The sequence below is a fragment of the Harpia harpyja genome, chromosome 3 (genome assembly GCF_026419915.1).
Source record: "Harpia harpyja isolate bHarHar1 chromosome 3, bHarHar1 primary haplotype, whole genome shotgun sequence".
Taxonomy (NCBI): domain Eukaryota; kingdom Metazoa; phylum Chordata; class Aves; order Accipitriformes; family Accipitridae; genus Harpia; species Harpia harpyja.
The window spans coordinates 79,730,403-79,833,189 of record NC_068942.1 but is presented as its reverse complement, the minus strand read 5'-3'; the positions used below and the strand labels follow the sequence as shown (position 1 = coordinate 79,833,189).

Sequence of the window (102,787 nt, the reverse complement as noted above, 5' to 3'; positions counted from 1 at the left end):
AAGAGGGGGAGGTGGCACCGTGCCGAAGGGGGACAAGAGGTCGGACCCCGGGGTCTGCATGTGGGGACGGCTCAGAGCATGGATGATTAACCCCGGAGAAACCCAGCCCCACACGAAGGGCTGGCAGCAGGCAGCGGTGCCTGCCCGCAGCCGTCGCTGCCTGCAGCACGAGGAGGAAGGATGAGTGCCACCAAGGTGGGGACCACGGCAGGGGACGGTGGCCAGCGGGTCAAACCGCAGTCGTTCACAGCCCCGTTGTCACCTTAGCTCATTCCCACACCTGGGAGATGGGTTTCGATACCACGTGTCCTTTCGGGAGCTCTGCTCTTCCCGGGGAGCGGGTGAGGGTTTGGGGAGAGACAGGGGGGTTCAGCAGGAGGGAAATGTGGAAGCCTGGGGATTGCTCAGGAAGAAGCAGGATTAGGGCTCTGGGCACATCATCCAGGCAAGGAATCACACCCAGATATCCCGGGTGCCTTTCACTGCTGCCCTGCTCGGGCAGGGGCTTTGACTGAGGTTTTCTGAGCCGGTTGGAGCTCCAAGCTGGGTGTCTGGAGCTGGGATCTGCTCCATCCCTCTACTGCCTTATGCTCCCCAAAACCACACAGCCCCTGGGGAGCTCAGACCCACCTATGGGCACTGAAGGATGCTTCTCGGCGGAATGCCCCCAGGCTTGGGGGGCCTGGCACCTTGCTGGGGGGGGGTCCCACCCCAGAGGGGTCTCTGCCAGTGGAGCTGGTGGCAGTGGACCTGTGGCAGTCGCTGTCAGTGCTCCCCATGTGTCCCACCCCAGGGTTGCCTGGCTGGGCTGCTACTGGGGAGGGTGGGTGGATTGAGTGCTTGGGGACAAGATTTGGGGCCACTTGGGTGCTTGGCAAGGACTGGGCTGAAGCTCGGTCAAAGGCTGTGGTTGTCACACCGGCTTTCCAGTGGAAATACTCCACCAGAGTGACTCTGCCAGGATCCTCGAGAGCCACCCCAGTGCGTTCCTGCCCCCGGTGCGGGGCTGATTCCCAGGGCAGCTCAGTCCCCAGGGAACCAGGCTGCTCAAGCAGTGGTGAGGGGACGGCGTCCCCTCCCTGCCGCCTCTGAGCTCAGACAGTTCCCAAGTGACCCGGACGCCAGGCTGATGTCTCATGATGGGATCGAAATCTCTGCACCTGGCCGGGCAACTCACGCACCCCACTTTTCCCTGGGGACCTACAAACCCGGCGGGGAGCGAGCAGGCTGCCCTGGATCGCAAAGATGCAATATGCTGCCTGCTGAAATGCTGGCGAGTCACAGCCGGTGACTTCACCGTCCTGGGTTTGCCCGCAGGCAGCTGTCAGCGGCACATCTGGCTCCCCTGCGATGAGACTGAGCTGTTGTTTTGGCTCCGGCCTTGCTGTGCTCGGGTTTGGGCAGGTCTGTGGGGACAGGGACCCCTGCCTAAGGCCCCCCCGGCTGGTGCTAATCCCTTTAGGCTCTCAAATACCTTATCCTGGCTGTAGTTAAACAGAGAGGCTGAGTTTGAACCTAAAGGTGCTGATTGCTGGGAGCGAACGAGGAGGCTGCCTGGATGCTGGTACCCACATTTCAGCATCCATGTACCGACAAGGGAGGAGAGGCTACTTTTTACCTCCTCGGCTGCCAGCTCCATGGGGATGGGGTGTCTCCAAAAAGCTCAGCCAAAAGAAGCCCCATAGACCCCACACACTGCCGTAGGAAGGGTAATAAATGGCCAGGAGCTGGCAATGTCCCTGCCCTACCTCTCCCCCCTGCACTGGGAGCTGCCCTGGGCTGGGCGACTCTGGCCACTGCCCACGGACACTGTTCCAGGTTTGCTCCTGAAAGCATTTGCAATTATTTCTGGGCAGTAACTGCCTTTCCAAATATTTGCCTTGGTGGTAGCGCCCGGCCCCGCTCGCAGCTGGGACTCCCTCCTCTGCTCACTGCCATGCAAAGCTGAACTCTCCCAGCCGTAGCATCCTTCACGCAGCCTTGTGGTACCTCCATGTCCAGGATCCCACCTCTCCCCATGGGTCACTTCTCCCACCCACCTCCCCACAGCAGGTCCAGGGTCCACAGAGAGTCACCCAGAGCATCTCTCCAGGGCAACCCAGCTCTCCAAAGCTCCTGCCCACCAACATGGGTCACTCACAAGCCCAGCTGCAGGAGAGGAGTCCAAGAGTTAAAACTCAAAAGGGGCCTGAGCGGATTGCTCCATGGGCTGCACCGAGAGGCTCTGCTGTCCGCTCTCCTCCAGGTAGGACTGCGCATGGAGCAAGGCTGGGCCAGGGACACCATGGCTTTCATCCCTGAGACCCTGCTTCAGCCCTGGGTACAAGGAGCCGCAGCAACAGGTCCATGGCTTTGCCCTCACCGATGGTCCTGCTTTTCACTCTTTACGGATCCATGTGCAGAATGAGTCCAGCCCATGAGCTTGGGCAGCTGCCAATGAAGAGGAACAACACCAAGTTTAACGATAGGACTATTTGTGTTGCAAGCAAGCCAAGAAAACCCCGGCTGATGGAGCAAAGGCCCTTCCCCACCTCCCCATGCCAGCTGAGAGCCGAGCATTGCCCTCCAGGCCTGGAGCGAAGCTGGGAGCCTTCCCAGCACAGCCCCTGGGTTACCACCGAGGGCTGAATCATGGTATTGCAGCCACTCTTTCAACATACAGAAGGGATTTGGCAACCCCATGGGCTATTAATAGAGCCGTGCTGTTCTCCCTGGGCCCCATGCCGTGCTGGATGAGTGCAGGAGAGCAAAGCAAACTCTAAGGGAGGCGAAGCGCTGAGTTTACCTAAGGAGAGGTCGGGCGAGTGGGGAAATAACCTGCTGGAGAGCAGGAACTGGAGAGCTGCCCTCTCTCCACTTATCGCTTCCCGTCCCCACGTTGGCTCCGCCGAGCCAAGAACAATGAACAATGGAGCCAGCGACATGGCGCCGGTGGACGTGCCACCTCCGCTCCCTTCCCAACCCTGTGGAATTCCAGGGGCTCCCACTCTCCAGGGATGGCGGAAAGACACTGTGAGGGCATTTTCGTGGGATGGTCCATTGTGGTTGCTGTTCTTCCAGCCTGGTCTTTTGACTTCACCCATCAGGTGTGAGAGTCACCCTGACCGGCTGGCGGCATGAGCAGTGAGGTCCCTTTGTGGACACCCATGTCACCCAGCTTGGGGACAGAGCAGGACGCCGTAGCCGTGGGTGTTGTTCCAGAAGGAGATGCCGGAGGTGGAGCACCTCTCTGTTGGGAAGGGAAAAATACAGAGAGAAGGCATTCTATGAGGAGCTGATTCGGGCTGCTGATCCCGGCTCCATTCCGATCCCCGGCTCCAGGAGGATGGAACAAAACCAGTGATGCCCTTGAGACCCAACCCCTGCCCACGCCGAGCATGGGGCAGAAGGGATGGACACCCCATCACGGCCACCCTGCAAGCTGCTGCGGGCGGCGTGGCGTTGGGTGCTGCGGGTACCTGCCCTGGGCCTGCACCAGGAGCACGGCTGTATTTTTAGCAATGGAAGCGCCAAGCGGAAGAGCCACCCTACGCAATGAGGAAACCCATCCTGCCCAGCTGCCACCCCTTATCTCACATCCCAGCTCCATCCTGCCCCTGTACCCTCCCTTCCCCAGCGCAGCTCCTCCGCCACCTCCAGCCGTGCCAATACGGCACCGACGGCTTCCCGTCCCACCCCCAGACCAACGTCTGTCTGTCTGTCTCCAGCTTTCCCCCCACCACCGTGCTTCAGCCACCGCTCCTGCCCCAAATCGGCAGGCAGCAAGGGCGTCGTGTGGGCTCGGGGAACTGGTTCGGGTCTGGGCAGGGGGACCCGCTGGTCATCGTGGACCACCCCAGGCACTGCTGAGGCCATGGGACCCTTCTCCCATCCCCGCGGGCAGTGCCAAGGGCACGGGCATCACGGCCCCAGGGTACCACGATGGTTTGCATCACCCTTGTAAAACTGGATGCCCCTCAGGGTGGGCTGAGGTCTGGCCGTCTGCCTGCCCGAGGTGATTCAAGAAAGCCTTGGCAGGAGATCAGCCTCACCTAGCAACTCCGGGCAAACAGCCCCGGCCGCGGCTCCGACGCTGCCGGCTGGCCCCGCGGCAGGGGAGGGTGCCCCACGGCAGGGACCACGGCCAAGCCGTGCTGGAGAGGAACCTGCCCTGCTGGGTGGCAGCAGAGAAAGCATCTCTGCCGGGCTGAACCACCAGATGGGATGGAGTGACTGGTTCCCACCGTCTCCCAGCCCTGCCAGACCCCCTGTCCCCGCACCAGGCACCGATGAGCCCGAGAGACACGAGCCAGCTCACCAGGTCTACGTCCTGCTTCGCATCCTGGCCGCGCTGCCAGGAATCGCTGGCACGGCAGCTGCCTGCGCACAGGCAGATGTGTCCTTCCCGTGCCCCCGCTCCTGCTTTGCATCATCTCCCTCCCGGGGGCAATGTCCTCTCCCGCCTCCTCCCTGCTCCAGCCTTCTCTTCCGCCGACTTGCAGCTGTATCCCTATGGCAGAGCCAGACAAGAGCCTGGCCATGGAGCGAGGCTTACCGGGAGGGACCGTGACCATCAGTGGTCCAAGCCTGGGAACGGGGTTATCAGCGCTCCAGGATGGGCTGAGAACAGCCAATTCGGAAAATTCACCTTCTACCGCAAGGACTTGCCTTTCGCCGTCTTCGTTTTGCTCAAAGGGCTGAAAAGCTGGGAGAAACGCCGTGATTGCTTCCCGATGCCCCATGGTTTGGAGAGCACCCAGCAGAGATGTCAGTGGGAGCAGCAGGTGGGAGCATGCCGGCTCCTGAGTCAGCTGGCACCGAACGCCCGAGGGCGGCAGACGGCATGGGAACCTCCGTCCTGCAGCTGGGTCCCCGGGGCTTTCATGCTTTTCAATCCACCACCCCTTGGCAGCCACGCAGTAGACACTTCTGTAACCCTTCCTCTAAAAGCTCTTTAAACATGGAAAACACAGCGTGCACCCTTAATGTTCCCTCCCACTGCTGCTGCAAGCCTTCCTCCCTCCTAACCGATGATGATGGCTCTGCAGGACTCATCAAGGATGGCAAAAGACCAGACAGACCACAGCGCATGGAGAATTTCCTTTTGTTTCAGACAATAATTTAAATTGTTTTGCTCTCCAGGACAAGCACATAATCCTTTTTTTTTGTGTGTGTGCGTGTGTGTATCATTTTATCTTCTGATCAACCACTGACATTTAAACACCCCCTGAAAGGTTCCCAAAGTGCACGAAGTCCATGCAGCTGTGCACCTTTAGCGTAGCGCTGAAGTAAAGTACCATCACAAGAAGAGTTTGGTCTGAAGCCATAAATGGTCAATACCACATCTGCCAGGAAATTAATCAGTTCTTCAGCTCAGCATGCACCTCACTAGCATCACCTAGGGAGATAGAGATAGATCTATGGTTTACTCAGACACCTCTTTTAGTGTAAACGGTTGAAAAAGGAGCTGATAGCATCAGCGTTCACTGTGATCTTGCCTCACTTTAATATCAGTATGTGCTGACACACAGAGAAGCAGTAGACACGTACACCGTCCCCTGGTGATGGCTGGCTGCCTTCTGCATCTTTGCCGAGCGGTGTGTGCAGGATGGCATCCCGCTCCTCAAGCCCGGTGGGATGCACTCCGTTCCTCGCAGCTGCCCACTCAGGTCCAGAGCTCTCCTTCCTCCGACTCGCTTCTCACTCAAGGCCATAAACACCCACTGAATCTTTCTTTCTGCACCGGTCTGTCCCCAGAGCTGTAGCTATTAAAAACAACCTAGTGCAATAGTCTGCATCTGTGGGATGCAGACCACAATCAAACTGTCCCCAATATCCCTCACGTTTTCTCCCTGTCCGTACATATCCTGGCACATAGATGCCTCAATAGATTTCCCTAACTGCCTGCTTGTGCTATGCAATAAAAAAGACATTTTTGTATTTAAAAAAAAACAACCAACAACAAACTCAAAGCCAGGCCCATGCACCCTGATGTGGTCCAGGACCCTGATCCGCACCCACGCTCACAGTCAGCAGCTCCAGCAAACACAGCTGCCGACCCAGTTTGACGCTAGCAGCGGTGGGACACGGACAAGCACGTCCCTTCCCCGTGTCACCGCAGGAGCCTGCGCTGGCAGCTGCAGGGACCCGCTGGCTGGGCTCGGCTCAGGGCTCCTGACACCCCCAAACCCAGCTGGGAGGCTCAGGCTGGTGGATCCCGCTGTTGATGTGGGGGCTGAAGCCTGTAAAGCCGGGACTCCCCAACCCTCCAGGTTTGCTACAGCCCCTACCCCTGGGAGCAAACAGCCCCTCAGCCACCAGCGTCCCCCCCAGGACCCCACCGGACAGCCGTTCCTGACCCGCCATCGCTTTGGTGGCAACGCTCCAGCATCAATTAAGCAGCACTTGGAGAGGCAGCAATTTTTGAAGCCATAACCAAGATGTGGCACTGACCCCTAGTGACAAGCTCCTGCCCCGATGCTGCACGGCAAAGGGCTGCGATCGAAAAAGGACGCGTGGTCAAGAAGAGCGGGGACGTGGGAACGCTCCTCTATCTTGCACAAACCCTGCCGAAGGAAGGGATCCTTCTGTCGCAGAGCTCGGTGGGCTGGGGGAGCATTCCCGTAGGGATGCATCCATCCCAGCCACCCTGGCCCAGGACACCAGCCCCTCCGCTCACCACGCTGCGCCCAAGACAGATGCAGATTGACTGTACTTGAGATAGAATTTATTTAAGACATCAATGACAAGCCCAATTATCGCACTTCACCTGCACCAAGTGGGAGAGCGATGCTGTAACGGCAGCAGTGGCGTCATTAAGGACAGGGTGGGAAACGACCAACGTACAGCTCGTAGAGCCCAGCAGTGTAACGACCTTATACAGAAGAGGAATGACGGGAACTCATGGAGGATCTGTTCGCGCCCTGACCTACTCCTTCCCTTGGGAATGCTCAGCTGCATGGCAGCCTCCGATCTGCATGCTACATTTTATTACTTTAAATACATACATTTTGGCTCTAAGCCTGTCATTAAGTCCAAAAATGGTCTGTTTCAATTAAGGGCTTCAAGGAGAGCCCAGGACTAATGGTCTATTTCTGGACATCTCAAAATACTCCCAACCATGTGGGCTGCTTACAGGACAAGCAATGCAGACTTTACAATGCTCTCGGCAGTTCCTTACCGTCAATTTTTCCCCTCCCCAGTAACTTCAGAGCCATAAGGAGGAGGAGGAGGAGGATCCAACCCTTCTGGCACCTCTCAGCGGTGCTGTGGAAGGGAGCAGATGCTTATTGAAGGGGGTGGGAAGATGATCATGGCATGGGTGGGATTAGACAAAGCTTCCCTCCAAACACACGGCCCTCCCCAGCCCACATCCCACGCTGGCCTGCAGGCTCAGGTCCTCCACCCAGGAACAACAGACTTTTTGCTGTCCCCAGGAGATGGGCAGAGGCTGGAAAGCCACTTCCCCAGGTCCTGCGTCTCCCCATCTAGCTATGGATGTGAAGCAGCTCCATCCCACCTCAGAAGGGTCTGTCTCCAGCACTGCCGGCCTTGCCCTTCATCTCCCTCCCCTCGTTTCCAAAGCGCTGGGCTTTCTGCAGACCTCACTCCCTGCACCGTCCCCAGCTCAGGAGGTACCAACCTTGCTGCTGTCACCGACAGCAAAGAAAAATCGAGGCTGAAAATAACCCCCCAGGCTTGTACCCAAGAAAATGCCAGCATTGAGCAAAGCCACCTTCCGACCTGCCTGCCCTTGGGATTTTCTGGCAGATTTTTGTCCCAGCTATTCACGGCTGTTGTGATGACCTGAGCTCTGGCCTTTGTAATAAAACTGCTTTAACCAGATATTCCTCTTAGTCCCGAGGATGAACACGCTCATGAATTCAGTTCACGAGTCAGGTGTAAACACAAGTGGGTGCCAGTTTAAGCAGCCCTGGAGTGGGTGGCACGCTTGCCCTCCCAGCTCCACATGGGTACAGTGCAGATATAATCACTTTTTGAGAGCAGGGCTTGCCGACACGCATCAGTAGAGCAGCTACTGCAACCATGGGGACAGAAAATGCTTTGTCCTGGAATCACTCACGCCTTCTTGCTCAGGGGTAACCAAAGTGCCTGTGTGAGACATACAGAAACTATAGACCAGGGCTGCACTGACTTTTCCAGTATAGCTTGTTGCACAGGCGAGCTTCCAGCACGTGGTGAGCCTACACCATCTCTCCCCCAGCTATGGGGTGGGCTGAGCTTCCTCGCAGCAACCTCCCTGCAGATCTGCTCTTGCTGCTTGCTGTGCAATGCAATCCTAGGAGCAGCTGGGGGGGCCAAGGTGTGGGGTGTACGGACACGTTTCTGGCATCAGAAATCACAGCCACTGCAGAATGACCAGCACACTGCAGCAGGGAGCTCACACTGAGACTTAGGGGCTGTTTTATCCCTTCACCATAAATTTACTGCTAAAAGCACTTCACTCCTTGCTGTAAAGGCTCACGTTGGGCTGGGAAAGTGAGAAGGTTTTCTGGGCACCGTCCCACATCTTTCACTGCCCCCAGCAGGGGCATGCCCAGCTCTCAGAGCTCGCTGTGTCTCTTGCTCTGCTTCTCCCTTGCTGCCAGCCTCGGGACTGTCCCCCGAAGGTCCCTCCCGGGGGACACGACTTTCTCTGCCTTGGTGTCCTGGGACGGCTCCTCCTGGACCGTGATGTCCCCTCCTGGATTTTCGGGCGGGCGCCGCGCCGGTGTGTCCCCACGGCGGTGGGAGGTGTGGAGGGGGAGCTTGGGCACGGCAGTCTCCATCATCTGAAGGAAGTCATAAGCAGGGAGAGGGGGTTTCCAGTCCTCCTCAGACAAGGTACCTGAGAAGCAAATACAGTCTTGTGTTAAAAAGTTAAGAGTTATGCAGCCCCACTCCATGGACATTTCCCTTTCGAAGGAATTATGGCTTTTTTTGCCCTTTCCAGTAAATGCAAAATTAAAGATCTTTTCTTAAAGGTCACCCTCTTTCCTCCAAAACTAATACCACCACCCAAATGAAACCAGCCAGGGGTGCATCAGTATTTACTGGAGCTGGCCAAGGCTCTGCTCCCCGAAGGCTATGGGGGTCCTCTGTCCTCAGACACCCCCCACTGCAAAGGACACACTCGGGTTCTCTCCACCAGTGGGTGGATGTTTCACTCGGGTCTCAGATAACTGTGTTAATGACTGTGCATTACTGAGATGCCATTAGGAGTGAGGGGAGACTCCTGTCCATACCAGGAGGAAGCGGTCCCATTAGGTGACCTTTTTATGCTTTTAAGACTGATCACACAGTTTGTAGCACTTAAAAGCCTGAGGAAGGAGGCTGTGATGGCTGGCACAGCCCTTGGCTGTGCGGTGAGCTGCTCAGCCATCAGCTCACCCCTCTGACACCCCTGAAAACTAAGGTCCCTTCCTAGAGACCTACATGACAGCCAGGTGCCTTTAGCAGTGGAAATGGAAAGAGGTGTGGGAGGACGGCTGGCTTACAGGGTTCTCCCAGTGATTACTGGGTCAGAAATGGTGTCTTCAGCTCCGGCGAGAGCCTACACATCCTACCCTGCCACGCTTTTGGAAACACTTGCTTTGAAAGGCTCATTTTAAAATTCACAAGCATCAAGTGGAGTCAACCCCACTGCCTTTCCAGAGCCTGAAGCAGGCTGGCAGCCAGCAGTTCCCAGGATCCCTGTAGCATCCCATGGCTACACATAAGACATGAGGAAGGCACATCTGTGCTGCCTTCCTCCAAAGCTTCAGCAGGCTGATCAAGGCAGGAGGGATGCAGTGAAAAGCTTCACAATACAAGCCAACCCTTTATGTCTCAAAGACCACAGCAAAGCACCAGCTTCCTTATCCTCCCTCGTCCAAAAAAATGCTGGAAGGTGCCTAAAGAGCAGCTATTTCTTATGCTGACAGCTGGGAGTCAGGAGATTTTCTATTAGCAAGCTGTGCTTCAGAAGGTTTGTTTGCAGCAACTGGAGAGCACAGCCAGGTTTGGGGATTATGATGGGGAAGGGATGTCAATTCAGAACTATTCTTGCTTGGCTCTGAACATTAAACAGTCCTGAAGCACACTCGTGAATGCGGGTATTCTCTTCTGGCCGGACTATTTGTACTTCTCCAGCTCAAGTTAGCATAGCCAGTTTTTCCATCATTAAATTCCAGGGCAGACAATTTATTGCACGTAGCATCTTCTCATAAACAGACCGGAGCTAACAGTGCATGCTTAGGAACGTTACAAACGTGTGTCCACTTACTGCTGGGAATCTCCAGTCCTGCTTTTAGCTTCTCCAGCCAAGACAAGATGTTCATTTCAGTGATGGACTGCTCTGATGGGAACTTGAATACCTGACCCCCGGCATGAAGCTTCACCCAGATGAGAACAGGCAGCGAAGGCATGGTGGCAAAGTACGCCTTCAGGACCCCGCGTCCCACTGGAGTCTTCCTCCTGTTGGGAAGAGGAGATTAAACTCGCTCACCAGCGGTCTGGCAGCACAACAGGACTGAGAGCCAAGCAAGTGCCAAAGCCCTCGGGCCACATCCAGCAAAGCACACACTTTTGCCTATGGGACGGCTGTAGAAGCTCAGCGCGTTATTTATAAGCTCAATGCCTTAAGCAAGCCATTACAGTCCAATGGAGAGGGAGCGGACAGCAGATTAGATGCATAAAGAAATCCTCGAGCAGGAGGAGCTGGGGCAAACGCTGTAGGAGGGTGTGAAATGTTCTCCACCGTAAGTTTTTAAGACAGGAGCGGGACAGGTCCTGCAGCCCCGCTGCTTGCAGGGAGAGCTACCAGCTCCCTCCAGCCCAGCGGCTGCCACTGCCCCGCGGCTGCGGCAAGTCCGCAGGGGGTGGAAAGGCAGGGGCTGATGCAGAGGGCTGTGCTCAGGTGGTCCAGCCACTGGGCAGCTGCTGGGGGCTTCCCCAAAGCCCAAGGAGCTGGGATGGCTACTTCCCCAAGCGACATAGAGAGGGCCAAAAGAGGATATCGAGATGGAGGGACAGGAAGCCCGCAAAGATGCTGAGTGCTTCCGGCACTATTTTCAGGCTAAGAGTGATGCTCGAGGTCTGAGCTGGCTCTCCCATGGAAATGAGGACCTCTTTCGAGGACTATGCTACTGTTTCTGAGCCAATGGTTGTATTCTGCCCTCTTTTGTGGCCATGCCCTTTTGCTCTGACAAAGGACAGCTCGCTCTTTCTCAGGAAGGGAGAGCAAATGCAGATGTGTAGGTGGGGAAGTTCCAGGGGTTCTCGTTTCTTGTGCATTACTGGCAAACAAATCGTCTTCTCTTTGAAAACATGTGCATTCCCCGTTAGCTAAACTTCAGCCCACGCTGCGAGGTGCTTCCCAGACTTCAAAGCACATTATGATTAAGGCAGTGAGGTGTCTCTGGGCTTGGGCAAAACAAAGAGAGGCTAAAACTTGAAAACGCAACCAGGGAGGGGAGGATTAGGAAAAAATCCCCTCTCCTACAACCTTCTATTTCTTAGCTCCTGGATTAATTTTGTTTCTTGAATATTTTTTAAGTTTGCCTTACAGGGCTTCTTCTGGCTGTCCCTTCTTCTGAAAACTTTCTTTCCCCCAGTCAACAATCGGTAATTGCCCTGCTGATCTTCCCTCTAATTGCTGATGGAATAAACACCCCAAGATACTCCAGGAGGGCAAATTTACTTTTTTCCCCCACAAGTGACGAAAATACAAATAACACCAGAGCCAGGGTCAAGTTACTATGCAATATCTTTGAGAACATTTTACTCTACTGAAAATTATTTCTGCAATCAATTAAACATTTACTAATTTTACTTTGTTATGCAATTTTGCAGCTGCCCAGAACACATACTGAATCATTGCTAAATGATTTGACCTCCCAACTCATGATGATTTCAGACCGAATAATCACATTACCAGCTAGATAGTGTTTTCAGTAATTGCAGACTCAGTATTTTCCTTGCACTGAAATGCTAAGAGCGAGCTAACAGAAAGAAGAAAAGAGGTTTTTACACACTCACAAGTTCAACCAGCAAGCCACAAACGCTTGCTGGGGTCTTCCTTTTGCCAGCTTCAGCATTTCCTTGCTTTCCATTTGACCAATGTCACCATCGCTGAATAAGATGAGGAAGGGCTTTCTGAGTTGCAAGTAGCGGGGCAGATTTTGCACGGTGATTTCTGGCTGCGAGACATCAAAACAAGAAGTTGGGGTTTATAGGGAGGGGAGAACAAGACAAAATTAGACTTTCTGTCCTTACGCGAGGGGTGCAGGGGCTAAAGCAAGGCTGTAGTGTCCACGTTGAATGCAAGCAGCTTGAAAACAAGTGTGGGTGCTGGGATCTTGGTGCACGTTGGAGATGTCTACGCCCAACCCTGCCCATGGCAAGCCAAGTCTGTATGAGCAGCTGTGTGCTCTGAGATGAAGGGGTGTGAGCAAAGAAGGCAGAAGCAAGGCCAGCTCAGCCCAGCTCCACGTGTTATGGTTATAACCAGTCTCTGAAAGGCATGTGCAAGAGGCAGGGACCAGACCCTGCGAGAGGCCAAGCCACCACAGCAGCAGGTCTGTGACTACAAGCACAGGCCATCGACTCCCAGGGTCTCCTCCCACGAGACCACACCGCAAACAGCAGATTTCTGTCCAGACTGTCTGATCCAAGCCATAAAATCTAAAAACAAATGTAACTCAGCATGATAGAAATAATGAGCAAACATGTTTATTTTGCACAGCTCCACGCTATAATCAGTTCTGCAAATGACTGCAATGGAAAAAGGACACTTTATTTTTTTTTTACTTACAAAAATGTCCAGCAATTCATATCTGATCATCTGCACCATGTCCTGCATGCTCTGTTTGGACAAAGCGATGCCTTCCACGCTCCGACCTCCGCTCCTGGCAAGGAGGAGGGCTGGGGGAGACACTGCATATTTACGGGATCTGAAAAAGAGGGATGGTAACAAGAACCGGCCAGGGGATTTGACACACACCAGATCTGCTGTACGCAGAGCTGGCATCCTCCCAGTGAAAAGTGGGGACAGGGATGCAGGCACCTGCAGGAGGAAAGGGTCACGTTGCCCATTGCCCAGTCTCCAGCCCCTGCACAGTCCTGGTTTGATGGGGAGAGATGGGGCTGATGTGTTCCCTCATCCCCTTCTGAAACAAGCACTTACCCAGCTCGCACCAGACGCTAAATATACACACACACACAAACGGCACTTTCTTCTGCAAAAAAAAGACATCGGCAGCTAAATAGGGCAAATCCAAAACACCACCATCTAAACTATTTGCTGGCACTTTTCTTTCATTTTGACACCTAAGGTTAGATGCTGCAAATACACACCCAGTGCTTTACTCTGCCTCCCAAGCCAAGGCAAACAGAAGGTCTTAGACTCCATCTGAGGGACAGCAACCTACACAAAATAAGCTCCAGGATATCTAATTTTTGGCTTGGTGAACATGGGCAATTTTGCTGAAGTCCAGCTCTGCATTAGAGCAACACACAGCGCCTGCACAGATATACTCTTGGTGGAGAAACCAGCTCATCCTTTGTTCCCCAATGTTCTTCTGGTTAAGAAGGGTTCTTCTGGTTCAAGGGTATTTAAAGAAAAGCTGAGAAGATGGAAAGAGCAAAAATAGGAGAAGTCTGAGCAATGAAAGGGCAGGGGGTACGTCAAGATGGGAGAGCAATATTCTGGAAGTTTGAGGAACTTCAGTCCCGAAGGCTCCAGATGTCAGTGCCCAGAGGAAGGGCGTGACGGAGGAAGTCAGCTGCCTCAAAAGTTTTTTTGGGGGCATCTGTAGTTTATTTTTCAAAGGCTGCTGGTAATTATTCAAAGGCTGTGACACCAGAATTGCTGGGGAAGTGAGCAAGGTGTAAGGACATTTTGGGTTGTGGAGGTGGGGGGTGTGGAAAGCCTTTGATTTCCTTTTCAAAAGTAATCTGGTCCATCTGTTTTTTTTCTCCATATGAGGAAGATACAACACAGACTCAGCCTACTGCAAAGGCAGCTCAGAGAAAAGTCATGTTACAACCAATTGCGCTTCCCTCCATGGTTTGCTCAGGCAAGTTCAGTTTGGACACTTATATTAGCAGTTCTGAATGGGATGGAGATTTGTTCAAATTTGCTTTAAAAATCTCAGTGTTTGGTGTTTTAGGTCATCAGTGACAAAGCAGGTGGAGGGAACTGCAGGTAACACATTTCCATGATGTTCAGCTCATATGTAGGCCTCTCACTTCCTCCACCACAGCACTTACCCATCTGGAAATAATACACCCACTGCAAATTTGTAAGGGGCACCCAAGATCTGCACTGATGTCTTGATAAAGAACAGCAGTAATGAATGACCTTGGACTTCCCTGAGGCCTTCAAATGTTGTGAGTCAAACTGTTCTTGGATTTAACAGAGGCACTTCAGTTTCTTTTTGCAGTATCCTCTGCTTTTTTAAATTTCTCATCGTAAATCCAGCCCTGAGCTAAGCTTTCCCCTTTCTGCCCAGACTCCCGAGCTCTACCAGTCAAGGAAGTTGAGTTTCGCACTTCTGGTCACGGCTGGGAATCCTCTGATCTATTAGGAAGGTCCTTAACTTTCCTCTCTGTTGTTTTTCAAATTAACCTGTATTTGCAATCAATTAAGAATGGTAAAACCCTAGAAAATTTTTAAATTGAGGGATTTTGAACTCTCAGACTTCCACAGGTCTTAAAGAGACTCTGCCTTGATGACTTCTCAGAGGAGGCAAGGACTCCTGCTCCCTATGTCTAAATACATCAACTTGTTCAGCAGCCTTTGATAAGGAAGTTTATTACATAGTGCCAGAAAACCAACAAATTCCGCACCTAATAGCTAGAGTCTACCCTGAAATCACTTCTCATCTTATTGGTACCAAGCGGTTGTATTGTTGCTTACCACAGCTTTCTATTGATATAGCAGGGGCATTTGACGGGTAATATGAGACTTGCATTTAAATCAAAAACATCTGCAAACAAATACTTGGCAGGAATCTATGACATCTAAGCATTTGAGAAATAAATAATTACTTCATTCAAAGCATTTCTTCCTTAACGCTTTTTTTTTTCATTAGTTACCAACCAAGCATGTGCTTGCTGAGCAAACAGTTTTGCTAACAACATTCTTTGTGTATTTTATATACCTTTTTCTCTGGGAAGAGGGGACTCGGCTTTCCGTGACCTGGGAGCCACAAACATTTCCTCCTTCAGTGTTTAGCAGAAGAATAGCTTTTCTTTTCTTAAGAAGGGAAGTGAGCCTGGCTCTTGCATAAGAAATTCCTGTAAGTGTTTACTTTCTACTTACAGTTGCAAAGATGACCAGCTACAGTAGCTTCACCCACAAATCACAGCCAAATTCCAAACTTGGCAGAATGAATATCTATATAAACTGTATTAACTATTCCAACTAAACAGGAGCACGCTGCAGACCGCGGCTGGAGCAGAAGGATGGAGGTGTATTCTTCCATGTCATTGCTGAGAAAACACAGGCTTTTTCTACTGGTATCTTGTTTTGTGAGATCACCCTGCCCTCCTTTGCTTTTTTAAACTTCTATCAGCACAGTTTGGTTAATAGAGACGTACTAGCAAGATATTTGCATTTTTATTCTCCGTGCATACCACAAAAATGCCCGTGTCTCATCAGATGCACTAGAGATGCATTGCATCTGTAAGAAACTAATGAAAATAATTCACTGTTGCATTACTGGCTGTTAAACCCACACCTGGAAAACACGCCAAGGACCTTCTGGGATTTTTATCTCTGCCTTGATAGCTAATTTCTGACGGAAATGAGATGCCAGGACAAGCTGAAGATTCCCCCTGGATCTAGCTCCATTTATAGGCACTGAAGCATCTCTCACAGTCTAATCCAAAGCACTTTGCCCCTTGCTGGAGTGAGTCTTAATGACACAGTTAAGTGCATGGACTGATACATGCTCAGATCCCATTAGCTCCAATTTGGCTTAAAGTTAGGGCTGCAATTGATGCTCTTAGTCAGTCAGGAACTGACCGAGAAAGCCTTGACTTCGCCTTTACCATACGAACAGGAGGAAGGCTGCTATATTTTTTCAGCACTCTTCCTCCAGAAAGAGGATGCACCTCCCCAGAGCTCTGTCTGGAAACGGCGGTAACGTCTTGCTCTTGCTGAGGGGAGGGAAACGGGTGAGCTCATCATTCAAGCAAAAAAAGATTAACTGTTGAAAAGATAGAGGTAGGTTCTTCCCCATCCTTGGGAGCTGCAAACTTGCAAAGCCAGGTGTGAGCGCCCACCAGGAAGCTGGATGAGACCAAAGGGGTTTAACACCTTTCCCAGTGCTGCAGAAAGGCCGCCTGCTCCACACCAAGGCAGCTCCATGGAAAGACAGCTCCATGGAAAGACAGCATTTATTTCAGGTCTTTCAAACTATTTTCCAGCACCCAGACACAATGCCCACTCCACCGCTAGCCAAGAAAGCCTGCAAGTAGTCACAAGCAGCCTCTCTTTTGGCTGCTCTTGGCAACTGGGGGCAACCATCAGAGCAAGACTCACATTTAGAGCCCTGGCTTTGCAGCAATCCCCTTACGTTCCCCCTCCCCATCCTCACTGGCACTTTCCCAGCATCAGGCCAGGGAAGAGGAGACGAGAAGGTGAAGGGAGTGCAGAAAGAAGAAGATCAGTAGCAATTCATCACTTCTTCCTGATGGAAAGAGAAGGGCAGAATTGGTTTTTCTTCCTCACACACTGATCCTAGCTGGAGGGTATCATTTTTCCAGCCTGTTTTTTCCTCCATAAAAGTTTGGTCCTGTTTGTATGAGGAACCCAACAGATGCATGGGGGCTGGCAGGGCTGGAGGACTGAAAATACCCAGAGTGAACTTAAACAGCAGGAAGGGAGATGACCATTCATTTCAACAGGGCTAAATGAGTTGCCCATGGACAAGCTGCAAATCAGTGGCAGAGCCAGGGCTACATCTCCCTTTGGCTGAGTCCTGACCAATCTCCCTACAGGACTAAATCACTTGTAGCTGCTTAGAGCTGCTGATAAACACTCAGCATGGCCAGTGACACTTGCTCTAGGCATTGGCTTTCACTAAACGCAGATCAGTTTAAATTCTCACCAAATAAAAAGAGAACCAACTTACAAAGCCAAGGCATCATCTTCGAAATACATCCCCATTGTTACATGGCCGCCTAAGATGTTTCCTGCCTCTTCGAAAGCTTCCCTGGCTGTAAGAAAGACAAAGATACAAAAAGACCAATTATAAGTCTAATTAGAAATCTTATAAATCCCAGTGACCCTTTGGAAATGACTGATGGTGACTTAACTGGAGTAGTGCTAAGTGCCCAGCAGATAAACCAACCTCTCCCCCAAGTCTCTTTTGGTTTTATCCAGTTCCTCAGAGGAGGCAGGGTCTGTTACGGGCATCCAGCTAAGATAGGGAAGGTCGAAAAGCTAAAATGCCTCGCAGACACAGCGTGCTCCACCGCTTTGTGCAGCTGCAAAGAGAGGGCAGCACCTCTGCCGACACACGTCAGCATAAACCCACGTGAAGCGGCTGCGATGGTCCACCAGTCGCCCTACTGAGACGGCGAAGTCAGGTAGAGGATGGGGAGGAAAGGACTGGGTTGGGGCTTTCTTGATCCACCACAGTTGCATCTATCTGTGTTGAGAGACTGATAGCAGAGCCCCGAAATGAAGCTGGTTCCAGAGCTGGTTTATGCCATTAGAAAAAATCCTGGTTTACGCAACTGGCTCCATGGGAGGGACAAGCTTTGTGAGAACATGCAAGCCATTGTGCGTGAGCTTGTAAAATACAGTTATAGATCAAAGATCAAAACCGCTGCTGCCAAAGGTAGGGTGAAAATGGGGCAGACTTCAACACCACCCCCTCTCCCCCTTTGTACTGAGCAATCGAAAGCAACAAAAAAAGGCTCTTCTGACTTAAGGACACTAAGAAATCACACTCTGGAGAAGTCAGGTTTTCCCAAGAATTGATTACATCTCAGATACAGCCATAATATATGTCGCTTTATAACTTAACTAAGATTTCATTCAGAGACTATTTAGTGTTCCTCGTAACATTCACCGTCATATCACAACTGGCCAGCCCAAGCTCTTGGGACCGGTGACTCAGACCTCAATAGACTGAGGCTGGCTCAAAACTGGCCACTTTTTGGTTCTTTGCCTCCTGCTTTCCAGCTACACTCAAAGCCGTATTTTCCATTGTGTTCCCCTGGAACCACAGGGACCGCAAACTTTCCTTTATACTATTTTCCTTTCCAAATGGAAGCTTAGATCCTTAAAGGAGCGGCTCATTGAGGGTTCAGACACTGTAGGAAACAACACACATACAACAAAGCTGGTGACACAGCTTGGCTGGTTCATCTTGTCATAGAGAAACCACCGTTGGATGGGTTTGACGTTAGTTCCCAGCTATTTGGTCACTTGATTTTATCAGTGTTGAGAGAAAAGCAACCCATAGGACCAGCTGATAAGGATCACCGAGAACTTCACCAACAAATCCTTTGTGAACTTGTCTGTGCCCCAGCTACTGGAGAAAAGGCCACGGGGCAGACCGTGAGCGTGCCCTGTGCCATAAGGCACTAAAGGACACAGCCTGACATGGAAAGACCAGGCTCGCAACCAAACTTCCTCAGCAGAGCATTTCTACAGGCATTTAGCCTTAAACACCTGCTTGAGATGTAAGGTCATCTTGAAGTGCTGCCCTGCAGCATCCCTGGCTGCAGGAATTCTCTCCTACATCAGGACAACCTTCAGCAGAGTCCAGGCTTACTCCTTGCATCAGGGTCATTCCTGATGAGATATTCCCTCCCTATCACACTTCTAAATTTTTCCATATTTTGGGGACTGTGCCAGACCCAGAGCCACGCACCAGCCTTCATTTCTCAACAGCTCACAGCAACCATCTCTTAGCGCTGTGCAAGAAACCCTCCACTACGGACACGAAGCCCTTCTAAAGAAGCCGTTTAAACATTTCCTAGAAAATTAGTCCCCCCTGAGAGCACTGTTTTAATTCCCCGCAGGGCCTGATCATGCGCTGCAGCAGATGCCTCCAGCTGGAATCCCAGCTGCCTTCCATGACAGCCACCACGAATTGCACAAGCCCAGCTTCACTGCAGGATGTGGGAACAAGAAGGAATAAAACTGCCAGATGAGGAAGGGTCTATAGCTCCTGCAGAGTTTTCGGAGGCAGGATCTGAGCATCACCCCTTATCCCTCTAGCAGAAGGCATCTCATGAAACCATGCTCTCCAGCAGCACCTGTAGCTTTTTTGCATGCCTTCTTCACTTGGTTTACACCAATGCTGGCAAGCCCTATGATGGTACCAGAGCTTTGCAGAACACAGGTGTATTTTTAAACATTTGCTGTACAGTTTAGGACAGAGTCTTACTTCCAAGTATGCTTCCCGTTTCTGCAGAGCAAACAAATTTGTCTCCTATAAGTTCTCCAAGTTTCCAGGAAAATGCTCATTCACTGCCCTAGTAACACGATTCACCTCTTTGTAATAAATTTGAATTATGATTTTTCCGACAAGCCTCTTGTAGCTCAGACCCACTGGATGGTTTCTTAACATAGTCCTGACACTAAGTGTTGGAAGAAGTCCAGGGCTTTATTTAACTGGACATCTCGTTGCTTTGTTTCAGTTAACTAGAAATGGCAATGACATGGCACATTGCTCATTCAGGTTAGAGCAGGAATTCTTGCCATGAGAAAATCATTGGAAATTCCAGATAAGTCTGTGGGCTGATAAGAGCAGCAATGTGGTTTCCCTGACTCTGGCCTGAGTTTGATGTCAGGACAGCTGGCTCCAGTTTTCTGCTCCCTCGGGTCATTCTGCATGACGCTCAAACACCCCGCAGGTTACAGGTGGTGAAAGCACCACGTATTTCATCTCCCTTGGCATCTGCAACTGCATTACCCCAGACTGCGGATGCCATTCCAGATTGCAGACCGAGTGTGCCCCGAGGAAAGAGGCAAACTTGTGGGCTCCACACCAAGCCGTCTGGAAACCTCCAAGACTGTTAGCACGGAAGGAAATTAACTTCTCCTATATAGGAAAGAGTCTTGAGCTCACACATCCAGCCAGATCCAGGCAGGTTCCTTCCACGAACCCCTCTCACCGTCCCCATGTTGCCCAAGGCCCTATCACGGGGCTAATCCAGGCTCCACTACTGCAGAGAGTAGAATTATCTGGAATAGAGGGGAGATTTTGCAGCTCTGCTGATGAAAAGCAGGGAGAAATGGGCTAAAGGTTTTTTGAGATCAGTAAGATTTTCTGCTGTATTTAACAGACTTAGACCCTCCAGAAGAAGGCAGGCATATTAGCTGTCAGCTGGCTTGGTGAACACAACCCAAGTGTTTTCTAGTTGGTTCCAGACATTTAATTTTGTTCTTACCTCTGTGCTCAGTGGATTCCCTCTGGACCTCCTCATGTGAGAAAGTAGCTTGGTTTGCATTTAACCAAAGTTTACAGGCACAAGGGAGCTTAAAAATGAAAAATAGTCTGAAATTTTGACCTTAAGACAGATCAGAAAACTCTCCTTTTTTTAAATGCAGTAATTCCCACGGGTCCTAGCTCTCCACTGTGGATTTGCCTGAAGTTCCCTTTCCAGACTGACTTCATTCTCTCTCCCTTGTTAACATGTATGATTGTCACATGAAAAATCACTGTAGCTCTCAGGTCAATTTTCCCATCTTTCAGAAAGGCTGTGGAAACCCAGTGGATCCTGGACCACAGCTATGGCATGCAACTGGAATGATACTGGAGCAGCATCGGAGTGACTAACAGCACCCTATGCAGTGGGCAGGGGAGGGAGAGCATGACTGCTCCAAATTTCAGCCACTGGTCAGGACTATACGGACCGAGACTACAAAGTGAGACAAATTCAAACAAGTTCAGAACACTCCTTCCAGTAACTTTGCTTAGCATTTCTAGCTGATGTCCACTACTCTGGGGGCTGTGCCCACCTATTTAGAAGTTCACAAGTGGTTTTCATTGAGTTATTCACATTTCATTCCTTTTGATGTAAGAAATTTGTATTTTATCTTATTGCTGCTTTGCTTTTTTTTTTTTAAAAAAAGGATTTGGATTGTGTGTTGGTTGCGAGGACTGAGACTACCACATTTGCTGGAGGAGGAGTCAGCAAGATAACTATCAGTCCAGTAGTGGAAAGGGCTTTCTTTAAGAAAGAATATGCTGTGACATGTTGTACATGGACTACAAGAAGAGGCTGATGGATCTGGGCTTGTTCAGTCAGAGGCTAAGAGGGGATTTAATGGCAGCCTACAACTGCTTTGAAGGGGACTCATAAAGAGGATCGAGCCAAACTCCTCACGGTAAGGGGCAGGAGATACAACAGGGACAACAGGCACAAATCATGGCTTGGTAAGTTCAGATTGGACATCTGCAAAAATTTCTTTGCAGAGACAGGTCACCCAGGGCACTGTTGTTTTGTACTGCACCAAGCACCACGTCTCAGTTTCTGTCGGGGTTGTCAGATGCTACCATGTTGGACGTAGTAAACATGCCTGGCAGCTGAAGGTCCTCTGAGCCATGACATGGCCCTTAGGTCCCACATCTGGAATCACCTGCTACCTTCTTCATGCAAAAATAAAAAGGGTGGTGCCAGGCAGGCTGTGATGTGAATAAACACACTTAGAGAAAATGAAACATGGAGGAACTTCCAAGCACCTGGAATCATCCCTCTCCCATTAGGAATGAAGCCAAATGCTTAACCCACAACTACCACACTAACCTTCACTCGTGGCTGTGCTAAATACTCCTAGAAGCGAAGTGTGGTGATAGGATGACAGCTCAGACGGAAACTCTCCTCTTAAGTATCCTTCAGCTTCCTCAATTGTGGCCAGCTTCAGAGGGCAGGAAACTCGGCTCCTATGGAGAGGCAGAGAAACAACACGGGCTGCCGCCTTCTTCACTTTTGGGATGAAGAGACAAAAGTGCAACCTCAATCCAACAATGCCCCAACCCAATATGACAACCATTATGCCTCAGTGACAAAAATCAGTTGCCTGGGAAGGAAGGGCAATGCCTAGTCACAGAAAGGCACTGGAGCTGGTTATGGGGAAGAGAGAACAGCCCTGAGCCAAACTGGTTGCTCTGAGATCCTTGGGATCCCCATTAAAAATAACAGAGAAGGAATTCCAGCAGAGAGAGAGGGAAAGTGGCAACAGATGGATGCACTGCCCGAGAACACATGTTCCCTGACATTGAAAAGCACAAAAAGTTATTAAGCCGATTTCCAAACCAGGTCTACAATCAGATCTGACATTATTTTTCCAAAAAGGATTTCCATTACACAGACTGTGAAGAATCCAGAACATCATCTAGCAGATGTGCCAATCTTACTGTGTGGGGACTCATTAACAGGCACTTACAGCATGATGAAGCTGGTCAGTTCTTCGGTTCCCCACATGCCATCGTACATGACTGATCGCTCTCCCTTCTTGTAAATCTTGATGGCAGGAAACTGAGTGACATTCTCCTTTGTGCAAATGCCAGGCCAGTCCCAGCAGTTTATTCGAGACAGCAAAACCCCTCGAGTTCCTAGAGTGGAAACAAATACATATAAATAATATGAAAGAAAAAAAAAAAAGAAATGGTTGAAAAACAGAGATTTTTGTGAGCTTCTTTGGATATTATCGCATATATTTGTATTAGTGCTGCCAGAACTCCTATTTGCTTTGGCGTGCATCCTACAGGGCTAGATCCTAGCACTAAGAGTGAGTCCAGGTAGGCTACCGCTGAGAAGTTGCTGGACCATTCCTGGAGACAAATGCTGCTTTGTGTGGGCAGGATGTCAAAATCCAGCCCTGAACACACAATACCTTTGAGTACAGGCTATCTCCCTCTTGAAATCATTCATGGATATAGCACCATTCATGCCATACACTTTTCAGCATAATAGTAACTATTTCCAGCCTGCGAATGTATTAAATACCCCAGCAGGTGTGGATTGATCCAAACAACAGACCATGGAGAGAATAAACTCAGGGAAGTGATAGGCTGCACTTCTCAGAATGAAATTCTCAGAGACATTCACATCTGGCTGGTTACTCAAAGGAACACCATGAAACCCTGAGGCAACCGTCCAGAGCATAAAAGGCAGTAAGGAAAGGTACTGGAAATACCTCAGGAATAAGGCCAAGACAAAGAAACAATGCAGGCCCTCGCTTACAGGAAAGAGGAAAGATAAAGCTTGGCATGGAGGAGGCTGATGCATTCAAGGCTTTTTCATTTATAAGGTGCCCAGTATTGAAAAGTGGCTGTTCTACCTAAAACATGAAGCCCAATACACAAGGAGCAGTTAAAAGTCACATAAATATGATAGATGTAATAGAGGCTGGCAGTCTTGATGGCATTCACCCTATCCTACTTATGCAAGCTGCCCATCTCCAAGCCACTAGCAGGTACCTTTAGGACCTTAAGAAAAAGCCTGGGGTCTCACAGGTAAGGGAGAGGGAAAGGGAGAGCACTTGGAACTTACAGAGCAGTCAGTCCAACTTTGGTTCCTGCTGCTAAAAAAGCTTTTTACGGGTCTCACCAAAGTGATAAACTCAAGGGATTCATAAGCAGTGAAACAAATGAAGGTTGGTTCCCTGCACACTCTCCATGAGCCCGAGACACTCTGCCTGCAACTCCAGCATGTCCTTATCAGCCTTTCTTTCATCTGCAGGTTGGGCGATGACCAGCACACGCCGCTGCTGGTCCTCGGCTAAGCCTGTGCTAACCAGCTGGCAGATGAACCGTCACCAGCTTCACTAGCCACCACCCCTTGGTTGCCAGCCTTGCCTAACCTGCCTCCTACCTGCTTGCAGGCTTGACCAAGGACAGCAGGCCTGCGTACAGTTCTCAGGCCATACGTCGTCCATGCCCACTGCAGGAATGCTATATCTCAGAAATCTTCATGCCTTCCCTAAATTTCTTTGAACAGCATTCAACAGTTACATGGGAAGGATGGGATGAAACCTAGAGACAAGTACACACACGGAGGCAGACCATTGCAAAGTGTCCTTCGGAAACCAGGGTCACGGCAGGTGATGAGGATTTCTCAAGAGTACAGTAGATCAAAACAGCCAAGCTTTCTTCTCTGCCTGTCCTGGGTTTGATTCTCACCACTATTTTCATTAAAGGCTTGGCTGATGGAATAAAACACACACATCCAATCTGCAAATGATCCCAAGCCCAGAGGGGCAGAAAGCAATTTGAAGGGCAAAGTGTAACAGCAGCAGCATTCTGTAACGAGAAGCAGGATGCACAGATATCATCAGTGCTGCAGAAAAGAGCAAAGCTCATTCTGGGATGAACCCTCAACAGCATCTGCAAGACATGGGAGGAAAATGACACTGTTCTGTCCCAGTGAGACCTCTGCAGAGGCCAGCAAGTCAGGCTGGGAAACATGTTTTTGGGAAGGCTTAAGCAGATGAGAGAGAATCTGGAGAAATTTGGAAGACGTGCCTCCTGAGGAAAAACCCAAAGAACTGTGTTTCTTTTGATTGGAAATTGCCTGGAAGAAAGAAACAATAAAATCTAACAATATGCAAAGTCTGCTCTGGAGGCGACAGTGAGATCACTCTGTTGCCAGCTGGGCAAGGACAAGCAACAACCCATTCCCAGGTGGGGAGGTTTGACCAAATATTAAAACAAGCTACTGAGAACCAAGCACAGCTGAATCTTTTTGGCGGAGAAGCTGTGCAAGGGTTTTAATCACAGGTTAGAAATGTGCCTGCCAGGGATGGGTAAGGCATCTTCATAGACAAGGGTGAGGCAGATGTGACCTTAGCATGGGTTCCTATCCCCTAATCCCTATGTCCTTGGCATCCTGCTGGACCATTTTCTGCAATCCTCATTTTAGGTTCTGCTTTGCAGCTCACATGAGGAGTTTGCTGCTGTTCTGCCTTGTGTCAAACTCATGTACAGAAAAAGCAAGCGGCAGCACGGAGCTAAGGGTCTGCAATTCCACTTAGACAGTCAGGAGCTGTCAAAACACTCCCCGAGAGTAGAAATGGTTTGTGTCATTCTCCAGGCTCTGAAATAACATCTCAAATTAAAAGCCTGCCTCTGTATTTATTTCACACCTCTGATCCAGTATAGCTGGTTCTCATCATCTCTTACCACATAATCTTGTGTCTTGCCCAATTCTGAAAAATAATGACATGGAAATAGGGCTTTGATGTGTCATTAAAATTGAGTTGCAAGGCTGCTCTAAGGTCCCTCAAATATGAGGTTTAGTGTTTGGATACTACCTCGGGGGATTACGTACCAAAAGTGCTCCAAAGGAGCCCCATCTGGCCTGAGGAACACCTTGTACAGGATGATCACTCTCCCAACACAGTCTGCACCATATTATTAATTACTGAACGAGCATATTATTAATTACTGAACGAGCAGCAGTTTCAGGAGTTGAGTAACTCAGCAACAGGTTGTTCAGCCCTGTGGTCACTGTTGAGCTGCTGGATGGGAAGAAAGGTGAAAGAGAAACCCAAGATCCTACTGTTTTGTGATTTTAGGTGCTACTAAAACTGGCAACAGCGAGAACCTCTGTCCTAGGGGTCTTATAAAACCAGGACGAGAAAAATCATCAGTGCTACAGGGAACAAGAAAAATCAACAATCCCTTAAATGTCTAATCCTTTGGAGGGCAGGACTGGCATTAGAAACAGCTCACTTAAGCAGGTCCAAAGGCTACAACATGAAAGAAAAGTAAGTTATGTATGAAGTGCTGCACTTCAAGAGGAGGAATCCCATACAGAATGGGAAACGACTACCCAGACAGCATCACATAATAGACTCCTAAATCCTTACTTCAGATTTAGGTTCCATGAATATACATTGCTAAATCACACAGGTGATTTTCATGCCTTTGAACTACAACTTCAGACCCCTGTCTTTGGAAGTCATTAGACAAGAAGACTCCACAAGCACAGAAGAGGGAAGCAGAATTGTTTTTCATCACAGTATATTGCTCTTCTTAGATACCGGTTTTCTCTCTTCTTTGCAAAAAAGGCCAATGACACACCTAAGAAATGCTCAGCACTGCCTCACCTTCACATCCTCTTCCCCTGTCCCAGGGGTACTGCTTCCATAAATTCACATCTTGCCGATGAAAACAAGAGCTGCAGCAGTTAGCCCCAGTGGCAGTGAGAATGGCATGCTCTTGCTGCAAGAGCAGAAAATGTGCTCAGTTCAGCAAGACAGAGATGCTTCTCTTTATGTCTTGCTAGATTGGATCTCTCAACAAAGGGAAAACACTTGGGGGGCTATAAACTTAATTTTGTGATGATCTGCTGAACATCTGTTACTGGATGATTCACAGGGTCATTCCAGTCTCCAACCTCCCCCATGCCCTTGATCTCATACGGCCTATTCTCTGTGCCATTTTGCACAAAGAATTGGCATCAAAAGTGGGACCTGGTTCTGCAACTCAAAATGTGCCTCTAGAGTGAGTGATTCATGCCTCAGACAGCTGGTCTTGGCTTTTCAGCCCTTAGGAAGAAAGCTCCACCCCAGAGTGCAGACAGAAATACCAGCGCTTCTGGGGAAGCTGAGAGATTGCCCCAAAGCCATACCCCGTGTTTTATTCTCAGTCCTGCATAGCTCAGGATCTTCTTCCTGATCCAGACTTCTGTCCCTTGCACTGCTGTATCTTCCCTCATCCTGGCCATCACTGAGACCCCAGGGACCCCCATCCTTTTAGGTCTTCCAGCTCCACTGGTAGCCCACCTGTGACTGGGGGTCCCTCAGCAGCAGAGACAAAGGATCTCCAGATCTCCTAACACAGCCGTTCTCCATCCTCTCCGAGGCCGCAGCAGGGAAAGCAGACTGGAGTCATTCCACAGGTCACATCTGGCCTGGGAGTCTTCGGTAGGACCTCAATGATCACAGAGGAAAGGCCCTGACCCCAATCAGTTCATAATCTCTGTTGAGAATCTGCCTGTGGCTGCTTCCATGTACTGAGATTGTTATCAAATGATTCAAAAAACACATGGTGAAAGCCTGGCCACACAGAATCAGCCAAGGTTTGGCCACTGGCTCAGGAAGAGGCAGGGTTTCACGCACTGACTCTCCCACGTTGCTCCTTTAGCTCGTCTGACTGCTGGGGAGTCTAAAACAAACCCCAAACCATCAACAACCATCACATCTCTAACAACAACCACCCTCCCTGACCTTTCCTGTTTATTCCTGGGATTTCAGTCCAGATCAAAGCCGCTGGTGACTTTCCCTTCATGCAAACAATGAATGCAGAACTGCTTTCATCCCAACCACAGCACTGTCCACAGCGTTCCCAGGAGGGTTTCTTGTAAGCAGCTCCCATTGCATCTGCTTCCCAGAAAGCTGGCTGGGTGCTCTGCAGATTCTATACATGTCCCCCCTGCTGAGACCTCAGCCTGAATCCTGCTTGCACTCTGCAGGACGTGGTCCCTGGTCCCAGGGGAGTACCTCACTAGGAGAAATGAGGCTCGATGAAGAAGAAAAACCAAGGGAAGGCACCGGCCACCCTCAGGGGTGCCAGAACAGCTCTCACCCAGCTCCACGCAACTTTTCCACTGGGCTGCAATGAGCTGGGGATGAAGTCACCTGAGTGTCCCCTGCAGCCAGGGTAAGAAAGAGGCACCTCTGGAGGAGATTCAGCCCATGTAAGAGTGATGGATGTGCAGAAGAACCCACCTCTCTCCACTAACCGTAGAGAGGGATGGGGCTGAAGACCTGGATGAAGCTGAGTTGGGGCTCACACTGCTCAGGAACTGCTCAGACCCTCTTGAAGGATATCTCCCTCCTGCCTTTACTACCAGACTACCCAGTGTGTGCTGTCTTTAAGTGTTGCTGATTCTTCACCGTCACATGTTATTTATGGAGTTCTGTGGCCGCCTGCGAGACTTCCCATGTAATTAAGCCAGTCTCCAGGCCCTGAAGGCACCATCATTGTAAATTCTTTCTCTGACACCATCCTGCCCTGGTAGATCTGGGCCTGCCCACACCTGTCTGTCACACTTTCCACCAAAGCCGGGGCCAATTACTGCTCCAGATCAAGTACTTCCAGGGACAGGAGATCTGATGTGCCACCCAACACATTGATTTGCTGTGCAGCATGTAGTGCATTTCCTTGGTCTGTGCAGGACGTAACACCGAGGGGTACAAACAGGACCCTGTTTCCGTGACGCAGGCTACAGTGCCTGCTGTTTGCCCCTCCTCGCTCCAAAGCCCACCCTGTGTCACCCACTGCCGCTGGTGTTCTACCCTGGCCCTCTCCATACGCTTGGGCATTCATCACGTAGTCACTGTGCCCACCAACATCACCATCATCATCATCATCATCATCATCATCATCCATCACGCTGTCACTGGGCCCACCAGCATCACCATCATCATCATCTATCACGCTGTCACTGTGCCCACCAACATCACCATCATCATCATCATCATCATCCATCACGCTGTCACTGGGCCCACCAGCATCACCATCATCATCATCTATCATGCTGTCACTGGGCCCACCAACATCACCATCATCATCATCATCATCATCCATCACGCTGTCACTGGGCCCACCAACATCACCATCATCATCATCATCTATCATCATCACGCTGTCACTGGGCCCACCAACATCGCCACCACAGCTGCAAGGCGGTTTGGGCAGCTGGTGCGTACCAATTTACACCAACAACATAGGGCAACTGCAGAAGGCTGCATTCCCAGTCTCATGACTTTATAGAGGCACAAATGGACCGCAAAGATCCCTAAATAAGAAACAAAGGACTCTTCCTAAGCAACCTGATGTGGGTATCCCTTCCTCAAGAGTTTGAGGGGAAAAAACGAGTCTATTCTGGGTGAGGGAGTGAGGTACTATCGGTATCCTCCCAGTCTTCTGGTTCCTACTGCCAGGGCAGGTGCATGCCAGCTGTAAAGCACTCAGACCTGTGGCACCTTACCTTTCAGGTGATCGGCCACCTCGGTGTAAGACCGCAGCACTGCCAGGGACACTGCCTCCCCTGAAACACAGAAGAGACACAGCCCTGAGGGACACACAGGTGACAGACCAGTCCCACCTCGCTCTCTGACAATGTCATGTTATGATTCTCTGCATCCTAAGGTGCTTCAAGCTCTGAAAGACTTGAAAGAAATGAGGGAAATTGGACTTTATGCTTCTGTGCAGCAGACAGCAACTACATTGTCTAGGCTATCCCATGAGCCCGTGCTACCACGATTTACCCTCTTGTCCTACATTCGGTCCCTGTAAAATGAAGGTTAAAAACCTATGAACATTGATATCTTTATACTGAGAGATACTGTCTTCACACAGTATCAGTCAATGAGAAGAACTGATTTAATCTGATTGCTAACAGTGGGTGGAGGCCCAGGAGGCACGACGCAGCACTTACTTATCGTTTAAACTTGTCTACAGCATCATCACATTATGGAAAGGATGGTGAGCAGCGCAAGCTTAGAGAAGGGACAACCAGGCCACATTTCATACTCACAGCTGGCATAAAACAGCACCACTGTCCGGGCAGTCTCCAAGAGGGCAGAGTGGAAGGTCTCCTCCGTCAGGGCACGGATCTGCTCCAGGGGCAGCTCTCGCTTCTTGTCCCTGGAAACTGCTTCCACCACCTGATCATCCTGAATGTCTGCAAGGGACCCACAGCCATGCATGAACACAGGTACGCACGCAGGGCAGAGGGAACTGCAGCCCCCCCGTGCCACCCCACCAGCCACGTTTTTGTAAGCCAGCACCTCTCAGTAGAGACATGGTGACTGTCAGCAGGGGGGTAACTGCCTCGTATGGGGGAGTAGAGGCACAGACACATATACAAACTCATTGAAATGCATTTATGCCATCTCACACCAGTTATGCCCTCTAATTTGAACACTATTCTTCAAGCATGTTGGCTCCTTTAGGATCCTGTGTCACTTTTTTTGGAAAACAAAACCAATTTTGTATGGAAAACAAATGCATCTTCAAGGACACATTGCAGGGGCCAGTGTTTTCTCCCTGGGGAAGGCAAGTCTGGAACAGCTTTTACAAAAACATGTCTCAAACGTTTCCAAAGGGACTGACAATTCTAAGGCTCTTCTTCTGATGCTTGAAGAGGAGACAGTGTTGGGTGCACTTTAAATCCCTCATGTCTCTGAAGCTGGATGCATTCAAGCAGAAGCACCCCTGTCCCTCATGCAGCACTTCTGCAACTGTTCCTCTAACAGCTGCTGATTTTTCTCCCTGGTGTTTCCCCTAAAAATTATGCCTGTCTGTCATGAAACTCCAGTGATCTGCAGAGAATGAAAGAGCCACTTTGTACAACCGTGATGTGACTGTGATGGTTTGCCTTGGATTTGCAAAAGTATGCTCTAATGCTTTAACATATGCCTGCATGTGTCTAGCAGATGCTGACTGCATGTCCTATCTGATGACAATCAGCTTTTCACTGTTTAGTTGCGCACCTTGATTGTTATTCTCTTTTTCACCCTCATCTTCCTCCTCCTCCTCCTCATCCTCCTGGATTTGTTCGACCTTGCTCTTATTTTCCACCAGGGTTATAACTTCATCAGTGTCTTCCAAGACCAGGTATTTGATTGGCACTCCCTAAAGAAAACAGAATAAATCAGTGGGAGCAAAATATCACCCTGAGCCCACTCTGTCTGCAAACCAAACTCAGGGCTGATGGGGCACCATCACCCAACTCCTTATTTTTGGGGTATGTCAACAGATTCCTAAAGCGGCTGAACAGGGGAGCTTCTGGGGTGTGTTTCTTTGGCCTGGTTTCACCTGTGCATGAGTTTTTCTCACTCCAGACTGACGTCTCCTTGCAAGGAAGTAATTGTGGCTATGTGGGATCCTGTGCCTGGAGTGGTGAAAGCAAACACCGGCTCCACCTCCCAGCATCTGAACATGGATCCACTGCTGCAAGGAAAAGCCCAGTGGCCAAAGAGTGAAGGAGAGGGGGGAGGTACAGGGTCACCTCAGCTGTCCCCCCTCTAGAGGGGTCAGGCTGGGTCAGAGCAGCCCATCACAACCTGAGAAACTGGCACAAAAAATCCTTTATCTGATGGAGCTCAACCAAGAAAAGTGCTCCCAAGCATACACGGGCTGCCAGTCCATGGAAAGAAAAGAGCAAAATGTGTTTCTCAGAAATGAGACCTTGTCGGCTTAAAACCAGTTCTGGCACTGTCTCAGCAAAAGGCATTTCAGAGAAAATGAATTTTATAATGAACTGAGAGAAATGACAAACTGCTGGCACCTCCCATTGTCTCTAAGAGGAGAATCACAACATGCACATCTCTCACCAGGGCATGCGAAGCCCTCAGGGGATGCTCAGGTTCAGGTCTGATCCTGTATCTTCGCAATCATAAGTGTGACAGTTCAGGTAATCTGGGGCAACGTGTGCTCCCTGGCATTTGTCGGCACCGAATTCCATCTTGCCTCACAAGCTGGGTCAGGTCCCTCCAGAGTTTAGCTCATCTTGATCAACCTCATTTCACTTACACCCTGTCCTTTTCCCAGATCACTGCCAGAGGCATTCAGTTACATCAGTTCAGCACAGACCTGTGGTTGTTTGCTCTTAGTTTCACACTCATTTCCTCTCCCATCTTTTGAACACCTTTCCTAAGGGGACAAGGGCCTTTAGAAGTCCAAATCTTCAGGGAATTTGCACTTGGACTACTACCCTAGGTAGTTCACAACCTTGTGTTGCCTTAAGGTGTAGTGGAGATGTCACCCTACATTTTGAACCCAAAATAAACTCAGTATTTTATCTTTACCAGCAGGCATAATTGCTCTGCAGTACCAAACTCAGGCAGTTCCATCGTGCATCTAAGGAGAGACACTTCCCCCTGAGCTTCTGGGAAGGCTGTCAAATAACAACAGAGCTCAGCATTACCCCAACACCTCTCAAGAGCACCACGCCCAGATAGGGAAATAAGAGTTGTACAATAAAGAAATCCAGCATCTAACCTCATCTGGTGTCTTGAGAGCAACGTTTGACCGGAGCAGAACGTTCAAATCTACGAGGTCCCTTCCAAAATACAAAGTGAACATCAGATGGTGCGATGTGCAAGGTCACACCCCCATTCAGCCTGCCTGGCTGGCAAGCCCACCTCTCTCAGCAGCACCATGTCCTCACAGAGTCATGCTTCAGGGCCCCCAAGAACTTGCAGGAACACAGAATCAATGTCAGTGGTGGAGAAATAGGCTCCAAGTGACCTTCCAGTGGGACTGCACTGTATAATGTGCCTGTTTCGCAAGGGGCTTGGATTCCCTTTCTGTGATTCAGGTCTTTGCTTCCGCACTGGTAGCCACATCCCAGTGCAGCTGCTCTGCTGGTAGACTTCAGCTCATCAGTAAATGCAGCCAAGAAGTGCCTCAACAAAGGGAGGTACCATGGTGGCAGAAAGCTGGAATAAGAGAGCCCACACCCATCCTTCCTCCACCTCCTCCCATTTGCACAGCTGCCAGCAGACATCCCCAAAGGCTGTGCAACCATGCCTACAGGGGCTGCACACCTCCTTCGGCAAGAAACCATGGAAGCATTTGCAAACACAAGCCAGTCTGGTGTATGCAGGCTGCTCCTGAGCCCATGGAGCAGAGATAAATAGCTGGTGGTCAAGCGTGCCTCCTGTCCTCCTGGGGAACAAGTGTGCTGGTGTAAGTCAGAGAGCCCTCGCTGATGGAGGGGGCATCGCTTACTGAGCAGAGACTCCCATCACATCCCAGCACCCAGGCACCCAGCCTCCTTTATTGGATGTCCTTCTGCCCTTAACTTGAGGGCAAAATACAAGCCTTCCATCTGTGCTAAGTTTCCTTTCCAAAATCTCTCTTAGTCTGACTGTTTTTCCACTTCTAAGTCAGCAAGAGACTCAAACATTTCTACACTTCCAGCCAGTCTGAAACCAAACTAATCTTATTCTGGACAAGTCCTTAAATGTGACGTCCTCTCGCAGGACATGTGAATAAGCCCACTGACTATCATCCTGGCGGTGGAGAAACCGAGCTCAGAAACACCACAAAAAGCAAGGAGAACCCCAAAACGCCTTAGAGCAAATACCTGGACAAAAGGGCAACTCCTGCTTTTCCCAAGAGCTGCCAGGCCACAAACTCTGCTGTCCTCCTGTCAGCCTCATAGGTCTCTTTCTGGCTGAGGATGAACACAAGTGGTAGCCCAAGCTGTAAGTGAACGGTGGAAACCTTCTCTGGGTCTTCAGTGACCTCTGTCTGGAGCAGAGACATGGTTATACTGCAGCACATCTCCACACCATTGAAGGTATCTCAGCTCTTCTTCTGCACAGCCCATGTCACCATGTGTTCCCCAGCCACAGAAATAAGGACACCCTCGAGAAAAAGCCTCCAAGCCCGATTCTAAAACATCCATTGAAGCAGAACCCACACAACTCCTGTTAAACTGTTCCAACCTGCCATGACCCTCCCTGTTAGAAACCTGGGCTTTATTATGCATGTTCTTTGTGACTTAGCAACTCCAGATGTCAAATCTCCATTAATTTTTATTTACCTGGCATCCATGCCCTGGGGCATTTTGAGAACCCCGGCCGCAACATGCAAGAGCTGGCATCCTCTCCCTTCCTGCCTTGGACATGCTGCTTCATGAGAGCATTGAGCTGCTTAACGAAGTGCCTTCCTTCCATGGGCCTAACCCAGGAGGCTGGCTGAAGGAGACACTTCCCAGCTCATCTTCTTGTCCTTTCGGCTGGGCAGAGATGCCACCAGTGGGAACTGGAGGCCTGCTGAAGTTCACTGCCCCATGGGAAGAGGAGATGATAGGAGGGAGCCTCCAGCCCCTTGTGCTCATCAAGGCTTGAATGACCGATATCGAACTCCCCAGGGTGCTGAGCCTGCTGTGGGGAGCCTAGAGGAGCAGCTAAGGACTTCAGGTTTGTCTAGTTTGGAGAAAAGGTGGCTGAGGAGCGACCTCATTGCTCTCCATACTGAGAAGAGGATGTGGAGAGGGATGTGCTGAGCTCTTCTCCCTGGTATGCAGGGGTAGGACACATGGGAATCGTTCAAAGTTGCAACAGGGGAGGCTTTAGACTGGAGTTTAGGAAGAATTTCTTTACTGAGAGGGTGGTCAAACATTGCAACAACCTTCATATAGAGGTGGTTGATGCCTCAAGCCTGTCAGTGTTTAAAAGGCATTTGGACAACGCCCTTAATAACATGCTTTAACTTTTGGTCAGCCCTGAAGTGGTCAGGCAGTTGGACTGGATAATTGTTGTAGGTGCCTTCCAACTGAAATAGTCTAGTCTGTTCTACTCTGTTCTGTTCTGTTCTGTTCTATTCTATTCTATATGCTCCAGTGAAGTCTATCTTATTCTATTCTATGCTATTCCACTCTATTCTATGCTATTCCACTCTATTCTATGCTATGCTATGCTATATGTTCCAGTGAAGTCCAAGGGGCACCTCCACCCCGTCCCCAATCATGGTGCTTACAGACAACTAGAGGAGCATACATTGGTGCCAGGGCTCCCTGGAAAGGTCTAAGCAAGCAGAGCAGGGCAAGGGAGTGTCCCTCCCGTCCAGCCCCATGCCTGTTCCTTGCTTGGACCCAGCCTGGGAGCTTTGCCATTAACTTCATGGAGAAGGGACAGATTCTCATGCCCAGCTCTGCCTTCTCCTCACACCTCCCTCATCCTCACAACCACCCCAGCTGCCCTCATTTCCACAGCTCAAGTGGCTCCTCTTTCCCAGTCATACCACCAGAGGAGCCCCCATGAGCTTGAGGTGCCTGTGGATGTTGAGCATCGTCAGAGCCTGCTCCATGGCCGTCCTCCTGCAGGGCTGCGCCAGGTCCGTGGTCCGCTGGCAGTGGCAGAACAACAGCCGGGCAGAAGACACATCAGGCTCATCATTGCTGTGGGAGAGAAGACAAAAACCATGCTGAGCTAGGCATCCACCACACGGTTTTAAAATGCCCTGACAGAATGACCATGTTTGTTGACATGTTTTACAGGGCAGATGATCCTCAAGTTCAGAGTTTGGCAGGCTTGTGGGACCTCTTCAAGAGCCCCACTACTGACAGGTACAATTGTGTCCAGGTGCCTTTCAGAATTGTGCTGAACATCTAATGAAGCCCCTGGCTCACCAGGTGTAAATGACCCCAACTCCAGAACAGTTGGCCCAGCTCGACAAGGACACAAATTAAGCTTTTCTCAGTGGGACCAGCCATGCCACTGCAGTGGAGACCCTGGCAGGAGGACGAGAGCTGAAGTCTACAGCTTTGCTCATGTCTTTTACCTCACTGGTGACATCTTACAGACCGTATAAGGAACATTCCACCTTTTGAATAGCATTGGTTTTGGCTGTGCCAAAGGAAGCTGTGAGATGGAGTTCCCTGGATGGTTCCCTGGTTAGTTGTTCCTGCTCTGATACCATCACTGGTGTTGGCCCGTGGGTTAACTGTGGAAGTCACGTTCCTTTTCCCACACACCCATTCCTCACCTCTAAAACAGCAAGCACCTTCTTTGTAAAGGGTTTTAAGATCTCTCTATGGAAGAGTAGAGCATAGTATTAAGACCTCAAAGCCTGCTGCCCCGGTTGGCTGAAAGCTATTCATGTTGGTGAAGCTACCACCATTTCATCAGCTAAGGAGATGACCTGCTGGTGTCCTCTGGGCTTTAAGTAGAACGAAGCCAATTCCTGTCCAAATGACAATCGTGCCATCTAGTGGCAGCCACAAAATGCTGGCCCTGACCATGATCCTGCAAGGATGGGATGGCTCCTCAGAGAAGGACCACTTTGGTGCCTGCCCTGGTGTCACCTGTGAAAGCAGGCGAATCGTTGTGTAAATGCTTTGCTGAAGATGCAACATGCTATGTGATATTCCCACCTTCCTCCCTCTGTTTCCTGACTGCAGTAGGTCCCATCAGCAGCAAGTCATGTTGAAGGATCTGCCCTCCTAATGCAGCTCCTCCTGCGTGGGAAGGAGGTGGCCTGAGCTGGGTGGGAAGTCCCAAATACATGAGCAGTGTCTTGTGCAGCTGAACTGCAGAACTCACTGCTGCTAGAAGTTATTGAGATGAAAAGAAAAAATGAGTTTAAAAAATTCTGGTGGCTGTTAACACCATGATACAGGTTCAGCTCCCATCTCTTGAGAGTCCTGAAACCTCTGACTGCCAGAAGACAGGAGGCTGCAGGCAACACACATCCATTTCCTCATACCCCTTGGGAAGCACCTATGGCCACTGCAGAGGTAAGATATGGAGCTGGGTGGGCTTTGCTCCGACCCACTGTCGCAGTTATTACCCTTCTCAGCTGGCCAGACTTGATCATCAAAGCACAAGGCTGAGTGTTTTAAGACTAGAACATCAGCTATATCAGCCTTCCTGAAAACCCATGGCTGAGGTTTGATCAGTCAGCTACAGAAAGGAGACAGTGGGCTCTTCTCCTATAAAATCCCATTCAATGAACAGTCACAAATGGCATGGCTAGTCCCAGTCCAGGAACACAAGCAGCAGCTGGTTTTGGAAAAGCAAAGCAGATCTGACTGTCCACCCTTGGCATAACATTCTGATACCATCCCAGATTTGACCTGGGAATCTGAGAAACCAAGAGTAGAGCAAACAGTGCAGGGGAGCAGCTCTACCTGGTGGGTGGGTGTTTGGACATACCTGGTGTCTTTCAACAGCGTTGCCTCAGTTGTCAGAACAAACTGGTGGACAGTCCCATAGACAAAAGCTGCCTCCATCACAGCTCTGTGCTCTGGAAAGAGAAAGGCAAAACGAACTCATCTCAGCTCCCTCCAGATCTCCTTCTTCATCCTTCCCAGTTCTAATGCCCAGGCTTTCACAAACTCCTGGTAGAAAGTCATAGCTGTCTGAAGACACACTATGAAGGTAATTGAGTAACTGGAGCTGGACCCAGTTGCTGATCCCCAGTGAATACACAGGTGGTGTATGTGAATCCATTCTACTGCATAACCAGAGATCTGCCTGCCTATGGGTTTAGTTATTTTTTAAGACAGCAGCCACCGGCTTGCTTTCTCTCTCAAGTCCGTCTCTGAAAGTTTATGCTCCCAGCAAAACTTTTCTGGTGCAACTGATCCCTTTGGAAACACAGCAAGACATACAGAGGTGGAGAACCTGTGTCTGGGTGGCCCTTTCAGGTTTCCTTGATCCTCTGTTTGCAGGATTTTGGGTCAGAAACCCAGCTTCCTTGCACCTTAGTAAAAAAGGTTCTGGGAGGAAAGCAAAGATGAAAAGCTGAGTGTTAATACCTGCTGTCCCAGTAGCTGGTACATAGGCAAAGACCATGTTCGACCTCCCTTTCAATGCATTTTCAATGTTCTGAAGATCTGCCAGTGTTTCAACATATTTAACTTCGTTAAAGAGCAGGGCACTGAGAAGTCAGAAAAAACTCATTAGCAACTGTTTTCTTTTAACAGCGAATTTGCAGCCACATAACCATGATGGAAAAACAAGGTAAAATTCCAGCTTCTTGCTGGCAGATTGACAATTCACAGCCAAGTACAGCTGCCCAGATGTGTGCTGGTAAGTCATTTCAAGGGCATAGATCTAACAGGGTCAAACCATACCAAAGAGAGAAGCAGCCTTCTGCTTGGCTGAGAGCAGCCTCTGGAATATGTGAGGTTTGTATTTATACAAAACTTTGTATCAACAAGTGAAAATGGAAAGTAAAGGATTCACAGAGATGTATCTGGTCTGTACTTACAACAAAACGTTAGCAACAATGGAGTTCACGTCAAACAAGGCATCAGTGGGGAACTCTCTGATCAGCACGTTACCTCTAGGGAGGGAAGAAAGAGTATCGCCAAAGAAACTACAAAAGATTAGCTACACGTACTAATTTAATTTTCACTCTGCTGAATACTTCAGCAGAAACCTTGGGAGGTTTCACACTGAGGACAAAGCATCTACTTTGCCTGTGTTGGGCCTTTTGGGGGTACTTTTTGCTAAACCCTCTATGTCACTGCTGTCTTCATAGCTCCTCTCTTCCTCCACGGACATCTTTGATCACTGACAGCATGTCCTTCAAACATTTGCCCTGGAAAGCAATTGCAGTGTGGTGCCCAGACAGCCCCCCTCACCTGAACAGGTAGGCTTTCCTTAATGCATTTTCTTTTACACAGTATCTTGAGACATCCTCTTTGGGACAATTCACCTAGACATCGAAAGCATGTAATTAGACATTCAGCTCCAGAAGTGGCTACAAACATACAGCACTACAGTTTTCTTCCATTCAAGAGTATAAATACAGTCTTTCCAAACATGCTGGGAGAGAAAATACGATAAAATGGAGTCCAGAGATGGGGACTGGAGTTTGTACTTCAGTTCTCTAGCTCAGCCTGCCTTTATTTGGGTCAGTCGGGATCAAGAGATTTTATGTTCTGCCCAGCATATTCAAAGTGACAGATCACTGCTTGCTTATTAAACTCAGCCTGTATCTGGAGGAAATTAAATACATACACACACATATAAAAGCACTTCTTATAATCTCATTACACTTGCCTAAATTTGTAATTCCCTCACCTAAATCTGCATAAAGTTTCAGCTAAAAACCCCTTTATATGAAGTACTTATTGCACTGAATTGAAAAGAAGTGAACTGACCCATCCCTCATTCTTTGAAGTTTGAGCTGGCAGGAGAGAGCTATGGAGGGAGTTGGGCACGTCCCACCTGAGTGAGACGAGCAGGCTGATGCCCTCCTGTGCAGTATGCTGGGGAATCGTACTCTTCCTTGCGCCATGCCCATGGGTACACAGCAATGGCCAGGCAACTCCACGCACCCCGTGCAGCTGCTGGGAGGCCAGATTAGATCAGCCACCTAAGCCTGGTATGTGGGGTGGCCCATGAAAAAGACCGATCTGTGAGAAAAATGTGAGTAGCTAAATGTCCCCTAAACCCATGAATGCAAATCAAAGTGCACAGGTTCATCTACTGAGACTGAACTGGCAGGCCAGGAGCAGCTCAGGGCTGCCCCTGCCTGACCCACAGCACTGCCGGTCCTCTGCCTTGCTATGTTCGGAGACACAGGCACAACATCGAGCCTCTCTGGGACACAGGAACCTGCCCGAGTCCCGCAGGCAGAAAGCGTGATGCAACCCACAAGCAGCAGATGTAAGGCCAGAGCAAGGGATAAAATGGGATGCCCTGGTCTGCCACCATCTGCTTTCTTGTGGGGTGCCACTGCTGTCAGTCCCCAAGGTGGCTCTGCCCACCCTGCAGGAAGCCCTGCAGAAAGAATCTGCAGAAATAGCCTGTCCCGCTCCTCATCCCCATTTACCTTCACCACTGAAATGCCATAGTCCTGGAGGGCCTCGGCCGAGTTCTCAATCTGCTCCAAGAAGGGCTGGGCACGAGGAGAAACTGAAACACAAAACCCCCTGGTTTCCATCCCTTCCCCTTACGGATGAGGAAGATGACAGTACCTTCAGAGGAAGCACTGTCTGTGCTCTGGCATGGTAACAGCATGCTAAGGTCCCCATGCAAACATCCCTGGGACATCTGAGCAGACCTGAGCAGGGCAAACAGGGAGCCGTGGCATGCTGCCGGCAGAGGTACCTGCGGGGATGTGGCTGGGGGAGACAGAGGTACTGGAACTGGTTTTGTCAGATGGGTGCTGCTGTGCTGGGCTGCAAGTCCTGAGAGTCAGGAGCATCCTCCTGCCACGCACTGGGACAGTGCTTGACACAATATGGTCTTGCTCTTACTCAAAGAGTAAGGTATTTACTGAAACAAGACTAATTACAGGCAACAACATGAATGCCCGCAGTCTCGCCTCCTTCCTTTCGAACACACCCAGCCTCCCAATGCTAATGTGGGAGCTGTGTTAGTGTCTCAGCCCACACCGATGTCTCTGCGAAACCATACCTGGGGGCCATGAAGGAGCAGAACAAGAAAGGCAAGGCGAAGGATCTCCTTCTAATTCTTGACAGCCCTTAGCTCCCCTGCATGCAAGGGATCCCCCTTTCTCTGGGAGATACTGTGGAAGAGAAACCAAGCCCCTTTCAGGGTACAACTCCTTAGGAGGCTGGGTTTCTCTTCCATGGTACCTCCAGAAAATTAATGAAACGGTTTGAAGGAGTGTACCCGGGGACACAGCCAGGAAAGATCCCACCCCAGGAGGTCTCTGCCTGTCAGGAGCACTTGGAGCTTTGCAAACACAGATTTGCCAGCTGAGCTTGACCAGCTCTTCAAAATCCCTTTGGGTTTACAAATCTCAGGAATTGCCTCTTCATTCTTCCACTTTTGCACACACCCTCACACAAGCCTTTGCTGAAAACCCAGGCTGATGTAAATGCGTGCTGTTAAATACATACCATTATGGCTGAAATAACTCAGGGATGCTCTGCCGGCTTGCAGGCTACTGAAATACTCCTGCGGGCTCAGCTCCTGCAGCAGCCTCACACTTCCCCGTGTTGGGATGGAGGAAGCACAGAAAAGCAGGAAAAAGAAGGAAGAAACCCATCTGTCCTTTTGGGCTGACATGGCTGTTACCAGCTACAGGCACGGGAGAGTCACAACTGGGAAAAAAAATCAAAAACATATATATGTATTTTATATATATATACAAACATATATATGAGTGTCTTCTGTTTAGGTAGGTGCAGCATGATTGTAATTTCCAGATGTGACACAAACATCTCGAGGACATCATGAATTAGTCACCAGAACAGCAGGTGATTCAGACAACTGTAAAGATGACAGCAAAGGCCATTCTCTTTCCTCTGAGTGCTATCTGCAAGTGCACGGACCCTCAGTGCTTTCAGTTTGGGGCTGTTTTTCTTCCCTCCTTTTTTTGTCTTTTCAGTCAAACAGAAATTACATGTACAGGCAGAAAACAGTGACAGTATCATACAACACCCCCCCCCCCCCAAACTGTCTCAATTCTTGTTAAAAAGCTTTGAGGATGCCACTAGCATTATATGTGCCACTGAAAGAGGTGTTCACAAAGGGACGGGCCATATTGCTCACTTCAGACCATGCCAAATGATGTGCCTGCCCCATCTCTCTGCCATTCGAGGTTTCAGCTACACCAAATGGGAGAGGGGTTTGTGCAAACTCCTGGGGTTTGTCATGCCTGGTTCAGTCCAGTCTCACATTATTCTGACATCAGTGGCACGGGTGCAAAACCCATGACCCACACCAGGCTGCAGGGCAGTCCTGGCAGTCTCTCTTCCACCCCGGGTCTCCACGTGGAGCTGGTTAGGAGAGGAGCCAAGGAAATTTCTGAGATGCTTCAGAGAACGGAGCAGAGACCAAGCGTGCAAGTCAGCTGCCAGGGTTCACCAGCAGCCCTCCCCAGGCTGCCCTGCCACAGCTGTTTAACTCTTCTTGCTCAAGTTAAGGGGCTCAGGAGAGCTTCATGTGGACAGCCACCACAGGATGAGAAAACACCTTCTTCCCACTTCATTCCCCTGTTTAATACCAGGTTCCTTCGCAGCCTGCTCTTCAGGTATTGGTCTTTGCTGCTGAGTGTGCTGGAGCACGGCTGGCCCCTGGTCAACAAAGAGACAAAGCCGGAGTTGAAGCCATGTAGAAGCTGTTTGCTTTGCATCATGAGCTGCAGCTGTTTTCGTTAACAAACGCCCCTGTGTCCATGGACTGTCATTCCCTTCAACACCCTGTCAGATGCTGTCAGCTCACTGTCGCTGTTCTGTGATGAACCCAAACTAAAATGTTTAAAAACAAGCAGCCAAAGTCCCTCTGCTTTGTTCCAAGAGTGGGGAGTTAGTGACAGCCAGGCATGCTCAACCTTCACAGGCTCCCTCTCATGTAGGTGAGGGGTTTGGATTGGGCCTGAACGGCACAAAGGAACAAAGACAGGGCTAAGAAAGGCATTAATTTTTTTCTTTTCATCTGAAAATCTCCAGTTCTTTCCAGCTTTGGGAAGTGCCAGGCATTTCTGGTCCTTTGCCCTCCCATCTGTTCCTCTGGCTTACAGAGGGGACAGAGATCGGGGTGGGGGGGACAATGTTTATTAAATGACAAACTTGGCTACAGCGGGACGGAAAAATAAACTCAATTGTGGCATGTGGGAATCAGCCCAGGTCTAATGGGAGAGCTTATTGTCAAGGAGGCAAGAGGAGCAGCCTCTAACGACTCAAAGACTTCACGGCATTATACCTGGAGGAGGGTGCCAGCAGTTTAAAAACACAATTTCAGCCTCTACCCAGTCCCGCTCTCTCTTCCATGTCTCCTCTGGCTCTTGTAGTTTTTCTAGCATCCACCTTCTGTCCTCTCCACAGCCCTGTGTGACTGCTGCTCTTCTCCTTGCACCTCTTGCCCAAAGTCAGCCCTGTCTGGCCCACTGCAACCCCTCGCTCTGTCCTATGCCCCCCGCTCCTCCCCATGCCTGCCTTCCTCCCTCTGTCCCACCACCCCTGACCCTGCTCCTCCCCATGCTTTTCTCACCCTTCACACAAAAACGTGTGCTCATCCCTTCCCTACTCATGTCCTCTCACCTCTTCATTACTCCGTCCTGCCCAGCAGCTGCCCTCTGAGCCCCATCAATCCAGACTCGAATATTCAGCTTTTAAGTCATTTCCTCCATCACCTCTTTTCCATCAGCAGAAAATTAACACCATAGGGCTGGAAACAGCCAGAACCCTGTACCGCAGCCACTCGCAGGATTACCAGAGATGTGTGAAAATACCAGGGATGTGTGAACCAGCTCTGTGTCACTGCTGGGAAACCCTTAAGCCCATGGACCGTGGGGCAGCCTAGCCCAGCATAGATGGTATGCAAGACCTGGTTCATGTTTTCACTGTCCTACCTCCAAGACAGAGCCAGGCCAGGTGGTTAAGGCCACTGTAGATGACCTAAAATGAAACCAAAGACACCAGAGACACCCAGCACAAACTCCTGTGTTGGTAGAAATTGCTTGTTCCACATCAGTTTTTGCTTGGGAATCCTGCAGAGGTAACGACGGGCTGGGATCCCTGCATTACCTCTGTGATCCCAGCTGCTTTCCCTGACACCTTGCCTCACAGAGCCCCCGGCTGCCAATATTTATTACTGAGGAAGCTGCAGCACTTTTCATTCAAGGGACTGCGATGTGGGGTGGTTTTTAACACTCACAAGACAAGGAAGAACCACTGTCCTACTGGAATCATAGACTGCACAGCCAGCTGGCTACCATCTCCATCATCCATGGGCCTCCCTCACCTCAGGAGAACCACGACCAACCTGGACTTAAATGCCAGTGATGTAAAATCTCCCACATCCCTCAGCAGGGTATTTTCCTCCCAGTGATGAATTACCTTCTTGCAAAAACCCTACACTTTATATCTGGTCTAAATATGTTACACTGCTGCTTCCCCTTCATTTTATCTCATTATATCAGTATCTTCCAGCCTGCAGAGCCCTCAGTTGGCAAGTTTTAACTCCTTAGGTAGATGCTCCTAAACCAGGAGCATTTAGGGTGCTCCTAAATGGAGTCACTTCAACCTCTCCTGTGATGATCGACACAGATCAGGCCTTTTGTCGCAGCAGGACATTCACCCTGCACCCAGCTAGTAGTTTTTTTGGCAGCACGCTCACCTGCCTTTTGTGCCCTTCTGGCAGCAGTTAACAAGTGTGCTGCCCTCCCAAGGTTGCTGGCAGAGAGGACACGTAACAGACCCCAAATCCACGTGGGGCTGCCTCAACCCCTTAGCTACAGCAGGCTAAACAGGCTGAAACACTCTCCCCAGCATGGCTGGATGCCCCAGCACAAATATACCTGCTGCTGAAAAATGCAAGGGAAAGCATAACGCTGACGGCTCTTCTTGCACTGTGGACCATGCACACAGGTTTCCTTTAGGGGATCCAGAAAAACTCCCTGAAAACCTCTCTGTTCCAGCCTTCTGCTCTGCAGATCCACATGAATCCCTCCAGCCACACGTCACTGCCCGACCAGCAAGCCCTTCCCAAATGCATCCAAATTGTTTGCAGCCAGCTTGTCCGAAGATGGAAGCTGTCCCAACAGCTGTATAGTCTGCAAATTTATTTTCTCCTGAAGAGATGATAAATTGGCTCTTCAGGGCCAAAGAAAGCATCCTAGGGATCCCACTGAAGCCTATCTGGATGACGCTGATTCTCCGGTGACAACCCACTATGTGAAACTGTCACCCTGCGGCCACTTCACTGCCTGGGGCGGGGGGGTTGTCCTGCAGGTTTTTAATTCATCAGAATACCACGCAGCCCCAAGTCACATGCCTGACAATTGTTGACATATACTGCTGACAACTGTTGAAATATTGCTTATGTCAAGCAATATTTAAGTCCTTTTTTTTCCTTGGTGAGGTTATATGTTAGTTTTATGGAATCCTATGGCTGCCCAGCAATAACCTCACTTCCTTACCAGATATTGCATTATTTTGCATATTTTTCACTACACGCTCCCCTTCCCTGCTCATCTTCAAAAAAGTGGCCAGCACCAGCCTTTTTCTAATCAGCAGACAAGTCAGGTTAATTATCACTACCCAGTTTTGCTGGAACAGAGCTCAACTCAGCTCCTTTCAAATTCTCCAAAGGCAAGTTCTTTGACCCGGCTGACTTGAATAAGGTCAAAAAGCTGCAGTTCCCCAGCATTTGGAGCCAGGACAGCGTTGAGATTGTTCTCCATCACTTTGGGATGGGCCGGCAATCATGGGACCGAAATACCCGCTGGCCCTTCCCACTTGCCCCTTCTCCCCAGCAGCCTGCAGAGGAGGCAGGGGTTGCAACCTGCAACTGCGAAGCCCCTACAGCCATGTCCCCCCATCGTGTGCTGCCGTGGCCGTGACCCGACAGCTGAGGGAAGATGTTTCCACCCGTGCTGGATGCCCTGAAAAGCCTCCAAGCCAGGCTGCGATGTCAGGACCCACAGTAAGACTCATGCACTGCTTCCAGTCAGAAACCAGAGCCTCGCCGCAGAGGTATTTATCCTGCATTTATCCACAAACGCTGTTTCAAGCCGGAGCACTGCCAGGCCTTTTGTGCACAGGCAGGCGCACTTTTCAACCAGCAGCATTTTAAGGACGTTGCAGATTGCTGCGTAATCAGCCTGCGGCGCAAATCTGTGCCGGGGCAGCTCACGAGACCAGAGCCACATCTGGCACACCATGTCGGATGATACCGGAGCTCCAGTCTGCCTCTCCCCTGAGCCTCTGACCCCCTGCACCAGACGTGCCTGATTTTCGGTGCAAATGCAAGATACGGGCCTGCAGTCAGGGGACGAGGGTGCCTATAGGGGTGGCTGCGGTGAGCTGTGGGAGCAGCATCTCACAGCACCGGGATCCTTCTCGAGGATCATCATCAGAGGTGGGAAACACATCGATATCAAAGCGCATCCCAGCTTGTTGCCCAGTGTGCTTTGCCTCGCTGTGTTTTTTTTGCAGTGATGCTCCCACCTCCTGTCACTTCCCGGAGAGTTTCACTTTCATTTTCATTTCCAGGTCCCACTTCCCAGCACCCAGTAGCCCTGCTGGGCCTCGCTTGCTACCCGAGGCTGCAAGAAGGACACGCTGCAGCCTTTCCCTCTGCCCACACCGGGAGAGGAGTGCTTCGATGCCCGTGCACAGCAGACAGCCCGCAGCGTCACCCACTGCTGCTGCCCCCATTTAGTCTGTCCCTGGGGACAGCCCAGCCCCCCAAATTCCCTGGAAAGCAGCTGGCACTGTGATGACGGATGACATTGCTGAGCTGCCTCCCAGGTGGCTTAGGGATGTCACCTACCTGGGCGTCCCGAGCTGAAGTCCTCGTCCCTCCACCACGGCTGCTGGGAGAGCATCACGCGTCGAGGTCCGCCCTTGGCCCCAGCAGTCCCTCGCGGTCGGCGGCCTGGCTGTACGGCTGGCGAATCTGGGATGCCAAAAATAAAGCTGGCGGATCCAGTGAAGGGATCTCTGAGACCCGAGCCGAGGTCTCTCGGTAGCCGGGGGGTCTCTCTCAACTGCCCACCTGCCTGTTAGGATCCCTGAGCTTTCCCCGCAGCCATCGGGATCGCTGCCCACATGGAACGGACGGCCTCTGAGCCACGCCGAGCCATCCCCACACCACCAGAGACCCAACCTGCCACCTACCACAGCGGGCCTTCCTCCCGCACACCCACGCAGGCTACTGGGGGTCCCCACAACCCCCCCCCCCCACCCCCGACAGCTCTCAGGGACCCCTGTAGGAAAGCTCTCCGCTTCCCACACGAAGCCCCCCGGAGCTAGAGAGCTGCTAAGAGCCGATCCCCCCCCCCCAAGGCGGAGGGTCTCTGCCCCTGTCGCTGAGGAGACCCCCAGAGCCGAGGGAGAGGGGAGGGGGGCGGGAGGGCGGGAGCGCGGGAGGCGGTGCCTCCGCCCGCCGTTCGAAGTAGGCGGGGCGGGAGAGTGGAGGGGAGGGAAGGGCGGGCGGCGGCGGCAACCCAAGAAGCGAGAGGAGAGCCGCGGGGGCGGCCGTGAGTGACAGGCGGCGGCGACCACTCGGCGAGGCGGATGGGCGCGGTGGGGGCGGTCCGGCGGGGAGCCAATGGGGAGCGCGGGGCTGTCAGGAGCGAGCGCCTCAAATAATCGGGCTCAGCTGATTGTCCCCGGCAGAGAGTTGTTTGGCGGCGGGCGGGCGGGCGGCGCAGCCGGGAGGGCGGGCGAGACGGGGAGGGGGAAGAAAAAAAAAAAGACCCCCCCCCCCATTTTGTTGCATGGGGGTGTCCAGCCGGGGCTGAGGAGAGGGGTGGGGCGGGAGCGCGCGCGGCGACCGTTGGCGGGCCGTTGCCTCCCGCTGCCCCATGAGCTCGACGACGACGACGGCGGCGGCGGCCCTCGCTGAGGGGGCGGCCCTGGCTGAGGGGGCCGCCGTGCCCTACGCGGTAGAGCTGGGGCTGACCGTGCTCCACACGGCGCTCTACGCCGCCCTCTTTCTCTTCGCCTACCTGCAGCTTTGGCTGCTCCTCTACTACCGGGAGCGGCGGTTGAGCTACCACACGCTCTGCCTCTTCCTCTGCCTGCTCTGGGCAGCCCTCAGGACCACCCTCTTCTCCTTCTACCTGCAAAACTCCCTGCAGGCCCTCCGTCTCCAGCAGCCCTTCGCCCACTGGCTCCTCTACTGCCTGCCCGGCTGCCTGCTCTTCTCCAGCCTCTGCCTCCTCAACCTCTATTTCGCTGAGGTAAGTTTTTTTGTTTTTTTTTTTCTTTGAGGGGGGGGGACGCGCCAAACCCCCACCCTGCAGGACGCCGGGGTTAAAGCCTCCTCTTCAGCCCCCCCCCCCCCCCCCCTAAACTTGGAGGGGTACAGCCTGAAGCTGAGGCTCTGGGGTGGTGGGATGGCGGGGTATGGAGGTGTGTGCTCTGACCAGTCTCGGTGGGAGAGGGTGCCGAGAGGTCTGCCCTCAATGTAGGCTTTGGGGCAGCTTGGGGAGATGCAGGGGTCTGCCCTGAATCTAGGCTTGGGGGGGGTGGGGGGGTGGGGGTGGGGAGAGACACAGGGATTATGCCCTGAATCCAGCCTTGGGGGTGGGGTGGGATGGGGGGGTTGAGCAAAAAGTGTGCCCTGAATCCTAGCGTCAGGGTGGTGGGGTGCAGGGGTGTGCCTTGAATGCAGGCTCCATGGGGTGGCATGGGGTGTGGGGGGGAAACAGGCACATGCCCCGAATCTGGGGTTGGGGGGTGCAGAGATGTGCCCTGCTCCCGGGTGGGGCTTTCCTCTTTGCAACCCTGTGAGGGGTGGCAGTGCCACGGGGGTCTCTTGGGGGACTGTTTTGCATCTTTTTTTTAATTGATTCCCCTTCCCTAAAGGGGACCAGAAAGTGGCAGCAGCAGGGGCTGCTCTGGCCTGGAGTGATGCCAACCATTACGTCACCAGCTAGAGCCTCTTCTGCTATTGTTGCTGCGCTCCCTCCTTCTCTCCATCTCTCCGCTCCGCTGTGAACTGGGCTTGTTGTTCTGCAGCTTGTTGTCAGACAAAAACCCTGAGATCCCTCTGCCTCCCCAGACAACAGCCTGGGGCTGGAGAGGTGGGCCCCTTCCTAGCACAATGATCGCTACTGGGACAGTGCGGAGCTGCTTGTTATTGCTGCTGAGCTGTATTCCTTCTTTTCTGGGTTTCCCATCACTTGTTTTGTGATTATTTTTTTTTATCCTCCTTTCTCTTGTCCTTTCACTTGTCTTTATCTTTTAAAGCCTTGGCTCTCCCCTCCCCTTTCTCCTCTCAATATTTTGTTTCTGCTCCAGTTTCTCGTGAGCAGCCCTTTGCTTGCCTGCCTTCCAGTTTGGTGACTTGTTTCATAAATAGGCAGTACTTTCCTTCCAGCTTTGTTGTTGTTGTTCAGATTCTTTGCTCTGCAGCTCTCAGCTGTTCGCCAGCCTCACAAAGGAATCGCTAACACACAGCGAAATCGCTCCATCGCTCCGATGTGTCACCGATGGGAGTTATGATTTCATTTTCCCGAGGACATCAACATTCACATGACAATGTGAGACTTGGAGAAATTGGGTTGTTCAGCTGTTTTGGTTCTTCCCCCTCTGACACAAACACCTGGACGCTGGGGTAAAAAGCTGTCGGTGTTATATATGCTGCTGATCGAGTGGCAGCAAAATAACAAATGGTGCATAGTGTGCATAATCCATCTTGTCTGCTAAAGGAAGTCTGACCTATCAGTTGCTCCAAGCAGGAGGTGTTTGTGTGTCCCTTGAAAGGCAAGCTGAGGAAGGGATCCCGTGTTCTGGTACCACAAAGTGGCTGGATTTCTGTTTTCCTCTAAGTCACTGGATTTGACAGCAGATTTGCCTCTTTGCAGGCTTGTTAAAAGGCTCCTTTAAAGAATGGCAAAGTAAATTCAAATAGGTTCTCGGGCTTCCCTTCCTCCCATGATACCTGTTTTTCAGTGGACTCTGGTTGAATATACCCCATTTCTTTCTCCTTGAAGACCTAGAGCCAAGGGAAATCCTGTCTGAGGAAATAAGAGCTCAGAATCTAGAGTGGGGAAGGATAAAATGACTTATTAAAATGAGTATGTGTGCTTAGTTACAGAGAGGGTCTGACACTTGGCTGTCGCAAGCAGAATGGGTGTCTAGCATATCATGGTGTTTTCGGGTGATCTCAGTGGTGGTAGGCAGTGAAGCCTGCAGCTCCGGAGGTTTGGAGAAAGAGTGCAGTGAGATGGACCGAAATCCTTTGGTGCTTTTCTGGCTTCCATTTTAACAAAAGAAAATGATGCTGAGTAGTGATATTTGGCTGCCTCTGCTTGGGCAACAGGCTGATTAAACTATCCCATCCTTCTCTAGACAGAAGGGTGCCATGCGCTGGTAGCTGAGATGTGCCTGGCTTGGCTGTGTTCAGTGCTTCTCTTAAAGCACAGAAGGAGTTATGTTAAGGGGGGTTAGGGTGTAATTAAACAAGAATTGTCACTACCTGGAGGAAGGAGAGAAGCTATGGTGGAACCACAGCAGTTGAGCTGAAGTGGCTCAAGATCTAGAGATGACTGGTAGGTTTACGAGTGTGACTTCATGCAGAACCTGCTGTGGAGGGCCCATCTGTTCCCAGTTCTTAAGGGCCAGTTGGTAGCAACCTGTAGAAGGGCATTGGGCTTCTGCTACTCTGAGGGTGTCATCCCAGTCTGATATGTCCTCAGATAAAAGCATAGGCTGCTTCTGTGCTGAAGGCCTGGCTAATTGTCTTTGTACACAGTGCCTCCTTTGTGGAGATGCTGGAGAAATGGCATCTGTCTAAGCAGTGGAAGAAAATGTGGCCTCTGCTATGTTATTTGAGCTAATCTTGCTTGATTTACAGAGCTCCTCAGGCTATGTACAAGCTGAGGTTGAAATGGTGCTGGGTGGGGGAAGAGCTCCAGGAAACAACAAATACTCATGGAGAGCTAGCATTATTTTGTACTCCTGGCTGTTCTGGGGCTGAAATTCCAAGTCATGAAACTGCCTGGTGTTCCCCCTTTCTGTGGGGAGAGGCTATCCTCTTCCTATCCCCTCCTGACCCCTGAGATTCCTGAAGGGACGTGGAGGTCTGACAAAATGCATGTGGGATGCTTATTTGGTGGTGACAGTTTCTTTTTGTCACTGCCTTATTTACACCTGGAAAATCAAAAGGTGTAATGCCTTTTGCTTGGGAGCACCTCTTCCTCTCTGCTTCAGCTTGTAACAGCGTGAGTTCCTTTTCAGGAAATCTGGAGTTCACAGTATATCAGGTCAGAATTCCTTAGATCCACTCCCAATCTTGCCTCAAACTGGCAGAACCATGGCTCAGATATCCAACCCAGAGGGCTTCTCTGCCTTGCTTTTGGAATAGCTCCTCTGCTGCCAGCTAGACATCTGCTTGAGTAATGCTACCTTTCCCAAGAGTCTGCCAGTTCCTGCTTTCCCCCAGGTCATGGTCAGGAGCACAGTACATGGAAATGTAGCCACAACAACCTCCATCTTGATCCTTTCAAAGACCTTCTTGAGCACTTGGCATCCTTGTCTCACTTGGGAGTCAGCAGTTGCGTGCAACAATGAGTAAGGCCTTCTGCTGGAGTGGTGAGGCTCTGACAGGCTGCTCCGCCAGACTGGCGTGGCCATAACCCTTAACCTGTCTGGGTTTCTTTTAAGTGCTCCATCTGATTAGATGACATCAGCCTCTTTCATCCCTTGCTGCTCTAATTGCACTGGAGCAGACATGCATGGAAAGAGCATCCAGCCTGGGAGCCGTTTGTCCTTGCTGTCTGGTATCTTCCTGCCTTCTCAGATGGAAAACTGCAAAAGCTTCCATCCATTCTTGTACTCTTCCACCTTCCTTGTCTAGCAGACACCTAGCATGTGCCCTCTGCCTCAGAGGGACAGCTGGCAAGAGGTCATTAAACTCAAAACTGCTCCATCCCAAAGCTGATGATTCCCATGGTTCCCAAATGAACAGGTGGCTGTGCCAGCAACCAGCTATTCTAGGGAATCAGGGTGCATGCAAGTTATACCCTCTGTTCATGATGGCATAGGATGATCTTGGTATTAGTGGGGATGGTGAGAGATCCTCCTCATAGATAGTTCCATTTTTCTGAGGGGCAGGTGGGGGCTTGAACACTTGTTATGGGGTGTAGTCCCAAAATAGTCTGTGCTCTGCTTCGATGCTTGCTGCTGAATGACTGTGGTGAGAGAAGGAACCTGTCTGTGGATGCTCTTGCAACAGAGAGGGCTGTGTTCATGTCAAGGCAGGACATGGTTGTGTCTTATCAAGAGCCCAAACTCATGATTTTTTTTATGGACCAAAAGATACTTTGATTCCATCAGACAGACAATGACAAGTTTCTGGCTCTCCTGGATCTTTGAGATCTGTTGTGAATAGCTGTACCAAAACCAAGCTGAAGTGCTATCTGACGCTCAATGTTAGGGCTAAGATCCTGGCTTGTACAGGTACTGAAAGTGGTCCTTAGCCATCTGTGGGATGTGGTGTCTGTCACTTGTCATCTTCTCGTAGCAGCTGTGACACCTCCAGTACACCTTATAAGGATGAGTGTGTTTCTTAAATGATGCTCTGAGAACATACCCTTAGCAAGTTCACTTTTGGGGCTTAGCGATGTCAGCAAGGTATTCACTTTTGTGAAATATATCCACTCATCACAAAAACAAAAGCCTCCAGCATCACAGGGATTTTGAGGTCTGTAGCTCTTCTTGGCCTCGCCTTCTTCCCAGGTCTGTGGCTGATGTGAAGTGCTCAAAGGATTTGTGGCTCCAGAAAGACAACTGAGTGTTGCCTAACTGTTATAAAAGGCTTGCTTAGGAGTAAATGTTCTCAGTCCTGCTGCTCTGGGCTAGCAGAGACCTGTTTCTTATTTTCAGCAGGCAACTGCATGACTTCTGGGGCTGGTCTCAGCCAGGAACTGAAGGAACTGTTCAGTTTGCAAGGGTTGCTACTAGCAACTTGGCATAATGCACCTGTTTGAGGGCAGGGGTCTGTCTTTCCTATTTTTATGAAGAATAGGACTACTCCTGAGTTCTCTGCACTGGCTTCTTCACAGCAGAACCCTCCACATCAGCTGTCTTTGGGCTTTGAAAGCAGCAGAGCTAGTCTAGTGCTGAAAGCCTTGCAAGATTGTCTCAAGGATAAGAACCCAAAGGTGCATTGTGAACACTACTGGTGTCACCTACTGACCCAGCCCCTGTGAAGAAAAAGCAATCCTCAGATGAGTTATGTCTTAATAACTAAAACCACTGTGAACTGAGTGATGCCTGTTCTCTCCCTGAAGTTATAGGACTAAATAGCTGGGAGCTAATAAAAGTGTAAGGCTGGTGCCGTGGTCTCTCTCTGCTTTTTGTGGCAGCAGTCCAAGCGTGAGTCTCAGGTTGCTGTTGCACTCTTAACCCTGAGACAGCTTTGTGTGCCTTAGTCCTCAGGGCTGTAGGGGAGGGTCTTGAGAGACTGCCTTGCACAGGGCTGCTGCAGAAGTCAGCATCTTCTTTCTGCTAGCCAGTGGCATGTCCCTGCTCAGCTGAGGGGCTGTTCTCACCCAGAGTGACCAGCTGGAATACAAGCCACAGACTCTGCACTGCTGTTCAGAGGCTGCGATTACAGACGGCTCTTCTGGGAGTCAGAGCAGAAGTACGAATACCTCAAGTGGATTTCTGTGCTGTGCGAATGGGTACTGAACCAAGAGGTTTCCCAGCTGGATGTCCTCAGTGTCTGTTTTGACACTCCCAAAGTGCTTGAATATAGCCTACGGGCAAACCAAGGACAAAGGAGGATTCAGGGATTTTTCTGTTTTGAAATCACCATATGGTCCTTCCAAGGCCCAGATTTCCTGTAGCTCAGGTGAGCTTTGGGGCTCAGAGTGGATTATGCCACACTTCTGTACCTCTCTGGGCTGGTATAGGCCAGGACAACAGGGTAGAGGGCTTCAGAGACTGCTTGTAGTACTGTACTGCTCAGCCATGGGGGCTGGATACCTCCGTCTGCTGAAGTACTGTGTCTTGTTTCCCACTAAGTGCTTCTTGAGTTCATCTTCCCTCAGACTGGGGGAGAGGAGTTGGACAGTGAAACTGGGTCTCAGAACAGGGTTGCTGAGGCTGTCCAGTGTGCTGTAGGAGGGCTTTCAAATGCTTGAAACTACTACAATGGATCAGACAACCCTCAAATCCTGAAATGTCTCTGGAAATCCTGTTGGCAGGAGCCTGGTTTCTGAAGCTTCAGAGTGCCATTACTACCTCAGTGCTGACTGGAAGGCAGGAGCCCAGAAATCCCATCAGAAAAAAAAAAAAAGCTGATTAAGGGTGCCTTGTAAGAGATGAGTGATCCTTCACTGCAGCCATAGTCTGGAAGCTGACAGGGAGGACTCCTTGCAGAAGCAGTGAAACTAAACCTCCACACCTGTGCAGTGATCCCACAGTGATCTTATGCTGACCACAAGTACATGTCTACTGGATCTGGCTAGATGGCTCTCTACCTCTTCCCAAGTTCCTTCAAAGTCTCTAGTCAGGACATGAGCTTTGTCTGAGACTGAATGTGACCTCAGCTCCGGGATCCTTCTTGGTGGGTTCTGTACCAGGATCTGCATTTTTCCCAGGACAAAACCCAGCTCCTGCTATGGCTGTACTGAATCAGTGTGTGACAAGTGAGCTCCATGTAGCTCTGCCAGCATGCTGCTTTCCCGCTGCTTGTCCTGACCATGTGTGAGCACTGGTTACCTGTCCCCTTGCAGCAGGACTGCTGTGCTCACATCTGAGCTGTGACTTGGGAGTGCGTCTTCACCTTCCTAAACTGTCCATACTTCCTTAGGCTAGAAGTCTTGCCCCTGTATGCTTCAGCAGGAGCCACCCTCCAGCCCAAAGGCACATGGAAGCTTGTCTGCCATATTGGAAAGAGTGCTGTAGGGCTGCCTGAGTATGAGCTTGATGGTTCTCCTCCAGCCTTCCCAACCCAAATGGCTGGGGGTGCAGGCATGTGTTCAGACCCTGGCAGTCTGATGAGAGGCCTGTGAGCCTTTGCTTTGAAGCAATGGTCCTTCTTGTGCAACTTTCAGCTTGAGTCTCCTAATCCCTTGTGCGGTGAGGAGATTCACAGAACCCAGATCCACTCTTGGACAGAGTGAGTGTTGCTTTGAAGGGTGAAACAGTCTGTAAATGACTAACTGTCATCTAATGCATTTGTCTGTCAAGTGTGCCATGCAACTTAGCAGGCTGGGCTTTCCACCTCTGGAGGACTTCCTACCATCTCAGAGTTACTTTTCAGGTGTATTTGGCCTGCAAAAATCCTAAGGGTGGAGGAGCTCTGAGCTCCAAATGCTTGTTACAGCCTGCAGGTCCACAATGCAATACCAGAGGGCTATTTTAGATCAGCTATTTGTCTTGCTAAAGTGCAGCAGCTGAAGCAGCCTTCTCTAACAGGGAAATTGAGCATGATTGAGGTCCTAAAATATGCAGCTGGGCAAAGTAGATGTTTTGAATGACCTTAGTGACTACTGAGTGCTAAACTCCCTGCTTTTCTTGAAGTCCTTAGGTGTGGTGTTAAAGTCCTTGTCACATATGGGGTAATAAATATGTTTATGCCTCTTGGACACCTACATTTGGGCTTGGCTCTTGCATGAAAAAGAGTACCAGTCTTTCTCACAAGTGGGTCCAGTGCAAGACTTGATGCTATCTAGAGTCCTTCAAGGCATCCAGCTGGATGCTGGCTCCCTTGTTGTATGTATCTTTGCTAAGTTTAAAGGAGAACTGTAGGTCATGTTAAGTAATGCTGTGCAAATTTTTCCCCTAGGTCATATTCAAAGTGAAATGTGCAGCTGAATTCAACAAGTACAAGTAAGTGATACTTTTCTAATGTTACCTTCAAAGCTGGCTTAAGGTGAACTCACGCTGCAGTGCTAGCAGTGGGAGCTTCAGACCCCAAAGACTGAACAGAGCTAATGCCATACCTACCTGTGCTCTGACAAAGGATCAGTGTTGTGCCTTGGAGCAGGACTGGGAGCTTCAAGGGTACCAAGGAAGCTAAAGCATATGCTGCATGCCTCCATACATATCACCAGTGTCCCAGTACTGGTGCTGCTAGCAAACTAGATGAACTCTCAAGGTCATTCTGAGCTGTCCCACCCCAGAAAAGATCTGTAGGATAAGGCTTGAGCAATAGGTGAGACATCTGTTTGTGCAGCCCAGGTGCTTCCTAGCCATTTCCAGGGAAACCCACAATGGAAAATGTGAGCTCCAGTGGCTTTCAATAAAGAAGTTGCAGTGGTTGTGATGACTCATAGCTTATTGACTGAAGTTAATGCAGAGCTAGAGCAACACTTAAAATCTGCAAGATAAGAACCTGACTGTCAGAAGATGAGTCTTGTAACTCATGACTACTTACACTGCTCATGCATTATGAGAGCAGCTCAAACAAATACTCTGCAGACTTGGGCTGTCAATACAACCACTGAAACTTGCTGGAAGGTCTGATCTTCATAGCAAGCAGAGCACTGGGCATGCTGGGAGGTTCTCTTGCGTGATGAGACAGGAGGGTGGTGCAGAACGAGCCCAGAATTGTCTGATTCAAGCTCCATTTTTCCCCCCACCATCTCTCCAGGGTCCTGTTGTACCTGGGCTCCGTATTTACCAGCCTCCTCTTCTTAGTTGTGAACTTAACTTGTGCAATGTTAATCCATGGTGAGGTCCCGGAGAACCAGCTGAGGTGGACAGTCCTTGCCCGTGCCCTAGTCAACGACAGCCTCTTCATCCTCTGTGCCATCTCGCTGGCTTGCTGCATGTGCAAACTAGGAAAGATGTCTTCAGCGAATGTCTACCTCGAGTCTAAGGTAGGTAAATGCCTTGTAAGCTATGCTGGAACTGCACAATCATCAACTGTATTCTCAGCTGGATCTGTGTGTGCTTACTCAGAGCAATGCTGGCCTGGTGGCACCTGAGCTACTCTTGTTCAAATACTCCCTCCAGTGTAGAGGTGGCAGGTCTTGAACTCCTCCCTCCAGAAAGTGCATGCTGCTGCTGCGGGAATGAAGTGCCCTGCATGTTTTAGGGGAATACGTTGTCTGCAGCTTTGCTGGCACAACAGGAGACTTATGAGCTGTTTATGCTTTTCAGGTTTAGAAGTATAATTTAGGGTTTGACTGGAAGAGAGGGCTCTCTAAGAGTAGCAGATGCAGTTTCTGCAGTATATTGTCACTAAGGACAGTAAAGTCTGCAGCATATTGTTACCTCTGGCAGATGCACAACAATTCTCTGCAAAGGGGATCCCCCCAGAAGTCCAGCTTTAGCTGCCTGTCTGCTTGCTTGAGCCAAAGGCAGTGCTTGCCCATCCTGGGTGAGGTGACCATCTTAGAAGGGGAGGAGAAGTTGCTGTAGGTCCTGCCCTGAGGCTGAAGGACAAGTGAGGGTCTGAACATACACAACTTCTTAAGCAGGCAGGAAAGTGGATAAGCCACCAGCAGTCTTATCTTAGTGTGGCAGTAGGCTGCAATTAAGTGTGCACTTGAGCTGCCTCCTCTTCCTCTGGGAAGCCATATCACTCCTATCAAAGGCAGTGATTCCAGGGTGGGGACCTGGCCTGTTGAGAAGGAGAGACAGCAGTCTCTTGATGAGCCTGGAAGCATCTATAGGGAAAGCTTGAGCACCTGAGCATAGTCAGGCTCAGGGAAGCCAGCTGTCTGGCTCTAGCACTTTTGAGCTGCTGTCTTTTTGCAGTAGTACAGCTCCTTACCCCATATGCTCTGAATTGCCTCTTTCCAGGTGTCAGAAGGTGGGGCTCTGGCTTCCTTATTTCCAATGTGCTGTCAGTCAGGTGAATCTATGTGGGCTTAAAGCACTGCCATGCCTGGCTCAGGTGAGAGGCTGCCCAGAGTGTAGTGCTCCCAGATGCTGTTGGTTGGATGGCTTTGTCCCCCCTCAGGAAGAGGATGGAGAGGGTGACAAGCTGCCTTGCAGCAGACACTGCTACAAAGACATTTTGGGTCCAGACAGCTGCGTGTTGGCTGGAGGCATCTCCTTGCTCCTTAGCAGGCCATCTGCATGACCACTCAAAGTGGCTGTGGTCCATTGCTCCCCCTCCTAGAGAGGGTAGCTGAGTGAAAGCTGAGAGGGTGGCCAGAGCTGTGCTGTCAAGGCTGAAGCTGAGACTTTTCTGTAGAAGTCTGGGCCTCTTAAGCAGCAGAGAGCATCTGTGGTTGCCCAGAATCTGGGGTGTGTGGGCCATAGGCAGCTGGGAGTGGCTGTGTAGCTGGCTCTTGTGGCAGCTATCCATGGAGGCTGCAGATTGCAGGCAGGTGATCTGAAGTGAGACAGAGGAGCCATGACTAAGCTGAGAACCTGCTCAGATCCCTGCTTGCATGGGCCAGGTATCCAGCTCTGACTGGCTCTGGACACTAATTAACTTATCAAGTTCACCCAGCACTAGTTTACGAATGCAGTTACTTCCTCCAGTTACATGCCCGAGGCTGCCTGTGGGGCTGTGCTCTAGTACAACATGCTCTAGAGAAGCCTGCTCTCAGGTTGAATACTCAACCTGACTGTCTGGTAGAGGTCTCTTGCATTCAAATGCTGTCTCCCTTCCCTGCCTTGGAGGCATGCCCTGACTTTGTGTTGTGAAGGAGCTGCAAAAATAGGGTGGGGATAAGCAGAAGTGTTACACAAATGCTTGAAAAGGCTGTCCTGCCTCCTGAACTCCAGCTGTGAACCTGCTGACTCAAAACAACACAGCAGGGCTGGAGGGGCCTGGTGAGGCTGCTGCTTCCACTGAAGGTGGGAACCTTTGAGCCTTTGATGCTTCAGAAGGAGGCTGTGCTATTGAACTGCTGCAAGATCCTATACTGTGGTCCTTGTTAGCTGGAGACTTGCTTCACTAGCCTTTCTGCCTCATTTTCTGCTGTCCTGAATACCAAGGGCTCAGCTAACAGTGCTAGAGCAGGCTGTGTTCTTGTGCTTCGGTGGTGTCACAAGGACTTGTTTGTTAGCAGCACTTTGGTGCTGACTCTTCCAAGACACAGTCTTGAGCAAGTGCTGTAGAGCTGGCATACCTGTAGCTCGGATGTGGAGCAGGTCAATGAGATGTGCTTCCTGAGCTGATCATCTCTCTAAATACAAAGGCAAGTCAGCTGCTGAGATGTTTGTCTGCCCACTTACTGGCTTCTACTGTGCAGTGACTTGGTGGCTATTAAAGGCTTCGTGGGTGTCTTTAGCAAAGAAATGGGGACACTTGCAGGTCTCCAAGTAGCTTCTTTCCCATGGCTAGCTGTCCAGGAAAGGTAAGTACTGTGACCTTCAGATACCTCATGCAGCTATCCCTTTGACAGCACTGCATCTGAAACATTGTGGAGAAAGCTGCTCTTCACCAGCACAGGACAGCTAGCAGGAAGCAGAGATCCCACAACATCTAGCCACTCTTTAGCATGCTGCTCTGTGTACAGCAAAGCCTGGTTTGTCCCACAGCAGTGCTGGGGTTCAGGTGCTGGGTCTTTCTGCCTGTTCTCAGAGTTGCCTACAGCAAATATCTGGGTTTCTTTCCTAGAGAAATGTTGTGTTCAATGTCAGGGGTGCCAAACTGCTGCAGAGTGAATGAGCTGGGTGGATGTCTCTGCTGTAGAGTCTGATCAGAGTGTAGCAGCAGCAAGTTGATTTTCTTAATGGTCGTTGGCTGGCCTTCTGGAGACTACCACAGTAAGGCAGTAGGTGGGATAGGATCTCTGTGGACCACCAGTTTGAAGTTGACTGATAAGATCCCAAGAATGACACTCCTGTGCCTCAAGTCTTCCCTCTCGCAGGTGACACTGGCTGTGTAGCTCTGCTACTGCAATGAACTCATCACACAAGGAAGCTCTTAACCAGCTCTGAATATTTTAGCAACAACATAGAAATGTTCTAGGTCATTCTTGCCTGCACAGCTTCTCATGCATTTAAGGGGAGGGCGAGAATCGCAGCTCTGTAGGAAGGTCTCTATTAAAACTGTTTTTTTCTTCCTCTTCTAGGGAACATCTGTCTGCCAGGCTATTCTTGTGGGATCTGTAGTCGCTCTTCTATATTCCTCAAGGGCTTGCTATAACCTGGTAGCTGTGGCCATATCTCCAGACAATGTTCCTGGTCCTTTTAACTATGGCTGGGACAACCTTTCAGACAAGGTAAGTGTCTGTGACCCCCAATCCAGAGCTAATAAAGTGAAAGGCAGTTACTCTACCATCCTGTGAGGGCATGTGTAGGGGAAAAGGGGTCTATGTGGAGGTGTCCGTTAGGCTGAATCCCCAGATGAGCTGCCTTTCTGCCTTCAGAAGCCCTGCTTGCTCTTTCCACCAGAGCAAACCTGAATCTTCCTCTATCTGGCTACTTCCTCAGAAGGGATTCCCTGTTATGCTCTTCAGTTTTAGCCTGCCAACTCTTCTTTTGGGGGAGAGGAGGAACATGTCAACTAGAGCAGAAAAGCAATGCTTAATCAGGCGTGGCTGTGTGCAAGGGAGAGTCATTGGTGTGGGGAGGGAGCTAACAGTACCCTGGTAGCACACTGAAGAGAACTAGCTCACTAGAAACAGTAGCAGAAGTCAGGTAAGGGTCCCCATTCTGGTTTAGGGACTCCTGCCTTCATAAGAGTTTCTCTGCATTCCTAGTTCTAAGCTGTGTAGCTCTGCTGATGGCTTGGATTATACAAAGACCTCTAATTTCTCTCCACAGGTGCATGTGGAAGTGAGCAGTGAAGAGTACGTGGTGTTCGGAGTGGTCCTCTTCCTCTGGGAGCTGGTGCCAACGACTTTTGTGGTGCTGTTCTTCCGGGCTCAGAGACTGAGTCAGAATTTGGTAGGCCTGAGCAAGCTGCTGTAGCTTGAGTACCCCTGTGCAGAGAGGAGCCCCGAGGTGCCTGGTGTCGGGGGGCTGGCCTTTAGGAAGACTGTCAGAAATATCTCACTTCTGGCTTCACTCTTTTCTCTTTAACAGACTGCGGCGGGGATGGTCAATAGTCACAGTTACAGCTCCAGAGCCTACTTCTTTGACAATCCGAGGCGCTATGACAGTGATGATGACTTGTCACGGCTTGGGGCCAGAGAAGGAGGGTAAGCATTGTGCTGGGCGAGTGAAACAGCTGCCATTCTGCTGTCATGTGTGGAAGCAACAGAGCTCTTGGCTTCTGCTCTTAGGAAAAAGTTTTGGTATAAGAGGCAGCTTTGGCAAGGTGGATGGGGCCAGGAGCCTTCTGACTGAGCTTGGTTTTGTTCCCTTCTGCAGCTCACAAGGAGCTATTTTTATTAGACAGAAGTGACCAGCTCTGAGAGGTGGATATCGCACTGGGTACTCACAGGTAGAAATAAGTAGTGGCTGCAGACAGGAGGCCTCATCCAGGAGGGCTGATCTTGCTAGGATCCTTCCTCAGCTCTGGGGGCAGATGGCTCTTAAATGACCTCCAGAGGAGTTTCTCCACTGGAAAGTGAGAGGTGGTGAAGTCCTGGGAGGGACATGGTCTCTGGGAGCCAACTGGGACAAAGCTCTGCAGGAACTCCTGGTGTGGGGGAGAATGGTCAGGTATCCCTAGCAAAGCTGTAAGGGGAAACCTGACAGCCCTGTCCCTGCCCAGGGGTGTAGCGAGGGGTTCAGAGGTTCTGGCTTTTCTTGACCAGTGTTGTAGGGCCTGGTGCTCCTTCCCTTGTACTTCTTTCCTCAAAGCCAGGTTCCTTGGAGATACTGTGCCTGCATGTCATAGCCTGCTTCTGCAGACTTGGATACCCTGGTCAGTGCTGGGAGCAGAAGTCTTTCCTAGCAGTGGAGACTAGCCGCAGTCAAATTATTAATCTCTAAGAGTCCATGTCTGGTTTTTCTGTCTCTCCTCCCAGCTTGGCCACCCCTCAGTGCTCTGGCTGCTATGGGTCCCTGGCAGGGAATGACAGCTACGCAGTGGGTCCCCATCTCAGCGGAACCGCTACAGACAGTGCCCCCTTGCTCTTCGCCGCAGGCGGCTCGGAGATGAATAATCACCATAGCTCATACCCTGCACCACAGAACTGAAGAGGCTGCGAGGTCCCTTTCTTCTCAGAAGTGGCATTCATGTATAGGATTGTAACCTGGTTTTCTCCTTCCTTCTTCCCTGAAGCATCTAACTCATCGACACAAACATTCCACTACCTGCTGCAGCTGTAAGCAGGACTGAGCCTATGGCTGCAGGCAGTAAGCAAGAGAACTGTGACTTTAAGGTACCATGTAGCAAAGTGAAGCTGAACTCTCTGGAAGCTTTTTCTTGGTCTGGTCTTCAAGATGTTGGCAGCTAAATGCACCAGAGCTTCCTCACTAGAAAAGAAACATCAAATGCATATTTGCACTTTTATCTGCACACTTGGAAGGAACGAATCTCGCTCAGACTGTGCTTAGTCTGAGACTGTTCTAGTTACTCTTTTAATTGCACATCCATAGCTGGGAGAGGCACTGTCTTCCTGCAAAGACGTGTTCCGTGAAGTACTCTGCATCCTGACTCACTTGGGAGTGTGAAGCTCTGTTAAGCGAGCGTGTTACGGGCAGGGCCTCCTGCGGTGAATGTTAAAGCATACTGTGCCATATTCACGCCTGGCAGGGCTGAGGCCTCTGGGCTCAGTGTGGTCTTGCTCTGGCTGCTGGTCCTTGTTTCACCTTGTTGCTGAACTGTCCTACGTAGGACTGTGGGTTCAAAGCTGAGCTCAAAGCATATCCTAGCGGAGGCCTGCGAGGGTGAGGTCAAGTGCTCCTACTGGCTTAAAGATCACTACGTTGTAACCAACCCACTAGCTTATGGCAAAGGAAGAGGGCTGGCTTGGATGGTAGCTGCTGTCAAGTGAGGGGGCAAGACTTTATAGGCTGCTGCCTTCAGGGAAAGCTTCAAGCTGGAGCTGGCTCAGCAAGAGTGTGCGTGCAGGATCACGTGTGGCCCCAAGAGTATGTAAAACTAGGACTGCTTTAACTGGTGGGTGGTGAGAGCAGTCTTGCTCCCCCCTCCACTTCACCCATGGTGGGGCTCCCCTTTTTCCCCCCTCAGTATTAAATTGCATTTAGCAGATAACCAAGAGTTTGAACCTGAAGTGAATGTGAACTGGTGGGGTCCCCACTGGGGAGGAGGCAATGCCTGCTGTTGTGGAGGGAAGTGGCAGACACTGCAGAGATCTGTTCCCTGGGTTCCTTGCTCTCCCCTCCCCTGCCATGGGGTGGGATGGTGGGCCTGGAGTCCTCCTGCTGCCACACAGCTGTGTCAGCAGCGCTTGGTGTTGTACACAGGGTTTGACTGTGCTGGGTCAGTCTGGGAGGAGGTTTCTCTGTCTCTCTTTAACCAAAATAGCCAAGTTTGACCTGGCCTATAGCTCTGTTGGGCCCTTGGAGATGAGGCTTGCTGTTATTCCTGGCTTGTCCCTGAGCCTGATGTGGGGATGAGCGAAGCAGCTTTGGGCACAGACTTGGATGGAGACACTGGTCCAGGGGCGACAGCTGCTCTGACCTCTAGTGACAACCTGAACTGGAACTGCTTTTTAACCCACCTAGAGCTGCTCCTGCTGTTCAAACCCAAGCCTGACACTGAAGGGCCCAGCTGGGGTGAAGGACTTACCTGTGCACAGAGTGGTACGGTGCTGCCCGGCTTGGTGTGGGATGCTGGGCTGGCCTCTGGAGCTGGAGGGACCCCGAGGCAGCCTCAGTGTCTGCAGCTGTGTGTGAGAGAAACCCCAAGCACTGGGGCAGCCCCGGCCTCTCCTCACTTGCCACGTGCTCACTAGTATGGTCTGGTCACTCAGTCACCCACCTCGCTTTTACTGAGCTAGATGTCACTTGTCACGCTGAGAACACCCTGTCCTTCTGTGTGGTCTCCTGTGCTGGCTTGTGGGCCTCTCCCTGCTAACCTGCTTCACTCTTGCTGGCCCAAAAAAAGGAGCAAACCCTGCTTCTTTTTGGAGAAGGCTCTGCGATGATAACTTTCAGCACATCCCTCTTGCTCTAGTACTTGAACCAGAGAGCTCTGCCCTGACTGCCGTGGCTCTCCTGGCTGCTCCACCTTGCTTGTTGTAAAGGACCTGTCTCCTTGCCTCGGCTGGGGTGCAGAAACAGGCTGCTCCATCTCAATCACGGCTTGACTTATGGCAAAGCTAATGAAGGACCTGGACTCGGTGCGTTGCCCTTCTTTCTTCTCCCATAAGTCACCAAAGACAGTAAGTGACGCTAGTGGCCCCTGTTCTTGCTTAAATTCCAAAGCACTAGGAGCACTTTAAGTTTTCTTCGGAGGGAAAGGAGTGTAGTGCAAAAAAAAAAAATTAAAAAATAAAAAATTAAAGGGCTACAGGCTCATTGTTCATATTGCACTGAAGCACACAACAACAATACGATCTTCCTGGCATTAGGATGGCAGGTCAGGGCAGTGAGTCTCGTTGCTAATGTACTCGTGAGTGACTGGCAAAGTGTTTTGGTTTTACTCATTTGTATGGATGGCCGTTAATTTCAAAACTCTGACCGCTCCTGCTGGGGCTGGTCCCGTGTTTTACTGAAGTAATTTATAGCTGAGAAGTACAATGACTTTTTTAATGCATAGTTGCCTTTCATTAAACTTTCTTTTTTTGGTATGGTTTAACAGTGTTTTGGCTTTGCAGTCAGGCAGCAGCTGGCTGCAACAGGAAGCTGTGGCCAATGAATGTACCTATTTGTTCTTCACTAAACTGTAACCAAGCACTACTATGTTGAAATAAAAAAAAAAAAACCAAAACCCAAAACAAAAACCAAACCCAAAAGACTCTGCGCTAGGTTGCCAGAGGCCTGGCTGTGTTTTGCTCTCTGTGTGACCCAGCCAGCTCTAGACGTGGTCCTGCAGTCCCCCTTGTCCTGGCCAGGGGCTGGTTGGCTGTGCCAGCATGGGACCCTGGCGAGCTGTCTGCTCTGCTGAGTTGGGTCCGGTAACTCGGTAAAGCTGCTTCTCGATGGGCTCTGGAGGCTGAGTTGGATGCAGTGTAGCTCGGTGCTGGCCAGCCAGCAGCTGCTGGGGACCAGTACGCTGCGCTTTGCTCCAGTGTGACTGTAGCATCGCTGTGAGTTCCTCTCAGGGGCTTGAATGTGGCTGGGTGCAGAGCACCCAGAGGTGGTTTTTGTGAGGGACCCTGCAGCTCCGGTTTTTCTGGTGCTGGGGAGGGCAGACCCTTTCCCCTGCCCTCACAGGGTGCTTTATCCTCTGCTGTTTTTCAGGGCTGGCTGTGGCCTGGAGGGATGCGGTGTTCTCTGTGTCCTCAGCTTGTGAGGTACAACGTGCTCGAACCACGTCCCCTGCACCTCACCGGTGGCCTTCTGCTTCCACACACACGGCTCCCAGGGCTGGTCGGGAGACGTTTCAGGGTGCGGGCTGTGCTTTGTCCCCTTCTCGGGACCTGCGATCTGTCCAGCCTCCTCCGGCACTGAGCTGTGGAGGAGCTGAAAAACCCCAGCTCAGTAACTCAGTGCTTCCTTTATTTCCTTGCACGGGTTTATCTGTGTGGCCTTGAGCTCGCTGCAAATAGCAGCGGCTTAGCTGGAGCGGCATGCTACATCTTCCTGCACAGCAGCACCTGCCCCCAGAGCCTGTTTTGGGGGCTCGGGGTGAAAAGCAGCATGGCTGCCGGGGCCGCCGCACCCCCTTGCTGCACCGGGGGGTGTCTGTTCTCTGGCAGCGCTGCCCAAGCATGAGACTGTCCTTTGCCCCTGTTGCAAAGGTGGATGGTGTAATCGGGGCTGGCTCTATCCCTGCGGGACCCGGCTGGCAGCAGGGCTGGGGTGTCTCACCCCTTTGCTGTGCTGGACGGGCAGCTGTGGGGGAGCTGGGCAGGCCCGGGAGGGGCCCTCTGCTCTGCCACAGCAGCTCTCTGTCCCATTTCCCCAGCTGCTTGTCCTTGGAGCGGCAAAATTCAACTTTGCTTCAGCCGCTGCGCAGCTCCGCGACTCCTCTGAGGAGCGGCAGCCCAGCGGCGGGTACGTCCTTTCCCTTTTTAGCCCTGCCTGGCTACCAGCCTCAGACGAGGGGATCCCAAAAGAGGACAAACCCGCTTTAACAGGTTGGGAGAGGCAGAAAGGCCAACGGGTCCCAGCGCTTGCCGCAGGAGAGAGGCTGTAACTCAGGTCCTGGCGGCAGCTGCTGCACCATGGGAGTCAGGGGGGTGTCCAGAGGTACCGCTGACTGCTGGCTCCCCTTGCCCTAAATGAGGATAGGGGCAGGGGGTGCCTTCAGGAGCTGGCTGGAAGCAGAGCAGCTTTGTTTTCTGCCTCACCTCTGGTCCCCGACAGCAGAACAGGTAGAACAGGGCTGTGCCTGCCCTGTGTAGCCACCCTCTCCTTCCCACAAGAGAGCAAAACCCAGTGCTGCCTTTTAAAAGGTGTGCTCTTACTCCTCACCGGGCAGCAGGGCACCAGCAGCGTTGCTCCCACCAGGTTCTAGCCAAGATGGAGGTGCAAAGCTGGCCGAACGGCAAGTAACAGGGTTCCTCCAGCGTGCTGCTGCTTGCGTCGGTCGTCTCCCCTTGCCTTCGACAAGGAAGCAATTGCCGAAGCCTGCAACACGCAGTCAGCGCAGCAGGATTACTGCGGTGGAGACCATCAGGAACAGCTCATTGCCAGGAGAAAGTTTCACCAAGAAGAGGAAGGCACCTTTGTACGGCAGCAGCTCTGAAGCACTGGGGGCTCCTACAATCCCTTGCAGCATTTTACACAGCAGAAAGTTAGTGTAGGGACACTGTAAGTGAGGGGCTGATTGGAATCATGGAGCAGACAAGGAATTTTCCCCAAATTTATTCAGTGGCACGGTTCTTGCCCTACCTCCAGCTTCTGAAGGCACAGAGATAGGTCTAATCCATCAAAATAGTACAGCAATATTTAAAGAAGTTATTCAGAATGATCTTCCAATATATAAAATAAACTTTACATATAGTCCCCACTTTTATACAAAAAAAGTAGCTTTTTTTTTTTCCCTTATACAAAATTATTTCTCATCAGCAGGTTACAGACAATCAGCTAGGAACAGGAGGTCCAGCAAGCGGTCTTCACGATGTAGTGGTTGGGAGTGTGATGGAACGATGGTGTTTGTCCATTTTTAGAGAACCCAGAACAGCCAAGCAGTAAAACTTTAAGTCTCTTTCTCCAGTGAATTCACCGCATATTTCGTAAGATGTTCTTGAAGTTTTCCAGTTCTCTAACGCTTGTTGAAATCCTGTGCACGAGGAAAGCAAAAGGGAAACATTAGAGCAACATATGCATCAGACCTTATTTAAAATTTAAGAGAAAGGGACTGCTATCAAGTAAAGCTTCCAGGAGCTCTTGGGAAGAGAGAATTTAGAATTTCAGCTAAATTAGGTTCTGGTTACAACCAGGCCCTTCACTAATTTCGCAGACTCTTTTTAAAGCAAACACTGAGAAACACAGTGGAACAGGATGTTACAGAGAGCTCAGCAGTGATCAGACAAACCCATTAACTAGAGGTCAAGAAACAGACCATAATAGTACCAGCTGTGCAGGCAGGTCGCAGAGTCTCCTTGCAATATAAGCTTGTTTCTTCTGAAGGGTTTTTTGAATCACCTACCTCATTTTTCTTGCTAAATGCATTTTGCCCCTGGAGCACCAGCATTAGTGAAGATGCCAGATCGGACTCTGAGGACAGGGCCTGTGAGAGCCTCTTCTGTGAAGGAGAGGTCTGCCCTTCCCAGCCTGGACATACTTCTGTTTTAAGGAGGTTTTGAATAACCCAAATCACTTGTGAACAACAAGCAAAAGACAGAGATCTGTTTTAAAAGGCTCTTCTAATCCAGGTGGGTGGGACATGAGGTTGGAGTCTGAGAAAGAGCTGCCTGGCCCCAGTCTTTTCACACAGCAGAGGACTTCCAGGGTAGAGTTTTAGCTGGGCAGCAGAGTGGGGCAGGGAAGGAAGAAAAAGGCTCTCTGCCTGCCAGCCCTCAACTTCCTCTGAAAAAGACGTTCAGAGGGTCCGTAAGTCTCCTGCACACTGCTTCCAAAGGCTTTGTCGACACAGCAGGAGAAGGGCAGAAGGAAGCCCAGCTCCTCTGGTGTAAGGGGAACGCAGCAGCTGTGCTCAGGAGGGGAGTGCCACAACATCCCCGGGGAAGAGTATTTTGGGGTTTTCCAGATTTGACTGATGTACATTAGGGTCTCCCCATTGCTGGTGATTCACATGCAGAAGGGACAATCAGTTGGTTTGAAGCGAGGCACGGCAGGACCCCGAGCTTCGGAATCAGCAGCAATGTCACCTGAAGTATCCTTTGAAAAACCTGTTTGCCAGAAACTCCAGGTCTGTCAACACCGCTAAGCGGTAATGTATAACCAGAGTGTCTTGCAATCTCCTCTCTCTCCTAAAGGCCTCATTACCCTCCTTTTCTGCCAAAAACTCCTCATCCAGCTCTCCACAAGGGCTGGACTAATGAATTCCCGTTAAATGCAACCATTGCAAACGAATCTGGGGATTAATAGGTAGAAGTGAGAAGCTTGAAGGAGAGCTCTAAAGTGAGCATAGAACAAGAACAGCAACCCGTGTCTGGGGACAATGTGCTCCGAGGACAGTCACACAGTTTCTTACAAATCACCAAATTCTTTGTATCTTAATACAAATGCTTCCTTGAATTCCTTACAGAAATGTAGCATATAAAGAAGTTGTTTTAAGTTGTTCCAACTGTCGCACTCCATATTAACATCGTCTGATATTTGAGAGCTTCTTTACGAGACTGTATGATCAGAGCAGGAGTTAATACTAATATTGCTGGTAAGAACTGACTGTTTAAGCTTAAATGGGATGTAATGCAGCAGCCTGTGTAAAAGTAGAGGAAAAAGTCTCAAACTAACCTTCCAAAAGCATTAAATAAGGCAACAATTTCTTGTCTGGTCAGCTGGAATCCATAGGAAGGGCCACTTTCAGGTATCTTTTCTATCAGGTTTTCAGAAAAGAGGATCTTCAGCGCCGTACCCAAGCCCTGTGTCTGTGCATGACAAACAAGATCATTTAATAGCAGGGAGACATCCAGGGCCTGACTCACAAGTTTAACTTTACTTCCCTCCTTCATCTTTGCAAGGATTCGTGTTGACATCATCTCAACAGAGCAAGACCTGGATTTCACTTAACACAGCTCAGAGAAGGGAGCAGAACAGAGCCAGGATGCTTTATTTATTTAGTGTTAACTGTGATAGCAGAGCTACCCAGCAGAAGCTTCCTGCCTAGGCTTGACCACATGTAAAATTCAGTGCGGATCTCGCTGAACCCCCCGTTTTATACCACCTTCTGCCTTGCTTGCCAGAGGCTCTGCGCCCCCTCCCCTCTCCCAGGGAGCAGCTGTAGCAGCCTAACCCAGTTTTCAAGTGCAGAGGCAACAGGCAGCTGCTGCCAGGCCCAGCAAGCTGGAATTGGCACACTGCTTCCTGCTGACTGGACTAGGTAACGACTCGAGCAGCCCTGATCTGTATCTAGGAGCTGACCGGTATCTAAGAACCGCATCTGTGCGCCAGAGTCCCATCAGATGAGGTGCTTCCAGACACGTCCCCAGCTACTGACAAAGCTTACCTGCAACTTCCCCCACAGGCGACATTTGAAGCAGCCAACACAGTCCATTATCTTAGAAATATTCTTAAAGTGTAGCCTAAATTCCTCCTAGGGGAAAAGACATTCAAGTTGATGGTGGTTACACACTGATTAGGACTTCTTCCATGTATTAATCCAAATCCAATAATGTATTAATCCTGGGCTCCAGGCTAAATTCAGTGGGACTGAGTTAGGGAAATGCCTCCTGAAGTGGGGTCCTCAGCAGCAACTCACCGCTTTCCTTAAGACAGACCCTACAGTCTGTAGTTACCCACAAGTATCCAAACCATTCAGAAAGCAAAATGAATTGGAAATACCTGACCCAGTACCTTGAGTGTATTGGAGTCCCTTTCAGATCTAGTATTATCCCAGACACACACCTGAAAATACCCTTTAGGTAGCAAATGCCCCAAAGGGAAGGGCTGGCCAATTACCTTTAGTTTAACAGCTTCCTTTTTATTCCCTGCAAAGAATGAGTTTTCATCGAAATGCAGTGGGAAAGACCTGAAATAGAATGAAAAGAGTTTTATTTCTCCACAGCTTGTTTGTATGGCTGAAGTCCAGATCCACAGAAGTATCTGGTTAGGTGTGTGAATGAAACTGATAGGTGTTAGACATTGGACATCTCTAGATGTATTTTAAGTGCAAGCTGCTTGTTTCTTAGATCTCTTGGAGGCTTTCAATTTTAGCTTGCGTCTCACCTTGGAGACATTTTCAGCAATTGCTCTACGGTTTCTAAGCAATTGCAGTCTGTTTTCTAACAGACGTAAGCACTGAAGGCAAAGGAGTGTGACAAGACAAATTCAAACATTGATCACATTAGGAGACACCCATTTCCATCTGGTTCTGGTATCTTTCATTCCTCTTACTCCAAACTCTGTCCAATAGTCCAAACCTCTGTTACTAACATGTTTAGGATTGTTTTTCTAGTCAAAACCACAAAGCCAGGACTGGTGTTCCACAGATGAGTCAAACGGGTAGCCAGTTTCAGGGCTGACACATAGGCAGTTATTAAATGCATTCTGCTAAATCAAAAAGGCAGCCTAGACTATTAAACTGTGGGCCTAATTATCCTGGTTTGCAGTTTGAATACAGATATCAATGTACTCCCAGCAATGCTATGCTACTGCACAAATCACACTATCCCACTACAAGAAAGAACCCAGAACCTGCCTTTCTAGGTGCTTTAAGGGAAAGGTTAAGCCCACTCAGAGATGCCAGGGTTGAAAGAGCCATTCTCCCCAGGTACCGAATGTAATTACTTGGCCAGATGGAGAATTTCCAGCAATAGGTTTTTCATTTCCGCATCATGACTTTTATTCCCTGTGTACAGCTGGAAACCTGGGCGCTCAAAGAACGGCAGCACTTTAGATAGGGCCCGCAGCTCTATCAGGTAGAGAAAATACAGGTTCTTGAGTCTTCTGGGACCTTCCCCTCTGGTGATGACTTCGTCAAATCTCTGCTGGAACTCTGTAACATTAGGGCCCCATTTCTTCTCTGACCACGTATCTGAGAGAGCAAAAAAACCCAAAGACATGAGGCCGATGGCTATAGTTGTGGTGCACCTCCTCCCACCGTCCTGAGCTAAATGGTGAAATGTAACTCTAACCAGGGAGATCCAAGCTTTACGATAGTCACAGCCCTTTCACTAACCGCAAATTGTTCAACAGTCAAGAGAGGCACACTTTTAACCAAAATCAAACCCCAACAAATGCAGAACTCCTGTAGAGCTTTGTCAGTTGGTTTAAAAGATGACCCAGGCTTACAAGCAAAAGCTAAAAATGGAGGCTGCCCATTTTAAACAGAGTTAAATCAGCTAAAGAGTTTCTCATCAGGTGAGCTGATTGTTTCCAAGAGCAGTTCTACATAAGCTGATGATAGCTCAACATTTGTCTGCAATTTGTCTGAAGAGGGCTGGATGGATGTACCAGACAGGCTGTGAAGGTCCCTTCGTTCCTTCACCCCTGCCCACAAAAGCCACCGACTTACTGGACAACTTGGAAGAGGTCTCTGCTTTGGTCTGAGCATCTGCAGAGGCAGACAGTGCAGACCTCCTGATCACCTTGCACTGGGAAGCAGCGTGGGGGCCAGGGGTTAGGAGGCTTCCTAACAAACAGGGACATCTTAAGAGAATTCCTTCTATTGTGGAAATGCAAGAGAACAAAAGCAGCCAAGGATGGGAGGAGACTGGCCTCTATTTTCCATTATCAAGCCCACAGGTTTCACAAAGAATATATCTCTTTGCTCATCCTATCGCGTACTCAAGAGTATATAAAGTATATAATGGGAGATATAATACAGTTATATCAAGCTGATGTATAAAAATGGAAGAAAAAAAAAAGGGAGAAACTTTATCTTCTAAATCACCAATGGATAACCAGCCCAGCAGGAAAGGACTCCTTCCCAGCTCTGAGCTGAGGTAGGCTCTACAAGGCGACCAGGGTACCTGCAGATGAAAATCCCTGCATGGACCCAAGCTGAGCCAAGGAACACCTTCTCAGAGCAGAGATCACCTTCTGTAGCCTTTCACCAACAGCAGTTATCCCTTTCTACACAAGCCAAAGACACTTACTTGGCTGCCTGTAGCCAACCTTATTTTCCTAATCCTCTCCGCAGTCCCAACTCATGTCTTGCCTCTGATATTTCTCTTGTTATTCTATCTCCCAACTCTAACGTAGCCTAACTCACATCAAGGTGAGGCCTATGTGGGCTGTAGAGACTTAAATGTAATTACTTAGTTAAACCTAAATTACTTATCCAAATTCCAACAGCTATCTCTAAATCTGTACTTGATTTTTGTAAGCTTTAGCAGAATAAAGGTGGTAGGCTTGGTCCACAGGTACCACTCTAAACTACCGTGACTAAATCCTTCAGGAAGTCAGTCACAACCTGCATCCCACGCTGCATGAGCAGCGTGCCACAGCCCTTGGCCACGTGAGACACACAAATCATGTTTTCACATCACCCTAGATTTTCAACCCCAGGGTTAACATTTAGATTCTTCAGATAGCTACTTATGGACAAAGGCACGCAAAGGAAATGGAATAGGCATATAGAAATGGATCAAGGCTCTTGGGAAAGCCCAGCCAAGCATTTCACAGTCTAGGTGAGATTATTGCTAAACTGACCGTCATAAAGACAGGCTGTCCTCAATATGCAGTTAGAAACCCACTCCAAAATAACCTTGGAGGAAGAATAGAAGGAATACGTGCTGGAAGTCTTGGTGCAGAGCACAGTCCAGCCATTTTCAGACCTGAAGCCATGTGGTAACTGCATTCCTAATTCTGTTACACAACCTGTGTGCTGAGGGAGGGAAGAGAAGAGCACAGAAGTAGGCCTGAACCCTGGTGGAATGGGCTCCAGCTAGCATTTAGTGGAGCCACAGAACTGTCAATTTAGGACTGATGCAGGAGAGCTGAGGCAGGAAGTAGCATTTACCTTGTAAAAGGTACCTGGCGCTCAAATGGATGTTGATGCTTGCGTGGAGACCAGAAATGAGTTTGTAGAAAGCTCGTTTCTCTACACAGACACCTGAAAAGAAACAGGTACTTCAAGATACTGAAAGCATATGTTGAATTTTCCTCTCCTGGCTGTCAGACAGAAATCTAATCCCACCTGAGCTGGGCCAGAAACTCCCACCCATTCCCTGGCCATTTTGCATTCATCCCAGGAAGAGCAACCAAGTTTAGAAAAAGGATTACCTTTCAGCCACTTGTAAAACGTATGCCCTGGAAACAAAAGGAAAACAAGCACATCAGTTTGAGATGCCTTACAGCAGCAAGAGGGCTTTAACACACCGTGTCATATTTTAGGCCACTTCTTTGGCCACACCTTTCAGAGCACAACAGGATGATACACAAATGAGACAGGGCAGTACACTCCCCTCTGCGGCACAGGAGGGCAACAGCCGCAGAGGGGAGGGTACTGCCCAAGCCTGATGCCCTGAAACCACCTGAGGCCAGCCCCCAGAGGACCTCTGCTCACTCCAGTTTGCAGAAGCAGGGAAAGGAGCATTAGAAGACCATGAAAATAGTTTTTCTCCCCACCCTCCTGACTAATGCTTCTACAGCACAGCGTGGCAGCAGCTAAACATAGCACGTGGTCTTTCCCACCTATCTCAGCAAGGGCTGGATGGGGGTGCAGAAGCGCTGCAGAACGGCACAGCATATGGGGAAACGAGGACCACGGATCACTTTTCTCTTCTGGCCAGGATGGGGAGACAGATATTTTTATTAAAAATAAAATAAAACAGTGCAACCAAGCGTGTACAATCACACAAGCCAGTGTTTCACACTACCCTCTACTACATGCTTGAAAGTAATCTGGAGAACATAAACATGGATTTGGAGCTAATTTGGAGACAAAGACATGCCATATACACAGGTCCAGGGCTGCAGAGGGTGAAGAGCTCCAGGGCACAGCCCTTCCCAGATGGAAGCCCTGCAGGGCCTAAGGGAGTTGGGCACCCAGCTCCTACCAGCTGTCAGAGGCTGTTGGGACTACCTATGAGTTTTCTCAAAGCTCCAGCCTGAGAGCTGCTTTCTCAGCAATAACAAGCGCTGAAAAAACACAACCCAAGTCCTGTTCCTGAGGGCTTATAACACTTCAGTAGCTACCTTCAAATGGGACTTGTACTCTTAAAAGACTGCTGGTGCTTTTTAAGACCTCCACACAAGGACGGGCTGGCCTCAGGCACAGGGAGCTCAGAGGGATCTCTCCACAGGGTCCTGAACACAGCAGAATTTCAAGACAACCTCCAATTTGCCTGCATAATGATTTTTCTAACCAGGTGCATTACCTAATGGTACAGCTTGTGACAGTGTGATAAAGACACCACAGTTGTTTCTGTTATCAGTAAAAACAAACAGAGTGCCACTCACCTCCATCGTCTCCTGATGAAAAAAAGCATGAGCGGTGGAGGGAGAGAAAAGAGAAGATAAAAATTACACATGACCAAAATTAAACTCCAAAGCACAAGCATTAAGATCACTCTGTTAATCTGCTCTGACAAGAGAAGGAGCCTCTCCAGGGACGTTTAGAAATGTTCTGAACATAGAAAATATCATCTCTAACTGCAGCAGTGAACATACCAAATGAGCAATGCTCCTGAATAACCTGACCAACGCAGGAGGGATCAATATTTGCAAAGGAAGTAAAACCACCACACAGTTGAAGCAGAAACCAGAAAACAAGGGACACAAATGTGTGCCTCTGCCAGAGATCTCCTGTATGACCTCTGACAAGATACTCAAAGACACCATCCCTGCTCCCTGCAGTTTATTAGTTGCCTGCAACAACTCTTGCAGGTATCAGGTCAGATTCTCTATTTTCATGTCCTCCTGCTTCCTCATCTGCAAAACAGCAGTCCTTCCCTCTTCCCTCAACATACCTGTGCTATTTCATTCTGATCTTGGCCTAAACAACAGAGGTGGTCAAGGGAAGGACTGATATTTTAAAGGCCATTGTACATTTCTTTCACCAGTGCTGCTCCTGAAGTGCCACTCCTTTGCACAAGGCTCAAGGGAGCAGGGCAAGCACCTGCACAGTTTAGGGAAAAATCAAGAGATCACCCCAGAGAGTACTGCTGGAGCGGTGTTCCGGTCAAACGAATGGGGAGTGAGGTCGATGACATTCTAGATGTCTGGGCAGGATGGGGCCTCAGGAGACATGGGGTCTCTTAGCAGCCTTGGGCAAGAAGACTGTACACTTCCAAAACCCTTCCCTACTTTCATTTACACTGTCTAGCCTTAGCCTCTAGGGCAGAGTTTCTCTTACTGGATGGTTTCCAGAGAGGAACCCAGCCAGGTTCTCATTTCAGTCCGTCACAGATGGTTTGGCATTGCTGAGTACAGAAACCAGGGACCCAGGAAGAGCAGATTGTAGTAGCTCTTGATCAAGTGTAGAATTTTATGGTTAATGCAAGGGCACCTGGACGTGTGGCATTCTAGCATCCATCCCAGAGAAAGGAAGTCTGATCCTCCACTCCTGGAAGAAATGTGAGCTTTGGAGGGACTGGGAGCAGGACTGAACCCTGAGCTCTTCCTGGGTCCATTCTCATTCAGTAGAAGTAGCTCAGAGAGCATTTATTGTTCCTGGAGCTAGGATCAGTACACTACTAAACCACTTAGTGAGATAAATGACTCACCTCTACCAGATGTCAAAGGTCTTTTTACATTCTGAGGCCTAAGAGGAAAAAAAAAATAAAAATCCTTTAAATATGGTATGTATCTAAGTCACTGTCTCCTGGCTGTGCAGAAACACAGCACAGCAGAAGTAGTTACTTCTCTGCAGTCAAATAGCCTAAGCAGTTCTTAGTTCTCCTTCTGTGCTTCAGCTTTGCTCAGACAGGAAAGGGGTAGAGCAAAATGTCGCTTCCCCCCCTCCCCACACGTCTTTCTTTAGAACAAACAGCTAGGAAAACTCAAGTGTCTAGAGAGGTGCTAGTGGACATTATCCCATGGCCTTGGTGCTACATGATACACTAGTACGAATGGGGAGGAAATCACTCGAGAGACCACAGCAGGCAAGACTATAGACCAATGCCCACCAGTACTGTGCATCAGCCCCGGGGTACTCACAGCAGACTTCAAACTGGCACACAGACTGGGGAGAGAGCTCACCTCACCTGTGCGATGGCCAGGGAGGACAGGACTGTGCGCCCAGGACCACATCACACAAGAGATGCGCACCCCCTGCCAGGCTGCTGTCTCACCACACTGCAGGGCTTGCATCGGGAGCCTGCACCAGGGCAAGCCGTGGTCCAAAGAACAGCCAAGGGGGGCTCAAGGGGCAGCCACATGGCTTGTCCCCTCCTCTGACAGCACACACTGCACAAGCATTGCAGCAAAGACAGGAGGATGGGGATTAATGGAACAGTTAAAGCACATGCAGCCCCTCTGCAAAAATCAGCACCTGCAGGCTTGTGGAACCTGTCTCCCAAAGCACCTACTTGAAGCAGTTTTCTTCGTAAATACTGTTCCAAATTTTCCAGGCATCCGGTCCTTTGTAGCCAGTATAGCGTTCAGGATTCAAGAGCAAATCCACGTACTCCGCATCAGGAGAATAGATGTCTGTGAAGCAGAGTGCTGGGTCAGTGACAAAAAATTCTGAAGGAAAATGACATCTTCCAAGGCTGATCCAGCCACCCCTTTGCATACTGAACAGTCTTGCCAGGAGAGACCAGCTCATCCCTCTCCAGAGACAGGTGCGTAATACTTGGTATGCATCAACCCACTGCAGCAGGGCAAAGCTCTCTGGCCTTCAGAGCTATCAGAGCACAAGGCCGCTGATGGCAAAGCAAACTCTGAGCATGCTCCATCCAAGGTGCTAACTTGCTAAACACAGCAAGACCCTGACCAGTGGGGTCAGAAATACTTTGTCAGAAATATTTGCATTGTATTATTTTCAAAATACTGAAGGCGGGGGGGGAAGAGAAGAAATGCTATATATGCTCCAGGCTTGCTGAAGTATTACACATTGGCCTGAAAGTTCTGCAGGGGTGCTTAAGATCCCATTACAAGACTTGTCAGATGTAATAGGTCCCTATACCATCAGCTTCGCAGAAGCTGTCTGAAGAGTCGTCGTGCCGTGTCCACTGGAGCACTGCCTGCTGGGTTTCCTTGCTGCAAAGAAAGTGGAAAAGGACTATCAGAAAGAGCACTGATACTAGGTTTCCCTCAAGACAAGTAAGGATTGTGGAAAAAGAAGTCAAACCTCAAAGAGCCATCAACAGCTCCAAGTCTCTTGGCTTCTTCACATTCTTCAGCAAGGTTATTGGCTTCTTCCGAATACTGGGTTGAAGAGCAAAGGAGTGGGGAGAGAGGAGGATTAAAAAGCAGTTTTTTCTGCTGTTATAATTCTGTCTTTAATGCACTAACCAGTTTAAGCATCAGAAACACTTTTATGATTCATTCCGCCCTGTATTTCCACAGGATGTCTGCAGATATTCAGAGGCTTATGCAATTGTGATGACTGTTGCAGGGACTCACAGCAGCCTCTGGCGCTGCCATAGGAGCATTTTGTGCCTGACAATACCTGCTCTTGGAGAAGTCTGCTAAACTGCTCTATGTTAGTGGAGGGGAATACCTGACTTCAGGACAGCCACCTCAAAGGTCTATAGCATGCCAAACACTCAAAGAGGGTAAAAATTTAGCCATAAAGTGCATCCCAACAAATACTGCCCATCTGATTAAGGCAGCTTTTATCAGCTGCAGTGACACAAAACTGGTCCTATAAGCTGCGTCATTTTATGCACACAGACACACCTACCTTGTAACTTCCAGATCTGATTCCATCAGGGACTTCGTCCTGAAAGGCAAAATTGAGCATGTGCTACATGTGGGGCTGATGAGGCCTTTCAGTCTAATCTTTGAGAAAGATTAGGAGGGTTACCACAGTTTCTAGAAGTTAGAAGGTAATCAAAGCACTCGGCTCAGCTTACAACACATCCGATTGCTGGCTCCTCCATGGACTAAGGTTAAGCAATATTCTTGGTATTTTATTTTGATTTTTCGCAAGACTCCTCTTCTCAAAAGGTCAGCAGCCTTCCACAAGTGCTACATCAGGTTATGTTTTGCTTACCCAAGCGTGAGGTTAGGGAAGCCAATATAAACTTCAGAGGAGCTGGAGTTGCCTCTGGTCAGCTGATGTCTGGCATCCTGTCTCCCGGTGATGCTGGTGCTCCTGGCAGGAGCCCAGGCACCTCCTCAGATAATGCATCTACCAGCCCCTGATATACATCATTCAAAAACTTCCCTTTTACCACTCCATCACGTAATGTCAGGCTTGCCAGCCCCACACAACCCAAGCAGTACGCACAAGACAATCAGGCCCTAAATTCTCCTCAACTTCCATTTCCTCCATCAGTAGGAAGGCAATAAAACCACTTCTACGCTGCAGGAGCAAATACTATGATGGCAAGCAGCACAGGAAGAGAAAAATTAACCAATGAATAAGACTTATTTTTGTTGCTTTCAGTATGAAGTGGACCCAAATCAAATTAATTAAAACCAGCAGTGACACAGTCAGTTCTTAAAATAAGAACAACTTCTAGCTAATACTAACATAATTGTAACATTACTCTGTCACATTGGTCATAATCATTACCGAACCATCCTTCTTAAGGAAAAAAAGTATTTAAACAAAACTTAGGGTTATTCTGAGAAAAAAACAAACCAACATCATTCCGTTTTGGGTCCATAATAGGTGCTTTTTGAAGACTAGGGAAGCAAAGGACAATTATTTGAGAGGTAGAGTAGTTGCTGAGAAGATGAATGAATTTAACATACATATCAGAATTTACATAACAAATGATGCCCACACATGTGTACCAGCTTGTTTCAAGGTGTCATATCAGCTTAGCTTTTTTTTTCAGCCAACAGCTACACTACATCAGGTTACCACGGAGTTACCAGGTGAGGGGGACAGACACCTGCTTCACTGCAGCACACTTTAAATCGTACGTGAAAATAAACCAGCGAGTTGGAAAAATGCATGCAAGTAGGGTCAGGAGGCCTCTCTCATCGAGAGCACTCATTGCACCATCGGCATGGCATACCCCTGCACACCATTAGCATACACACTGACTGCTCTAGAGACCCAGGAATGAGAGTGTAAGATGGTCTGTTGCTGGCTGCCAACCACAAAGCCAGGCTGGCTGGCATTTTCACCACCTCTGTCAACCCAGCAACTAAGTTCTGGTTCACTCCCTTTCTCGTCCCCTTCTTTTCAGGCAGACACCTGCAGTCAAGATGTTTTCTCAGCAAACAAAACCCTTTTGTCCAGGATACAGGGACAAGAGTGTTTGCTTTTGTACTGGGAAACAGAGGGCTCTGAAAGAGCCATTTCATGTAAAGAGAGAGGCCTGGAAAGGGCCTGGTCAAATTCGTCAGCCAAAACTGCAAATCACAGTGCAGCTCACGGGCCAACAGGGTGCATATCCTAGCATTTAACACAAGAGGCACTTCTTGTAACTACAGTGGATTTGCCCTCAAACCATCTCACTAATACCAAAAATAAAAGATGGACCAGGACAAGTTTTTGGCCATTCACAGAGGGCCAGCTGTTAAAAGCCTAGTCTTTCTTTAAACTTGCAGAGTTTAGCATTTTCGCCCTTCACATGGATACCAGTATTACTGCACCTAAGGAAGCTCCATCAGAGCCACAGTTTTGCTATAGCTACGATAACGAGAAGAGCAAGTCATTGGCCTGCTTCTTCCTCTTGGTCTGCAAAAGCCAAAGAGAGAAAAGAGGTAAAAGAATGGATTTGGTACTTACAGATGGGCAGGGCTTTACAGCACAGTCTCTTATTCCACAGTGACTGTTGTCATTCCAAAAAGGACAAGGTTTCTTTAGGTTTACCTACAAATAACATATTATCCTATTACACATTTCCTCCATGCAACCAAGCCAACCTTCCACACCACAGTTTACCAACATGCATCTTCAGCGCCTTAGCGCAAGACTTCAGATAACAAAACATAGTGCAAGGTTGAGTGCAGTGAGAGTGGAAACAGATGGTGTTATTTATCTTAAACAAAGTTGATCATACTCATTCACTTGTCTTGCATACGAGACGTGTGTGCCCATGCAACCTGGCCAGGACTGTGTGTGGTAACACAGAAGACAGGACACATAGATAACCAATTCCTAATCACGTCCTGAGGCTCCTGTTGAGCAACGACAAACTGGGTTTTGGCCACGTGGTTTGTACTCTTTAGGAGCCAACAGTTACTATGGGGCAATCTTTGGCCTTGGAATATTGCTCACTTCATTCTCCATGAATCTTAGGGGAAGTTGCTCCCCATTAATTTTGTTTCTTTGTTTTGGGCATCTTAAGACTACAGCCTGCCTCCCCATTGCAGGAGCAGGAAGACGATGCGCTGGAGCCTTGCTGCCATCCTCCTGTGGCCAGAGCGCAGGTGGTCTGCTGTCAAGTCATCTGCGTTCTGGACTTGTTGATGTGCAAGCCTCCCGGGTTCGATAGGAACAAATAATTCCTTGGTGTTTACCAGATTGATTGCTATCGCTCATGTCCTGGTTATGAGTACAGGTTATCCTTTTAATCCTTGCTCTGCTGTTTCTTCTGGTGCTTTCACACACAGACATTTCCATTCATGCTTCATTCAGACCAATCTTAGTATTTCTGTTACAAATCCCAACACTGGAAGGGGAAAGGACATTAACTTCTTTAACAAATCCTAGTCTTTCTTTTCTGTGAGTTGGTATCAAGTATCATTCTTCAAAAACAATTAGCATTTAACAAGATTTTGTGGGTTTGGTAGGGAGGGGGAGCAGGGAAAAGCAGCTCTACCCCAGTGATTTTATATATGGGCCCATTCTAGTTTGCAGTGCAGTGAATTCAGGGACTTTTTAAACTGTTCTTACAGAAGAGTAAATACTTGCTTTGTCTGCGGAAACAACCAGGCAAAGTGACAGTTCAGTATCTGTATGCAGCAGGTAAAATAATGCCCATAACCAAAGCACACTCAAATAAACCCCACATTTAGTGATATACATGCAGTCTCACTGAATGGGAGCAGAATCCATCTGATGACAATGGTCTGCCAGTAACACCATCAATTCACCTGATTGGTAACTAAACCAGGCTTTCCGTGTTGATGGGGAGACACTATGAATACTCTCATTATGCAATGTGGATCTCCGGTCATCAAGACTTGAGCCACAGCTCAATGAAAGAAGTCATTTCATTGGTCTACTGCTTAAGTTCTTAAGAGGGAAAAATGCATAAGAAAATATCTTTTAAATTGCGCATCTTATAAGCATGTTGTACCACATTAAGATTCTCCTGATAACAGAAGAGTCCCGCTTACTGACTGCATTCTTAAAAGATCAGGATTAAAATATAGGTGGCTGATTTTAAAAAGACCAGCAATAACTTCAAGAGAGATTTAGGAGAGAGAGAAAAAAAACAAAGCAGCAGCACACAAAATAAATACAATTCTTGAATGAGAAAATCACCTTGTAGTATCTAAAATAGTCACTTTCCAGAAGTTCATTCAGTCTAGGAAAAAGCTTGTAGTTGTTGAAGGCATCAATGGTTTCTACATCACAAGTGCAGTCATCTAAATGACCAGTAACCTGTTGGATAAAAAAACCCAAACAACAAACAAACAAACAGTTATGAACAACTTAGCCAGTACTTTTTAACACTGCAGACAATAAAGCAATTCACTTTCCTTTTACCAGTGAGTCAACTAGTTAAGTTTAACCAGAATTAACATTAAACCAGACTCTGCTGAATTGGCAGAGAACTTCTTTTGATGCATCCTTTAGGATTTGTCCTGTACTTGTTGCTTGGGGACAGGCACTTTTATTTGGGAACGCTTTTCCTCTAACATACATTGATCTATTAGAATTCACTGATGTCAGAGTAATAGGCATCAGGCAGACACTTCCATCTCTTCAAAAAGCAGACATGACAGACACATTCAACTAGACTGTGTCACACACAGACAAAAAACACACAGCCCTGGTCCACACATCAGACACAGTTATACGGATCACAGATGTTTCTGTCAGGGCCAAATCCAGCAAGACACTGGAATCAGCTGCTGTAACAGCTGTGAGCCATACACGCTGCCAGCTCAGGTTCCCGTTTGAGACTAGCCTCAGTATGTCACTCCTGTAGAATGGCATACAGGTGAGAGCTGGCGTTTGCGTAAGGGACCAGTCAGACAACAATAATGCCACCAAAGATTACAGCTCTCAAAGAAAGTCCTTGTTGTTAATCAACTGCACTGCAGCCATTTGATCAGAACCACAGCAACTGCAACAGTCTCTCTCCTTGCCTCAGAGAGCCATTTGGCAAGAAAACATTTGTTCTAAATCCGATGTAGAAAGCCAATACTTCTTGCATCATCCTGAACAACTCAACAAGCTGTGTGCAAGCCCCGAAGAAAAAAATATAATAAAAAAGTGTAGCACAAATTCAGCTATGGCTTTCTGACACGTAGATTACTGTCTGGATGACAAAGTCCCACAACACAGAAGTAGTTTTGCTTCCCCCACGCCCCCTGATGAGTACTTGGGGAAATCACCCTGGCCAAAATCAAGTATTACTACTCATTCACTCTCAACAGCACGCCAGGGATTTTTCCTGGATGTTGATGTAGCAACACAACACATGGCAAGCTGCCATTCCCCAGTATCAGATAAATTCAGGGGCTTAAGATCAGGCAGTTGTTTTAAATCAATATTGTTAATTTATGAAGCAAAGAATGGGATGTTTGCCACCGTTTGTGATAAGAAACCCTCTTGCCACTTCTGTCCCAGAAAGCCTACAAAATCCTCGTAGCAGACAGCACAAAAACGATGTACCCCACACTACACCATTCTAGGAGGTTATGTCCAATCTCTGCCTTCTCTCTGTGCACGAGAAAGCTGGAAACAGAGGCAAGCAGAGTAAGCCTGGAAACACTGGCACGGGCAGCAACTGCGGAGTGTGACAGAGCACACTGCCGAGTGGTGGCATAAAAGCTCCACAGGGGAGGCCAGGAACAAACAGGCAGATGGGGGATGCACAACACCTAAGAAGGCGCTGAATTGTATTTAAGGGGCTCCCCCTTTTCTTACATTTAAAACACTCAACCAGCCTAAGGGCTGCTGAACACTGTGGGACAGCAAACAGGAGCAGGTATCACCCCTCTTGCAGGAAAGGCAGCAGATGACTGAAGTCACAGGCATCTCGGCAGTCAGACCCAGGAAACGGGCATAAAATCCTGCAAGCCTCAAGAAAAAGCCTCCCTGAATCCGAAAAAAGGTGCTACTCCAGCCTTCGCAATTAGGGCAAAATATATTATGCGCAGAGAGAAAAGAGCGCCACGTGAGAAACATGAGCCACCTGCCTTGACGCATTTCCGGAGAGCCCTCAGATAATTCAGCAAGAGCTACACATCAACTTAAACCATTATAATTACTACTCTGGAAATTAAGCTCCCTGCCCTCCTTCTGAGAAGGAAGGCAGAAACAGAGCACTTGCCCTCAGAGCACACAGTCACATGAAATGGGGAGGTGGGGGAAAAAAATGGCTTGCATTAAGCATAGAGCACCTTAAAGGCGAGTGCAAATTTCTTCCTGCCACCCTGGACCAAGGGGGAAAGAATCCAGGCTCTAGACCCAGACTGCTGCATAGCAGGAATTAGTGTTTTGCCAAGAGCTTTTTTCAACAGAGCTTTGATATTTTGGACTCAGCCACACTGACCTAAGGGGGAGCGAAGGGAAATCTATCAGAGCATGCCAGATTGCCCTGCTCCACTTGAGCAAATAGTTTCTGTTAAGGCACCATGATTTGGAGGCTCACTTCTATTTCTAGTGTTCACATTGAAGCCCACCACCTCACACATGTACTGTATTGTCAGGCATTTTGCATGGTAATGAAGATTAACAGCATAGCAATTAAGCTTTCCACTAGCCTGAATCACCCCTATAAAAAAAAGCCGCAATTTGCTAATCCAGTTACCCAATTTAAAGCTGTTTCAAAATTAAAAAACAAAACAAACGAACAACCAACAAACCACAACAAAAAAACCAACCAACCACATTTTTTATTTCCTGGAAACTTGACATCCATTGGGGCAGGCAACTTATTGATTGGGTCTAAAAGTGGCCTACAAAAAGATTTGTGGATAACCTTCAGCTGCTCTCTGTATCCATGCTAGACAAACATGTCACTCCAAGGGAATGACATCCCTGTAAGAGGTAACATCAGAGCACCCAGCCAGCCCTCAACTGAAACAGGACGCACCATTTGTGCCAGGCCTGTCTTCACTATGTCTAGCGACCAATTCAAGTCAGAACCAACCTGGCAAAACATCATCCTGAAAATAATCCAGGGTGAAGCGCTGCAGATGCTCCCACAGTATTCAGGAGTCAGTGGGGGTCATGCTTTGGAGATCTCAGAATATCTGCTGCTCGGTTTAGAAGAACACTGGTGGGAAGATCAGCCACAATGCCACCAAGAATATGCCCACAGAGGCAGCACAGGCAAAGGGGAAGTGCTGGGGAAAACTCAAACTCTGCTCAAGTCAGAGGGAAAACTCCTTCTTCCTCCAAGGATTTCAGTCAGACTGTGCAGAAATGGGCAATTTCCCTAGCCTGCACATGGCCAATGAGGTATCACTGGTCTCCTTACCTTTCTGCTCTGCCTCCTAAGCCAGCAGGCTGCTGGGAAAGAAAGCTCAGCCAGGCCTGGTGACGCCGCCTGTATGCGGCCAACCTACCAAAGTTCATAGGCAAAGGAGTACGGAAGGCAGCATCAAGAGCCAAGCCTCCTCAGAGACCAAGATCCAAGCACCAGTGATGCTACCACCAAACAGCACTGACCCGCTTTAAGACACAGGGAAGTGGGCAGTATCAGACCACTTGGCAGGGCATGGTCTTCATCCCAAAAGTTCCCTCTTGTTCCGTGACCACCTGCCACCCCAGAACCTCTTTCTTTCAGCCCTGTATGCAGCCAGAGACTCACTTGTTTTGGACTTCAATTCCTGCTGTCAGAGCAGTTGAGCTACAGCATGTGTCAAGCATGCCCTGCAATAGGCGGTGCCTTAGAACACTCCTCCCCCCCACCTCCCTAAAATATTTATCTACATCTTCAGCCTATAATAATTAGAACAGTTGTTTAAGATGAAACAAAAATTGATGCAGTCCCAAACATGTGCCATGTGCTTGCTGGCACCTGTGAATCACTGCGCCGAGCGGCAGCGATGGGTTTCACTCCACCCAGCAGGGGTGTGAGAGCCTGGCATGAGACTGAAGGGCAGGGCTGGGTTTGCCCACTGGGAAGAGATGCAACGGAGCCGCTGGGACAGACGTGACACAAGTGGCTCCGGCTGCTGAGTAAGCACCGAGGAAGGCGTTCGGCTGGCCCTCTGCAATAGCGGCTCTCAATCCCTTAACACTGATGTACCCGCCTTGTGTGTGTAACGCAGGTTGAAACACCGCCACACGTGGACTCTGCATAGTCCTTGGGTTTGGCCTTTGCTTCATCTTCCTTTACCTCCATCCCAGGCTCCTGTCAGTCTGCTCTCCCCTGCACTGCTGGTCTGTCTCTCCCTACCTCTTTCTGCTTCCCTCAGCGTCACAGAAATGTCCCCTGGGCAGTAGATTTAGGGCTTTCTTCTCTTGCTATGGGCTCTGTCCCAGACCCATACACCACCATCTACTGCACAGCTGGGCAGGAAAGAAGGCAAACTCTTTTCTGCATCTCCCACTTGCAGCTACAGCAGGGCACAGGGAAGGGAACACTACAGTGGCTGAGGAGTTGCTTTTAGCCTGTACCAACTTCACTGGCAGCTGCCTGCTCTTCTGGAGAAGCCACACCGGTCCCAGGCTGATGGCAAGCCGCTGCTTTCCCTGCTGCCCCAGCAGAAGCTTCCTTGCAATCACCCTGCACAAGCAATTTGTGGCTCTGCCTACCTGTGGCACTCATTCCAGCTACGTCTCCCTTTTATCCTTGCAAGCACTTGGAACAAGTAGCTGGCAGCCAGGTGAGGACAGTCATGCCCAGCATCTGCCCTGGAAGCAGTATATGCTGGCCCAGGTGCTTCCTCCCCCATCTTTTGCCCAGAAAACAAGGACCAGGGCTTCCGAAGCTCACGCAGAAGCAAACCTCACATGGGAGCCTCACGATAGGGTTAAACCACAGAGGCTGAAGTGCTGTCAGATGGCACCTCCGAGCATCTGCTAGCAAAGAAGGATCTGCAGCTGCTCTGCATTTGGAAGCTACCTCTCGAGCCACCCTACAGAGATCGGGAACCATCCTAGGTATGAATTCCTGCCCGGGAGGCTGTTGGGTGAACACCAATTCAACAAGAACGTTAAGAGCGGCTTGAAAGTCTGTTCAGGTAACAACAAGGTAACTCTCAGTGCCCGGACTCACCCCTAATGACAGCGTACTGGCCACAGAAATGCCCCTGAAGGAAACCAGCCCTCTGCCAGACCGGAAACCCAGTCAAAATCGCAAGCTGCTGAACACCTGCAGCACATCCTTAATGCAGCTACATCAGTCTGTAAACAGCAAATGAGCAATAATTACTAGGAATATGGAGAATTGATTCATGGCTGACTAAAGCATTAATGCAAACAGGAATATCTGGGTGGGGGACGAGCTGTTTGTAAAGTTCAAGGGAAATCTGATATTGAAATGTTATTCAGCACTAATGAGACAGATTGGAAAGCAGAAACAGTATGTGAAATTTAAGTGGTTTTAGTAACAGACGGATGTTTCTAAGAAAAGTTTCAGTACTGGTTAGCAACCTCTCTAAGTAAATGAGGAGCTAAAGTAACAGTCAAAAAAAGCAGGTGAGACATTGCTCTTAGTAGTACAGACAGACAAGAGCACAATGCCCATTCCAGAATTACGGCCCGCTTAAGTCAGCGTTTGAAGTATTGCTAGAGCAAGCGCTCTCAAAAGCGGCCCTTGTCAACTGTCCCAACACAGGCTGACGGACAAGTCAAAGCTCTTCCATTCACCCTACATCAAGGTTTCTTAACCTGACAAGCTCATGAGACAGCAAGAGATGGTTCACAGGAGGAAACCAAAAGCTATAGCCAGGCCTTCAAGTATATAAACAAAGGAGGATAAAACATACCATTTAAGGCTTGCCCTATATTTTATTTGGTCGTAAATATAAACCACCAGACCAGTTCGGTGCAAGATGATCAGCAGATTGTTTTTTATGAAAAGACAAGGCAGCCCTCGGGTGGTTTTTTTTAAAGGTTAAGTGGTTACTAAGGCCGAGAAACGCTGTCCTACATAACACACTTTCCCAAAGGCAATAAAGTCTGGAAAAATCTTGAACCTGAACACTTGTACTGAAAAATAAACCAAAGCATACGCTACTCCATAAACAAGAAGTGCATTGCAACAAACCAATAGTGTACAAAGTACAATGCCAGTTCCTTCTACCCAAGGAAAAAAGCCTGCAAGCCATTACTATGCCAGAATGCCAGTTCATTTAGTGGTTAGGACTTCTTATCCCATACCGCACTCCTGACTCAGACTTCAATCCTTAGGAGACAAACTTCACTGCTAAGCAGGAAGCGTACAAGCAAAAACCCCATAGAGATATAGAATCAAAATGCATGCTTTTCAATTCTGTATCAGTCCAGCTTGTATTTACCATTTCCACATTAAATTCAAGTGTCAAGAGCCACCCAGAAGGCAAAGCCAAGTGCACAATGGCATTTGTTTTCTCTCTCCACTCTCAATTTGACTCCCATTTAAGCACTAGCATTTTAATACAGTAAGAGTAGGCTTTTCAACAGCTTCCTTTTTTAAAAGGCAACAAAAATAAAGCATTAAATACACTGTACCATCTTCACTCCTTGATCTTGCAAAAGTGCTTGCACAAAGTTAAGTTAAAAGGAAGCTGCGTAGCAACCATTCCCCTAAATCTAGCTGCTTGACTATACCCAGTTCTCCCATTACTGCACATCAACGGAAGTTGCACCAAGCGCGCCGGGCCAGACGGTAAGACACCTGGCACATCAACAAGGGGAATTAACCCTGGAAGAGCTCTAACGAGCAGGGGCAGCCCAGCTCACCCCTGGGCATGGCAGGGTACGATAGCAGGTGCCTGCTGCAGCCACACTCTCTCCTGGACAGCAGAGTTGGAAGGAAGAGCCAGGCAGACTTGCAGAGAGGGGATGAGGCAGCTCCCAGACATTATAGTAACACGCATACCTGAAACAGCCGACGAAAGGCACCTGGGTGGTTAGGGAAGACCTGCTCCCCTAGCTGAAACACTCACCTTCCCTGCTAGGGGCAGGGAGAGAACACAGTTAAGAAGGCAAGGAAGAGGGTATGGTGCTGCTCAGCGGGCAGAAGTCACCCTCCGAGTCCCTTTGCTCTAGGCAGGCTTTCCCATCCTCGGAGAGGAGTCGAGGCACTGAGACACCTGCACCCAGCGGTGCTCACGGAAGGGTCGGCACCCCCCGCGCCCGCCCCCAGGGCAGGGACCCCGCCACCGCCCGCCCTGTCCAGTCCCCCCGGGGCAGAGCCCACCTGGCAGAAGCAGCGTCTCTCCGCCGCGCCGGGCGGCCCGCGGGGCACCACCGGCAGTAGCAGAACGGCGAGTCCCAGCGCCCTCAGCAGCAACCCGCTACCCGCCGCCATCTCACCGAGCCGCCGCCACCACCGCCGCCTCCGCCGCCTGAAGAAGCCGCCCCGCGCACCGCCCCTCGCCGGGGGCGCGGCCGCCGCCGGCTACGCGCCGCACCGCACGCAGCCCCGGCCCGGCCCGGCCCGGCGGGCTGCCCCGTTACGGAAGGGCGTCCGGGTCCTCGCCGGCGGTGACCCGGGCGAAGCTGCTGCCCGCCCGATTTCCCGGCCGCGGTGACTCACCGGTGCCGGGACATCCCCGGACCCGCTGCCGCCCGCGCTCCTCCCGCCGTTTTCTCACAGAGCCGCGGGCTTTTTGTCCTGGCTCTGCCTGCGCAAGGGTTCTCCCGTGCCCACCGGCCGCGGCCGTTCCTTAATCCCTAAACCGCTGCCAGTCAGCGCCGACAACAAATCCTTGCTAATTCAGTTAATGGCATTTATAATTCGGCTGTAGTCTAGCGACTTTGTCGTTGGCGCCTGACGAGCTCCCGAAGGGCCTAAACCTCTGACAGGAAACCCTGAGGCGACGGCTGAGGAGAGGACCCGCGGACCGGGATGGGGGGGGGGGTGGTGAAGCTCCCTGCGGAGGCTGTTACTCGTACCGGACACCTCGGTGCAACGGGTACGGGCACACAGGCACGTATATACACACAGACATAGAGATAAATACAAACACGTACTCTGTACGCGGGACGGGCGGCCCCCACGACGCCCAGGCTGTTATGTTGGCGCCTGTCGCAATGCGCATGCGCGTCGCCTCACGCCTGCCATCCCCTCCGCGGCGGCAGGGGGCGCTGCGAGGCGCGGGGCGGGGCGGGCGCGCGCGCGGCCCTGCCCCCGGCGGCCATGGCCCTTCCCGGCATTCCCTATGAGCGGCGGCTGCTCATCATGGCGGACCCGAGAGACAAGGCGCTGCAGGATTACCGAAAGAAGCTGCTGGAGCATAAAGAGATCGACGGTCGCCTCAAGGAGTGTGAGCGTCTACTCCGGGGGTGGTCGCTGTGGGGTTCGCCGCTGTTAAGAGCACCGGGGAAACCCTGAGGGAAGCCGGTGGCCGCCGAGCCGTTGCCGGCGCTTCGTCATGGGCCGGGCCTAGCCGGGCCCCGCGGGGCAGCGGCCGGGCTGAGGGGAGGGAGGGCGGGCAGGGGCCCGGTCGGAGCGCTGCCGGTCGCCGTGGCTGTTTTCTTTTCCCCTTGGGAGGGCCCCGCCGGGCAGCCCGGGCCCTGGGGACCCCCCTTGCGTTGGGGTGGGCGGGAGGGTCAGGCCCTGTCGCCCCCAGATCGAGCTGTGCCGTTCTCTTTCCTCAGCCTTTCCCCCGCCGTAAGGTTCTTCTGTCAGCTTTTATTTTCCTGATGCAAACGTCCTCTCTTACATCTGTCCTGGCAGTAACATGTCCCCCCGTACAAACATCAGTGCCGTGCAGAAGCACTGGTACCTTTGAATTTGAGCTTTTTATGTTCTAGATTGGGTTTTTAGATGCCTTCTGCAGAGATTTTTCGCTAATAAGAGACACCGCTGTGTTGAGGATGGGCAGGCCCTGGAGTTGCTAAGCAGGGGCTCCGCTGTGCTCGCAGAAGGGAGGCTTACTGGGTGTGCAGATCCCCCACAATCTAGCTCTACCTGCTGCTGTTCTGCTGTAAAAGGGCCTGGTCACGAGTTACTGTTGGATTGAATGTCAGCAAAATCCTGTGTTCCTTTCCTTTTTCTAGTAAGGGAACAGCTGAAAGAGCTCACCAAGCAATATGAAAAGTCAGAAAATGATCTCAAGGCCTTGCAGAGTGTCGGGCAGGTACGTAAGAGAAACAAGGTCATAGCATCCTGTGGTGGTGGTTGACAGTGAACTTGCCTGGAAGTAGCATTTAAGTCCATTTTTGGTATCAAGAAAAACTAAGCGGGAACGTTACAGCTAACAGAAAGCGGAGCTGTACCGTCAGGGACAGAGACACTGAACATAGGGGTTAGAGAGGTTTCCTGTGTTTGTCCTGGTTAACAGGGATGTATTAAAGAAATAAAAGTACTGGCAAGTGGTGTGAAGCAAGAGAAAGAATTTCAAAGTTGACGGTCGTCTTCCATGTGCTGAAACACATTGAATGTTGTTTTGCAATGGTAATTTATCTGTAGGCTAATACTACATTTATTCTTTTGCAGATTGTTGGTGAGGTTCTTAAGCAGCTAACAGAAGAGAAATGTAAGTACACCGGATTGTTACGTTCTTTGAGATCGTGAAAATAAGCTTTTATAGTTAAAATCTGGCTAGAGATTTGGAGTAAAGAATTATGAGTATTGGTGATCTGAGTATTGGCAGAAGAATGTAATATACTGGATAGTTCAGAAGCGTAATTCAGAGCAGCGAATCAAGTAAATTTGATGTTTTTCTTTGATCTTCTCTTGCCAGTCATTGTGAAGGCTACAAATGGACCAAGATATGTGGTTGGCTGTCGTCGTCAGGTAGCTGATCTATATGAATATTTATTAAAATTTTGCTTTGGTCTTGAATATTAGCATTGCTTTTCATAAACTGGGTCCTTAGTGGGATTATGTGTTTTCTTCTTTAAGGTGTATGTGGCTATTTTATACTGGTATCTGCTTGCCCTCCCCCTTTGTAGCTGCTAGTAGTGTAACTTCCTAGTAAAGACAAAGCAGTCCACAGCACTCGTGGAACCTTGCATGTGTTTTATTCTTTTCACTGAGTTGAAGCTCTGTCTTTCTGCCGGATTTTGAACTCTCTGAAAATTAATCACTATGAAAACTTTATCAGTTGCGTAAGGTTCCCGTTGCTATGTTGTGAGCACGGCGTGTGACCATTACTGTCATAGTGCTGAGCTTTAGATTTGATGTTATGTAACTGTATGTTCTATGTAGCTCTTTAGGTATTTTTTTCTAATGCTTTTGCACTCCACTAAATAATTATGGTGGGCAAGGCCCCTGTTCTAAACACTTTGAGGGATTTTTAGTTGTCCTTATTGATGTTAAAAAAAGCTGTGGCACTTCTAGTCCACAGGACAACAGCTTTTTGACCTACAGCAAATTCTGTAGAAGTTAAGACACTTTAATACAGAACCTTGCTTCCAGCATAATCCATCTGCTGTAGTCAGCAAGAACCACTTAGAGGTACTCTTTGCTTTTTATTTTTATACAAAAGTATAAGGGATGTAGTGCAGGCATGGTTTAAAAAAATGCTTGTTGGTTAATTGAGCACTGAATGTGACCCACTTACAGTAATTAACACCTGTAGATCAGCTATTCCTCACCAATGCTGCCCATTAAGTAGGAACCACAATACTTAGTGCAAGTGTTCTGCAACTGTTGGGGGAGCAAAAGTGAATCTCTAGTTAGATTTTATTACACTCCTCCCTGACTTTGAGAAATGGAACCAAAGAAGAATATGTATGAAATGTTAGACACTAAGGTGTCTCTGAACAGAGAACAGCGATCCCAGGGAAGGATCATGTATCCTGAGAAGGCAGCAGCATTTTATGTAGTTATTTTAATGCACAAGTAAGTGTAAGATCTTTTAGCAGCTGTGACCTCTCAGTGCATCTTGAACTGATTCCTTAATGGTGGAGAAAGGTAACTGCAGTTGAGCTTTTAACACATCATGATTGTAGCATGTTCTCCTATATTATGGAAGTTGTAAAAAATAGAAATTCCTTCAGTAAAAGGAGCACAGGTGTAGTATTGATGTTAGAAGTGCTTTTCTTTATCTTTCTGAAGAGAAACTGTCGATCTTGGCAGAATTTTGAACTCTTACTGATTCTATGTAAAGAAAGAAAATGTGTTTGTAAGACTAATGTGCATATGTTTTGCGGTACCCAGAATCTCTGGATTAGCTTAAGGTTTGTACATGGAAGTTAAATTGAAGAACAATGTAATAGAACTCCAACATACAAAAGTTAACAAACTCTATTTAGATGATTCAGCCGAAATGGTGCTGTGGTGGCTGTAGGAGCTGAGGGGCAGCAAGCAAGTGGCAGAGCAGGGAGCCTACTGTACTTTGAAGAATTTAAAAAGAGGGGCAGAGGGGGGTTTCTAGCTGTCAGAGGAATTCCTGGTAAAGGCCCAGAATTAACAATACTTAGCAGTAAGCAGGGAGCAAAACTCATGCAATAAGTATTTTCCTATGCCATTGACTGTCAGTGGATTGTGTATTTCTCAGTAAGGATGGACCTTTTCTCCTCCTTTTAGAGACGAACTATTTGAGAAATGTGGGTACCAGTAAGTGTGTTAGTTCTTGTAGTATATATACAGATATCCTTGACTTTCCTGGAGTGTACCGATGAGATATGTTTTTGCTTGCATAAAACATCTGCAAGAATTGGTAGTATTGAAATGCTCTTTAAATACATAACTTTAAGCTTCATCCCTTTCAAGATGTTGTGGTGCAAACTCACTATTTCCTTTCACCAGAATGAACAAAGTACTTTTCTGGAACATAAGTATACTTAATTCCACTTCGGAGCACATGAGGTAGTCTTGAGGTTCTGCGTTGAAACAGAGATAAATGCTAAGGAAGAGGTTGTGCTTGGATGAGCCTGCCATTGCAACACATACTTTCAAGTTTATTCTTCAGTAAAAGCACTCTTTGATCTTAAAAGATCCTTGGTTTGATACCAGAGACTAAACAAACATATCCATGATTGTTTTCAAAATGTCAAAATATCAAGGCAAATAATTTCCCATGGAGTGTTTCATGGAGTAGAAGAACTAGTTTTTGATTAAAGTCCTTGTGGCTGTGCTGTGACCCTGTTTAAATTGAAACAAAATTACTTCCCTATCTAAAGTGCATTTCCTAAGGAATTCAAGGTCAAGTGTTTCTCTTTGTTTTCTTCCCACTGCAGAATAACATAAATCTATTGGCCAGTGTTGAATCTGATAGAATTTCAAGGTTTTACAGATTTCTTAAGATTAGGCAGCTGGAAAGAGGTCTTATTAGTGACCCCAGTAAGGGAGGAGTGACAGCTTGATCCTGAACACTACCAGAGACTGAAGAGCCCATGTGTGCAAGGGACCTTATAAATCCCCCTAGCGGGAGCAATGGGAAGCTTCAGGCAGTCCTTGCAAACGGTTGTCGAAATCCCTGTTTTTCAGACGCCATGTTGGTAAAGCTCAGAATAAATAGGTAAATAGGTTTCATATTCTTCGAATGGGGATTGGGTACCTCTTTTTTTTTTTTTTTTTTTTTTTTAAGAGAAGACATTAGAGTGGCAAGGTAATCTCTATGATTGTTGTTCAAGGTTGTGTTGTGTGAGAGGTGAGGCTGCTCTCCTAGACCAGGTTTCTTAAAAACAAAGTGAGAAATGCAAGTTAGTTGTTTTAATCCCAGAAGAATTTAGCAGGGGGTACTGGAATAGGACTGCTAATGTGTTAAAAAAAAATCTCATAAAAGTGGAGTAAGCAGACAAAAACTGCTGAGGCAGATGAGTAGGGCATCTGAGGTAAATGACAGCAAAAGAGTAAGAACTAGAACGGCTGACTTTGAAAATGGGCTATAACTACTTATGTGAAAATGTACAAATGATGGAAGGCTTGGAGAAAATAGGTTAGGGGCATCTATTTGCCCTTTCTGTCAGTCCAGAAATGAGAATGCCGTTGAGTAGAAGGGTGGCAAGTTTGGACTCAAATGGGCAGGCTGTTCCATGTGTCCTTAAAGGAGAATTGCTTAGTTGTTCTGAAACAGCTGGGTCTGTGCTGTGTTGAACAGAGGGGAGAATTAGATCTCTCACTAATCCAGTCAGATTGACAGCAGTGAAAAAGAAAAAAAAAAATTACAGTCTAGAAAACAGTATTTATTTTCAAAAGTGGCAGAGGTAAGTTAATGACTTGCTGTTCAAGATCTATTTCAACGTTAATAAAAATTATACCTGTGGTCTGTTAGTTTTGCTGGTGTCCAGCTGTGACAACCAACAGGTTCATTGGTCTAGGCCAGCTCCTGGATTGCTTCTCCTGAAGATCACGTTTCCATGAAACAGCGGGCCAGCTTTTTCCCAGTTTAAGCATTCCCAAAACCAGTGGTGATGGGCACAGAGTTTACTAAATGAGCTGCTTGGCAAGGCTCAGTGGCTTTGTTTTCTTCTTGTGTGTGATGGAGCAAAGAGTGCAAACTACAGTAAACATCTTGGCTAAAACCAGACGTTGTTTTGGAGTGTGGTTCTAATGGAAATACCTTCTTTGTGACTAGCTTGACAAAAGTAAGCTGAAGCCGGGGACAAGAGTTGCTCTGGATATGACCACTCTGACTATTATGAGGTAGGTTTCTGTTCTACGACTGCTCTTCTGCTCATCATATAAAGGGGGAAAAAACAGTGATCTGAGTAGGTTACACAAAGGTTTGAATAATCAGTTCTGTAATATTTTGTAAATGTTTTCTGCAAAGCAGGGCTTAAGGAAGGACAATTACTTTGAGGGAAGACTTATGTGTCTATCATATATGATTTAAAAAGAAATTGGTTTTCTTTAAAAAAAACAGTTAAAACTTGGCATTTTCAGCAGTTTTTGAAGCTTTTGTTTGGTTTAAAACTTGAGAAAGTTGGCTAGGTTTGGGGTTTATTCTGTGTTTTCAGCAAACATTTGTCTTGTTATCAAGGTGGGAAGAGAAGAAATAATTTTCATAGTTGCTGTAAAATTTATTGCAATAACTTTACAAATATGTCTGCACAGTGAGAAATGTCTACTCTTAACTCTTTTTTCCAGATATTTGCCAAGGGAAGTGGATCCATTGGTTTATAATATGTCTCATGAAGATCCAGGGGATGTTTCGTATTCTGAGATTGGAGGGTTGTCGGAACAAATCAGAGAGCTGCGAGAGGTATCCAGTATTTCAAAAATGCTTACCAAATAGTGGGATGTGTTCTGAGTGAAGTTTTTTAGTACAAAAATGTCTTACTGATGTTTGTCCTAAACTATCATAAGACAGACTGTTAAAGGATCCTATCAGATGAGCGCTTTCCATGTTTCATCAACTTAGACCACGTTTTCCTATACTAGAAGATAACTTCTGAAGTGTTGTTTAAATGTTTTCCAGCTTTGTAATTCTCTTTGTGACAAACAGCATTGTGATTGCGGGGTGCTGGTGCACTCATACTGAAGTAATCCTGTTAGTTTGGGCATCAGTGCTGCAGGCTGTGCAAGCCTGCCCAGGAATGCGGGTGTTTGAAGACGAGCTCATGCTGCTGTGAGCCAACTGACTGTAACAGAGATTGCTTGTGTGCTGTCCACACATCTTGCAGCAGTAGAGAAAGATTATTCTAAACACCAAAGGCCAGTTCTCAAACTGGTTATATCTTATCTACTGTTACAGAAGTTTGGATTGAGATTAAAATGAAGAAAATCCTCTGAAGAGGGTTTGAAGGATCTGAGACCCATTAGGCTGAGGGAGTGCCATAAAGTCAAGTGGGAGGGCATAGATAGGATTGGTTTGCTGGTTGTCAAACTTGAATTTTGCACAAAAACTACTAGAATCGCTCTGGGTAGTGGTATTACGACCGCAGCAAAACATGGTTTGAGCAAAGAGCATCGAGAGAAACAAGCCATTGCAGAGCTGAAGTCTGAACAACAAGGGCAGGATTGTGGATCGTTCCATTAGATCAATCTGACATTTTCTTACATAACTGTTTCTCATACAAGATATGCTGCACGGATAAATAAGAATGCAGGTGTCTGGAAAACAGGCTGGCAAGTGTACCATTAGCTTCCTGGGATTGCTGATCTATTTTAAAATGCAGAGACTCATTTTGTTTATCTGTCTCTTCACAGGTAATAGAATTGCCGCTTACCAACCCAGAATTATTCCAGCGTGTGGGAATTATACCTCCAAAAGGCTGCTTGCTCTACGGCCCCCCCGGTGAGTCTCCTGAAAGGGTAATGCATGCTTAGTTGTCACTCTCAAACTGTGGCAGTAGCCTTGTTTGTTTCTTTTTGTTTGCTTGTTTCTTTTTTTTTTTTTTTTTTTAAAAAGTTGCTAGCATGCAATGTTGGGTTACTAGTTAAACAGTTTCAATCTCTTGTCTGTCCAGGTACAGGGAAAACACTTTTGGCCAGAGCCGTTGCTAGCCAGCTTGATTGTAACTTTCTAAAGGTAGTGTAATTTTACTCTTGCACTCACGCATATGCACACATGCTTAATCTGTTTGCACTCCAGTCTCTTCATTCACGTGTCTCTTGTCTTTCAAAAGGTGGTGTCGAGTTCGATAGTGGACAAGTACATTGGTGAAAGTGCTCGACTGATCAGAGAGATGTTCAATTATGCCAGAGATCATCAGCCATGTATCATTTTCATGGATGAGATAGATGCTATTGGTAAGGCTAAAGGCCTGGAGGATGGCTAGAGTCTCCTTTTAACGCTGAAATTGGCTATAAAGCCACAGTCTGTCTTCTCCAAAGAGAGTGTGCATGCATGTTTGTTCAGAAGAAACATAACAGGACAAGTGGTTCAGCTTCCTCCTGGAACTATTAGAGCTAGCTTAGAACCATACCTGTTCATATGTGGCTTGGATATTTTTGACTACATGAAAAAGCATTTTAAAAATGTGTGTGTTTAACTCTTTAAATACCACCCCTACTTCCCCCCAGTTTAAAAGGGATACCTAATTGTCTTCAGATTTAGTATTATATGGAGGCAAAAATAAAGTACTGTAACTTAGGAGTTTGGTATGCTGCAGGTGGTCGCCGTTTTTCTGAAGGCACCTCAGCTGATAGAGAAATTCAGAGGACTCTGATGGAGGTGAGCGTCTAATCCTTGACTACGTACTGTACAGTCCACGCTAAGTAATAATACAGATGTGAATTGTTACAATGTGATCTGGCTTGGTAGAACTTTTTCTGAGTTAATAATTTTAAGCTAAAAGTGAACTAGATGCTGCTTTTACAAAAGGCAGCTGCACATCCTGATAACTCAGCCATGCATTCAACTTGGAGACTAATTGAAAGAAAAATTGCTGAAATTATTTGGGATATTTTCTCTTCTTACTGTGACTTGGCTTTGCTGCTGCTTGCTGCATCTTCTTTTGAAGGTTTTGGAGGGCCCCTCTTTCTTAAAGAAGGGAAAGCAGAGCTTTTCTCCTTTAGTCCCAAAGACACTTACTCTATACAATTTTAGAACTGTTACAGTTTGATTTTCAAAACTAAGAGGAGAAGTAGTTGTATTTCTTTGTTTCTGTACTAATTGCTCTGGTAAACAGGGTTGTGTGAAGGGAATTTTAAAACCACTGGTGACAATTAAGAATTCTGAAGCTAATGGGAAACTTCAGTGGCCTATGTTTGCAAACAGTTTGTCCGGTTCAAAAGAATGCGTCTGCCTTACATAAAGAATTAAATCACTGTGATCAAAGAGCAAGTACTTTGAATCTTCACAATGAAATGTCTCCGTACATGTGTATTAGTATTCTAGAGGCTGTTCTCCAAGTCTAATTTAAATGTCCTGGACTTACTGCAATACAATCAAAATGTGTCAGCCAACCATTGGCTCCTTTAGTACTTGCGCTGTTTTCATTGCCTTATTGTTTTAGGCAAGTCTTTCACGTTTGAGTTCTGCTTTGCTCAAGATCTTTTTCTCTGAGCAAAGCATTTTCAAGTGTCTCGCTTAAGCTCTTCTTTATTGCTTATAGAATATGCAGGGGGCTGTGGCCTTTCATTAAAAGGCTTGTAGCGTTTTTCTTCTGATTTTTCTTTACTGCTCATACATCTTGATGAAAATACTTGTGCAGAAAATAAGTACAATAGATCACACTAGGAAGGTTTTGGGTTTTTTAAAAACAAACTTCTGTTTTCTCTTAGTTATTGAATCAGATGGATGGATTCGATACTCTGCACAGAGTTAAAATGATCATGGCTACTAACAGACCAGACACACTGGACCCTGCACTTCTGCGGCCTGGAAGACTGGATAGAAAAATCCGTGAGTTACTGCTTCACAGTGGCTGGAAGGAGGGTATTATCCATATGAGCTGCGGTTTTTCACTTTTATTAAAGCTGTAATTCTTTCTAGATATTGATCTACCAAATGAACAAGCCAGATTAGATATTTTGAAGATTCATGCAGGTCCTATCACTAAACATGGTGAAATAGGTAAGTAGGAAGCTACCTGGATATCCTACTTCTGTTTGTAAAAATGTGAAGAGGGTGAGTTGTTAACAATGACTGCCCTTCTAATTCCTACCCTTACACTGGCCACACAACTTCCTCTCTTGGAAGTCTCCTTTTTTTTTTTTTTTTTTTTCTTTTTTCTTTTAATGCATCGTGATTGAACTGTTGCTAAGTCTTCCTTTGAAAAGGAAAACTGAATATAACCCCCTGGAGCACAGTTGTAAACTGGAAAATCAGCATGGTTCTCATCAGGTAGTTTCCTGTTTCTAAAGGAATACCTTAATGCAAGTAAACAGCATTTTCATTAGTCCCCCCAAAGAAAGAGAAATTGTTGCTGCAGAAGTCTGAAAACAGTAAAGAATCTTTAAAAGTCATGGAGAAACTTACTTTGGAGTTCGGAGATGGTGTAATGAAAACCTTGTTGTCTGAAACAAAGCTTGTCTTTGGTTAGTGGTGGAGAGAGCTCTCTCCAGAGCATAAGGGAGAGAAGTATCAATCAGATAAAATGGGGAAGGTTTATTTAATGACTCTGTTACTCTAGGCTGCCCAGAGTCTTAGTTTTACTGTGACACTTCAGAGCTTTCCTCAAGAAAACTGTAATTGTGATTTGCCTTTAAAACGACGTTGGCTGCCTTTTATTTCAGTAGGGCCCCACAGACCCTGCCTGCTTGTTCCCAGCCCCATGCAACCCGCCCCCGCCTCTTTGCTGACATGAGCTATTCATGCAGCCAGGCAGCGCGATCTGGATAGTGGAAATGATCTCGTTCACCATCTGGCTGCATGAGCAGCTGCAGCTCAACAGAGGGGGTGACTCGGGAGCAGGAATGAGCTGGGGGAGGGCGAGAGGGTTGAGGATTGCTTAATGTTGGCTTAAACGTGCATGCATGTGACTATAGTCTAAGATACAGAAGAAGCTCCAAAGCAAATCACGAACCTGAGGTGAAGTACTTCATCCTTTTTCTCCTATCTTTGGGCACTGGAGTGGAAGCAGGGTAGGATCATTCCTTTACACCATTTAGCAGGCTGAGATGTCAGATGAGTACTAGCTAAATTTCTGAATGTGATGTGGGAAGACCATGATGCTCAGCTTTGAGATCCTGAAAGGAAGGCTAGAACTTACTGGCAAGGTCGGGTGTGAATTGCATTAAAATCCAAAGATAATGACCTGTTCCAGGTTCCAGCGTGAGATTCTCCTGCTCTAGTACTGGTGTCTGCAAGGTTTGTAAGTTCAGAGTCTTCAGTGATGTTCAACATTGCTTGGTCCTGTTGCTTGGTTTTTTTGACTTTCCAATTATTGGAAGACTTGTTTATAGGACATTGTGCTACATGGAATTAAAATACAGTTGAAGAATTTCTAATCTCTAGGGGGTTTTTTTTTGGACTTAATATAAAAACGTTCAGTTCAAATTTTTTTAATTTCATACAGAAGGTAAACTGTTTTGAAAAGTTTCGCAGAAAAGTTGATTTTTTTTTTTTAAATAATCAGCCTTGCAAAAATCAGAACTTGCTGGAGGCTCAACAGACACAGTGTTTTAGAGATTGATTCTAGAAACTATAACCATAGCCACTTTTTTAGTAAATATATGTGCATAAAATACGAGGCTTAATATATCAAGACATTAAATGCTTTTAGTAGATGCAGTTGTTATGAGTGGAAAGGGACTGAGTTATGATCACTTGGAGATAAGTTTCTGGTTTTTTTAAATAAGAACATTGCCTTGATGTAGCTTTTCTTGCATTTCATGTTGATGCTTGTAACCACAAGTTAGTAACTTTGGCATTTAATTATATAATACAAGCTTTTGGCTGCAATACATTTCTGTTTTAATGACGGGGTAATACAGCTGATTATTTCAGTTCATTTAATTTATCAGTCTAATGGACAGCTGTCTATTTGCACTGAAATCACAGTAAAGTGTTTCTTTGTTAGCTAGATATGTATTTTGGCGGCATCCATAACGGGAAGTGTGAATTTATTTCTAATTGACATTTGTGTTTTATGAATAGATTATGAAGCAATTGTGAAGCTTTCAGATGGCTTTAATGGAGCAGACTTGAGAAATGTCTGTACCGAAGCAGGTATTTTCTTAACTCTTAACTTTGATATGCTGAGTCTTGGTTACTGCTAAACATTTGAGCTGTTTCTCCGATACTTCTGTCAATGGATTAAAATCAGGAGGTCAAAAATATTTTGCTGGAACGCGGAGCTTGTTCACTGATGGCTCATTTTTTGTATTCCTTTCTTAAGGGCTAGGTAGCATTTACTTAATGGAATGTTAGCACCTGGACAGTACCAAAATGCCAGAACAGTTGCATATTTCACAGTGTGTCACGTGTGTCTGGACTGTTAAGCACAAGCAGCAGCATGGTGATATGCCCTGAAGCTTTGATGGAACAACTTGAACAAAATCTCTTTTCTTTCTTCCAAGTTTCCTTATGACCTATACAGTCACCCAGAACTTGATTCTTTACATGCTCCCTCTAAGGTTACAGCCAAGTCTCTTATCAGGTCTGCAGATAACCCAGCTAGGCATACCAACAGTCCAGCTGATACGTGCAGATCTGCTGCCAGTTCGGAGCAGTAGCACTGCATTCATGTGACATTGCGCCTGCTAATATCCCCTGCCATACACAAGCTGGATCTGCACAGAGTTACGTGCATTTGTGACGTGTGGTATAAAAGATCTCTGTAGTTCAGGTTCAGAACGATGGGAGATAGAAAACAGCCATACCATTTCTGAGCTGGAGCTGGCCTCTAACCACTTGTTGGCTGAGTATCGTGGCGTATGTTGTACTGTCTCATAAGAACTAGATGCATTCCAGAAACAGCGATGGTACCCATTTTTCTCCTTTTTGCAGAGAATCCGAGTCTCTTAGTACCTGGGTGATAAAATAGTTAATACTATTTTATGCTTTTTCCACATTATAATTTCATTGTACGCTTAGGGCTTGCCTACATTGGAAGGCTGAGTAACGCAGTAAATACACACTCACAGTTTAAAGCAAGTTATACTTTTCTTCTTAGTGATCACCTAGTTCAGAAAGGGGACCTCATTGAAGTTTACTCCTCTTCCCAACACTCAAGACCTGCATGTGAAAGTCTACATGCAGACAGTGTAACTTGGATCCGTTCTCACTTTAACTTGAGCGAATCTTTATGTACTGTCTTCTCTGTACTGTTGCTGCAAGAAGCACCAGCTTATTGCTGTTAAATTATTCTTCGCAGGTATGTTTGCGATCCGTGCCGATCATGACTTTGTAGTTCAGGAAGACTTCATGAAAGCTGTTAGAAAAGTGGCTGATTCTAAGAAGCTGGAGTCCAAGCTTGACTACAAACCTGTTTAAATTAACCATACAATTTGTGATTGACTGCACATGTCATGCTGGGTTAATTGTATAAAAAGAGAGAAATAATGTACCTCTTGATTATTATTGTAAGCTGTTTGTGTAACGTGTAGCTAGTAATTTGGTAACACTAGTTGCAAGTTGGCTACAGAAGTGTGTTTCCTGTACAGTTCTGAAATACAATATTCATTACAGCCCAGGTTAAGTAAAACGTGTGGAGATGTGTTCTCTTAGCAATTACGGTGTGAATTTACAAATGTGCCTGAATGGTTTAGCAGACTTTAAGAAAGTCAGTTAATTTCTTGACTTTTTTTATATCGGTATATTTCCTTTCCCCAAACAGTTTATGAATAAAACTTGTTTAAATCTGCTTATCCTGGTGTACCTTCTCTGTAACTCTTGAAGAGAGTTGAGTTCTGTGTCTTCAGCATTTGAAGAGCAATTTTTCTCTGGCGTAAGGATTGTATTGGAGTCCTATGCCATACATACCAAATGGAGGCAACCCTTCCCTCGGGCAGAGGAGGGCAAGTGGTATTTATGTACTCCTTCACTGCTGAAGTCCGGGAAGAGGATTTAGCTGAGCTAGCATTTAATTCCTCAGAATGCGAGAAGTAAACAAGTCTTTTAAAATGTTTGCCATCATCCCTTCTGGTAGGATAACTCCTATGCTGAATGCCAGATTATAGACAAAAGCATCTAAGTGGAGGTGCAGAAACTGATAGCAGTTTGATATATAGAAGTTTTGATTACAGCTTTTGGGGTAGTGGGGGAAATATGCAAGATGGATTTCCTTTCCAAGTTCCCCTTTCAGCTGCTCTGTAGCCAGGAACTGTCCAATATACTTTGAACCTGTGCCGCTTTAGACATGCAAAGTGGTGTACCTAATACTTCTGGAGCTCTGAACAGGGCTTTGCCTGCACCTTACCAGGTTGGAATTTTGCTGTATGGGGGTTGCCTTTATGTTCCCTGGGAGCTGACTGCTGCAGCTGTTTGAGTAACCACAGAAAAAAGTAAAAACATAGAGGCTAAGGTGTTGGTGTTCTTAAGGGCGTCTGTTCGCTATGCTTTTTTTTTTTGCTTTCTGATCAGTTCCACCCCCAGGGCTGTGCATGCAGATCGACCAACTGCACTGTGCAACTTACCTGAATGTTGCACTGGAAGAGTAGTGTACTAGACTGTACTTCTAATTATCCTAATTGGATTACTCTGGGCATGCTCAGCTGACAGACAAGTACATGAGATTAACTCTAGATTTACCAGGAAACACACTGCTTAACAGCATCTCCCTGTCAGTTTTAATAGCTGTGTGTTTTTATCTTTCCCCATCGCTGCAAGACAAAACAGGCAGCATAAGGTGTAGAACAGTTACACCAGGACAGGCAACAATATTTTAATGTTTATGTGGTTAATGGTTGTTACGGACCTTTTTTCTGGTTAGTAATGAAAACTTCCTATTGTGACTGTCAGAAGACGCAAATCTCAGTTTTAGTTTACTGGAACACTGGTTTGAGTGCACCTCGTACAGAGCTGCTAGGTCTGGGTGCTACAGCCAGTGTTCATGGAACAATTAGAAAGTTAAATAAAAGTCAGTTTCTGAGCACTACAGTGATGTAAATAGTGAGCTGAGCATCTGGCATTACCGTGGAGGAGGGTAAAAGGTGGCAAACTGTTTCCTGAATCCCTGGGAATGGTTATAGCTTATTTTTGAAGTCTGGGCCGTAAGCTAAGGCCACCGACACCTGTCCCTGTTCCTATTCTCGATGCCAGCTGGAGGTGGGAGCTGCAGTTTTACTGTTGCTTTCTCCTTTGCCGTTTCATTTTTCCTCTTTCACTGAAAGGAAATTGCAGCGCTGAAGGAACA

The 102,787-nt window shown here is 48.6% G+C and overlaps 4 protein-coding genes across 6 annotated transcripts; 2 read left to right on the top strand and 2 right to left on the bottom strand.

The window, feature by feature from the left end:
• Nucleotides 1-6,684: 6,684 nt before the first annotated feature.
• On the bottom strand, nucleotides 6,685-46,206 carry TXNDC16 (thioredoxin domain containing 16). 3 transcript variants are annotated; one of them, XM_052783619.1, is made up of 21 exons: nucleotides 45,662-46,206; nucleotides 40,937-41,460; nucleotides 40,282-40,485; nucleotides 39,246-39,328; nucleotides 38,050-38,123; nucleotides 37,674-37,748; nucleotides 37,219-37,340; nucleotides 36,614-36,704; nucleotides 34,701-34,857; nucleotides 33,037-33,203; nucleotides 31,947-32,007; nucleotides 30,437-30,578; nucleotides 29,479-29,625; nucleotides 28,930-28,989; nucleotides 22,376-22,544; nucleotides 21,736-21,872; nucleotides 17,100-17,184; nucleotides 12,773-12,911; nucleotides 11,998-12,158; nucleotides 10,244-10,434; nucleotides 6,685-8,827 (listed from the first exon to the last, which is right to left on the bottom strand). In XM_052783619.1, the coding sequence occupies exons 3-21, from the start codon at nucleotides 40,448-40,450 to the stop codon at nucleotides 8,544-8,546; spliced, it is 2,514 nt and encodes an 837-aa protein (XP_052639579.1). In that variant the 5' UTR covers nucleotides 40,451-40,485; nucleotides 40,937-41,460; nucleotides 45,662-46,206; the 3' UTR covers nucleotides 6,685-8,543. The 3 variants fall into 3 exon arrangements, with proteins under 3 accessions (XP_052639579.1, XP_052639578.1, XP_052639580.1); XM_052783618.1 differs by lacking the exon at nucleotides 40,937-41,460 and having other exon boundaries at nucleotides 45,662-45,787; nucleotides 45,887-46,205; XM_052783620.1 differs by lacking the exons at nucleotides 37,674-37,748; nucleotides 40,937-41,460.
• Nucleotides 46,207-46,595: 389 nt separating this feature from the next.
• GPR137C (G protein-coupled receptor 137C) lies at nucleotides 46,596-63,408 on the top strand. The gene is made up of 7 exons (XM_052783617.1): nucleotides 46,596-47,075; nucleotides 54,638-54,681; nucleotides 55,445-55,673; nucleotides 58,833-58,982; nucleotides 59,527-59,649; nucleotides 59,788-59,903; nucleotides 60,678-63,408. Exons 1-7 carry the CDS (start codon nucleotides 46,698-46,700, stop codon nucleotides 60,847-60,849), a joined length of 1,212 nt encoding a protein of 403 aa, XP_052639577.1. The 5' UTR covers nucleotides 46,596-46,697; the 3' UTR covers nucleotides 60,850-63,408.
• Nucleotides 63,409-65,576: 2,168 nt separating this feature from the next.
• ERO1A (endoplasmic reticulum oxidoreductase 1 alpha) lies at nucleotides 65,577-87,578 on the bottom strand. Its single transcript, XM_052783614.1, has 16 exons — nucleotides 87,405-87,578; nucleotides 80,360-80,479; nucleotides 78,656-78,739; nucleotides 76,649-76,687; nucleotides 76,094-76,170; nucleotides 75,929-76,002; nucleotides 75,330-75,450; nucleotides 74,526-74,563; nucleotides 73,261-73,272; nucleotides 72,082-72,108; nucleotides 71,819-71,911; nucleotides 69,643-69,889; nucleotides 68,815-68,884; nucleotides 68,363-68,449; nucleotides 67,651-67,784; nucleotides 65,577-66,010 (listed from the first exon to the last, which is right to left on the bottom strand). The coding sequence occupies exons 1-16, from the start codon at nucleotides 87,513-87,515 to the stop codon at nucleotides 65,950-65,952; spliced, it is 1,395 nt and encodes a 464-aa protein (XP_052639574.1). The 5' UTR covers nucleotides 87,516-87,578; the 3' UTR covers nucleotides 65,577-65,949.
• Nucleotides 87,579-88,304: 726 nt separating this feature from the next.
• PSMC6 (proteasome 26S subunit, ATPase 6) lies at nucleotides 88,305-101,300 on the top strand. The gene is made up of 14 exons (XM_052783615.1): nucleotides 88,305-88,473; nucleotides 89,210-89,289; nucleotides 89,649-89,688; nucleotides 89,896-89,948; nucleotides 93,679-93,746; nucleotides 94,191-94,305; nucleotides 95,253-95,340; nucleotides 95,513-95,574; nucleotides 95,672-95,795; nucleotides 96,158-96,219; nucleotides 97,272-97,392; nucleotides 97,483-97,563; nucleotides 99,589-99,660; nucleotides 100,808-101,300. Exons 1-14 carry the CDS (start codon nucleotides 88,347-88,349, stop codon nucleotides 100,924-100,926), a joined length of 1,212 nt encoding a protein of 403 aa, XP_052639575.1. The 5' UTR covers nucleotides 88,305-88,346; the 3' UTR covers nucleotides 100,927-101,300.
• The last annotated feature ends 1,487 nt before the right edge of the window (nucleotides 101,301-102,787 follow it).

Excerpts from the sequence above, each read along its gene's own strand:
- TXNDC16 (XM_052783619.1), bottom strand. The coding sequence starts at position 40,450 with ATGTCAGCCCAAAAGGACAGATGGGTTTCTTCCTTCTTTTTCCTGCTT. Across the intron at positions 39,329-40,281 it reads GAGTTATTTCAGCCATAATG|TTTCTCCTCGTGCCCAGCCC; the intron begins GTATGTATTTAA and ends TTTGTGTTTCAG. Across the intron at positions 10,435-11,997 it reads GTGGCTTGCTGGTTGAACTT|GAGGAAGACTCCAGTGGGAC; the intron begins GTGAGTGTGTAA and ends TCTTCCCAACAG.
- ERO1A (XM_052783614.1), bottom strand. The coding sequence starts at position 87,515 with ATGGCGGCGGGTAGCGGGTTGCTGCTGAGGGCGCTGGGACTCGCCGTT. Across the intron at positions 78,740-80,359 it reads ACTATTTTAGATACTACAAG|GTAAACCTAAAGAAACCTTG; the intron begins GTGATTTTCTCA and ends TGTTATTTGTAG. Across the intron at positions 76,003-76,093 it reads GCTGTTGATGGCTCTTTGAG|CAAGGAAACCCAGCAGGCAG; the intron begins GTTTGACTTCTT and ends CTTTCTTTGCAG.
- GPR137C (XM_052783617.1), top strand. The coding sequence starts at position 46,698 with ATGAGCTCGACGACGACGACGGCGGCGGCGGCCCTCGCTGAGGGGGCG. Across the intron at positions 47,076-54,637 it reads TCAACCTCTATTTCGCTGAG|GTCATATTCAAAGTGAAATG; the intron begins GTAAGTTTTTTT and ends TTTTTCCCCTAG. Across the intron at positions 59,650-59,787 it reads AGAGACTGAGTCAGAATTTG|ACTGCGGCGGGGATGGTCAA; the intron begins GTAGGCCTGAGC and ends TCTCTTTAACAG.
- PSMC6 (XM_052783615.1), top strand. The coding sequence starts at position 88,347 with ATGGCCCTTCCCGGCATTCCCTATGAGCGGCGGCTGCTCATCATGGCG. Across the intron at positions 89,290-89,648 it reads CCTTGCAGAGTGTCGGGCAG|ATTGTTGGTGAGGTTCTTAA; the intron begins GTACGTAAGAGA and ends ATTCTTTTGCAG. Across the intron at positions 95,575-95,671 it reads TTGATTGTAACTTTCTAAAG|GTGGTGTCGAGTTCGATAGT; the intron begins GTAGTGTAATTT and ends GTCTTTCAAAAG.